The sequence below is a fragment of the Panulirus ornatus genome, chromosome 68, assembly GCF_036320965.1.
Source record: "Panulirus ornatus isolate Po-2019 chromosome 68, ASM3632096v1, whole genome shotgun sequence".
Taxonomy (NCBI): Eukaryota; Metazoa; Arthropoda; class Malacostraca; order Decapoda; family Palinuridae; genus Panulirus; species Panulirus ornatus.
In genome coordinates, this window is record NC_092291.1 from 17,604,507 (window position 1) to 17,748,685 (window position 144,179).

At 40.1% G+C, this 144,179-nt stretch overlaps 4 protein-coding genes across 5 annotated transcripts in view; 3 read left to right on the top strand and 1 right to left on the bottom strand.

The window, feature by feature from the left end:
- LOC139747383 (WD repeat domain phosphoinositide-interacting protein 4-like) overlaps positions 1-7,823 on the top strand; it is a 10,170-nt gene extending 2,347 nt beyond the window's left edge. Inside the window, exons 3-8 of the mRNA XM_071659657.1 lie at positions 255-447; positions 630-810; positions 1,912-2,120; positions 4,274-4,375; positions 5,500-5,618; positions 6,959-7,823. Of these exons, the coding sequence (XP_071515758.1) occupies positions 255-447; positions 630-810; positions 1,912-2,120; positions 4,274-4,375; positions 5,500-5,618; positions 6,959-7,068 (914 nt within the window). The 3' untranslated portion in view covers positions 7,069-7,823. The remainder of the gene's footprint in view (positions 1-254; positions 448-629; positions 811-1,911; positions 2,121-4,273; positions 4,376-5,499; positions 5,619-6,958) is intronic.
- Positions 7,824-39,224: 31,401 nt separating this feature from the next.
- Positions 39,225-67,117, bottom strand: LOC139747483 (alpha-1,6-mannosyl-glycoprotein 2-beta-N-acetylglucosaminyltransferase-like). Of its 2 annotated transcripts, XM_071659854.1 has the most exons (10): positions 66,973-67,117; positions 59,187-59,395; positions 55,741-55,902; positions 55,024-55,167; positions 52,228-52,325; positions 50,490-50,591; positions 48,869-49,067; positions 48,163-48,377; positions 42,405-42,534; positions 39,225-40,325 (listed from the first exon to the last, which is right to left on the bottom strand). In XM_071659854.1, exons 2-10 carry the CDS (start codon positions 59,379-59,381, stop codon positions 40,149-40,151), a joined length of 1,422 nt encoding a protein of 473 aa, XP_071515955.1. In that variant the 5' UTR covers positions 59,382-59,395; positions 66,973-67,117; the 3' UTR covers positions 39,225-40,148. The 2 variants fall into 2 exon arrangements, with proteins under 2 accessions (XP_071515955.1, XP_071515956.1); XM_071659855.1 differs by lacking the exon at positions 59,187-59,395 and having other exon boundaries at positions 66,973-67,090.
- Positions 67,118-67,302: 185 nt separating this feature from the next.
- Positions 67,303-93,303, top strand: D2hgdh (D-2-hydroxyglutaric acid dehydrogenase). Its single transcript, XM_071659754.1, is given in 10 exon segments — positions 67,303-67,324; positions 69,893-70,055; positions 72,681-72,919; positions 76,428-76,664; positions 79,096-79,122; positions 79,125-79,270; positions 81,855-82,083; positions 86,169-86,352; positions 90,959-91,109; positions 92,176-93,303. Coding segments are annotated over 9 exon segments (1,581 nt in total). The 5' UTR covers positions 67,303-67,324; positions 69,893-69,897; the 3' UTR covers positions 92,386-93,303.
- A 21,151-nt stretch (positions 93,304-114,454) lies between these two features.
- The window catches only part of LOC139747499 (uncharacterized), a 169,189-nt gene continuing 139,464 nt past the window's right edge, over positions 114,455-144,179 (top strand). Inside the window, exon 1 of the mRNA XM_071659898.1 lies at positions 114,455-114,674. Coding sequence (XP_071515999.1) covers positions 114,662-114,674 — 13 coding nt within the window. The 5' untranslated portion in view covers positions 114,455-114,661. The remainder of the gene's footprint in view (positions 114,675-144,179) is intronic.

Here is a 144,179-nt window from a genome sequence, read left to right on the forward strand (position 1 = left end):
ATACAACACTGTGGGGACAAGTGTGCTTACAGACATGCTCTTCTTTGCCTTAACAGACACTGACCTTTCCTTTTACACACTTCCTAATGCACCAGGCCCTTACCCCTTCTTCCACCCTATGACTCACTCCAGCCCCCTTGGTTCCATCCACTCTCATGCCCACTTCCAGGTACCTAAAGCATTTTCCTTCTTCGAAATCCTCCCCATTCATACTTTATATGAATTTCTAATGTTTTTCTTTTTCCACATGCCAGGAGAAAGTTTAGTTGGCAGTGTTGGTCATGGTGAGATGTTGCACAGAACTAATCTCTTGGCAATGGTAGGAGGAGGAGCAGTACCAAAGTATGCAGATAATACTGTACTTATTTATGATGATCGCACATCAAAGTTGGTCCTCGAGTTCACTTTTTCTGCTCCAGTACTAGCAGTCAGACTAAGAAAAGACAGGTGAATAAAGATTGAGTTTTATGGTTTTCAGTGAGTGCTTTGAATGTGCTGATTTTCAGCACTTGGAATGTTCTTGTTTCATATGAAATATTTGGTGTAAAGTGTTGCTGAATGCTATTTTATGAGCCTGGATGTCTCAAGATGTATGGAAAAATTCTATTTTAAAATCTTCATTTACTCAGATTAGTTGTGGTTTGTCGGCGGCAGATACACGTCTTCTCCTTCCCACATTCTCCTCAGCGACTTTTCACTTGTGAAACTAGAGACAATCCCCTAGGACTGTGTGAGGTGTCACCACTTCCATCTGCTGACAGACACATACTCTGTTTTCCTGCTCATAAACTTGGTGCTGTGCAATTAGTGGTGAGTATTTAAGTGAAGTTCATATAAATACTTGAATAATGAAGTTAGTTAGCTAGGTAGCTTTATATCTCCAAGGCTCCTTTTATGAGACCTGCTGCATTGAGGCTCTTTTCTATGTCAGAGTAGGATATGATGGGCTTCTTTTAGTTGGAAAGACCCTTGACGATGTAGTATTTTATCAGTGGATGATGATGCAGCCTCATCAAAGATGACTCAAGACTTGCAGTGGTAATGCTTGCAGATGAAATCTAGAAACAACAGCAGAGATATCAGAATAAATAATCTCGTAAATATTATATATACTGTATGGTAGGAATGTGTAGGTATTCATTAAATGCAGTGCATATTATAACTGTATGAAGACTGTACATTAAACAGTATGTAAAACCATATTCATAACATCCATCTTCTCAGAAGTGATAATAATAGTCTTTGTGTCCGTATACTTACAGCTGTCTGAATAATCTGTGATAAAGATAGATAGGTAATATATAGACATTGAACAGATTTTGAATGTAGATTATAGCATCTGGCTTTTCATTTACATTTAAGACAGAGTGCTTGCCAAAGCATAGTCATAGAACTGGGTGGTAAGTGATTTCTGTTTTAGTGCATATAGTATATAAGATGTTTGTAAAGAAACATTAGTATAAGATGCTAAGATTGCTGTTTTTTAATTATAGTACCATGATTTTATATAGTGCCTAACAAATTTTTGGTACCCATGATATAACTATTCTGTGGATGTCATTTACTGTATGTGCAAGTGTATATGCTGAGATTGTCATTACAGTCAAAAGATAATACAGATATAAATTAGCATAACACACACACTGAATGCAATGTAGCAGAGTGAAGTTACTCCATATGAGTTTACCACTTGGGGTTTTATGGTAATCAATTGGAAAGGTACTGTAATTAGCTGTGTGAAATGTTGGTTTAGAGGACTGACAAATCTTTCTTCATTCCTAAGAAGAGAGATGACCTAGCCCTCACCACTACTATATGTGTGAGAACTTTAGAGTCTTTTGTTCATTGGATTTTCTTATTATTATTGACCTGAAATGCTGGCATTTTCTTATTATGTCTATTACTATTCAGGATCTTCTAACAACAGAATCAACTGTGTCTCAAGCTCCACTTAACATACAAGCCCATAAGAGTGAGTTAGCATGCCTCAGTGTGAATCGTGAGGGCACATTGTTAGCTACAGCATCACACAAAGGCACACTGATACGAGTGTGGGACACCGCAAGAAGAGTACTGCTAGCTGAATTAAGGAGAGGCTCAGACCCTGCCACAGTATACTGGTGAGTTGAGGTTAAACATGTCTTCTTGGTGTATTCTTTTCTTCCATCTAGTGTGATTTGAGAACACGTAGTTCCACAGAGTAGAAATCAGTTATGTACAATTATATTTCAACAGGATATTTTGATCATCTTTTAATATTGACTTAAAGATGCTATTAAAATTTTCATTGTAAGTGGATTTAATACTCTATATTACATAAGATGCTGAATTTATAAGTGATTTTTTTTGAAGCAACATAAATATGAGAAGCTTATAGACTTCTGTATAATATTTGAATGTAACTAATGTTCCTAGAAATATTACAAGTCATGCATCTGCTATTGTCTGTTCATTATTTTTCCAATAGCATTTTGATGTATGGTATGTCTCCAATCAAGACAGAAAAAGTGAGATTTTTTACTTCTCACAGATAGAACCACATGAGTATCTGAGAAAGCATATGCTTAGTGGGGGATAAAACACCAAATTACCTAACAAATTGAGGTATATTAATTAGGATCACCACCTTTAACCATCATAAAACATACAAGGCCATCATATGCTCATTCACAGAACCTAGTAACGAACAGCAACCTACCAAGCTAATGACATCACTTTGCAAAGGTGAGGTGGCATCAAGCTGACAAACACTGCTGTTAATTTTCAGTTGCTTTATGACTATGAAGAGCTGCTAACTATTGCTTAACATCAGTTTGTAGTCTTTTTTCTTTCATTTCTGTGCTGAAGAATTGTTGGGTGGGTATTGTTTTATATTCATGGAATTCCCATTGCTCAAATAGTAAATTCTCAGCTGCATTTTGAAATTAGTGCCTAGAGACAGCACACATCATCTGCTGCAGTATGGCATTCACCTTGGACTTTGTTTGGTAGGTCAGCTTAGCAACTACTTTCTCTTTTTTTTGTGATCATGATTCTTGATCTTTAGCATTTTAACAAATAAATGAATTAATGAAAGCTTATAATGATCTCATTGGAAATTATCTGAGACATTCAGCAGAGAAAAGGATGGGTCAGAAGTCTATATTTGATGGACTTTCACTGGTGTATGCTGATTCAGTCTAAGATAGGGAGCTTCTTGGCACTCTAGACAAGCAAGCAGACTTGAATATCAATACTATGCCTGTCAGAGCAAGATCAGCAACATATTTTCACCATGTTAATTCAACCCTCTCTACCAGACCAACATCACTGAATCAGTAATGCTGGCATATGTCAAAGATTGTATAGTTATAACTGATTCAAGAGAAGAATGTGTCAGTCTTAAGTTGTTTAGCCAGATAGTTTTTCTGAAAATGTTTCATCCTAAATGTATGAACATCATGGATTGTTCTAGATCAGAAGCTTACTGGCCTAGATGTCCCCATCCATAGGGTAGTACAGGTTGTACCTCTAATCCGGCAACCTTGGAAGGTGGCCATTGCCAGACCATATAAAATGCCGGAAAACAGAAGCTGACCCCTTTCAAGGCCTTTGGCATATAACCTTTGTGCAGAGGGCATCCATCATCAGTAGGGATGCCCCTGGAGTTTTTGACAGGTAGATAGATAGATTGAAAAAATAGATGGCCAGATATTAACATATATGCTAGCTTTATCCATTAGTATAAGATTTGGCTGCAGAATGGGAAATGATGTATCTGTTGTGACTTTTGGCATTGCTTTGAATTTTCACAAGGTTTGTTGATGTTTTCAGTCATATTTGAGGTCAGTTGCAATATCTACTCAGATGTTTCTATTTTTAGGAGAATCATATTAGTGCACAGTGCTTTTCCTGTTTCATGATGAGTAGTGAATGATGGGTCTCATTTATAATATTCGGTATTAGTGGAACAGTATGTGTTACTGGAATATGCCTGCTTGAGGTTACACCATGAGAGAAAAGTTTCCTTTGATGAAGCTGTATCATTAGGAGTACAATTTTGTCAAAGTCTATATTTCCCGGCTGTTGGGTGAGTGCAGCCATGGGCTGCAGGAGCTTTTAGAAGGGGCATGTGTAAAACCAGGACTCTTCCTTTGAAATTGTTCCTGGGGTAATTATAAATTAGTAAAATAAAGTGTAACTGTAAACTCAATACTGTTAAGCCTTATAGTGAAAGAAAATGTATAGGATGATTGCAAATAGACTCTCATGACTTGATTTCAATGCCCCACAGCATTAACTTCAGTGGTGACAGTGAATTCCTTTGCTGCTCAAGTGACAAAGGTACCATCCACATATTTGCTCTTAAAAACACCCGGCTGAATCGTCGCTCAACGTAAGTGGTTTCTCAGAGTCAGTGTTTTGGTGGTCATGCAGCTTCATATACAGTTGTTTCCATCCACTGCAAAAGTTGGTGTTTCAGTTTGGAAGCTTGTGTGAAAGGAGGAATTTGAGAGCAAAGTTATTGGGTTTCACTGTGCAAAGATAGGTTGATGAGGGTGTGAATTTGAATAAAGAAAACTTGGAGTAAGTTGGGTGTTTTAGATACCTGGAAATGGACATGGTAGCAAATGTAACTTTGAAAGTGAAGATGAGCATAGGGTGGGTGACAGGATGAAGGCTCTGGGAGCTCTGAGGAATGTATGGAAAAGAGGTTGCTATCTGGGAGGGCAAAAATGGGTATGTTTGAAGGTACAGTAGTCCCAAAAATATTGTGTGGATATGAAGGATGGGCTATAGATGAGAATGTATGTGTATGTTTGAAGACAGTGTGGTGTGAGGAGGGTTTATCAAGTAAATAATGATAGGGTAAGAAAGAGGTATGGTAATAAGAAGAGTATGGTTGAGAGAGCTTGTGCTGAAATGGTTTGGACAAATGAAGAAAATGAAAGACAAGGGTTTGAAGGGGATATGTGTCAGAGTTGGAGGGAACATGGAGAAGGGGAAGACCATATGAAAGGATGTACTGAAAAAGATTTTGTGTTCTGGAGGGTGAAAAGCATGCATGGGATAATTTTAATTGGAGTGGTTTGCTATACAGGTGTCTCTGTAATGTCATTGGACTGAACCAGGGTATATGAAGCAGCTTGGGGAAACCATGCAAAGTCTGGGGTTTGGTTGTGAATGAGGCCTTTTCTTCTACTGATCCTGGCACTACCTTGCTAATACAGGAAACAGTAGATAGAGCTTATGTAATATCTTTTTTATGCATTTTTTCTTCTTATTTATGACATTATTTGGATTTATAGGTCATAAAACTTTTTTCCATCACACCATTGCCATCTTTATGGGATGAACTTTTAGGACACTGTTTCCTTTTTCTGGGTAAATTTAAAAGTTAGTCTAATGCCACCTTCAAAGGTTCCTGTTCACTATTAAAGTGAAACTTGATGATCAAATGCTAGGCAGTCATTCTCATGTAAATTGTATAATACATATACTAATTTGCTGATTTTATAGATTCTCAGGAATGGGATTCTTGGGAGGTTACATGGAATCCCAGTGGGCACTTGCAAATTTCACTGTTCCACCTGAGTGTGCCTGCGTTTGTGCCTTTGGAGCTAATTCTACTGTATATGGTAAGAGCCATTAAATTTGTGTCACCGTCTAGTCAATCAGGGTCCTCTAGATTATTCCCTACTGTATAGCTGGGTAGTTCATACAAAACTTACGCATACCTAATTCATTTCTAGGTTCATCTGTTAATAAATTCCTGTTACCCATGAAATTCCTCTTTTTCCTTTTGTTAAGAATTCGTCCATCTTGTATATTATTTTTCAAAGTACACAGTAAAATTTTGTCCCTCTGTATTGTGTGTCAAAGTACACAATAAATTTTACATCTAGTGTTGCATCTGTATGATGATAACTTTAATAGTATAGATATGATAATGAGTGACCATAAATCAGTAGAAGGTAAAGAGAAAATAAGAAGTACACTAGAAACCAAACATCTGTGAGAAAATACTGAATGTCTCCCTTTACATGATATATCACTCACCATCATGTTTACTGTAGGGGGAGACACCACTACATATGTCTTCATTCCACCCTTGATGAGTCTTAGATTCACTTCACCCTCAACAGATGCATATTCACTTCATCCTTTACAAACACATCACTTAACTTTGACAAGGAGCATTTCTTTCTCTAACCCTCAACAGGCTCTTCCTATATGACCTAATATCTCCAGCAAACCACAACACAAAGATCCTCTCATACACAGATGACCTCACTATCGCATCACAACACCCTGACACCAGGGTAGCAACAGCTAACATGTAGCACAACATTACAAAGTTGGAACAGTGGCTTACCTAGAGCAGAATGCCTACATCTGTACAGAAGTCTTCAATTACTCTTTTAACCCCAAACATATGATTACCTTTTGTAGACAGTCAATCCCATTGAACAGGACACCAGATCTAGGCATCACATAAGATACACCTATAACACTCATTTCCCACAACAAAAACATCAATCCCCCCAAAAAATGGAAAAAGGGGTCACTGGACATGACACCTAGAGACTGAGTGTGAATGAATGTGGCCTTTTTTGTCCCTTCTTGACACTACCTTGCTGGTGGTGGTTGGGGGCGGGGGGATGCTATTTCATGTGTGGCAGGGTGACAACAAGAGTGGATGAAGGCAGCAAGTATGAATATGTACATGTGTTTACATGTATATGTATGTATACGTTGAAATGTATATGTTTGTGGCATGTATGGGCATTTATGTACACATGTTTATGTGGTTGGGTGGAGCCATTCCTCGTCTGTTTCCTTGCGCTACCTCGCTGACGCGGGAAATGGCGATTAAGTATAATAAATAGATATATGAATATAATAATAGTAATAATAATAATAATAATAATAATAATAACAATAATAATAGCAGTAATATTATTTTCCTTTATTTCAGCAATTTGTGTAGATGGGACTTTTCATAAATATGTATTTAAGGCAGATGGCTGCTGTAATCGAGAGTCATTTGATGTTTACCTGGACCTAGTTGCTGATGAAGAATTCTGAGTTAAAGAGATGATAAGAGTCTTAAAAATGTGAGGACTTACGGAGCAGCGCAGGAGCAACTAACAATGGTTGTGCAAAACCAAATGTTTGGGCTATGAATTCATAACTTGAATGAATTTCTGTCCAACATATTGCCTTAAATAATTTTTTGTAATATGAAAACCATGACTGAGGGATTTTTTTTTTCCAATGTTCAGTGTGTTAGTGATGCCAACAGGCTGTTCAGTACTGAGGATACAGTACTTAACTTCATTAAGAGTACAACATATAAATTTGTGTATACTGCAAGTACATGATTTCCCACTTTCAAGTAATTTCTTGTAATTTATATATTCATTGTCACTCTGTGCATCTGTAATTTTTACATTGAAGTGATATAAGCATAATTTAACTATTCTAGTATTTTTCAAGACTCCGGTGTTATCTTAAAAGTGATGTTTATTTGCTATATTTTTATTGCATGAACAGTAATGTGTTACCCTATTTCTTAATGTTACATATATCTTGGATTGGGTTGCAGATTCACTGATTTGCTAAAGAAAAGTTAGTTATGAAAAGATATTTGAAGCAGAGATTTTTCATCAAAAAATGTTGTCATCTTGTGTCCATATTAGCATTTGAACATAACTTCTACTTTTTAGTTGCTGACTTGTGTTTTGCTGTCCCATTTGTTACTATTAGTGCTTCTAATATGGGAAGAAATGTCACTATGAGTGCATCATTATATTGTACAATAATCTATATCCCCTAAAATACTTGTGTAGTTTAATTTCTACTTACCTATCTTGTATGCCTTATTCAACATTCACCTTGAAGTGACACTTTCAGAATAATTCCCAAACATTTCAGCTACTTGCAACCACACCCTGAAAATTTGAAAAATCTGATAGACAATGTGTAAGATGCTGCATAAGAGTTCTGTATGTTCTAGATATCTGGGGGTGGATGTAACAGTGAATGGAACCATGGAAGTGGAAGTGAGTCACAGGGTGTGGGAGTGGGCGAAGGTTCTGAGAGCAGTGAAGAATGTGTGGGAAGAGAAAATGTTATCTCAGAGAGCAAAAATGGATATGTTAAAAGGAATAGTAGTTCTAACAATATTACATGGTTGCAAGGCATGGGCTATAGATAGGGTTGTACAGAGGAGGGTGGATGTGTTGGAAGTGAAATGTTTGAGGACAATATGTGGTGAAGGTGGTTCAATCGAGTAAGTAATGAAAGGGTAAGAGAGATTTGTGGTAATAAAAAGAGTGTGGTTGAGAGAGCAGAAGAGGGTGTATTCAAATGGTTTGGTCACATGGAGAGAATGAGTGAGGAAAAATTGACAAATAGGATATATGTGTCAGAGGTGGAGGGGATGAGAAGTGGGAGACCAAATTGGAGGTGGAAGGATAGAGTGAAAAAGATTTTGAGCAATTGGGACCTGAACATACAGGAGGGTGAATAGAGTGAATTGGAATGATGTGGAAAACCGGGGTCGATGTGCTGTCAATGGATTGAACCACGGCATGTGAAGCGTCTCGGGTAAAACATGGAAAGTTTTGTGGGGCCTGGATGTGGAAAGGGAGCTGTGGTTTCGGTGCATTACACGACAGCTAGAGACTGAGTGCAAACGAATGTAGCCTTTGTTGCCTTTTCCTAGTGCTACCTCGTGCACACATGGGGGAGGAGGTTGCCATCTCATGTATGGTGGGAGGCAGTGGGAATGGATGAAGGCAGCATGTATGAATATGTACATGTGTATATATGTATATGTCTGAGTATGTATATGTTGAAATGTATAGGTATGCACATGTGCATGTGTGGGCGTTTATGTATATACATGTGTATGTGGGTGGGTTGGGCCATTCTTTCATGTCTTTCCTTGCACTATGTATATATGACATCACAGCTAGAAACTGGGTGTGAGTGGATGTGGCTTTTTTCCGTTTGTTTCCTGGTGCTACCTCACTGATGCATGGGTGGCAATACTGTTTCCTATAGGGTGGGATGGTGCCAGGAATGGATGAAGGCAAGTGAGTATGAATATGTATATATGTATGTCTATCTATCTATTCCAATTAGAACTCCAGCAGGCCACCAGCAGAAGGCAACTCTAGCACAGTGTTTGCAAAGGTTCTTACCTAATGTTTGTAATGACTACTTCTATCTAATGCTCCAACCTACTACTTCTAACTAATGTTTCTACCTAATGCTCCTGCCTAAATGTTCCTACCTGCTACTTCTATTTATTGTTCCTACCATTTGCCAAAATGCAGGTCTAGTGCATAGTGCTCACTGCAGGAAAATCTAAGGTTATGAAGAATGAGCTGTGTGAGTTAAGTGTTGACAAGGAGATACTGCATGTTTGTAGACAGAATGGCAGTAATTCACAAGTTAGTAAGGAAGAAAAAGACAGCTACCTGGGCCAGAGGAGAGCAATTTGACAACCATTAAGGGCTGGTTCATCATTTCAAATAAAAAAGTACATATATAGAAAGGGTTCTAAGGAGGAGGGTGGATATCTGGAAATGAGACGTTTGAGGACAATATGTGGTGTGAGGTGGTTTGATTGAGTGAGTAATGAAAGGGTAAGAGAGATGTGTGGTAATAAAAAGACTGTGGTTGAGAGAGCAGAAGAGCATGCATTGAAATAGTTTGGACACATGGAATAAATGAGTGAGGAAAGAATGACACAAAGAGGATATATGTGTTAGACGTGGAGGAAACAAGGATAAGCAGGAGACCAAACTGGAGGTGGAAAGATGGAGTGAAAAAGATTTTGAGTTGAGACGTTATTTTTATTCCTCAAAATTAATTTTTAGAAGAGTTGCATACTTGTATTGAGGATGGCACCTCAAAATTTAGGAGGGTCCTAAAAATAAGTTTATCAAAAAATCAAGGAAAAATCTTCATTGTCTCGATTAACAGAAAATATGAAGACAAGCTAAAAGAAAAGAAGGTAAATTATCTATATTTGTTACTGAATGAGCAATTACACTTGACAGACCAGACTTGTATCCCTTTGTCTCTTCTCTGCCACCACCAATATCTTAATGATAGGTAAACTTTCTCAAGTGACAACAGTTCAACATCTGGAATCATCACAACAATTAGTGCCACAAAATCTATCACTAATTAGTCATTAATTGGTGAGGCACACTGAGCATGCATGCCAAAGCTGTACCTTACCAAGTTGTGTTATATGAGTATATAAGGAACAAGGAATTTTTTCCCCTGTGCTATTTAAAGTTGGTTGGGACATAAAGCACACCTTTATCCTGGTAAAGCAAACTTTTCAATTTAAATGGAAGTAGGAAGAAGCAACTTATACAAGTACAGAAATAGTCCTTTAAAAGTCTATGAACCTGATAGTTAATAAGCCTAAAGCCCAAACAATCAACCTACCACTACAATCACAACTAAGTTTGTGGAATAGTACTGTAAATCTGCTCCCTTTCTTCCATAATTTTGGATTCTCATTCTTCCAATTGACTCCTAGAAAAGTTGCACACCTGTATACTTTGACCCATGACATGCATTTAAGAACTGAATTAATAAATAGATACACAGATATAGTAACCACAGACAGCAAAGGAATAACTAATTTCGAGGTACTAAAACAAAGCATTCCACCATGGTACTGAATATGAAATGAACATTACATCTTTCTTTTTACTAGCTTTCATCAGTGTTTAGAAAACATGCTGTCAAAAATAAGTTTTGAACTCAAGAAAAGATGTTATTCCTACAGGTCAAGCCAGTGAGCAAAGAAAATGAGAAAGCCCCATTAACTTTGGAATATTTTGGTATAATACCATTATATACTATTGCCTGTGCACCACCTTTAATGTAAGGATTACATAAAATTAACTCACTCCTGCAAAATTCTAAATCAAACTACAAGAAGTGTTGCTCACTAGCTTTCCTTCTGGGAGGAATTTGTTTTCTTCTTAACAGAATTCTGGCTGTGAGCATGGGAAGTGAGTGTGTGCCCTGTTTGAGAAAAGAAGTGACAAATATTGGTGAAAGAAAAGGTGCCTGTCAGAATCCTATCATATAACTTAACAGAATAATATAATCCTGTAGAAACACTGGTAAAGAAACTGAGAAAGGAAAGGAAATGAATAAAGTCCTCTGAGGTAGAGAGCTTGTTCAGGGTGGAACTCTATTATCACTTAGGCAGTCTCTGGACAGATGTGGTTAAGTGAAACCTACCCATTTCACTTGAAATTTGTAATAAAGCTTAAAGTTACATTTGGAGCTATCAAAAATCAAATATATTCAAACAAATAGGGTAAGGTGGTTTGCTTCCTGAATCCTTCAACTAGACCTTTGGTGAATACATGGTAAATTCTTACTGTATTAGAAAGAACAACAGTAGTGCTTTCTAGAAAACAACACTTGTCTCACTCTGTAGTTCACTTAAAGGGAAGTGACATCTCAAACAAGTCAGAAGCTCATGCTAGGGCGTCACTGATGGTCTGACTTGAAAAACTGATTCTGTAAAAGGACTAAGAACAGACTGTCATAGGGATCAAGAAAGAAAAGTACATCTCCAACAAGTTGACGTTCTGCAACATCTTTGAGAGGGATCTTCCTATGGATCACTGAATCCAAACTACAAAAACTCCACATTCCCTGGATTGCACTTGGAAATAACAGACGGTAAACGTAGGGCATATCCCTTGTGGATCAAAAATTTACAAAGAATGGCACATTGGAAATAATAAGCTATAACTGCAAAATTAATTTCTACATTTTAATGTTTACCACACAAATCAAATATTTCAAAATGCTATACTTAAATCCAAATAAACAACTAATACTGAAAACAATACAGTGTATGCTATTTGTACATATGTACATTATTTGCAACCAGTGAAAACCACATTAGAGAATCTATGGGCTTGATTCATATTCTATGATGCTCTAACATGCACATTGAGTAGCTTAAACATACATCATCTTAAAGTGGAAATCTAGGGAGATTCAATATTACCAAACTTAGAAATATTCATTTAAACTATCAACATATATTCATCCCATTATTATAAAAGAAAAAATGTAAAGTCTATAAAAAAGTTCTGGCTGTGTGTAATTATTTCAACTCGATGTACACGATATTTTCAGAAAATTCAACACAAATATTCTAATTTATTATAAATTCAAATCATTCATAAAGAAAGTTGTTTTATCCCAATAATAAATGGGTTAAACTTGTGATCTCTTTGCAGTGCATGTGTAAGGGGTAGAAGCCTGCCTTCCTGCACCGCTAACATATTGAGAACCAGCCTATCTTCCCACACCATTATCAAATTGGAAAGAAGTTTGTATTCCTACAGTATTCATATGCAGGGAACCAGTCATTGTTTCTTCATCATCAGTAAGAGGATAACGAACCCCACTACTCTACAGCTATCCACCATATATTGAAAACCCACAGCATAAAAAATGTTTCACATTTCACAATTGAGAATTAAGGAATAAATTGGTATATCATTCCATAACCCCAAGAAGTGACACATTTGAGGAAATACTTCATCTTTTTCATATCTCTAATCCTTTGATAATATTTCAAAATATTGTAAGATAAAGTTTTCACTCTTCTTGCATTTCATGGTGAAATTATGACAAAATAATTTGTGATTTGCATTCCACATTGGTGGTCAGCCTGTAAACAAAGCCACACAGCCAATGTTTGCTCACCACATTTTCTCTGCATTTCCTTCCTCCAAAGTAAGTGTAGTCATTTCAGTACGTCCACATAGAGTAACTAAGGTACTTGGGAGATTACAGGATGTAAGGCTAGTAAAGCTATCACTCTGAATGTGAAATTATTGGTGCTTAGGAGGTCTGATGAAGGCCAGAAACTTGTGGTTATAGTCCATGAATCTTGTTCACTCAAATGTGGCATATCTTGGAAAAAAATTAATATAATAATCAGATCTTTCTCTGGCACTCCATTAACAGGTTAGTTAGTATACACCAAGTGTCTGGACAGAAGAATGGAGTGCGAGGAACAAGCTAACATCTATGATTATCCACAAGGCAAAACCATTGAATAATGACAATGTATGAACTAGATGAAATGATTCAGAAGGAAACTCTTGTTACAAGTAAAGGTGGTTTGAGAGATTCAAATAGCATCATAATTTGCATAAAATCTGTGCATGACTGGTGAGGCTACCAATGCTGCTACACATGCAGCAAAATGTCCAATTCAGTATTTGGAAAATTTTTTTGAGGAATGAGGTTGCACACCTTAACTAATTTAATGTAGATTAACTACTTATTTTGGAAGAGAATACCAGCCAGGACATTTATCACCAAGGAAGAATACTTCTGCAAGAAGTATGTAAAGTCTAAATTACTTGTGGTTTGGTATTCTAACTAGAAAGCTAGATCACCCATTGCATTTTTTATTAGTGGTTCATTGGCTCTTTCTTCCAGCTGTAAAGCAATACTGTGCCAGTAAAACTCTAGCTAAGGAAGCATTGTTTATTGACAATGCACAATAACACTTGACTGAGATGCATCCAAATGTTAGGATAAAAGTTCCTCCCAAGAAACACCACTTCCCTGCTTCAGCCCATGGATCAAGGATGATTAAGCATATTACCTGAAGAGGACATTTTTCCAGCTCTTGGTGTACATATGGGGAGGTTACACCTTTGATCAGGGAATGGTGGAAGAATTATAACATCATGAATACTGTGGCAATATCACTATTCCATGGGAGAAAGTTAAACCCTAGACAATGAATGGCATTTGGGGTAAGGTATGGCCTGAGTGAGAGCATGGTTTCCCAAGTTTTGGGCCAGGCAGACAATATCCCGCATCCAGCAAACTATTGTAACTTGATAACAAGATGAGTTGCTGGAGTTACATTCTGAGGACCTAACCACTGAGGAACTCGTGAAGTTGGAGGAAGAAATACTTCACGAAGAAAGTGCAGAAACATTTACCAGACATCACTTTATAACCAAGCAGTTACCATATGGATGGGCAGTGTCATGCTATTTGGGTGCCACTTTTACTCTCAAGGCTCAGCACAAGCCACCATCTTGTTTTACATGTAGCATACAATATCATAAAGTACATTCATTATGGTCGTTATAGCTTATACAATTATGTACACTCAGTGCATTAACAATAATAAGAATGGCAACTGTAAATAATACAAAGCTAGCATTCTTAGATTTTAATCATTACTGTTGCAATAAAAAAATCTGTGTGCCAAGTTTAGCATGCATACCTAAGGTTGCTGACTCATTAGTTAGCACAAGTGTTCAACATCTTAGACATGGCTGTGGGCATTATCTATGATATGAATCCCAAACATGAATCTACCCTCAGGTTCTTTAATTAGACTCAGGGAGCTTTATAGAGACAGACAAAGGTAAATCACAGCTTAATCTCCTTTGTTTTTAAAATGGCTAGAGAAACTTCATCCCCTCAACCTTCAGTTGCAAATTCCTGAATTAGATACTTTAGGGGGTTATATAAACCCTAGTAACCTTCCTTCTTCCTCACAATAACCCTTACTCCACCACCATTTCAAGCCCTCAACACCACATTTTCTGTTTTCATTAAATATTGTCTAAATCAATAGATGTAGTTTTGTGGTATGTAGTTTTTATGCCAAGTTGATGCCTGTATATTCAATATGTAGGAGTTAGATATGGAAAATTAGAGAAGAGAACATAATTCCTCTTATGTAATGGGGTTAAACTGTTTGTATAACATTTTATACAGTGACAGGTTTTTAGAAACATAACCCAATCACTACACTATCTATAGAGAACTTCACTCATAATTCAGGAACCAACTGCCTTCTAGAACAACTAGTTTACACGTAACTAGTTTATATTCATGAATCCCTATCAAATGGGTAAGCTGACATCTTCCTACATCAATAAATGAATAATCCAGTTGTCCCCTGCCACCATTTATAAACTGTGCATCAGTTTCCTCCATGCACTGCAAAAGCATTTATAAATAATGTCTCATTCTCCATTACCAAAATGGTAACTAGCATCTCTTTCTGCAACAACAGCAAATGGGAAACATGCATGTCTTCCAACAAATGTGTAACTGGAACACTACCTAATTTTCCTGCACTGCCAAAAGCAAATAGTTTTCTATATATACCATTTATAAACAGAAACTGTCTCCATGCATAACTTATAAATAGAAAGTTATGGATCTATGGCACCAGAATAAGGGTAGCTAGTGTTTCTTCATTTACATCCAGTACACAGGTAATTAGATTGTCATCTGCACTATTATGTGACTAATTAGTTCTCTCCAGCATCAATAATGGTGAGGTTATATGCCTGAGTCTTTCAGCACTAGTAGTGTATGAGAAAAATGGTCTGTATACCTCTCCTTCATCACTAGTAAATGGGCAATGAGCCTAACTTTCTCGACCTCTGTAGCATGAGTAACAAACCTGTCTTTATACACCTACAAAAAAAAAATTTCTAAAACACAAACAAATAAGCATTAGCCTTATCTTTAATCACTAACAGTATTTACCTACTCAGTTAAACGAGTTTACTGCCTGCATCCATTTGAATCAACAGTTCCTAGGAAATATTATGTATTTATGTCAGCAGTGGTTCAATGAGAATAAATATCCCATATTCTTGCAATGATGATTAATGGATTATTTCTATCTACTTCTACTGAGTTAAGATGAAATACACTTTATATTACATAACCCTGTTGCAACCAGTGTGCGACAAGCAGGTAATTCATGTCAAACTACTCTCTGCAACATCATGGTAAGAGTGACAATATACTTATGCTTCACATGGAAATAAACCCAGTTATATTCATTAACCTTTGGCTTGTTTATCATGAAACAGTGTCTATTTCTTGGAAGTTACAACTCTTATCAGTTCAGTGGAAGTTTGAGATACTTACTGCAAGCAAAAGTGGCTTCAGTGATATAGATATAAGTATATCCAATATAGAACAATTACATTTCTCCATGATATAATTCATGCAATGGGCAAATTGTTGTAGTATAAATTGTGTGATATTCTTAATTTAGTACATCTGAAATTAATATCCTCCAGGACTGAACTACCCATACCAAAGAAGAATATCTTATAAATTCCATGGATGCTCCATATTATGCTCATGAAAATAAATCCTTATAATGTCTCCAATGTTAATAAACACTAATAACATATGTAAAAATGAAATAATAATAATAGTGAAATAATTTAGAATAAATTCTATCAAATAATTCCTCATTACACGATTATGTCTAACCCTTACACAATTTCAGACACTAATTGAAATTCTTTAGTTAACAGCAGCCATCAAATGATGTTCTAACTTTTCCTGCCTCTGTTTAAACATCTAGTTGACTTATTGTACCATTAGTAGCCTACAGAGGTTCCTTCAACTTAAAATAAGGTTCAGGAAAAAATTTGCTTTCCCTAGTATTCTTGTACCCACCATAAAAAGCAAACAACTGTCCACATCTGTATTAAGAATACAAGGTGACCCTGTGGAAAATATGTAGTTTGCTGGATGATATAAGTTATTAGGAGGAACACTTATGATATGTATCAATTAATGAGGAACACGAAAAAGAATAATATAAGACATGTGAAGAAATAAGAGACTTTGAGAGTAATTTCTACAAGATTATATAAAAGGAGATGCAGGCATCTTTGGTGAGATTACACTTATGGAAGGAAGTATGTAACAACCATGCCCAACTTTCTCTGTATGTTATCTTGGGATAATGCAGGGGTTTAATAACATTATAATTAGAGCTATAATATTTCCAAAGAAAACAACAAATATCCTTCCCATACATATCAGCAACTTGGTCTACTCACACATATATGGAGTGAAAGGTGTAATATTTCTACAATTACTAATGTTATCACCATCAGAGCTGGGCTTGTGTATAAAATACCTGTAAGTATAATGCAAGTGTGCATGAAGCAAGAGTAGTTTTCAATATCATGAAAGAAACATCCTTCAACATCCTCCCCACACTTGCCAATAATCTTCCACACATTAAATTTTAGTGCAAAAGGCGTAATATTTTTAAATATACTCATATTATATATCACTAACACTGTGCTCGTGTGTTAAATTCACATTCAGTCCTGGCACTCACTTAAGCACTGAAACAAGCCTACAGACAATTTAATAACTTCGTTATTTCTGTAAATTCTGAATGCTTATCAATCATTTATAAATGAAATAATTTTCTCTTCATGGAATTTCTGGAACATGCCTGTCATATAACGGTTAATTTGTTTCAAGACAAAAATTCTAATTATAATACTTGTGCATGCACAGTATAGTCTTCATCCACTGCTCGATTAACACATAGGCCACCTAAGCTGAGGACCAGGGACCTGACCATACATGGATCCAGCCAGTCCCTATATTCCCATACTGTTTGCGAATTTGTATGATTCTGTAGAGTTTGAAAGGTTCCTGCAAGCCACTATACTATCACATTGTTTATGATTTTTTTTTCTATTCTGTGGTATGTGAGGGGGGCCCTAAGTATTAAGGGCTAATCATGCCCTATAGCCCCATGTAGTTGAATGGCATTTACTATCACCAGAGTCATCTGCCTCTTAATCTGTTCACTGAATAGTGTAAAAAATATATGAAGAATTACTGTAAAAAAATATATCAAACCACATACATCATTAGGAAACAAGAACTTCATGGAGACTAAATTCCTTGAGGAATACTACAAATACACAAAAGGGGAACTGGACTCATAAACTACATTATGGTACTCACCATGTAGCTCAAGGAATATGCACTGTGTGTCTTGTAAAATACTGCACTGTCTTCTAACTTATAACATAATCATGTATCTTAACCTTAATAGTATAAACCATTTCCCACATTTTACGCAGGGGTACAGAATTTGTAATATGTAATGCAAATTTTAATTCGTTAAAGTTAAGTGGGGAATGACATATCATTCATTCATAAAATAACACCAAACTGAAGACTGCAATTTTCTAATCATTACTGGTAAAATGAAAAATTTTACAGAGGTGCATAATGTGATACCGTAATAACAAAAAAATTAAAGAAATGGAGCATAATAAATACAATGGACAAAAAAGGAACTTATTGGTAAGGTCTAAAGTCCATCAAGAAAGAAACAGTTGAGAAAATACACCTGTACAGAGGTTTTACTGCTATGTGTCCTCTCATTGTGACACATGAAAAGAGTAACAGCGGTGTAAAATGTGATAAGCAAGCATGAAAAGAGTTACAGAGCTGCAAATTTTAATATAAAAAGATTAAAAAAGCTGCATGAACAACGATCAAAGGGATACAGAAGAGATAAAGATTTACGAGGGCTGTCTAATATGGTATAACATGGATGTAATGGTGGTCTGCCTATAATAAAACAATTTTACACAGAATTTAGTTAACTCTTCAACAACAAGCACAGTCCAAAACATCTACTACACACTGCAGAAAAAAAAAAAGTCCTCTATGAAGTAATGGAGTAGCACTGAAAAGTAACAGAAAATGCATAAAAAAGTTATAAGTACATACTTGGAGGGGTATGAATGACATGCTTAATAGTTAGTTATATCACTAGCTTTGTCTTGGCCTGGTCCAGTAATAATGAGCACCTGGAGGGGTGTGAATTACACTTTTCATATTCAGGACAAGGAAGATTGGCAGGTATGGGGAGGAAATGGAAGAATTTGTTTCTTTCTTAATCCTGAATACTCAATTCCTAACTTCATACACACATATTTCATGAACATGAAGTGTTGGTAGGGTAAAGCATGGACATAATCAGAAATACCACACCTTTCATGCACCAAGTAAGTCTTAATGCATCAAGCAGCTGGTACATGTGGGAAGTACATTGATCTATTTCTTTGTAAGTCTAGCTTTTGCCCATCATCTGTTATCAAAGACCTCCATTATCTCAGGATTACACAAAGAGAAAATTAGGCTCAACAGTTATTTCTTTCATAAGTGTTACTTCAGATGGGATTCCTCTCACACAAGCCTCTGTCCTTCCATAGTTCTAAATTCACCTTGCAAGTCACTTATTTCTTCGCTTTCCTCCTAATACCTTAAGATATCCAAAGATCATCATATTTCCTGCAGGGTCACTGTGTATGCACAACTTTTTGGTGGATGGATATACACTTATAATGGTGGTTGTTGGTTTAATGGGACAACGAAGAGCAGAATCTTTTCCTATACCTTCCTTTCGATGGAAAAAAACCTGTAAGCTAATAATGATATTCAAACTGAGTTAAAAATCAGCATATCAACTGATGTCACCTCTATTTCCTTGGAAAAAATGATCTCATGATGACTACTACTTAAAAGTAAATTCCCAGGTCATCTCATTCCTTACAGACTGCATACTTGCCCCTCTCCAAGATTCTTGTGTTTACCTCCCTCACTATCCCATCCATTAACAAATTAAACAACCATGGTAATATCACACACCCCTGCCACAGAGAAAACTTCACATGGAACCATTCAATCTCCTCTCTTTCTACTTGCACATATACCTTATATCTTCAATAAAAACTTCTCACTCCTTTTAGCAGCTTTCCTCCCACCACACATATACTTAAGACCTTTCACAAGGCATCTCTAATAATTATATGTGCTTTCTCTAGATCCATAACTGCTACATACAAATCCATCTGTTTCTGTAAGTATTTCTCACACACATTCTTCAAAGCAAACACCTGATCCACACATTTTCTGCCACTTCTGACATCACACTTCACCCAAATCTGATGCTCTGTACATACCTTCACCCTCTCAATCACACAACCCTCCCAAAGAACTTAACAAGTGCACTCAAACAGACTTGTACTTCTGTAGTCTGAACACTCACCTTCATCTCCCTTGCTTTTACAAAGTGGCACTATACATGCATTCTGCCAATCCTCAGGCACCCCATCATGACATACATACACTAGAAATCCTAATTAACCAATCAAAAACACAGTCACCATCTTTCCTGAATTCAACTGTAGTACATCCACTCCAAATGCCTTGCCACATTTCATTTTTCTTAAAGCTTTCACTACCTCTTCTCTCTTCAAACCACACTCTCTGACTCTCTCACTCTGCACACCTTCCTGACCCAAAAACCTACATCTTCCATCCTATTATCAAACATTTTCAAGTCTTTCAAAATACTCAATCAATCTCTTCATCATTACCAGTCACCCCTTGTTTTTCATACATTAATAGCCACTGTACAAAATATATTATTCTCCCTATGGTTCTTTAATACTCACACCCCAACTCTTACTTGCCCTCTTTTTCAACCTTGCACTTTCCTCTTGACCTCCTGCTGCTTTCTCCTATGTAGTACTCAATCATTTGCACTCCTTCCCTATAAGTATCACACAAACACCTCCCTTTTCTTTTTCCCTTGCAACTTTGCTTCTTCATCCCATAACTCAGTCCCATCTTTCACAAGCCACATGCATCTTTCACACATGCTAGTGCTGCTTCCCAAAATATGTACCATTCCTCACTCACTCCTCTTGCTTCATTTACTCTTACCTTTTAAGATTAAGCACTTAACCACTCATAGTACTTCTTAACACAAGTCTCTTTTCCAAGAAAATTTACTTTTACTGATCTCTCCTTGCAAACACTGTTTCTTCTTTTCTTAAATCTCCACAAATCTTCATCCTTGCTTCCAAAATGTAGTGATCAGACATACCACAAGCTGCCCCTCTCTGCATATTCACATACAAAAGTTTCTCTTTTACATGCGTCAATCAATATGCAATCCAAAAATGTCCTCTGACCATCTTTCCTACTCACATAAGTATACCTGTGTCAGTAAATCTTTATAAAACATACATGCTTTTCACCATTTCCATTCATAATACTGAATACCCCATGTCCCCAATCATACCCTTCACTACCACAATACCCACCTACGCATTCAAATCACCCGTCACTAATACCCAGTCTCTTGCATCAAAGTTGCAGACACTCACTCAGCTGCTCCCAAAACACTTGGCTCTTATGATTTCTTTTCATGACCAGAAGCATAAACACTAATAATCACCTGATTTTTGCCTTCCACTTTCATTCCTATCCAAATCAGACTAAAATTCACTTTCTTAGACTCTTTCATACTCCTACAACCACTTCAGGAGTAGTGCTACCTCTTCCTTAGCTCTTGCCCTCTCACCAACCTAACTTTACACCTAACACATTTCCAAACAATTCTTCCCCTTTACCCTTGAGCTTTGTTTCACTTAAAGCCAGAACATTCAGGTTTCCTTCCTCAAATATACTACCTATCTCTTCTCTCTTCTCATCTTGGTTATGTCCACACAAATTTAAGACACCCCAGCCTGAGCCTCTGAAGATGAAGAACACTGCCTGCTTGGCTCCTTTTGTTCCATCTTTTAAAAATTCAAATACAAGAAGGGGAGGGTTTCCAGCCCTCCACTCCAGTACTCCTTAGTTACTTTCTACGACATGCAGGGAATATGGAGAAGTAATTCTTTCTCCCCTGCCCCAGGTACATACACATATTTACTTTTTTTTCCATACATATTCACCATTTCCTACATTAGCAAGGAAGCATCAGGAACAGATGGCTGAACCTTAAAGGGAAAATCCTCACTTGGCTCTGCATGGTAGCTTCAAGAACGGATGCCTGAGCTTTACAGGGAAAATCCTCACTTGGCCCCCTTCTCTGCTCCTTCTTTAAGAAGGCAAAAGGGGGTAGAACTTCCAGACCCCACTCCCACCCTCTTTAGTCACCTTCTATGACATGCAGGGAATATGTGGGCAGTCTTCTTTCTCCCCTATTCCCAGGGATATTATTTCCTGGCACTACCTTGCTGAGTGAGCACGAGGCTGGAAATCCTCTCATCCTGTGTTAGTTTCTATAATAGGAACAGATGAAGGAGCTGTGTGAGGATTTCTGCCTCTAGGCCCTATCATGTTCCTTACGGTGCCAAACTCACATGGGATATTATGAACACATCAGAAGAAACAACACATATATGTAACATATATCATCATATAGTAAAACCCTATTCTAACGGAATGATTTGGGGGAAAACTGGTCAGTTAAAAGCCAAATACAGATACCGCCTAAATCTTTTAGAGACCATTAATAAATGAAATATCAATGAGTGTAATGGGAACCAACCTTAATCCTTTGAGGCTGGAGATGTTAATCGAGTCAAACAGGTTACTCTTAATCAAAAAGAAGTAGCTCCAGTGTCAACTGGAGTCACCTGAATTGCTAACATCATAAATGAGGTTTGCATAAGGCACAAACTAATCTCCCCATGCCCATGATGCTCAAGCATTTTCGGTTTTTCAGCAATACTGAGGTGTTACCTGAACCTCTTTGCATGTGCAACACTGAAAGCCCTCTTATCTGTCATAATTTACTAAAAAAACAGACAGGCCTGTGTACCATAAAACACTGCAAATTCATGGGAAGTTGGGCAGAGTTTGTTTTATGCTGAACAAATGGGTGCAAGTAATGACCAAGCTATGTCTTGATTTGCTTTGAAAATTCTACAGACATTATCTCTGTTGGTGTAAAGGCATAAAAGATATCATTGCACCATTACACTAATGTAAATCAGTGTAAAACTGTGTATGTTTGCAAGAAGAACATCACATATTAGTAAAATAATGAAAAAATACACTGATGTGATGCACAGCAGGCTATCAAATGTTCTCTTGGTGCCTAGTATTCCAGACTGGGATTGGAAACTAACATAATATTCTGTTATATCCTAAACTTAGTCCGATGGGTCCTTAACTTACCAGATTAATTTCTGATGCAACAGACTTTTACATTTTACCATAACACCCCAAACTTAATCCAATGGGGTCTGAAGGGCTGTTAGAAGCTGAATTACAATACGATGAAGTCTGTTAGAATGGGGAGTTTACTGCATATAACTAATATTGTTTGGCCAAAAACCATATCATAAATATGTAATGTAATTCTTACTTAGGATTACTTATGTGCAAACTACACAACAGTATATACAGCCACTTGTGCACTTATTTAATGAAGATGATGCCAGAAAGGTACATTACTCACAAAAGTCTAAATTAAGATCCATTACCACACAAATTAAGATGTAATAAACTATACACTACTAAAGAATACATTTCATTACACTGCAACTGAATCTAACAAATTATATCACAATAATCAGTTTAGTGTACTTAAGTTATAGGGGAAATGGCTCTTGAAATACAACTGCATACTTTATGGGCACAAGGTTCTGGATGAAAAATTTCAAAATATACCTTGACAAATTAACCATTATGGCACCATAACAGATATATTCCACTAATGGGAAAAACTGTTCATTACACAGTTTTGGAATGATTCACTCCTAAAGTATAAAATAAGATGCAATATCATTACTTAAATTACTATCTACATACCAGACTGGTCAGCCTTAGCCACATATGAAAAAACCCTTAAGAAGAGCACTTCCAGCAATAAGCATTTTCATTAGCTAGATAAAACTAATCATCTAGCACCTCTCAAACCCCTATACAACACTTCAATCATTTTCTTACGTATCTATACACTGGTGTCATGATTATTCATGATCTTAATATGACTTTCAACTTATCATAACCACCTGAATTAACCCAATTATTTTAAGAAGAGTAAAACTCCCCAATGAACATGCCCACCCAGGTCAACCTGGTGCAATCACGTCTGACAGGTGGGACTGTGGATTCCTCTCTCTCACCATCACAGGGACCAGGGAAAGGGTATACCAAGTAGTTTTTCCATTTACCATCCATTTTCTTCATAAATAATTATAAGTTTATACATTTAGTAAGAAAGCACTGAAGATAAATAGAAAGTAAAAAATATAATAATATAATTCACAATATAATTTACAGAGTATACGTTGAATGTTTTGTACCAAATGTGATTACTACTGTTCAAAGGTTAAGTAGCACTTCCATCTCTACTGACCATTATATCCAAATTTTTCTGAACAGACAGAGAATCATTACTTAAATCATTACATAACAACAAATATAAATATTTTCTTCCATTCCTGCATGATGCATCTTTACAACACATCACTGAACAGTCTAGGTTTTCCTTTTAATTATCTTGCACTCAAGCATGGATCTGCATCCACTGGATGCTTATAAATGTTCAGAGTGCATGGAGACATCTTTCTGGACTTCCCAGGGAATTTCATACGTTGATGTAGTGGTACTGCTACTATCATTAAATTTCTTCATCCATCATTATACTGATCTCAAACTCACAATGGTAACATCAAAAATTTTGTTAAATGGTTCATTTCCCTTGTTAGGGGCAATTATACAAGCTATTTCATTACTTATATGGTAAGTATTTCCAAGTGTAGGAGATGGTAGAGGTATGAAAAGGGAAAAGCAACGAAAATCCAGGGCATAAGTAGGGAGTGCAGCAAAGCATTCCTAACTCCTAAGACAGATAAACTGCTACTAAGGCAGGCTCATGTGGCATGCCAGAATGTCATGTAGTTGTCACTACTTGCTAAAGGGTGCCAACTTCATTGGCAGACACTAACACTATTTTAGGTGAGTAGCATGATTTGCACCAATATAACTGCCATGGGCCCCATTGTGTCTACTTCATTCATTTGTCCCCGGTGATACCCCACTAACATGGGAGACAGCAATCAAGGATGGAGTGAAAATGATTTTGAGCTACTGGGCCTGAACGTGTGAGGAAAGATTGACAAAGAGGATATATGTGTCAGAGGTGAATGGAACAAGGAGACCAAATTGGAGGGGGAAGGATGGAGTGAAAAAGATTTTGAGCGATTAGGGCCTGAACATACAGGAGGGTGAGAGGCATGCAAGGAATAGAGAGAATTGGAACGATGTGGTATACCAGGGTCGATGTGCTGTCAATGGACTGAACCAGGGCATGTGAAGTGTCTGGGGTAAACCATTAAAAGGTCTGTGGGGCCTGGATGTGGATAGGGAGCTGTGGTTTTGGTGCATTACACATGACAGCTAGAGACTGAGTGTGAATGAATGTTGCCTTTTTTGTCTGTTTTCCTGGCACTACCATGATGAAGCAGGGGGTAGTGATGCTATTTCCTCTGTGGTGAGGTAGTGACAGGAATGGGTGAACGCAAGCAAGTATGAATTTGTACATTTGTATGTATGTATGTCTGTGTATGTTGATATGTATTAGTATGTATATTGATATTCCCTCAAAGGTCCAGTCCTCTGTTCTAAACGCAACCTCGCTAATGTGGGAGATGGCGAATAGTATGAAAAAAAAATATATATATATATATATGAGTGGATGGGCCATTCTTCACCTGTTTCTTGGCACTACCTCGCTGACAAGGGAAACAGCAGTCAAGTATAATAATAAATATATTATACTTGGTCACTTTTCTGTGTCAGAGGTAGTGCCAAGGAACAGATGAAGAAAGACCCATCCACTCATATACACACACATGTGGATACACATACATATATGCACAGGAAAGACAAAAAAAGCCACATCTCCTCACACTCAGTCTCTAGCTGTCATGTGTAATGCACTGAAACCACAGCTCCCTATCTACATCCATGCCCCACAGACCTCTCCTATGTCCTGGTTCAGTCCATTGACAACACATCAACCCTGGTGTACCACATCGTTCAGTTCACTCTATTCTGCACAGACCTTTAATCCTTCTCCACTTTCATTTTTCAATTCATCCTTCCACCACCAATTTGGTCTCCCACTTCTCCTTGTTCCCTCCACCTCCGACACATACATAATCTTTGTCAACCTTTCCTCACTCATTCTCTCAATATGTCCAAATCATTTCAACACACCCTTTTCTGCTCTCTCAGCCACACTCTCTTTATTACCACCCTTTCATTACTTACTTGGTCAACCACCTCACACAACAAATTGTCCTCAAATGTTTCATTTCCATCACATCCACCCTCCTCTGTACTACCCTATCTATAGCCCATGCCTCACAACCATACCTATTTTTGCTCTCCGATATAAGGTTCTCTCCCTCCTGTTTTTTCTTTTATTTTTCCAAAAGAAGGAACAAAGACGGGGGTCAAGTGAGGATATTCCCTCTAAGGCTCAGTCCTCTGTTCTTAATGCTACCTTGCTCATGTGGGAAATGGCAAATATGAAAAAAAAATATATGAAAAGTGTAATTAGATGTATCATTTACTGAGTACAAATTAAATGCTTTTAAACCAAAGGCAATTGCTAGTATTCATGTGCTAATTGGCACTTTTATCACTACCACCCATTTTCCTCTGTATTTTTCTGATGTAGAAAATTATTAGTCAAGCATTAATAAAAAATCTATGAGAGAGAACCCAGTAGAAAAAGTATATCAATATACAATTTGCCAGATCATTCACCCATTATGCAAGTCTTTATGAAACATGTGGTAATTCTAACACTACCATCCATTTTCCATTCTTTTCCTGAATATGTAAATAATTATTAGTCTTTTCTGATTGTGTGTTCATATCATATTTGCATAACATTTTTCTTTGACTTTTCCTATACATTAGGGAAACTGAAAAGAGCAATATTTTGTGTGTTAAATGGGCTTTTGGTATCTTACCCTGAATTAATTCAGAAAATTAATGGCAAAATTTGCAGAACTCAAAATTGTGAGATTTCTCAGTCCCTATCCCACAAATAATCACAACACCAATGTATTTTATCATTTCCTTTCCTTCAATCTTTCTCAATCATTTTCTAATGACTTACTTCCATTTCCACTTATGAACACCTACAAATGTAACCCTCATTCCTTTGAAGAATTTCAATTTCTTAGTGCTGGTGTGTGGTAATGTATTTCACTTACAAGATATCAAAATGAACATGAAGAATCCTCTGACAATGCATTGAGCACTGGTGTCAGTTCTTTGGCAACTTAAGGGGTAAAAATAGTTGGATGACTGATTCAGTGTGGAAGATCCTATGTGCGTCATCCTGCATTATGAGGAAAGACCATAATATTGGCAAATAGCAAAATAGACAAATATCAAGAGACAGATAATTGCAATACAGCTTTCTTGATTTGTGACTGATGCTACATCATTAATATAAGTATGCTAATGAAAATCAAATAAGTATATAAATAAATATATAAATAAATATTGATTGAGAGGGTGAAGGCATGTACAGAGCATCAGATTGGGGAAGAGCAGTGTGGTTTCAGAAGTGGTAGAGGATGTGTGGATCAGGTGTTTGCTTTGAAGAATGTATGTGAGAAATACTTAGAAAAGCAAATGGATTTGTATGTAGCATTTATGGATCTGGAGAAGGCATATGATAGAGTTGATAGAGATGCTCTGTGGAAGGTATTAAGAATATATGGTGTGGGAAGCAAGTTGTTAGAAGCAGTGAAAAGTTTTTATCGAGGATGTAAGGCATGTGTACGTGTAGGAAGAGAGGAAAGTGATTGGTTCTCAGTGAATGTAGGTTTGCGGCAGGGGTGTGTGATGTCTCCATGGTTGTTTAATTTGTTTATGGATGGGGTTGTTAGGGAGGTGAATGTAAGAGTTTTGGAAAGAGGGGCAAGTATGAAGTCTGTTGGGGATGAGAGAGCTTGGGAAGTGAGTCAGTTGTTGTTCGCTGATGATACAGCGCTGGTGGCTGATTCATGTGAGAAACTGCAGAAGCTGGTGACTGAGTTTGGTAAAGTGTGTGAAAGAAGAAAGTTAAGAGTAAATGTGAATAAGAGCTAGGTTATTAGGTACAGTAGGGTTGAGGGTCAATTCAATTGGGAGGTGAGTTTGAATGGAGAAAAACTGGAGGAAGTGAAGTGTTTTAGATATCTGGGAGTGGATCTGGCAGCGGATGGAACCATGGAAGCGGAAGTGGATCATAGGGTGGGGGAGGGGGCGAAAATTCTGGGAGCCTTGAAGAATGTGTGGAAGTCGAGAACATTATCTCGGAAAGCAAAAATGGGTATGTTTGAAGGAATAGTGGTTCCAACAATTTTGTATGGTTGCGAGGCGTGGACTATGGATAGAGTTGTGCGCAGGAGGATGGATGTGCTGGAAATGAGATGTTTGAGGACAATGTGTGGTGTGAGGTGGTTTGATCGAGTAAGTAACGTAAGGGTAAGAGAGATGTGTGGAAATAAAAAGAGCGTGGTTGAGAGAGCAGAAGAGGGTGTTTTGAAATGGTTTGGTCACATGGAGAGAATGAGTGAGGAAAGATTGACCAAGAGGATATATGTGTCGGAGGTGGAGGGAACGAGGAGAAGAGGGAGACCAAATTGGAGGTGGAAAGATGGAGTGAAAAAGATTTTGTGTGATCGGGGCCTGAACATGCAGGAGGGTGAAAGGAGGGCAAGGAATAGAGTGAATTGGAGCGATGTGGTATACCGGGGTTGACGTGCTGTCAGTGGATTGAATCAAGGCATGTGAAGCGTCTGGGGTAAACCATGGAAAGCTGTGTAGGTATGTATATTTGCGTGTGTGGACGTATGTATATACATGTGTATGGGGGGGGTTGGGCCATTTCTTTCGTCTGTTTCCTTGCACTACCTCGCAAACGCGGGAGACAGCGACAAAGTATAATAAAATAAAATAAAAATATATATGGGATAGGGGAGAAAGAATACTTCCCACGTATTCCCTGCGTGTCGTAGAAGGCGACTAAAAGGGAAGGGAGCGGGGGGCTGGAAATCCTTCCCTCTCATTTTTTTTTTTTTCCAAAAGAAGGAACAGAGAACGGGGCCAGGTGAGGATATTCCCTCAAAGGCCCAGTCATCTGTTCTTAACGCTACCTCGCTAATGCGGGAAATGGCGAATAGTATGAAAGAAAAGAAAGATATATATATTTATTTTGCTTTGTCGCTGTCTCCCACGTTTGCGAGGTAGCATTAAGAGCAGAGGACTGGGCCTCTGAGGAAACATCCTCACCCAGCCCCCTTCTCTGTTCCTTCCTTTAGGGGAAAAAAAAACAAAAAAACACGATAAGTTCCCAAGTTCCCATGTACATACATAAATGCCCACACATGCATATATACATACCTATACATTTCAATGTATACATACACAGACATATACATATATACACATGAACATAATCATACATGCTGCCTTCATCCATTCCTGCCACCACCCCACCACACATGAAATGGTGTGTGTGGACGTTTATGTATACACATGTGTATGTGGGTATGTTGGGCCATTCTTTCATCTATTTCCTTGTGCTACCTCACTAACGCGGGATACAGTGTCAAAGTATAATAAATAAACATAAAATATTTTTATTATTATTTTGCTTTGTCGCTGTCTCCCGCATTTTCGAGGTAGCGCAAGGAAACAGACGAAAGAAATGGCCCAACCCACCCCCATACACATGTATATACATACACGTCCACACACGCAAATATACATACCTATACATCTCAATGTACACATATATATACACACACAGACACATACATATATACCCATGCACACAATTCACACTGTCTGCCTTTATTCATTCCCATCGCCACCTCGCCACACATGGAATACCATCTCCCTCCCCCCTCATGTGTGCAGGGTAGTGCTAGGAAAAGACAACAAAGGCCTCATTCGTTCACACTCAGTCTCTAGCTGTCATGCAATAATGCCCGAAACCACAGCTCCCTTTCCACATCCAGGCCCCACACAACTTTCCATGGTTTACCCCAGACGCTTCACATGCCCTGATTCAATCCACTGACAGCACGTCAACCCCGGTATACCACATCGATCCAATGCACTCTATTCCTTGCCCTCCTTTCACCCTCCTGCATGTTCAGGCCCCGATCACTCAAAATCTTTTTCACTCCATCTTTCCACCTCCAATTTGGTCTCCCACTTCTCCTCGTTCCCTCCACCTCCGACACATATATCCTCTTGGTCAATCTTTCCTCACTCATTCTCTCCATGTGCCCAAACCATTTCAAAACACCCTCTTCTGCTCTCTCAACCACGCTCTTTTTATTTCCACACATCTCTCTTACCCTTACATTACTTACTCGATCAAACCACCTCACACCACACATTGTCCTCAAACATCTCATTTCCAGCACATCCATCCTCCTGTGCACAACTCTATCCATAGCTCACGCCTCGCAACCATACAACATTGTTGGAACCACTATTCCTTCAAACATACCCATTTTTGCTTTCCGAGATAATGTTCTCGACTTCCACACATTCTTCAACGCTCCCAGGATTTTTGCCCCCTCCCCCACCCTATGATTCACTTCCGCTTCCATGGTTCCATCCGCTGCCAGATCCACTCCCAGATATCAAAAACACTTTACTTCCTCCAGTTTTGCTCCATTCAAACTTACCTCCCAATTGACTTGACCCTCAACCCTACTGTACCTAATAACCTTGCTCTTATTCACATTTACTCTTAACTTTCTTCTTTCACACACTTTACCAAACTCAGTCACCAGCTTCTGCAGTATAAAATATATATATATAATCATTATCCTGTGGAGGCAAAGGTGATGACAATTTGCAGAGGTTTTCAGAAAAGAAGAGAGAACGTTGGGGTGAAGAGAGTGGTGAGAGTCAGTGAGCTTTGGAAGGAGACGTGCGAGAAAGTACCAGGAGAGACGAGTGCAGAATGGAAAAGGTGGGAGCAAAGGACGTAAGGGAAGTGGGGGAGGAATGGGATGTATTTAGGGAAGCAGTGATGGCTTGCGCAAAAGATGCTTGTGGCATGAGAAGCTTGGGAGGTGGGTAGATTAGAAAGGGTAATGAGTGGTGGGATGAAGAAGTAAGATTATTAGTGAAAGAGAAGAGAGAGGCATTTGGACGAGTTTTGCAGGGAAATAGTGCAAATGACCGGGAGATGTATAAAAGAAAGAGGTAGGAGGTCAAGAGAAAGGTGCAAGATGTGAAAAAGAGGGCAAATGAGAGTTGGGGTGAGAAAGTCTCATTAATTTTAGGGAGAATAAAAAGATGTTTTGGAAGGAGGTAAATAAAGGGCGTAAGACAAGAGAACAAATGGGAACATTGATGAAGGGGGAGGTAATAACAAGTAGTGGTGATGTGAGGAGATGAAGTGAGTATAAGCTTGTTAGTGTGTCAGATGACAGAGTGGCAGATATAAGGTGTTTTGGTTGAGGTGGTGTGCGAAGTGAAAGGGTCAGGAAGAATGATTTGGTAAACAGAGAAGAGGTAGTGAAAGCTTTGCGGAAGATGAAAGCCAGCAAAGCGGCAAGTTTGGATGGTACTGCAGTGGAATTTATCAAAAAAGGGGGTGACTGTGTTGCTAACAGTTTGGTGAGGATATTCAATGTATGTATGCTTCATGGTGAAGTGTCTAAGGATTGGTGGAATGCATGCATAGTGCCATTGTACAAAGGCAAAGGGGATAAAGGTGAGTGTTCAAATTACAGAGGTATAAGTTTGTTGAGTATTCCTGGGAAATTATATGGAAGGGTATTGACTGAGAGGGTGAAGGCATGTACAAAGCATCAGACTAAGGAAGAGCAGTAAGGTTTAAGAAGTGGTAGAGGATTTGTGGATCAGGTGTTTCCTTTGAAGAATGTATGTAAGAAATACTTAGGAAAACGAATGCATCTGTATGTAGCATTTTCATTTATGGATCTGGAGAAGGCATATGATAGAGTTAATAGAAATGTTCTGTGGAAGGTATTAAGAGTATATGGTGTGGGAGGCAAGTTGTTAGAAGCAGTGAAAAGTTTTTATCGAGGATGTAAGGTATGTGTACAAGTAGGAAGATAGGAGTGATTGGTCCTCAGCGAATGTCGGTTTGCGGCAGGGGTGTGTGACGTCTCCATGGTTGTTTAATTTGCTTATGGATGGGGGTGTTAGGGAGGTGAATGCAAGAGTTTTGGAGAGAGGGGCAAGTATGCAGTCTGTTGTGGATGAGAGGGCTTGGGAAGTGAGTCAGTTGTTGTTCACTGATGATACAGCGCTGGTGGCTGATTCAGGTCAGAAACTACAGAAGCTGGTGACTGAGTTTAGTAAAGTGTGTGAAAGACGAAAGCTGAGAGTAAATGTGAGTAAGAGCAAGGTTATTAGGTACATTAGGGTCGAGGGACAAGTCAATTGGGAGGTAAGTTTGAATGGAGAAAAACTGGAGGAAGTGAAGTGTTTTAGATATCTGGGAGTGGATTTCACAGCGGATGGAACCATGGAAGTGGAAGTGAGTCACAGGGTGGGGGAGGGGGCGAAATTCTGAGAGCGTTGAAGAATGTGTGGAATGCGAGAACATTATCTCAGAAAGCAAAAATGGGTATGGTGGAAGGAATAGTAGTTCCAACAATATTACATGGTTGCAAGGCGTGGGCTATAGATAGAGTTGTGCGGAGGAGGGTGGATGTGCTGGAAATGAGATGTTTGAGGACAATATGTGGTGTGAGGAGGTTTGATCGAGTAAGTAATGAAAGGGTAAGATAGATGTGTGGTAATAAAAAGAGTTTGATTGAGAGAGCAGAAGAGGGTGTATTGAAATGATTTAGTCACATGGAGAGAATGAATGAGGAAAGATTGACAAAGAGGATATATGTGTCAGAGGTGGAGGAAACGAGAAGTGGGAGACCAAATTGGAGGTGGAAAGATGGAGTGAAAAAGATTTAGAGTGATCGGGGCCTGAACATGCAGGAGGGTGAAAGGCGGGCAAGGAATAGAGTGAATTGGATCAATGTGGTATACCAGGGTTGACGTGCTGTCAGTGGATTGAGTCAGGGCATGTGAAGCGTCTGGGGTAAACCATGGAAAGTTGTGTGGGGCCTGGATGTGGAAAGGGAGCTGTGGTTTCGGGCATTATTGCATGACAGCTAGAGACTGAGTGTGAACGAATGGGGCCTTTGTTGTCTTTGCCTAGCGCTACCTCGCACACATGAGGGGGGAGGGGGATGGTATTCCATGTGTGGCGAGGTGGCGATGGGAATGAATCAAGGCATACAGTGTGAATTGTGTGCATGGGTATATATGTATGTGTCTGTGTGTGTATATATATATGTGTACATTGAGATGTATAGGTATGTATATTTGCGTGTGTGGACGTGTATGTATATACATGTGTATGGGGGTGGGTTGGGCCATTTCTTTCGTCTGTTTCCTTGCGCTACCTTGCAAACGCAGGAGACAGCGACAAAGCAAAATATAAAAATAAATAAATAAATAAATATATATATATATATATATGAATCAATAAATACAAAAGTAAATAAATAAATATACACATACAAAATACTATAAAGCAACAACTGCAGCAATCACACTCTCAGTGATTCCTTAACAAGATCTCAGCAGGTTAACATTAATAATCTAAGACATGCAAATTTTCAGGTGGATCCCACACACTAACTTCTCCTTAACTGACTTACCCAGCTTCCAGAAAAGTGACAAAGACTATTTATTAAATCTTATTCAACTGTACTTCTTACATTTTTGTCTCACATATGGCATCAGCCTCAATAAATCTTGATATATTTTCAAGAACTTTGTAAATTTCTTATCAAAATAGAGCCGGGAACAATTATCTATTTAAATGATTCGTGATACCATATATTCCTAACATCAATGCACTGCTGATTTCTTAAAAGAATCATATATACTAAAACCATGGAGCAATTCATAACAACATAAATATTCACTACCATATATCTAAATCTTACACATATAATCAAACTGACATATAAATAATTGAAAACTAAACCTCTCTAGACTGTTTACATAAATATGTAAGATACATAAAACAAATGCAAAATTAAGACTTCACTTATGATCATATATAATCCCTTTCCTTTTGAGTTCTAGCGGATCAACAATAGCCAAAGATCTCAAAGAAGAAAAGGAGAAATGTTTAAAATATTGCCCTGACATGTATAATGCAAGACAGTAAAATGCATTACTTCTTCACCATGTTAAAGCATGAAAGATAAGCCTTCCCCTTATGCTGAGGAAAACAAATTGGCAACAGATGCTGGCTTACCAGCTAGAAAATACATAATGGCACACTATATTAAACTTTGTAATAAAAGTTGTATGGGCAAAAGTGCATCAATCAAAACAGATCCACTTCATGTTTAAGCATTTCAGCCTAAAATAATGTGACTAAAGCAATATAAATTCTTTTTCTAAAAGTTCTCACTAATCAACTTATTTACTAATACATGAGCACCCATCAATACATTGTATAGCATAAATAGTGACTTAATTAATGCTAACACAAAAATGAAAAGTAAAAATCAAATCTTTGCAGATCTTCATAACCATATATAGTACAGTATACTGTGTGAATGCAGAGTATGAAAATGTGCATGAACGCCTGTGTGTATAATCATCTATTTGTACAGTGAAGGAAAAGTTCTACACTCATTGGGGCCCCACATCTCTTTTGTAAATAAAGTATGTATGTGTGTGTGTGTGTGATTACCTATTTGTACCATACAAAGAGGAAGTCTACACTCATGGGTCCCTATCTCTTGAACTTTCTCTACTTTCAAACTCTATAAATTTCTTTCTTCTGTCCACACTTACAATTTCATCAACCGCTTTATTTATCCACTACTCATACTATAAAAGTATCTACAAATTTACATTCTTCTTACAAGTTTTTGACTTAATTTCAGGTTATAGCTTCTGATTGTTCTAACTTTATATCTTTTGATAAACTGTTCAATACTGATATCAAACAGGTTTAAAAACCATACTCTTCTTTCTTCTATTGTGGACAAATTTACGGCCATGGACCTTTCCCTGTAATGCACTTCTCTTAATTCTGGTACCATCTTTGCTTCCCTCCTCTGGACTTTCTCTATACATCTTTGTACTTCTTTAAGTGCAGTGACCAAACCTAAGAGACAAATTTAGTCTTGGCTTCATGGACAATGTGAATAGCTTGCTGATTATTTCCTTATCCATATTGCTATTCTAATATTTACCACTACACAGTTGGTCTCCTAAACTGTTCTTCTAAGGTGGGATTCTGAAGAGTTTAGGGACAATGATGACTCCTAAGTCTCTTTTACACACATTCCTGCTGCTTATTCCCTGCTATATAATATTCATAATGAGGCCTTCATTTGCTTTGACCCATACTCAATACATTTATTTGGTTGAATTTCATTAACTACATATAAGACTACCTCTTGAGTCTGTCTAGGTCCCCTTTTAAGTCGATGCAATCCTCACTATTTACTTCCCTCTTGATGTTTGCATCACCTGCCAACATATTTGGACAGGAGTCCATACCCTTAGGCAAGTCATTCACATAAACCAAGAAGAGTAACTGTAACAGAACAGAATTGTGGCACTCCACAAGTGACCTCAATCCATTTCAAAAAGGCTCTTCTGACATGTAGTCTTTGTTCCCTGCCACTGATATAATTTCTCCATCAAAGAGGTCTAAATCTTTTTCCATTCTGGTGATTCAGTTTCTTAATCACCTTCCTGTGGTACACTGTCAAGTGCTTTCTAGACTTCTCTTTTGGTGGTTTCTCCTCCATTTATCCCTCTTGCCTTTTCTTTGTGACTCATCTTAACTTACTGGTCTTGGTACATTCCCTAATCTGAGCCCATACCTGATTACAGACAGATCAAAGGGTTTCTAAATAATCCCTAAAGTAATGCTAGATAAGCAATAAAGCTTATAAGTACAAAAGAGCCTCAGTATGAGAATCTAAATAATGAGCTGACAATAAATGTTGCCTTTTGGTAACAACAAACCTTTATCCATTTTATTTAGTCACAGTTGCACTTTTACTGAATAATTCTTAGCTAAACTTGCTCACTTCACTCAAGTTAACCACTCATTCTCCTAATACTGGGATCTCCTGATAAAGAACAATAATTAAAAAACTCTGATTCACTGGAGTTGGCAACACTCCTGAATACTTGATTTGAACCTTGGATATTTCCACTCCCCAATCCTATCAAACCTATTAAATTTGGCAAAATCAAACTTATTATCAAAAGTGTACATCACTCACCCTTGAAAAAGGGGCTGCACTGCTTGATGCTCCTGCACAAGGAGGGAGTGTCACTCACTGGGACCCCACATATTAAACATACTCTTCTAGCATACAACTTCTCAAATTTATGTATAATGTTTGCATTAAACATGTTTTTTGTCATCTTATTCCATTGTGTGTGTGTGTGGGTAAATACCAACATGTAATTACCTATTTGTACTGTACGGGGCAGGAGTTTTACACTCATAGGGCCCCATCTTTTGAACACTCTTTACCATCATAAAATCCTAAAATTCATGTTTGATGTCTGCATCAAACATGTCCTGAGTCAATCTGTTCCAATCATCCAGCACTCTTATCCTATATAAAGGTATTTCTTTACATTCATACTTAATTTCAAGTTATGCCCTCTGGCTGGTCAATCCTACATCTCTCAAAGAATTGTCCACAGTCTATCTCGTCGACCTCTTTTAAAAACTCAAAGGTTAAGACCAAGACACTCATCAGTCTTTTCTCGTTCAAGGTGGGTAAATATAAAGCATCCAGCCTTTCCCTGTAGCTAAGCTTTCCTAATTCTGGTAACATCTTTGTTGTCCTCCTCTGGACCTTTTCTATGAGCTCTTTGTGCTTAAGTGTAGTGACCAAAGAAGAAAAACATCTAGTTTTGGCCTTATGTACATACAACATAAATAGCTTACTAGATATTCCATTATCCATATACTTGAAAGATATTCTGATGTTTGCCTTAAGACATTTTGTTTCTTTAAGTATTCTTTTAATACAGGCTTCTAGCAACAGGTTTGGGATGATGTCAACTCTCACACAGAGAAACATGACGTTTATTTCCTACCATATAAGAATCATACTCAGGTCACCTTTCACTTTGTCCCATCCTCATTACATTTGCTTAGGTTGAATTTCATCATCCAAGAGTATGAACAAATCTGGAGTCTGCTGAGGTCCCTTGTAAGCTGATGCAATCCTTCTCACTTTTCACTTCCCTCAGGACCTTTGCACCCCCCGCAAACATATTCAGGCAAGTCATTACTATAGATTAGGAAAAGAAATGCCCCAGAACCGAACCCTGTAGCACTCTGCTGGTTGCCTCAACTCATTTGGAAAAGGTTCCTGTAACAGGTGTCCTTTGCTCCCTTGCAGAGAGAATCTTCTATCCACTACAAGTTCCCCCTCATTTCTGCTTGGTGATCCATCTTGATCAGCCACCTATGTAGTAGTGTCAAATGCTTTCTTGCACTTCACCCAGCCTTCCTTTTTAGTACTCTCTCTCAAAACCTTAAGAGGTTAGTACACATGACCTCTTTTCCATAGAGCCATGCTGTCTCTCACTTGGGAAACATTTCCTCAGCAGAAAGTCAGCAACTTGCTTTCTAGCAATCTTTCCCAGAACCTTACACATCACAATTCTTAGTGACACCGGTCTGTAGTTCAATGCCTGTTACCAGTCTTTTCTTAAATACAGTATGACATTTGCACTTTTTCATTCCCTTGGCACTCTGCTTCTCTCCAGTGACACTTCAAACAGCAGTTCAAGTGGTTTATCTAGTGTATCCACACACATAAGCCTTGCATGAGTAAAGTACTTATAGTACTCAGTTAATAGCTTTTCTAGGTATCTCAATGATGTCCAAAACCTTCTCCAAATTACACCTCACTAGTGTGGAGGCTTTAGCGTCTTCCACTGCAAAAGCAATCTTGAACTTGTTATTCAGTTCTTCACACATCCTTACAGCATCCTCTACAAATTCTCTTTCTAAATCCCTTAGCCTGATTAGCTGCTCCTTAACTGACAACTCCAGATGAATTTATGGAAAAGTTTTGGATTTTCACCTGCCTTCTCCACAATATTCTTTTCAAAGATTCTTTGTTCCTCATTTCTTATCCTGCTGTACTTGTTCCATGTTCTCTTTTACCTAGCAAATGTCGGCTGGCAAAAGGGCTTTCTTTATCTTTGCCACAGTACATCTTCTATCTCCATTGCATTATGACATCTTTTCTCTTTAACCATTCATTTATCTTTCTTACTGTTCCCTCTGTATTAGAGGCCTGAGGTACCCAAGGTCTCTATTTCTTCACTATAAATTTCAAAGAACCTCTCACCACTAAGCCCTAGTTCCTGGCTACTGAACTCCAGCTACAATACCTTGCAAATTAATGGTTTGTGTATTTCCACAATTCTACCAACTCCTTAATTCCTGTCTCACCTCTGCTCTTTTGATGTATGTGTGTGTGTGTGAGATTACTATATGTTTGTTATGAGGAGAGAGTTTTACACTTGTGCTGCCATTTTCATTAACCTTTTATATATGTATCATGTCTATACTCCTATGCATGTAAGCACACACACAAACCCCAGCCAAAGATAGATGTCCATTTATCAATCTGCCCTGAAGGAAGGATGAACACCTGGTTTGGGTATAGGATACCTGCCATGCCGAGGATTTGGCCCTGGGCTGGCCCATGTAGGTTCATGATAAAAATCAATTTCTTGTATGTGTGTGTGTGTGTGTGTGTGTAATTATCAATTTGTACAGTATGGGGTGCGAGTTGTACACTCATGAGGCCCTAACTCTTAAATTTTCCGTACTAACAAGTAGCTCTTTAATAATTAATATACTGCTGGCATTCACATTTCAATTAGTCTTCTCAACCATTCACTACCCATACACTAAAAACAGTATCCTTTCTAATATGCTTCTTGCCAAAATTTTATGATCTCTGGTTACTGCCACTGTATCTCAGAAACTGTTCAATGTTGACATAGTTCAACTGATTTAAAAACTTAAAAGCTGTAATCAGGTCACCACTCTCTCTTCTTTCCATGGTGGGCAAATCTGTAGCCCTCAGCATTATATGGTATCTCAGTCTTTCTAATTCAGGTACTAACTTGGCTGCCCTCCTCTGGACTCTCCCAATTAAACATTTATGCTTCTGTAAGTACAGTGACCAGACCTGAGAAGTACATTCCAGTTTAGGTCTATGGTGAGAATAATTAACCTAACATTTCCTTATCCAGGTAAATTCTCAGCAATTCTGATCCCTGCAAGAACAGAATTTGCTTTCATGGCAATTCTCCTGATACAGAGCTCTGGCAACTGTTTGGCAAAATTTTGACTCCAAGCTCTCTCTCACATGCATATTTCTGTCGCTTATTTCCTGCCAGATAATAATTGTACCAAGGTCTTCTTTCACTATGTTCCATCCTCTTTACTTTGTTAATATATTCACTGTATATAAATATATAAATATTACATAAAAAAAGATTTTGCAAACTTTATAATCCAAAATAGCTATGCACACATGTATAGATTAAAGCAGCAGACATTTTTTGAAGTTTGACATAATACACACAACATATCAATATATCTACACACTAATTTGAAGCACACATTACTACAGATAAAAGAAATATGTACAAAAAATCCAAAATATGCATACTATACATAATAAAAGTACCCTGAACATCAGTGGTACAGAACCAATGAGAATAATATAAATAGGTGTTTTCAAACTACCAAGGTAAACATCATTAGTTATGTCAATATTTGATATAACAAAATCATGTATGAAGTAAATGGTTTCTACAAAAATCATTACGTAAGTTTTCTATTATTCTACTGGTACAATATCACCCGATTTTAAGAGGAAAACCTTTGTGAAAAGTGAGGTATTTTGGTGTCCATTGGTATTCATACTGACCATATGTATTATCTTCAACTAACTTTATGGTATGGTTTTATGGTATGGCACACAGCATAATCATTTTTATGACAATATCTTTAAAGTAATGCACACCAAAAGTAATGAAATACTGAACAACAGCTAGTTGTTAGTTAATGTGTCTGCAGACTAGTCGATTGTCAAGAATATCAATATCACTTTCTGTTTATGGCTTCTCTAATCAAAACTACATTCAGTACAGTGAAGTCACCTTGAACCTTCAACCAAATATACAATAATGAATTTAAATGTATAGATGAATAGAGATAATGGGAAAGTGATAACAGTAATCAGAACTGCATTTACTTGGACCTGGGCTCAAGGTTATCTTCACTGATAACTATAATTTGCCTCAACTTAGTCAATATAAAAAACTGTGAAGTACCATAATCAAGAGCCACTCCGGATTACTGTGCTGCTGTTTACTGAGCTATTACTAACGAGTGAGCCTGTAAGTACTGATATTTTCAAAATGTCACGATCTGGAGAGGTTGATACGCTGAAAGATCTGCAGAGGCCATGATCACGCTTGTCACCCCAGCCACCATTGCCTTTATGTTTCTTGACCTGAAGCAAGCAAAAAGTGAGGGCATAGTGAAATCATATTCAAATGTCGGTTCAAAAGTTTGGACAAAAACAAGCATACTAAAAAACAAATCTAGGAAGATCTTTGTCACTTAAAGGACTGAATGTGGAGGATGGCATATGAAAGTGGGATATGGTTTACAGTCACAAACATTTCCTTTCATACAGCACTACAATTTTTATTCATTTTTCTTTTATACTGCAATGCCTTCTATATTCTTTGTTCCTTTAAGATATGTAGAATAAAAAAGGAGTCATTATGTATAAAAAAGAAGTATGCTCTGAAGAATAACAAATAATTTCTTAACCATAGGCAGAGACCTAAGACTAATCAAAAACGCACTTACTTGGTAGGGAATTAAAACATAATTTCATCTTCTACAGCGAGGCTGGCAAATGCTTCATCATAGAAACTAACAACAACCACACTGTCAAGGTCTATTATGCTTTAAAACAGAAGTGAGGTAACACCAGATGATCAGGAACAGCTATTAATCACTAAAGGCTTGAGTCTTTGCCTGTTACTGTAACAGTAAAAACCTAAACTTTACAAAAGCATGTGGAGAAGGAAGGGGTGGGAAAAAAGTGGATGCAAATTTGGCTATGACCACAGTAGAGATATGATTTTTCTTTCTTCAAACCTTGCACTGTTTATTCACATCCAAGCTCTTTGAACTTCTGAGAGCATAGCTTAATAAAAAGGGAGGGAAAAAGAAAAACCTATGAAAAGGTTGAGAAAATACATTCCCCCTATGGGAAATGTGGCCCCTATTCTGGACTGTCCTCTTCTGAGGAAGGGCATACCTAACTTCAAAAGAGGATAGTCAGTTACAATAGATCTCAAAAGAGATATCAATGAATATTACTGCTAGTCGTACTTCAAAAACCAATCTCACTACTATCCTCTCAGAAGTTCCTTTAGAAAATCAAGTTACAAGTCACTTTCCTTACATCATTATTAGTTTTAGCAGACAGCCTTGCTTGTACAAAGAAAATCTGCTTCTTGATCCAATTGGGAAAAGTTCCTTGCAAATAAAATCTTCAAGGTGCTTACACAAACAAACAAATGTTCTCTACATAATTTTCTGACCAAAAAGGATGTGGGTCCAAAAGAGTGTATTTTCATGACTGAAATAGGTTTATTTCTCATTTTCACAATCTCATTTTTTGGCAAGAAATGTAGAGTATCGATTAACGATTACCCACAAAAAATAGTATAATATGCAAACTTTAGTGGATTTAACACTGAGACATTGCAAAAGTCCCAGTTTTTCCAGATACCAAGACTACAAGGAACAGTTCTCATTAGCAGACAAATTGCAAAGGCCCCAGAACCTTTGTCAGCTCTCATTTAAACTAAGAAAAGGATGCTACAAGTTTCCTTAGAAAAAAAATTATCTCAGTAATTACTACTGCTGTGTTGTGCATTAATCAATGAAACAAATGGAAATAAACATAAAGATTCCAGAAGCATTTCACAAGCAAAATCAAGGGAATGGAACTCATGAACTAACATTAAAGGATGAAAAATCTGGAACTCTAAAGCCTAGAAAGAAGACAAAGGTATTTGATTATCTATGCATGGCAACGATCTGAGGTTACGTGTAAAAGAAAACATACTGCACCTCAAAACCTCTCAACAAGGAAGGTGCAGAGTTATAAAGTTTTCAAGAATAGCATGGAACACACTAAAAATATTAAAAAAAAATATATATATCACCCAAATATATATATATATATATTTTTCATACATATTTGCCATTTCCTGCATTAGTGAGGTAGTGTAAAGAATAGGGGACAGAGCCTTGGAGGAAATCCTTACTTGGCCCCCTACTGAATGTTTCAAAGATGGCTTTAGAGGCTATACTTTTAACACACAAGGATAGGTGAAATTCATTAATTTCATTTTCCAAATAAATCAAAACACATAAAACTTACTGGTCTAAATAATATCTAAATTCCAGCACAAAATAGTGAATCTTTCCAGCGGAAATTACCACTAATTATACGAATAAGCCATTAGTTTATTTTAAAGCTTATATGAAAGAAAAACAATAATACCTTTTTAGGTGGTGTATGCACAACTACTAGCTGTCGGGGGAACAAGGTACGCTGTCCAGCTTGCAATGCTCGATGCACCTTAGTAAGAACTGCACGGGAACTGCAATCCTTTTTTTTGTGGTGGACACCACTGTGGATATCAAAAGGACAAAGTACTGATTCATCTTGAAGAAAAAAGATGAATCATAAAATTACTGTAGCTCTAAGATTGAATGGAGAAAAACTGGAGGAAGTGAAGTGTTTTAGATATCTGGGAGTGGATCTGGCAGCGGATGGAAACATGGAAGCGGAAGTGGATCATAGGGTGGGGGAGGGGGCGAAAATTCTGGGAGCCTTGAAGAATGTGTGGAAGTCGAGAACATTATCTCGGAAAGCAAAAATGGGTATGTTTAAAGGAATAGTGGTTCCAACAATGTTGTATGGTTGCGAGGTGTGGACTATGGATAGAGTTGTGCGCAGGAGGATGGATGTGCTGGAAATGAGATGTTTGAGGACAATGTGTGGTGTGAGGTGGTTTGATCGAGTAAGTAACGTAAGGGTAAGAGAGATGTGTGGAAATATAAAGAGCGTGGTTGAGAGAGCAGAAGAGGGTGTTTTGAAATGGTTTGGTCACATGGAGAGAATGAGTGAGGAAAGATTGACCAAGAGGATAAATGTGTCGGAGGTGGAGGGAACGAGGAGAAGAGGGAGACCAAATTGGAGGTGGAAAGATGGAGTGAAAAAGATTTTGTGTGATTGGGGCCTGAACATGCAGGAGGGTGAAAGGAGGGCAAGGAATAGAGTGAATTGGAGCGATGTGGTATACCGGGGTTGACGTGCTGTCAGTGGATTGAATCAAGGCATGTGAAGCGTCTGGGGTAAACCATGGAAAGCTGTGTAGGTATGTATATTTGCGTGTGTGGACGTATGTATATACATGTGTATGGGGGTGGGTTGGGCCATTTCTTTCGTCTGTTTCCTTGGGCTACCTCGCAAACGCGGGAGACAGCAAAAAAAAAAAGAAAAAAAAAAAAATTACTTTGCAAAAAATAGTTTAACAACCAAAAAAATACAACAATAATGACAATAGCTGAAAAGTAAGGAGGGGATAACTTTAGTCACCATCCATCTCTCATTCACAATGCTCTCTTACTTTCTTTCTACGTTTCCCTCTTTTTGGTACGATCTATTTCTCCTACTGTACTACATCCTTCCAATTCACCCTATTCCTTGCATGCCTCTCACCCTCTGGTATGTTCAAGCCCCGATCGCTCAAAATCTTTTTCACTCCAGCCTTCCACCTCCAATTTGGTCTCACACTTCTCCTTGTTCCCTCCACCTCTGACACATATATCCTCTTTGTCAACCTTTCCTCACTCATTCTCTCCATATGTCCAAACCATTTCAACACACCCTCTTCTGCTCTCTCAACCACACTCTCTTTATTTCCACATTTCCCTCTTATCTTTTCATTACTTACTTGATCACATATACATATATTTAATCTATCTATCATACTTAACTGCCGTCTTCCGAAAGGAAACAGAAGTATGGCCCATCCCACCTTAATATACATGTATATACATGAATGCCCACACATGCACATATACATACATATACATTTCAACAAATAACATACATATACATATATACAAATGTACATATACATAATTGCTGCCTTCATCCATTCCCGTTGCCATCCCACCAAACATGAAATAGCATCCCCCCCCTTCCAGCATGGCAGTGCCAAGGGCAGACAAAAAAGGCCACATTTGTACACACTCAGTCTCTAGCTGTCATGTGTAATGCAACGAAACCAAACCTCCCTTTCCACATCCAGGCCCCACAGACCTCTCCGTGGATTACAAAGTATAATAAATAAATAAATAATCTTTCTTACTCTTTCATTACTTACTTGATCAAACCACCTCACACCACATACTGTCTTCAAACATTTCATTTCCAACACATCCATCCTACTCTGCACAACCCTATCTATAGCCCATGCTATGCAATAACATAACATTGTTGGAACCACTATTCCTTCAAAAATACCCATTTTTGCTCTCTGAGATATGTTCTCACCTTCCACACATTCTTCAATGCTCCTAGAATCTTCGCTCCCTCCCCCACCCTGTGACTCACTTCCGCTACCATGGTTCCATCCAAAATATCTAAAACACTTCACTTCCACCAGTTTTTCTCCATTCAAATTTACCTCCCAATTTACTTGTCCCTCAACTCTACTGAACATAATTACCCTGCTTTTATTCACATTTAATCTCAACTTTCTTCTTTCACACACTTTACCAAACTCAGTCACCAGCTTCTGCAGTTTCTCACCTGAATCAGCCACCAGCGCTATATCATCAGCAAACAAAAACTGACTCATTTCCCAAGCCGTCTCATCCAGAACAGACTGCATACTTGCCCCTCTCTCCGAAACTCTTGCATTCACCTCTCTATATATTTTTTCTTAATATACTTAGTCGCTGTCTCCCGCGTTAGCAAGATAGTGCAAGGAAACAGACGTAAGAATGGCTCAACCCATCCACATACACAAGTATATACATAAACGCCCACACACGCATATGTACATAGCTATACATTTCAACGTTATTTATTTTCTATTTTGCTTTGTCGCTGTCTCCCGCGTTAGCACAGGAAAACAGACGAAAGAAAGGCCCAACCCACCCACATACACATGTATATACATACAAGTCCACACACGCAAATATACATACCTATACATCTCAACGTATACATATATACATACACACACAGACATATACATATATACACATGTACATAATTCATACTCTTTGCCTTTATTCATTCCCATCGCCACCTCTCCACACATGAAATAACAACCCCCTCCCCCATCATGTGCGCAAGATAGCACTAAGAAAAGACAACAAAGGCCACATTCATTCACACTCAGTCTCTAGCTATCATGTAATAATGCACCGAAACCACAGCTCCCTTTCCACATCCAGGCCCCAGAACTTTTCATGGTTTACCCCAGACGCTTCACATGCCCTGGTTCAATCCATTGACAGCACGTCAACCCTGATATACCACATCGTTCCAATTCACTCTATTCCTTGCACGCCTTTCACCCTCCTGCATGTTCAGACCCCGATCACTCAAAATCTTTTTCACTCCATCCCTCCACCTCCAATTTGGTCTCCCACTTCTCCTCGTTCCCTGTGTGTGTATATATACGTATACACACACAGACATATACATAAATACACATGTACAAATTCATACCTGCTTGTCTTCATCCATTCCTAGCACTACCCTGCCCCAAAGGACACAGCATCGCAATCCCCTGCTTCCGCAAGGTAGTGCCAGAAAAAGAGACAAAAAAACCACATTCCTTCTCATTTGGTCTCTTGCTGTAATGTGGAATGCACTGAAACCACAGCTCCCTATCCACTTCCAGGCCTCACAGACCTTTATATGGTTTACCCCAAACATTTCACATGCCCTGGTTCAGTCCACTGACAGCACGTTAACCCCAGTATACCAAATCATTCCAATTCACTCTATTCCTTGCATGCCTCTCGTCCTCCTGTATGTTCAAACCCTAAGCATTCAAAATCTTTTTCACTCTGGACTTCCACCTCCAATTTGGTCTCTCACTTCTCCTTGTTCTCTCCACCTGACACATATATCCTCTTTGTCAACCTTTCCTCACTCAATCTCTCTATATGTCCAAACCATTTCAACACAATCTCTTCTGCTCTCTCAACCACACCCTTTTTATTTCCATGCATCTCTCTTACCCTTTCATTATTTACTCAATCACACCATCTCACACCACATATTGTCCTCAAACATTTCATTTCCAACACATCCATCGTCCTCTGCATAACCCTATCTATAGCTCATGCCTCACAACCATATAATATCTCTGGACCTAGTAATTCTTCAAACATACTCAATTATGCCCTACAAGATAACAGTCTTCACTGCTCCCAGATCTATGCTTCCTCCCTTACCCTATAACTCACTTCTGCATCCATGTTTCCATTTGCTGTCAAGTCCACTCCCAGGTATCTAAAACACTTCACTCCTTTTAATTTTTCTCCTTTCAAACTAACATCCCTACTAACCTGTCCCTCAACTCTGCTGAACCTAATAACCTTGCCATCTATCTATATCTCTGATGCCTGTTCCCAACTGGAACTCCCTGAAGAAGGTTGCCACAGCAATAAAATCTCCATAACTAAAAAACTCCAGTGCCGCTTCTAAGCCTTTAGTGCCCAACCTTAACAGACCACTGGTAAAGGGCAACTCTAGCACAGTGTTAGCATATGCTCCTACCTAATGTTCCTACGGACTACTTCTTCCTAATGCTCCAGTCTAATGTTCCTACCAACTACTTCTACCTAATGTTTCTATCTAATGCTCCTGCCTAAATGTTCCTACCAACTACTTCTATCTATTACTCCTACCATTTTGCCAAAAGGCAGGGCTAGGAAATAAGGCTTACAGCAGGGAAATCTAGAGTTATGGAGAATGAGCTGTGTGAATGAAGTGTTGTCATGTGTTATGCATACGGAGAGATTGTATATCTGAGGACAGGATATCAGTAGTCCACATATGGGTGTGGCAGAAAGAAAAAACAGCTATCCAGGTCAGAGGAGTGCAACTTGACAACCACAGAAGTGTTGGCTAACTATGCAGCCATAATCAATCCTCCCATAGCCAGGCATACCAACTGCTACCTACCTTGCTTTTATTTACATTTATTCTCAACTTTCTCCTTGCAAACATTCCCAAACTCAGTCAACAACTTCTGCAGTTTCTCACTCGAATCAGCCACCAGTGTAGTATCATCGGCAAACAACAACTGACTCACTTCCCAGGCCCTCTCATCCCCAACAGACTGCATTATTCACCCCTCTATCCAAGACTCTTGCATTTACCTCCCTCACCACCCCATCCACAAACAAATTAAACAACAATGGTGATATCATACACCCTTGCCTGGGAACCATTCACTCTCCTCTCTTCCTTCTCATATACTCACCATCCCATCCATAAACAAATTAAACAACAATGGTGACACCATACACCCCTGCCTGGGAACCATTCACTCTCCTCTCTTCCTTCTCATACACATGCCTAACAACTTTGATAATCACTTTCACTGCTTCTAGCACCTTACCTCCCACACCATATATTCTCAAGACCTTCCACAAAGCATCTCTATCAACCCTATCATATGCCTTCTCCAGATCCATAAATACCATAAATATGTATGTATTATCAATCGCACTAGAACAAATGCTATTTAAAAACTGTTTATGTACTGTACAGTATCTATAATTCAGTTACAAGCACTATGCTTTTCTCAGCTTTCTTCATGGGGCTCTTGTAAGGAAGAAAGACTTGCAGGATGTTTGCTGGATGCCATGATTTGAAGTGTCATTCCTTAAGAGAGGAGTAGGGTGAGCAAGTGAGTGAGAGACTGACCATATTGGTAAATACCACATGTGAACTGGTGCATGGTGTGCTGGCACATATGCCATAAGCTTCTTGTGACTAACCATGAGACCCACCATCCCACACAGCTCAAGTACACATAATATGAATGACCTGGTATGTATGCTATTTTTCCACAAAATCATTTATCTATGAACCCCACTGCATATATTGAACTTATTTTGGCAAAAAGTAAATTGCTTAAATACAAAATCCTTTATATGAAACTCAGTTAAAGATATGGATGGTTGCATATGAAACAAAAAACAAATTTTTTGCTGACCATTCTCCAATGTGGAAGACTCGAGGTGCACGAAGAACGAGTGTATGCAGTTTCTGTGTTAAACATGTGTTGCTCACATGTAACAGAGACCAGTCCCAGTTGTAGTCATCATGATCACAAAACTTATCACTGCAAGCTTTTATCTGTTGCCACACACTATGGTTGAAGGCAAAGCCCATGTTGTGTTTTGAAGACACCCACTGAGTCACTTCAACCTGTAGCAGAAAATAAAAAATATTTCAAAACTCAAGTGAGACAATCAATGGTGCTGTGCCACTAAGCATCTTTCATCTATGTGTAAAGCCAAATCAACAGTAAGATGTGAAAGTGCTTTACAAATAGTAGAATTTGAAAGGTTCTTCTATTGCAGATGGACAGATAAACAGACAGAAATTTCCCTGGGTACAGACAGGAGGAGAGGGTTCTACAGTATTTGTATCTCATGTAAACATTACACTGGGTCAGGAATTACAGCACAGATAATATCAATTAGTGACCATAAAAACTTACAATCAGTGTCCTTAACTTCAAACTCCAATTTCATTTTGCCTCTAAAGATGATACTTTTAAATTTGTGTAAACACTCAATTTTGCACAAAGTTCTTTGTCACCCTCTTGTATCTCTTATTATATGATTTACTTTCTTCATGCATAACTTAATGATGAGGACAATGTTCTATTAACTCAGTGTCATTATTTACAATACCTTTCTTGCATCAGTGTGGAAATTGTAATTTTTCAGATAGTTTCCTAAGGTAATGAGTGAACACTTGGAACAGGCTCGGGGTATGGCAGCGTTCAGAAGCCGAAGCATGTGTAGGAAATCCTCAGCAACATAATGGTCCTCCTCTAAAAAAAGCACCAGACCTGTGTGGTTCTTTAAAATCCACACATCGTCAAAGATCCTGAAAATATCAATAACTTGAAAAAACATTGAAGGGTTATACCTGTATGAGACAGACAGAAAACTCTCAAGGATTAGCACTCATGCACATGACTACCAGCATTTTCCATACAAAAGAACATATTCTAGCACCATATTTCCAATATAATGGTGTTTTACTGCTGTGTTTGAGAATTAATCTAAAATTCAATTTCCCTACTGATATGTTTGTAATTTCCCATGTAGTGAGGCATTGCCAGGAACAGAGGAATGGCATCATTTGCTCACCTGCTCTCTCTGTCATGTATAATGGATCGAAACCCGAGTCCATCTATTTCCAGCCAAAGCCCACAGACCTTTCCATGGTTTTCCCTGGCCATTTTGTATCCCCTGGTTCAGCACACTTGACAGCATGTTGTCCCCTGTATACCACATCACCCTTATTTACTCTATCTCATGCATGCCTCACACCCTCCTGCATGTTCAGGTTGTGATCATTTAAGGCATCTTCCACTCTATCCTTCCACTTCCTCCTTGGTTTACCCCTTCTCCTTGTTGTTTCCATTTCTAAAATGTGCCATCTTGGTCATCCTCTCTATACATCTAAATCATCCAAGCACATCCTTTTCAGCTCTCTCATACATACTCTTCTCACTAAGACATCTCTCTATCATCCTACTCTTCTCACTAAGACATCTATCATCCTACTCTTCTCACTAAGACATCTCTCTATCATCCTGTCATTTCAAGTTCTATTAACCCTCCTCACAAAAATATTGTCCTCATTAATTTCATTCCAACAAATCCACTCTCCATGGTATGTTTTTATCTGGGGCCCACACCTCACATCCATACAACACCATCAAGACTACTATAACATCATACATACCTACCTTTGCCCTCATAGAAATAAAAATCTCTTTCCATACACTTCTACATCTTAATGTGCCGAAGACTTGAGATCATCAAGAAGGATCTCAGTGTTCCTACAGATAAAACTAAACACAATTCAAGAGAAATTTATCACAACTCCCAGGAAATTCTCAGAATTATCTCTATAACCATAATGCATCAATTTCAATGCATTTCATGAGGTTGTTTACGTAATTAATAGATAAACATTTCATTATCAACAGTTAAACAACTGACATTGAGATTTGGCAAAGTATTCCGAAACGTAGCAGTCAGTCAGTCACTTTACTGCATGGCAGCACTACAGAACTCAATGAATGCCGAGAATGATTAGTGCAATATACTGTAAGATTATGATAGCTTAAAATCTTTTTATTTTGGAATACACCTAATTTGGTTTCATTACATTATATATCAATACTACTTACACATGTTGTTCAACATGCATTTCATTACACTCCATTATTATCATTCAACCAAATTTTCAATAAACATTAATCCTCCGAATATATTTAAGAACTGCAGTACTTACTTGTTAGCTTTCCACCACCAATGGTGCTTAGTCTGTGTAAAACGGGCCTCTCGGTAATGCTTGTACAGGTCTGGTGTGCCCATGCATTTAGTTTCAGCAGCTCTATATAAAAAAAAAAAGTGAATTTTTATGAATACCATTCCAACTCTAGAAATCTGCTTATCAACTTACCCACATCCACAGAACCCAACAGCATCCACTAACACACTCTTGGAGCCTAATAATTAGTTCAGACTCAATTCATCATTTGCACAATCATTTCTATTCAATAAGACCTTTAAGTATGCTATTTGCAGTCTTTACTGAACTTTTTTGTCTTATGTTACACTAGCAGTCCATATAACATAATCAAACTATTACATCTAAGTAACCATTTCATGACCCTACCGACATATCACACTGATCTATATTTCAACTATCGATAGCATGTTAATACCTTATCTAATTTGCTCTTACCTTTGCCTTATCTACAATTCATAAGCCCGTGGCAGAAATGGTGGGGTAAATACTTCTTGTGCAAGCATCTTACACAGTCTGTATTCAAAACGTTTCAATGAATAAAAAGTCAAGGAATGTCCAGCTCTTCTTCATCTGCACAATGTACATGTACACATGTACACATTTTCCAAGTACAATGCGCATCATATATCTCAAGCCATTCTAAAATTAACAATCCAGTAAAAACACTTAATTGAAAAATTCTGTTGAATGGTTTAGTTACAACATTACTGAAGTACAACATCAACTCTTAACACTTTCTGGAATATACATTTGAAATCATGGATGACTGTCTGAGTATGTAAAATAATCAATCAACGGAAAAACAACAGTAAGAGACAACAAAAGACATATTTGAATGATGTGAAGTTTGATTAACTCATTCTGTGTGGCAAAAGGTACCCCCACCCTCTCCCCTAATGTGCCTATGGAAAGAAATAAGTAAAAGCACATTCATTCTAAAGAAAAAAAACCTCATAAAGAACAGAATACAATTTAAGAGCTATGAATAAATAAAACAACAAAACCAAAAAAACTGGGTATAATACCACTCATACACTGTCAAGCAGTTGCAAGTCACCCTATGCAACAGTGTGGAGGTGGAATATTGCAAATTTGCTTATATTCCACCCACTGTCAGAAAAAAGTATACTATGAGCCCAAAATGGCCTATGTTACACATGTACACTACTAAGAATATAAAACATACCCAAACAACTATTACATACACAAAAACAAACACAATGGAAAGCCAAGTACTGTGTTTTACCAAGGATAACCCTAGAAACAACATGTTACATAGGAAGCAAACTGTAGCAGGATATTTATCTATAGTACTATGGAAAAAGCCAGAGAAAAGGTAGGCTGGAACTAAACATCTGTACCATCCCTAGAACTGAGAATTATGTAGCTTCTTGCACAAAAAGTATCACCAATATCACAGACAGTAGGACCATGACATAGCCAAAGTGGAGGTTACTCACTGTTAGAAAGGCAAACCCAAACTAAACTATAGTCAGCATATACTAATCACATGGTTAGTGAGGGGTTAGAGGCATCTACCTCACTAAAAGGCATGGGGTCAGAGGTTTCTGACTCTAAAGGATTTTCGAGATTATCTTAAAGCTCAAGAGAAAAACTGACTGCAAGACAAAAAAAAATTTAGTTACACAAAATAGATTTCTTCTGGATGAATATGTACGAATGGATCAATAATTTCATAAAATAACACATTACTTACTCCTTTGGTTTAGTGTCTCTTGGACAGTCCCCTGGAGACTCCCCAGGAAAGCTATCTGGGTGAGTTTGCAATGAGTGGGGGTAGAAAATCTGCATAACCTGAAAAAAGAAAATAATAATAATCTAATATCTTTTCAACATTACATTTTACAGTTGACAGTGATTAAGTCTGGTCCTGCCAAATCAACTTAACTATATGGACATATGCTGCTTCCCACATTCATATGAGGATGGCCCATACACAAACTTTTCCAGATATCTCTGGTACTCATCACCTGTACACCTGTTAAAAAAAAAAGGCCACCAAAACTTATAAATTTCCTATTTACTAGAGCCCAATGCTTATAAGTCTATAACTCCCTGAAACAGAACAAAACTAGAGAATGTGAAAAGAATAAAGAAAGCAAAAGAATGAGCAGTAATATTCCTGAGTAAAGGGAAGGGGAAAATAACAAAAGCTCCTTTAACTATATCAATTTAGAAGCATAAGACTGTTTTCAGCACATCAAAAAATCAAATGAACCACAAATATATAAACTTACTACCTGTCAGAGATTGTGGCAGTATAGAACATTTTTTTAATACAAAGTGAAAAGACCAAATACTAGTGATGAATCCAATCAAAAATACCAAGAACAAGTAGTAGTACCTCTGAACCCTAAAAGGTTGCCTTTGCTGGCCTTTGTAGTCCTGTCTGATTCTGAGGTACCTTCATTATCATCAAATGCCGCCAGGTCACCTTTTATATGTGTTCAGTGAACAAACTGTAATCACATAAGTCTTTTGAAAAGTGGCAAGCTTCTGCAGTTTCTCACTCTTATCTGCCACAAGCAAAATGTCATCAGCAAATAACAAGTGACTCACCTACCACGGCCCTTACCCCCAGCAGACCACACACCTGCTCTTCTCTCCAAGACCCTTGCATTCATCTCCCTTTATACCCTATCCATAACAAAATTAAACAGCCACTGTGAAATCACACCACTGCCAAAGATCCACCTTCACCTGGAACCCTCACCCTTATCTCTTCCTAGTTGCCCTTACACAATGATCTCTTAAAAAAAAAATCTTCACTGCTTATAGCAGCTTTCCTCCCAACCCATATATTCATAACACTTTTCATAAAGCATATCTATCGACCCTATCATACACTTTCTCCAGGTCCACAAACTTAACATGAAAGTCCTACTGTTTCTCTAATAATTTCTCAAATACATTCTTCAAAGCAAATACCTAATCCCCAACCTCTATAAACCATGAAGCAGCATTGTTCCTCCCCAGTCTAGAGTTCTATGCAAGCCACCACCTTCTAAATCACAACTCTTCCATATAACTTACAAGGTGCCACTCACAAACATAACTCTGTAAATACATATCACTCTACAAATATATATACAAAGGTGTTACCAAACTCCACCAGCATGATTTTACACTGCAATGTAAAGTCACCTTTGGCAAGACTCTGTATTATAGGGAGTTCAGTCTCCTCAAAGAACTTTACTCTACACGAGTCTAGCAATAGATTAAAGTCCAAGTCACCCTTAATGAGTTGAGGTCAGGACATGGGAAAAGCGCTGGGAAACCAGTGCCTGTGTCTTTTGACCTCTGCGTGGCTGAGGTGGCTGGCCTTCCTTCCCTGGGTTTTAATCTAAGCCAGTGTATATGTATTTGTATTCACACCATAGGGGCTACGATAGATTAAAATCCATGTCACCCCCATCAAGTTGAGGTTGGGACACAGGGAAAATATTGGAAAGCCAGTGCCTTGTGTCTTTTAACCTCCATGAGGCAAAGGTGACCAGACACTCCTCCTAAGGTTTAAATCTAACCCATGATGTATATTCATTTGTCTTGACATTGATTAATTGGTCACACCATCATGGCTGCGATAGACTGAAGTCCATAACACTCCCACAGAGCTGAGGTATGGATATTCAAAAAACCCTGGGAAACCGATAGCTTTGCTCTTAATCTCTGTGGCTAAGGTGGCCATGCACCTAAATCTGAGTCCAACCCATAGGTTATACATATACATTGTCTTTCCATCAATACATTACACAGAGTAAAGTCCATCTCATCCCCACTGAGTTGAGGTTGTGACATGGGATAAAACACTGGGAAACCAATTTTTGTGACTATCAACCTCCGTGTGGCAAAAGTGGCAAGACACCCCTCTCAGGGTTGGAATATGACCCAAAGTATATATATATATATATATATATATATATATATATATATATATATATATATATATATATATATATTGGTCTTCAGACTGATACTTTGTCACAGCATTGAAGCCATGACAGATTAAAGTCTACGTCATCCCCAATGAGTTGAAACTGGCAGACATGAAAAAACAATGGGAAAACCAATACCTGTCTTTTTATCTTCATGCTTTAAAAACAGTTCTTATTCAAATGCATTACAGCCAGATTATCAAGGGAAATGTCTCCACAGCTTGTGTTCATACAGAAAAAGTTAAAACTATAAATAAGTCTTATGTATAACAAATTCACAGTCACTTTACTTGCCTTTTCTACTATACCTCAAAAATAGAATATGCCTACATGAGTCACTATTTTCTTCCCTAAAATTCGGTACAACTTCTAGAAGCACCTCAGCTCAAACACATGGATGCTTTTTGAAAAGATATCTTTTCAAGTTCTAGCTCAGCAATAACCTCTTATCTTTTCTTTGCAACCAAATGAGATATAAACAGGATATACAACACTGTGCTAGATGAAGTCATTTTAAGACGACAGGTTCAGTTCAGAGCAAAAGAATATTTCCTCACCTTACAAAAGTCAATGGTGGTGATGAGCTGGTTAATATCTTCATCAAAATAATCATGCGAGAATACCAAAAGAACAGAATCAATGTCCCGGGCTTGAGCAAGGGATACAATCAGATGGCGCAGGTACTCAAGACGATTGTGTACCTGCAAATGTTTAATTCAAATTCTAAGTAAAAACTATCTCAACATCAATCAAATTCTGTAAACTATCTCAACATCAATCAAATTATGTACTGAGATTTTAAAAAATTTTCTAAATTTCATCACCGTATCAGATTCCATATCATTTATAATTTCACCTACTACTAAAATTACAGAAGAAATTATGTACATTTTGGCAAAATCTAACCTTAAGCATGCAATCTTTCGGCTGCATAATCATTTATTTCATTCATCTTTCTATCTATTTACAAGATAATTTTTTTATTTGAAAAATTACTACCATGCCCTGGATAATAACCCCTTGGCCCTCATATCACTTCTAAACATACTATAACCAGTTAAGCCACATAAAGAAAAGCTGTTTGTGGTTACATTACCCAATACTTTTATTTTCATCATCTGAAGTAATTTCCCCCCAAAAGCTTGCCTCCATTCATTCTGTATATGAATTCCACTGTGTAACACTGCCATATTATAATTCATTTTCCCTGTTGAAGATTTTCAATATAAAAATAAACCAGTTCCAACATGATTTTCTAAATACAAAACACTTACCTGCACAGCTATGACAATGGTGTCAGGTTGCACTGGACCAAATAATTCTTCATTTAAAACAGTTTCATTACCACTGCGAAGTTGGATTTGTTCTCGTATCTCTAATATCTGTTCTGGAGTTAGTTTTGGGATGGTAGAGGAACTTGAAGGTTGTGTCTTGGACTGAGGAAAATCAGATAAATACATGACACCAATTTTCTGGCGTTCCACTTGATATTTCAGCTTACAACTAATTAAATGATTACTTTTTCACAGTAACTGATCTTGTATAAAACATATTTTTGAGCTAAAATTCTCGCTAACCCTAAACCCATATACTTCCATACTAGTTAAGCCTTATGGTTGACACTGACATGATAGGTAAACAACCACAAATGCTTCGGCCACATGCAGAAAATGTAACTACAATATGTAAGGGGCAATGTAATAAAATAATTTAAAAATCACAATGTGTATGGGGCTGTGTAATTTTACCGAAACGATTTTTCTTGCTGTAATTTCTCTTTATATAGAGCTAAACACAAAATAAACTTTCAGGTTTTCTCGACATTCTTGATTTTACGTTATCACGCATGTATCATTTACATATCTATAAACGCATCTTATATATACATGATTTAAATATCATTTATATAGAGAACGTCAATAACATGAATGTACGAGCAAAATATTCGTTTTCCCTTGAAATTACACAAAATAGTTCTTTTGTTCATTATAAAACTAACAACAATAGTTGCCATATACATCTGGCCTCATTACCTCATAACAAAACTACACTGTGATGATTTATTGGTAACTGATAAACGGAACATTTTCCCCTGTTGAGTACTTAGGTTGCCAATTATGTCTATGGACAATATATGGAATAATTAACCAGCAGGGAACCTAAAACGCTGCCGCTGAAATCTTTGTTCGGTTGACCAACACGATGGCACACTACAAGCCATGGGTTAAATGGCTGCTCCCATCATCCCACGATGATTAAACTTTTCCCACCTCTGGTTAACCCTTAAAAGACCTCGAGGTCTGCATTTCGACAGCAGCCTGCAATTACTGTGGTCTGCGGATTTGTCCGTATGCCAAAACTTTCTTGAATTGGAAAGCGCACCTTACTGGCATGTATATCACAAACTAAAATCCACACCAAGAAAAGCCCTTGAAACCCATGTAACAAGATGGGTGAGGATATGTCCTGACGAGCCATGCCCTTGTGTCCCACTGACTTTGTGTCGCTTCTTAGCCATTTGTGCCTCACCCTTCTTAACAGGCCACTGACAGAAGGCAGGGCTAGCAGAATGTATCTATCTCACAGAATGTTCCTATCTACTGCTTCTACCTAATGTTTCTACCTGATAATCCTGTCTAAATCTTTCTACCTACTACTTCTATTTAATGCTCCTATCATTTTGCCAAGAGGCAGGGATAGCGCGTTGTGTTTAATGAAGGAAAATCTAGTTACGAAGAATGAGCTGCGTGAGTTATAGTCAAATGTTACATATAACCAGGAGAGATTGTATGTCTGTGGACTGAATACCAATAGTCGGGGAACTATCTCTATTGGAATGTCTTTAATATGCCATTCTGTAGTTCGGGTAAAAAAAAAAAAAAAAAATGACCGGCAAAAATTTCTGCTTCGAAAATATGCCATTTTTGCTGTTAAGAACCGTGACTCATCTTCATACATGTTTATATATTCCTATGAGTCCACAGGGAAATGAAACACTATAAGTTCCCGAGTGCACTTTCGTGTAATAATCACATCATCAGGGGAGATACAAAGAAATATGTCAATCGATATAGAACGAAGAGACGTAGCTAGGACATCATTTGGTAAACAAGTCGTAACTTGTCACATGTTTATATTTCTTTCTTGTATCTCCCCTGATGATGTGATTATTACACGAAAGTGCACTTGGGAACTTATCGTGTTCCATTTCCCCGTGGATTCTGAGGAATATAACCTATGACGCGCTCAATTGTGATCCTTTCCACCTTGTTTATTATACATATGCTTTCGGACAATTTCTATGCAATTTACGGCAAAATGTAACAATTTTTAAGACTAAGAATCTATGCAAAGATACAGAATGCTATTGCACGATCAAATGAGCAAAAACATAACTTCCTTCGGATTCAGGAATTCAGCTGCAGCTGGCAGACCGCGTGGTCATGCACTTAACTTGGCTTTTCCACAAACACATTCTTGTTCACGTTACATTTACGTTTCAAGTAATACCCTGCAAAATGTAACAGCAGTTCATAAAACAATGATCAAAACTAAGAAACTAAACTACAGCATATTTCATACCACAAATCAAAATAAAAAAAAAAGCTGGATGTGGTGCTGGTACAGCCGGGAGAAAATATCAGAATTCTTCAATTGAAAGTGACAACTTGAAGCATGCATTCGTTCAGCTTAATATTAATCTACAGCAACGAATTAGTCTCTCTATCATTATTGTGCTGTACTATTACGATTGGGAATTTACACCCAACACTTGCCATGTGCCGGTAACGCCAAAGTAAACCACCTTAGATCACAGGCTATGATGTCGACAAGTTCTGCATCTGCCACCTTCCTTTCTTACATTCCACCCAGCTACAAAATTAGTGCATTTATTTGTACTAAGAATCTAACTAAAGGTTCGACTCGTGTTTTATTTCAGTACTGTATTTCCTTATGCTCATTTTTAGTCGTGAAATGCGGCAAAAGAAGGATCTTTATTTCCATTATCTTATATATAAATAAGCAGGCACTATATTTTGATACGTGTAATAATCTTTGAAAATACGGTACTGTATGTGTGGGAAAAATCCTTATCAACCCTACAGACACCAGGCCATGACCCGCAGATCGTGAATACAGTAAACCTTGCATGGCAGTGATTTTTGTACTACTTGTACGTGAATTCATGTTATCTTTAACATTAATGCTATTCACGTCATACACAGGAATCCCGTGTATGATTGAAAGGTACAGTGGAAAACATGTTCAAAACAAAGAGAAAACCACCCTTTCCTGTTACTTTTGCATGTAAATCATTTTTTTTTTTCTTAGCTTATATGGGGAAGAAGTCTTTCGAAAACATTCCATACGAGCCGTGGCACTAAACAACGTTTAACCTCTAGAATATATCATCAGGTTTCAAATTATATTTCTTTTTTTCTGCCCGCTACAATCTTATAACAAAGAATCAGTCATGGGCACATGTACCCATCACATTACAACATTTACATTTGATATACTTACTTCTAAGATCAATCACCCACAAATAATATTAAAAAATAAAAAGATTGTGTGAGAGACGTCTAACTATGAAGGAAAAAGCAGAGATATTCAGTGACGGAGTACGAGGGTGTTACACACAAGGGACTGCTATTCCCTAGGATAAAATAAATGACAAGTAATTTCAACGGACAAAAAAAATTCTGGCGATGAAACATACCTGTAGGAACTTTGATGTTGGGTTTCGTTGGAAACGGAGGGCCGTGTCAAATTCTGGAGTCTCTCGAGCACTACCACCAAGAGCAGACTGAGGGTCATGTGGAAGTGGAGGGAGTGCAAGTTGTAACCATGCCACACAGAGCAATACTACTACACCCGCCACCCGTACTGCCCGAGCCCACCCTCCACCACGCATCACAGTCAACACACCTGTGAAAAATACGTTCATTTGTTACAGTTACACTGAACATAGTTTATGGCCAAAACATTTCCGATAACAAAGGCGCTTCTTAACTAATCCATCACACGTCCACATTTAAACTCTATTTATCCACCTGTTTTCCTAATTGCCATCCCTGTAGCATGGTGCGTTTCACATGCATCTAGCTCCTAACTTCACTAATAAGGCACATATCCTCAATTTATGTTTACTGGGTTGAGGTGAACAAATCTTCCACAATACTAAAGTGTAATCCAATAACTCGCTATACGTCCAATGCTGTACCTCATAGTTAGATTAGTGCCTCCATTATATTTTCTACCTAGCATATCCTCTCCCTTTTCTACATGAAACACGTGCCGAGTCTGATAATTCAAGAGGTGACCCAGAGAGGCATAGTTTCTCCTGAAATAGGAGATAACTCAAGTGATGAAGATAAGCCTATTACCCCTCCCTCTCGGTGACACTCGCTCCATTTCATCCCACTCTACAACTACGTCAGTCCCTCATCACCACACTTTCTGGTTTGAATATTGTCTAAATTACTAGCTGGGATGGTGCGGTATAATGTATGTATGTATGTATGTATGTATATTCCATACGCAAGTTACATTCAGGACAGTCTTACTCGGGAACGTAATCCTTCTCCTCTTACAATGCGTCTCAGTGCTCGTACCAGGACTGTTTACGTGGGAACAATTCTCAAGGAAGATTACCCTGTCGCTAAGTGCGGGTTCCTTATATAATCAGAGTTCGGCATAATTTCATTCAATAATGTCGTTCGCATTTCACAGGATTTAACATTTAACAACGAAGATAAACCTATTCCAGGTAAGTTTTGTGCAATGGTTATAACATGACCTCCAAAAAGCATATAGCATTATAAATCATGTTATACTGCTATCTAAGCCATTCTGTAAAGCACCTGGCATCCCTATACCTTCCCCAGTCCAATGACGAGGAAACAGTAACAAGTGGAATCCCCCAAAGATGTGCGTTTGGACCCATACTGTTTGTACTCTTCATTATTGATCTACCAGAGCCCCCGAATAACCACAGTGATTTTTTCCTATACGCAGATGACACAAAGATTTTGAGAAACATCAAGGTATACTTTTATATGGGCATTTAAATATATGAACAACTGCTCTGAAAATTAGCTCTTTAAATTTCATCCACAGAAGTCCAAGACGATAAAAATTGGCAAATTTCAAATAACTGGTCTTAAACCAACAGAAAGATAAGACTCGAAAATAATTATCAACATTAAATTTTGACCATGATATTACAGAAAGAGTTAACAAAGAAAATTCCATATGAGGAGTAACAAAGAATCTATAAACATACTGGGAGTTACAGTTTTAGAATGTTAAATAAAAGCCGTTTTGATAACTTTTTCCCCGCACCTCAAAGTTATGGAACTCTATCTTCCCATGTTTTTCCCAATAACTAGGACCGGAACTCTATCTTCCCATGTTTTTCCCAATAACTAGGACTGGCACATTTTAAGTGACAGGTTTTACACTTTCTCGAAAATTCGTATGTACTTTCCCTTTGTTTCATCTTTTACCCTTTCATAAACCTCTTTTGTCCATGACTGGGGCCTCTGTGTAAAAAGCAAAACAAAAAAAAAATTATTAGGCCCGAGGTTGAATATGCTAACCAGATGTGGTCTCCATATAATAAAAAGCAGACATGATTAAAAACGTAATTAAGATTGTGTCCAGATTGGTGCCAAGCTTAGTAAATCGAACATATGAAAAAACTGAAAACTTTAAGATTACCCTACGCTGTTGCACTGAAAGCTGATAGATTTGATTGAAATACAAAAGATTTTGATCGCAAAGTACAAGTATGAATGAGAGCTGCTTTATAAACTATGAGAGACAATGTTACAAGAGTTCATGAAAAAAAATTGCAAAAAGAGACAAAGATTATATATCAGAGATGTACTTAGCCAGAGACCAGTTATTCTATAAAAGTTTTTACCCCTTAAAGTAATCGAAGCCAGAACATTGAAGACTTTTGTAAAGAGATTGATAAGTTTTGGTGTGAACAAGACATTCTTAATACTAGCAAAGCTTATGTTGTGGCCAAACTGGACCTGAACATAAAACAAAGACTCAGAAGAATAGCTGGTGCTACCAGAACTCAACTATGTAGCCCATTATGAACAACGATGGCAGTATCTGAACAGTGACAAACAAACCAACATACCTCAAGGACAGTGTTGGCCCACGTTACGCATGTACACAAGAAAAAAAATGTAAAACACCTATACATACACGAAACAATATAAAAACAAACAAATCAACTTACTATTTGACCACTTCCATGCGGCGGAGGAATAGAGGTGGGGGGGGGGGGATACTTTGACAATCCCAAGGACACCCCATGCACCGTCTCTAGCCTACAGTCATTACTGTATGTTCTTAGAAAGTCTTCTTTTACTTTCCTAATTCTTTACATAAATTTTCCATATACACAATAACTCTTTAATACACTTTCATCACAGTCACAAGCTTAAAGTGAATTGTAAACTGTGAGTAACTGAGTTTGAGATGCGGTCACTATGGCGAGGAAAGTATGACTGGTTCGTATCTTCCTTCTACCGCAATAAATGCATCATGACCCTTTGCAACTTACTGATGCCATGGAAACCCCAACTGGCAAGCTTTAACAAGTGCCAAGGTTAAAACCATAAAAAAAAGTGTCATGTGCAGACAGACTTATGAAAGCTATGTCCTGTACCGAAAAGTTCAATCTGATCTATGGGTCTCTACTGAATTGGTATAGAGCGCCTGTATGCCTAGTGACGTGAAGGCTGCTTTGGTTGTACGGTATAATAATAATGTATACCTCTTTTAATGGAGCATCTTCAAAAGGAGCTTTTCTTGAGGACAAAAAAAAAAAAAGTAATAAAAGCATCTAAATATGTTCCAAAAGTCACATACACATATATGTACAGATCAGATCTACAATGACTATATCGCTGGCATTAGCATGACCTTTAAACGCCATCATATGACATACAAAGATCTCACAACCTCTGTAGTTATTAAAACAGTACCTTGTAAATAATAATCTTGAGTAATTTCATATATCCGTGGTTATCAATGGATTGCAAATGGAACAAACCAGGCAATGCTCTGAATGGTAAAGATCTAGCAAATCGCTTCCCCTTCCATTACCCGTGGAACAAGGTTCCTTGCCTCCCCTAGTATTACCCAAGGAACGAGGCTCCTCGCCTCCCCCACCATTACCCGAGGAACGAGGCTCCTCGCTTCCCCTACCACTATCGAAGGAACATGGCTCCTCTTCTCCCTCCTAGGGCCAGAGGAGCATTCCCCGCCATTACCCGTTCAGAAAGGCTCCTCACTTCCCTTGCAAGTACCCGAGGAAAAAGGCCTTCTCGCTTCCCCCGCCTGCAACCAAAGAACTGGATATTACGCCGTGAACAAGACACAAGAAGCCTTCACATCGCCGAAACAATAATTACCTAGAAATAACAACTCAAACTTCAACAAAAAGAACACGGGTCAAGACAAATTACTACAATTAAACGCACCAGCATCGCGTTACAGCCAATGAGTTTCCAGCGGTACATGCACGTCCGCCTAATGTAGCTGGATAATACTATATATATATATATATATATATATATATATATATATATATATATATATATATAAATATATTATATTCATTTATTATACTTTGTCGCTGTCTCCCGCGTTAGCGAGGTAGCGCAAGGAAACAGACGAAAGAATGGCCCAACCCACCCACATACACATGTACATACATACACGTCCACACGCGCACATATACATACCTATACATCTCAACGTATACAAATATATATATATATATATATATATATATATATATATATATATATATATATATATAGTTCATAGTCTGCCCTTATTCATTCCCGCGCTACCCCGCCACACATAAAATAACAACCCCCTCCCCCCACATGTGCGCGAAGTAGCGCAAGGAAAAGAAAGGCCACATTCGTTCACACTCAGTCTCTGGCTGTCATGTATAATGAACCGAAACCACAGTTCCCTTTCCAATATATATATATATATATATATATATATATATATATATATATATATATATATATATATATATATATATATATATATATATATATTATATATATACATATATATATATATATATATATATATATATATATATATATATATATATATATATATATATATATGTCTCTGCATGTGTGTATATATATATATATATATATATATATATATATATATATATATATATATATATATATATATATACATATATATGTCTCTGCATGTGTATGTACATATATGCATATGTGTCTATGTTGGTATGTTTATATAAGTGTATGGGCATTTATGTATACATGTATCTGTATATGATTGAATGGGCCATTTCTTCTGTTTCCTGGCACTACCTCGCTGACGTGGGAAACAGCGATTAGGTATAATAACAATAATAATAATAATAACAATAATAATAACAATAATAATAATAATAATAATAATAATAACAATAATAATAATAATGATAATAATAATAATAATAATAATAATATTTATTTGCCTTTTCGCTGTCTCCCGCATTAGTGAGGTAGCGCAAGGAAACAGACAAAAGAATGGCCCAACCCACCCAGACACACATGTATATACATACACGTCCACACACGCAAATATACATACCTATACATCTCAATGTATACATATCTATACACACACAGACATATACATATATACACATGTACATAATTCATACTGTCTGCCCTTATTCATTCCCATCGCCACCTCGCCACACATGGAATAATAACCCCCTCCCCCCTCATGTGTGCGAGGTAGCACTCGGAAAAGACAACAAAGGCCCCATTCGCTCACACTCAGTCTCTTGATGTCATGTAATAATGCACCGAAACCACAGCTCCCTTTCCACATCCAGGCCCCACACAACTTTCCATGGTTTACCCCAGACGCTTCACATGCCCTGGTTCAATCCACTGACAGCATATCGACCCCGGTAAACCACATCGTTCCAATTCACTCTATTCCTTGCCCGCCTTTCACCCTCCTGCATGTTCAGGCCCCTATCACTCAAAATCTTTTTCACTCCATCTTTCCACCTCCAATTTGGTCTACCACTTCTCCTCTCCTTGTTCCCTCCATCTCTGCCACATATATCCTCTTGGTCAATCTTTCCTCACTCATTCTCTCCATGTGACCAAACCATTTCAAAACAACCTCTTCTGCTCTCTCAACCACACTCTTTTTATTACCACACATCTCTCTTACCCTTACATTACTTACTCGATCAAACCACCTCACACCACATATTGTCCTCAAACATCTCATTTCCAGCACATCCACCCTCCTGCGCACAACTCTATCCATAGCCCACGCCTCGCAACCATACAACATTGTTGGAACCACTATTCCTTCAAACATACCCATTTTCGCTTTCCGAGATAATGTTCTCGACTTCCACACATTCTTCAAGGCTTCCAGAATTTTTGCCCCCTCCGCCACCCTATGATTCACTTCCGCTTCCATGGTTCCATCCGCTGCCAAATCCACTCCCAGATATCTAAAACACTTCACTTCCTCCAGTTTTTCTCCATTCAAACTTACCTCCCAACTGACTTGACCCTCAACCCTACTGTACCTAATAACCTTGCTCTTATTCACATTTACTCTCAACTTTCTTCTTTCACACACTTTACCAAACTAACTCACCAGTTCTGCAGTTTCTCACATGAATCAGCCACCAGCGCTGATTAATAATAATAATAATAATAATAATAATAATAATAATAATAATAATAATGATGATGATAATTTTTCATCATATTTGCATTTCCTGCATTAGCGAGGTAGCATTAAGAACAGAGGTCTGAGCCTTAGAAGGAATATCCTCACTTGGCCCCCTTCTCTGTTCCTTCTTTTGGAAAATTAAAAAGGAGAGGGGAGGATTTACAGTTCCTGCATCCTCCCCTTTTAGTCATCTTATAGGACACACAGGGAACATGTGGGAAGTATTCTTTATCCCCTATGTTTGAAAGAGTAGTAATTTCAACAACATCATATGGTTGTCAGGCATGGGCTATAGATAGGATTGTATGGAGGAGGGTGGATGTGTTGGAAATGACATGTTTGAGGACAATATGTGGTGTGAAGGGGTTTGATCATGTAAGTAATGAATGGGTAAGAGATGAGTGAAAATAAAAAGTCTGGTTGAAAAAGCAGAAGAGGGTGTGTAGAAATGGTTTGGACAAATGGAGAGAATGAGTAAGAAAGATGGACAAAAAGGATATATGTGTTAGAGGTGGAGGGAAGAAGGATAAGCAGGAAACCAAATTGGAGGTGGAAGGATGGAGTGAAAAATATTTTGAGTGATTGGGGCCTGAACATACAGGAGGGTGAGAGGTGAGCAAGGAATTGAGTGAATTGGAATGATGTGGTATACCAGGGTTGATGTGATGTCAATGGACTGAACCAGGATATGTGAAATTGAACTTAAGCAACAGTCACGAAGGAGAAATCACACTTCAGTGGGAGTTAATCTTATTTCATTTAACGTGATTTTTCTATGCATTTGGCACATATTTCATGGAGACAATCCACCTCATCAGGAGCCAATAATTAATAAAGGTATTCATACCCCAACATCACAACATCTGTGACAGTACCTCTGTTGTCATGTTGAGACTTAAATGGCGCCGGATGAGGTCGATTGTCTCCATGAAATGTGCCAAATGCATAGAAAAATTACGTGTTAAACAAAATTAGAGTAACTCCTAATGAAGTGTGATTTCACCTCATGACTATCATCATGAACTAGTGCGATCTATATATATATATATATATATATATATATATATATATATATATATATGTGTGTATATATATATATATATATATATATATATATATATATATATATATATATATATGTGTATATATATATGCACAATCACCTGTGGCGATTGAGCATATACCTCTTCACGGTGAAGTGAAGGTTCAGCATATATATATATATATATATATATATATATATATATATATATATATATATATGCCATCTGCTCTCTGTTTACTGACAATGACACCATACGTACAGTACTCAAGCATAGGGTAACTGGAACATATACACTATAATATTAACCATTAAGAAAAATCGACTGCAAAGGAGGTTAGGAGAGGTTTCCAAAAGTTAATTTACTTCCAGGTCTATTTCCTATTGTTATTCCTTACATAACCGACAACCTACTGTTGTCTTATCAAACTTGGTCCAATAAAGTATGCGCTCCAAGTAATAATGTCCACGACCTGTTACTCTGTTCTGTAGAAATTACACAAGTATTGAAGAATATAGTCAATGTTCAGGGCAGATAGCGCTGGAAAACAATGTTAGGCAGCTACCCTGGCACTTTATCATTTCTTTCACTTTGTATGATTAAACCACTTTCTGCATGCATATACGATTCGGTTGGAGCCAAACCTATCAACATTATACTGAAGCAGACATCGGGAAAACTCACCTTATTATGCATATGAAGGTAATTAAAAGACATATTTAGGTTCATAACTGATGGGTCTAGGTGACAAGGGTGTGTATGATGAGTAGTAAAGCTGGCAGTAGGCAGCAACTTAGGCCGCCTTCAGCCATCCTCACAGTAAACAAGCAGAAGACATGAACACAAAACATTGACATATTATATTCTCAAACTCTTCTTTAGCTGATATAAATGATTGATAATAATTTTTCTAAATTATTTTCTGTAGTTTCTGTGATACATACACTGAGAATGCTCAAATACATAGGTTTTAGATACGGATATGATGTAATTTCTAGTATATCTCACCTGCTCGCCGCCAAAGGTACACGTTCGGGTGATCTTCATAAAAGTTCCTCCTGTATCCAATATATGATGGAGAATGTTGTATAGAAGATTGTATGGGATTGTTTAACACTTTTTGATAAGAATTTATCATCCGAATTCCCTTATTGTGGCACTGGCTTCATATTGCACGTACATTGACCAGAAGTCCTCAAGAATTACAGCCGTGAGTATATATGAAAGAAGACCATCCGCATAAGATCATAGCTGAGTAGTTTATGCTAAAATATTTAACATTGCACAGGGAACCATCTTCAGAATTTGGGAACGGTATACGGACACGGTGACCTTGATTGCAGACGGTGTGACGAAGATAAAGTTTGTTAATGTTGCCATCTTATTGGCAGACCTTCGGCGCTGAATTTAGTTTTCTCAACTACGTTGTAAAGGCTGAGAGAGAGGAAAGGTGCAAAGTCCTGGCGACAGCAGTCACTAATATCAACCTATATAGGTAGATGGAATATTATCTTGTTTGTCAGTGAGCGTTCTGCGACAGAATGTGTTGTAGAGGTTAGAAATGTGATATATTTCTTGGAAAGGCGATGACTCAAGGCAGTAACATGAATGAATAACATTATTTTTCATTGTTGTCTTGTCTTTGTTTCTTGGGTGAGATCGCATTTTCAAGGTAATTCCGTATGGTATCATACGGATATACAGAGACGAGGTAGTCGCATGATAGAAAAGACCAAAGAAATTGAAAGTATTAGTGCTTGCATACAGAACATGTGGTATTAGTACTTTCTCGGACAGCCAGCGATTTTATGTTCGTGTTGGTATGGTAGAAATTGTTTTTTTTCCGATAGTTTAAGATGTCTAACCTTCACATATCCCCTCAAATATCTATAGCAAACAGGTGGATCTCAGAGACAGTATTTTTACCGACTATGTAATGTGAGTGAAGCCGTCATGACATGAAGAGATTACATATGATAAGGATATTCGCAGTACTTAGAACTACAGTCACTTTGTATGGAGAGGGAGAGGGGAAAATCGAGGTCATGATATGAAATGATTTTATTATCAACGGAATAGGCATCTCTTGAGGAAACATCTTTATTGGTAGTGTAGCGAAAATGTGGAATTAATGTACCAAGATCATTACCGAGGCTCAGTTCTTGGACTGACTTAAGACCCACCTGAACAAGTAATAGAGCATAGAGTTAATGCTTTATGATTTTTTGAGCATCAATACCAGGATATCTTGGAACTCTGCAATATTGAGACTTGATTGTAGAAACGTAGAGCCTGTGCTCAATATCTTCGTAAGGTATGAGACATGATAGTAAGGTATGAGACATGATAAATGGCGCCATTCCCCCCCCCCCCCCCCCCTTGTTCCCCCTGGACAATCCATCCCCTATGACTGATGACTGTATTCGCTATTTATGTATTTTTTTAATGTGTAAAGACAGAATTCACAAAAAATTGCATTTATATTGAAACATTATAACCACCTGATAAAATAATGAAAGTAAAGCAAATAGTAAAATATTGAAACTATAACCAACCACCTGATAAAATCATGAAAGTAAAGCAAGTAGTAAAAAACCAAAAAATCTGGAATGAATTTTGTTTTAGAAAAAGGAGTTACCATTAAGTCCAGACATATTTCCAATTGGGCCTTGAGATCTGTATAATATTTTGGTAAAAGGCAATCTAGCAGCAGGATAAGATTTCATGTATGAATATATCTGAAAACATAACAAAAGTTACCATAGAAATATATTATGGATTGCAAAGAAAGGTAAAACAGTGAATTCCATATGCCTCGTTGAAATGAATTAGACAAGGGCACATGATTTAGAGCATTATGCTTTGGCTTTGATAATTGACTGATAATGGGAAGCTATGATGATTTGAAAAGTGTGAGGTAAAAGTAAGGGAAAGATTTCTAGATATCAGCAAAACCTATGAAAACCTCACCTAACTTGCACCAGCAACCAAAATATGTACATAATGATGATTTATGCATTATTACTATTATTGTTACCCTTTGAGACCTTTGCATGTGTATCTGATTAATTGTTTTAGTGAATTTCATTCATGACCAATGAAACAACCATGACTCTTTCACCATCAAAAAACTTTTATGTTTAAAGTAATAAAAGTTTTTATTTCTGCAAAAGCTTAATTATTTGATTCATCAAATGAAACTCCCTTGATCATAATTAATCAGGCAGGTTTTCCACTTCTTCCAGAAGTTGTCGATTATTTTACCAATGTACTTTGTACTCTTTAGCCAATTTTATATTCTGTTTATGGCTTATCTTTGATGAGGACTTTTATCTGTGACTAGAGTCTTCAACAGAAGAAACTGAGGATAACAAGGCAGCAGGTTTAACTAGGAATAAAATCCCTGTCATTTGCTGACTAGCAACACCAATTCCACAAAAGGTGTGTTTGTACGTATTGATCCACCTTGTTTGACTGTAGATAAAAGTTAAGATAGATACCATACTTGGTGCAAGGCAGCATGAAGATTTATTTCATGAAGCTTATCTCTTGAACATGATTTGTGATTGAACTTGCAGCACAAGATAATCATACATTTTTACAGAGAGGATGTTCGCAGCAAGAGGCAAAAAGATGATAACACCATGGTTCTCAAATTTAAAACGAGTGTCTTCCTCATTAGTTTTGAGGTTTGCAAACTGCAGTCAGCATCATTTGCACACCTCTCCTTTCCACTACTTTCCTAGGTGTGAGCTTACATCATTAAGGTGAGGAGAATGTATAGTTTCTTTTTCATTAATTGGCATTACTGATAGAACAGTATTCTTATGATTTGTAATTCATGTGGCCTTAGATGAGTAGTTGCCATGTGATGTAAAGTATAGTGAATAGATTAATTATAGAAATTTCATTACCTTTTGTATTCACTTTTATATATCAGAAGAGAGAGCTGTTGTATCAAATAAGCTTTAAGGAGTCACTCTTGATGCTATGAATCATTATTTGTCATGAATCATTAATTTGTCTCAAGGAATCCTCTGTCTCTTGCATGTTCCATGGTTAATGACACATACTGCTAACTGCATGGAATGTGGTCTTTGTAATGAGGAGAATTCTTACTGCAAAACATAAGTACATTTCAGCTTACAGTAAGGGCCGTAATGATGTTAGGCAAAATCAAAAGAGAATGGAGAATGATGTTGAATGAATGGAGCTAATAGACTTTTTCCACAATTTACTTTTCTCATGTATGGACTGAACCCTAAAAGCACCCTAAGAGAGCATTTGCTCATTGGAGAATTAAAACAGTTTTACATCCTAAATTAAGGTGTATCTATGGGGATTCACTCTCCTTCAACCATTAGAAAACATATGGTTCCTACTGACACCCTTTCAAGGTCAAGGACATTGTTGAATGAAATATTAGTAGGATCAGCTGCTTTCAAGTGGATCCTGTGAATTGGAGTGAAACCTCAGCTGGATCACTTTAACCTTGGTGGTCAATACCTGTATCAACTTTTGTTTTTTGATGTTCAGAATTGGTAAGAGTCACTGCCATGACCTTAAGATACTTTTTTCTTTTGATAAGATCCTCAGGAAGGTAATTCTCAAATTGACTTGTTTTCAATTTTTAGTAACTAGAAACCAGAATTGGTAAAGCAACCTTCCTAAAGAAGTTTGTTGTAAATTTACCAGGTCCCTTGAAAGTTATCATCATCAAAGAGGGATCTAGCTTCAAATTTTAGCACATTTCAGATTTTTCAGTCATGTTTAAAGGAAAGTGTGAAGTTTACCCAGCAGATTATCTTTTACTAGATCCTTGCTCTTCCACTCCGACACAGTACCAGACTGTATGGTAGCCTTTCCAAGCCTTTTATGGGAGATAAGAATCTGGTAAAACTGAATGTGTGTTACTAGGATATTTATATTTTTTTCTATTCTCACGAGAAGAAATATGAAGTCAGTGACACTTTGCCTCGTACAGTGTTTTACAGGTGCATTTGGCTGTGGTTCTTTACATTCACTTTCTAGCTCTTTGTGGAATAGATTGTTAAAATTCTTTTTTCTAAAGAAACATGTAGGTTCCTCTTGTTAGTCTAAATGGATGCTGTCAAGATTCTTATCTAAGCTTTTAAACTGTGTTCCTTTTAGCTTTTTTATCATAAAGAAAGAGTTTATAAAGTTGAGGCTGTGTTTAGGGATGAGAATCCACAAGTGTGAAAATAATCATATGATAAAAGTTATTTAAACCCAAAGATTTGTACTGAAAATGAAGCTGTTAGAGTTGGGAATATATCTTTTTTGATGGTCCTGGATGAATTCTTTTAAGGAAGATCATCCTTTATGTCCAGTCAGGACACTTGAGGATTGCCATGTTTTTAAAAGAAATTATGCGAGTTCGTGTGTGCTTTTCCAGGCTCCTTGGTAAAACACATTTTTGGTTTGATCAGGAACTTTGCTTGTCTTTGTCAGTCTGGATTTTATGTTAATGTTAATTACAGTGACTTTTACATTGACCTTCTTTATCATTCTCTCATTGGTTTAGCTTTCTTAGGGTACCTTTTGGTGGATGAGGTCATCAAAATGGGTCTTTCAATTTAACAGATAACCTTGTTTCTCAGTACTTCTTTGATACTACTGTATTGATCTGGTTGACTGTCCTTGTGTAGCTTTGAATATGCTACCCTCCAAAGGTGATGGTCTGGAGTTAGGGTCAGTTTTCATTAAGGTAGATCCGTTCTTTGATATTTTATTGGCTTTTCTTCAGGTTCCACCTTTTTTATATATGTACATATGCTCTTGTATGCTCAGAGAGTTCTGTGTGTAGATGAGAAATGTATCCTTAGAAGGATGAAACATGGTTTCTTTACTGTAGACAGAGCCTTGTAGATACCCTTTTTTCTTTACCTTGCCTTCTTCTCTTTCATTATCAAAAATCCATTTCTTGATTCTGGACAATAACAGGTGTGAGACCATACACTGGTAGCCTATCAATGATTAAGGGTGAAGGGTTGCTTACCACCACCTCACCTCCATGCCATGATGTCATAGGCCTGGATAGGTTTCTGTGTGACCATTGAGCCTGAAAGCATGCAGCTAAGGGCCTCATATGTTTTATAACTGAAAGAAGTGAATCCTCATGGGTGCATCTCATTTGGGGATGAAATGTTGTAACCCCCAGATGCTCATAAGGCTGTGCATTCAGTGGATAAATGGTTTTCAGTCTTGAAAACATACAGTCTTTAATACTGATGGTACACACTTTTGAATCTGACTCAAAGAAGTGACAGCTGTTCAGGCACACAGCTTTTTGCTGACTTTATATTTTCAGTTTTTTCGTGTGTTTATAAAAGAGGTACATGAAATTTTGACTTGTGTTATGTTTTTTCAAGATATAATGTTGAGAGAGGTCACTTCAGCCAGATAAGTGCAACTGATGTTAATTTCTTCACTGATCTCCTTGATCCACATCGAATCATTGTTGGGGAAGCAGAACTTGAAGGCCATAATACTGACTGGTTAGGTATGGTCCGAGGAGCATCCTCAGTCCTTCTTAAGCCCAAGACAACTGAGGAAGTTTCCAAGATCTTAGCATATTGTAATCAACATAATTTGGCAGTATGCCCGCAAGGTAAGTCATCATGAAAAGTGTTTTGATATTAATTTATTGTAAAATTTATTGGAATTTTTATTCCGTACATCTTTAACAATTTGTTAGAGTAATGATAACATATTGTATCATGTCTTTTTTTATGGATGATTACTCCAAGAGTTATACCAAGGTCCTTAAGTGAGGCTGTCAGGACTGAATAACCCTCTCAAGATTTTTGAAGAATTTTGAAATGACAGCATTTTGCTGGCAAACCATATCCCCAATCCCTAATATGTTCCCAGACATCCACTCACTCTTTTGGTAAACAGATGGAAGTTAACTAGTCTTGTTTGATATATATTCTGATATATACGTTTTTTAAGCTGGTTATTTTTTTTCCTAAGCTGCTTATATCTTCCAGTTCCAGCACTCTCTCTCTCTCTCTCTCTCTCTCTCTCTCTCTCTCTCTCTCTCTCTCTCTAAATATATTTTTATTTGTTAGACTTAATCACCATCTCCCGCGTTAGCCAGGTAGCGCAAGGAAACAGACAAAAGAATGGCCCAACCCACCCACAGACTCATGTATGTACATGAAAGCCCACATGCGCACATATACATACCTATACATTTCAGTGTATACATACATATACATGCACAGACATATACATATATACACATGTACATATTCATACTTGCTGCCCTCATCCATTCCCATCGTCAAACATAAAATAGCATTCCCCCCGCGAGGTAGTGCTAGGAAATGACAAAAAAGGCCACATTCATTCACACTCTGTCTCTATCTGTCATGTGTAATACACTGAAACCACAACTCCCTTTCCACATCCAGACCCCACAAAACTTTCCATGGTTTACCCCCAGACACTTCACATGCCCTGGTTCAGTATATCTGATAGCGATGCTGTTTTCCTATGGGGGGGTAGCGACAGGAATGGATGAAGGCAAGCAAGTACGAATACATACATGCGTATGTGTGTAATGTCTGCGTATGTGTATGTATATGTTGATGTGTATACGTATGTATAAGTGCGTATGTGGCATTTATGTGTGTGTGTATATATATATATATTGTCATGTCATGTTGTCATACTATTCGCCATTTCCCGCGATAGCGAGGTAGCGTTAAGAACAGAGGACAGGGCCTTTGAGGGAATATCCTCACCTGGCCCTCTTCTCTGTTCCTTCTTTTGGAAAATTAAAATATATATATATATATATATATATATATATATATATATATATATATATATATATATATATATATATAATATATATGTATATATATTATATATATATTTCTTTTCAAACTATTCGCCATTTCCTGTGTTAGCGAGGTAGCGCTAAGAACAGAGGACTGGTCCTTTGAGGGAATATCCTCACCTGGCCCCCTTCTCCGTTCCCTCTTTTGGAAAATTAAAAAAAACGAGAGGGGAGGATTTCCAGCCCCCCGTTCCCTCCCCTTTTAGTTGCCTTCTACAACACGCAGGGAATACGTGGGAAGTATTCTTTCTCCCCTATATATATATATGGGTATGTTTGAAGGAATAGTGGTTCCAACAATGTTGTATGGTTGCGAGGCGTGGGCTATGGATAGAGTGGTGCGCAGGAGGGTGGATGTGCTGGAAATGAGATGTTTGAGGACAATATGTGGTGTGAGGTGGTTTGATCGAGTAAGTAATGTAAGGGTAAGAGAGATGTGTGGAAATAAAAAGAGTGTGGTTGAGAGAGCAGAAGAGGGTGTTTTGAAATGGTTTGGGCACATGGAGAGAATGAGTGAGGAAAGACTGACCAAGAGGATATATGTGTCGGAGGTGGAGGGAACGAGAAGTGGGAGACCAAATTGGAGGTGGAAAGATGGAGTGAAAAAGATTTTGAGTGATTGAGGCCTGAACATGCAGGAGGGTGAAAGGCGGGCAAGGAATAGAGTGAATTGGATCGACGTGGTATACCGGGGTCAACGTGCTGTCAATGGATTGAATCAGGGCATGTGAAGCGTCTGGGGTAAACCATGGAAAGCTGTGTAGGTATGTATATTTGCGTGTGTGGACGTATGTATATACATGTGTATGGGGGTGGGTTGGGCCATTTCTTTCGTCTGTTTCCTAGCGCTACCTCGCAAACGCGGGAGACAGCGACAAAGCAAAAAAAAAAATATATATGCTATCCCTGGGGATAGGGGAGAAAGAATACTTCCCACGTATTCCCTGCGTGTCGTAGAAGGCGACTAAAAGAGAAGGGAGTGGGGGGCTGGAAATCTTCCTCTCTTTTTTTTTTTTTTTTTTTCCACAAAGGAAGTTACAGAGAAGAGGGCCGGGTGAGGATATTCCCTCAGAGGCCCAGTCCTCTGTTCTTAACGCTACCTCGCTGAGGCAGGAAATGGCAAATAGTATGAAAAAAAAATATATGTGTGTGTGTGTGTGTGTGTGTGTGTGTGTGTATGTATGTATGAGTGGATGGGCCATTCTTTGTCTGTTTCCTGGCACTACCTCGCTGACACAGGAAACGGCAATTATGTATGTATAATCTGATGCCTGCTCCTTTAAGGAACACCCTCAGGGTAATGGTTGTGGCAAAAATGTCTCCATAACTGGTGAACTTGTCCCACCTTTTAGCATTTAGAGCCTCCCCTTAACAGACCGCTAGCACAGGGCAACTCTATAGCATTGTTTTTAGAGGCACTTTTTGTCATATAGAATTGGACTGAGTTAAATTGTCCTGTGTAATGTAATGTGTAATTCACCTGAAGTTGTGCTCTCCAAGGTAGAAGAAAAAATACTTCTCAGAATATCTCTGATAAACTTGTGAATGTTGATTAAATTTAGTTTCATATTGTATTTATATTAACAGAATCTTTGTTTTATGTATAAAACACCAAAATGACACCAGAAGAGCCATGATGGTTACCAAAGGAAGCTATTGTACAGGATCAGGAACACGTCTCCATAGGTACCTTGTTGTAATGGCCCTTTTTGATAGGATTTTTGCTTCACTAACATTCCTCAAGAAAATGTGCTCCATTAAAAAGAGGTCCCTATGAACCCAAGAAATTAGTCTACTTTGCTCTTAGTTGGTTTGGCAGGGTGCTGATATGATGCGGGTGGTCCCCTTGCTAGCAGCATGGATGCCCCAAGTTTTTGTAAGTACATGATGATTTTGGAATTTTTCCATTTGTAGTTTCATTCTCCATAGATGTAAACTCATTACATGCTTTAAGGTTCTCTTACATAACACTTCCCATATGTATAATTTACATGCATATTTATGTATTTTTTGTGTAATGTAAGCATTATTATGTATTTACATATCATTTACACACAAACAACATTACCAACATTTTTAAACAAGTTTATTTTTCCAAGCTGCATACATTTTTTGGTGTAAGGACTTTTTCTTGCACAATTGAATAAAAAGTATTATCAATTAGTAAGGTAATTATGAGTATTCTATAGTTATTCAGACACACAGATTAGTTTAGAGTAAAACAGCATGAATCAGTATCTGATTAGTGTTCTTTTTGTTTTACCATCAGGTGGGAATACAGGTTTGGTTGGAGGAAGTGTGCCAGTATTTGATGAGATCATTATCTCAACTGCCCTCATGAAGGAAGTTGAAAATGTAGACACTTGGTCTGGGGTAGTCACCTGTCAAGCTGGCTGTATCTTAGAAGCTTTAGATCAACATGTAGCAGAATTTGGGTTGATGATACCATTGGATCTTGGAGCAAAAGGCAGTTGCCATATTGGTGGCAATATCTCTACTAATGCTGGTAGTGTAGCCATTTTTTTGGGTACTGTAAATAATTTACATAAATTTACCCACAATAAATGTCATTAAATGTTTCTGGTACTAGTAGCATTTGCAAAGTATATTTTGATAGGGTTATTGCATCTTTCTTTCAATGAATGAAAACATAATTAGTTCATCTTACTGATATTTCCTTGCTGAAGCAGGAAAACGAATTAGGTATAAAAAATATTTTGGTTTCATTAACTCACTTGTTTTGTATAGCCCTATATGATCACATATTCCATTTGATATGCTCATTCCTCAGTATTTTTCATCATTGGCACAGCTTGTTTGTGGAGCTCATACTTATTACCATTGTATACTTATTGCACTTTTAGTATTATTTTGTGATTGATGTTATCATTGTGGTTATTCATTTTCCATTGTAAAGTTATTACTTGTTAATCATGTATTTTGATCATATGAATACATGTATATAGTACCTTTAGGTATATGCTGTGTCGACAAATCTTTCATGTATCAGGAATAATGCAGTTGTCAAATATATATTTATTTATTTATTTATTTTGCTTTGTTGCTGTCTCCCGCATTAGCGAGGTAGCACAAGGAAACAGACAAAAGAATATATATATATATATATATATATATATATATTTATTTTTACTTTTTTTTTTGCAATACTTGCCTGTGTATTGTTGAGTTGTAATTCTTATTTGTTTGCATTGGGATAGCTTTGTTGCTTAGCATTCATATAACTAGAAGACTCTTATGCTCAGAATTTCCATTAACTCCCAGTAAATATGCATGTTGAAATAACTAGTATCCAATTAGTTTTACCTGGCATGTTTTTACCTAGTGCCAACATTTTGTGACATTGTTTACTGTTTCCTCTTACAAGTTTAGTTGCTTCCCACCAGACAGGAATCACATGTATCACATGGGTTGACTTTATTTTTAGATATATCCTACATCCTGTAGTTATGGCATTTTATTCCAGCAAGATGTAGGAAAAACATTCATCAAGCAAAGGAGTGAAAGATGAACTAACAACCCATCAGAAGGCAGATAATTGTAAACAATGTAAAATAATGTAAGAGGTTTACTAGTTTGATGAGAGAATGCATCGTGGCTCATGAAGTGTTTTTATGTTAAGGCTCAAAAAGAACACCTTTCCAAGTTTTATTTTGAATTAGTCAGTGGAAGCTCTTGCTAAGCAAAAGACTTTAACCAAACTTATATTAGAGTCGGTCAACCCCATGTGAATGAATCGAACTGACTTGATCTTAAAATGAATCATATTTTGGTTTGGTGATCAGTTTATGCAGTTTTTTGTTTTTTGTTTGCACCTTTACCGTAGGATAGAACTTACTGTTGCTGATATTTACGGAAATACAGTGGGTTTGAACATTAATGTGGTGTCAGTAATTTTTCTATATCTAGGAGAAATGCTCTTTTGACAGACAGATATTTCTGTGTCGCTGCCTTTGTCCAGCAGATGTTAGATGATAAAGTTTTTCATGCATACAAGATTAAGTTTTCATGTGTATGAGATAAAGTTTTTCTGTATATGAGATTTTTACATCTGCACTAGATGAGGACACTGTGTAAATGTGTGAATCAGTTTGTGCAGCTTCTTTTGTGGTGTCTCATGGCTTCAAAGTTAATCTCTTCATGGTTTGTGTTTCAAATGCAAACATAGGCCCTCTCAGACTCACCCAGGCAGTGCCAGACAAGTCAGTCCGTCATGCCATGGTGCCTTACCCATACAACCACACACATACACACACACACACACACACACACACACACAGTCATATCAGGGTGTAATTTTCATCATAACTATTCGTTTAGATTTAAGTAGAATCACAATAAGCTAACCTTAGAGAATAGAAGACACACTAGTTTTTGTATTTTTTATGATTCCCTCCTTAAGAATAGGTATGATATATGCTCTCTTGCAGTCACTTGGAAATCATCCCTCAGCCATTGATTTCGATAGCTTGCTTAGGTTAGGCTTGATATTCTTTATGATGAGGTAATAGTATTTGAAGCTTGACATAGGGAATCTGAGCACTGTGTCTTGGATATATACTATCCAGTCTCTGAAAATAACCTCTTTAATATCAGGAGACTCCCTTCCCCATAGGCCCTTGTCATACATGTCATCATTGAGGCCAGCCCTTGAACAAGAAAAGTGTAATATAAGAATGTTTAGTTAAAAAAGTGTGAGCCAGAGGGCTAAAAACAGATAGATAAATGATATGTGTAAGGAAAAGATATAAGTGAGATAAAGCAAGATCACCAATCCTAAAAAAGTTCACCACTTTAACACATGTAAGTCAGGACATTGGTGCTTCCTAAGGTCTTGCACTATTTGGAAATTCAATATAAGTGGATGATAATAATAAGAGAAGAAATTATCCAAGTTAGAATTCCCATGGCATTTCCAGGTGGACTACGTCTTGTTCGTTATGGCAGTCTCATGGATCTGTCCTTGGAGTTGAGGCAGTTTTGGCATCAGGAGAAATAATTGACTGTATGTCAGCAATGAAGAAAGACAATACAGGCTATGACCTCAAGCATCTCTTCATTGGCTCAGAAGGGACATTAGGAATTATAACAAAGGTACTAACGTCATATCTTGGTAAATCTGTAGATGTTTCATTAAGATTTTAGGGATACTTAATTTCAGTATTTTTGTATAATAAGTGACATTGTTAGCAAAGTTAGGAAAGAGGGACAAACTTTAGATTTATTTATAGTGAAAAGTTTCATTCACACATCTGCGCATGGTTAAAAGCAAGATCTTTTTCTAAATGCCATGATTTTGGCACTTCCACAGATTCCTTCTTGTGTCTGTTCCCCTCTTTCATTTCTCCGTTTTTAAGTCCCCCTTTTTAACTGCTGATATTCACATCTCTTTGATATATTCATTATTTATTTACATGTCCATTTTTTATTTCTTTTTTCCATACTCTTGTTGTACAGTCTCTGCATTCCACTTGCTTTCCTTAGTTTCTGTACAGTCTCTGCTTTCCACTTCAGTTCTTAAAATTCACAACAGCTGCATGCACTCTTTCAGCTGTTTTGAAATAGTGACATGCCTTACAAATGTGAAACATACTTTGTCGTCATCCTCAGAGTGTCTACAGTTTCCCAGCCTTTCACAGTCATTGTTGAAGCAACAGTAGTGTTGTAGGTTTCAGGTAATTAGTTCCAAAATTGTTTTAAATTGGAAAAACCCGTGAATATATTTTCCACTCCTTTCAGTTACACATTTTCATACATATACATTTCAATGTATACATACATATACATACACAGACATATACATATATACACATGTACATGTTCATACTTGCTGCCTTCATCCATTCCTGTCGCCTACCCCGCCACACATGAAATGGCATGTACAGAGCATCAGATTGGGGAAGAGCAGTATGGTTTCAGAAGTGATAGAGGATGTATGGATCAGGTGTTTGCTTTGAAGAATGTATGTGAGAAATACTTAGAAACACAGATGAATTTGTATGTAGCATTTATGGATCTGGAGATGGCATATGATAGGGTTGATAGAGATGCTTTGTGGAAGGTATTAAGAGTGTATGGTGGGGGATTTAAGTTGCTAGAAGCAGTAAAATGTTTTTATCGAGAATGTAAGGCATATGTATGAGTAGGAAGAGAAGAAAGTAATTGGTTCCCAGCAAATGTCGGTTTGCGGCTGGGGTGCGCGATGTCTCCATGGTTGTTTAATTTGTTTATGAATGGGGATGTTACGGAGGTGAATGCAAGAGTTTTGGAGAAAGGGGCAAGTATGCAGTCTGTTGTGGATGAGAGGGCTTGGGAAGTGAGTCAGTTGTTGTTCGTTGATGATACAGCGCTGGTGGCTGTTTCGGGTGAGAAACTGCAGAAGCTGGTTACTGAGTTTGGTAAAGTGTGTGAAAGAAGAAAGCTGATAGCGAATGTGATAAGAGCAAGGTTAATAGGTTCAGTAGGGTTGAGGGACAAGATAATTAGGAAGTAAGTTTGAATGGAGAAAAGCTGGAAGTGAAGTGTTTTAGATATCTGGGAGTGGATTTAGCAGCGGATGGAACCATGGAAGAGGAAGTGAGTCACATGATGAGGGAGGGGGCGAAGGTTGTGGGAGTGTTGAAGAATGTGTGGAAGGCGAGAACATTATCTCGGAGAGCAAAAATGGGTATGTTTGAAGGAACAGTGGTTCAAACAATTTTATATGGTTGCGAGGCATGGGTAATAGATAAGGTTGTGCAGAAGAAGGTGAATGTGTTGGAAATGAGATGTTTGAGACAATATGTGGTGTGAGGTGGTTTGATCGAGTAAGTAATGAAAGGGTAAGAGGGATGTGTAGTAAAAAAAAGTTTGATTGAGAGAGCAGAAGAGGGTGTATTGAAATGGTTTGGTCACATGGAAAGAATGAGTGAAGAAAGGTTGACAGAGAGGATGTATGTGTCAGATGTGGAGGGAATGAGGAGTATTGGGAGACCAAATTGGAGGTGGAAGGATGGAGTGAAAACAATTTTGAGCGATCGGGGCCTGAACATGCAGGAGAGTGAAAGGTGTGCAAGGAATAGAGTGAATTGGAATGATGTGGTGTACTGGGGTTGATGTGATATCAGTGGATTGAACTAGGGCATGTGGAGCATCTGGGGTAAACCATAGAAAGTTTTGTGGGGCCTGAATGTGGAAAGGGGAGCCTTGGTTTCAGTGCATTACACATGTTAGCTAGAGACTGGATGTGAATGAATGTGGCCTTTGTTGTCTTTCCTAGTGCTACCTCGCATGCACGCGGAGGGGGGGGTGCTGTTTCATGTGTGGTGGGTTGGCAACGGGAATGGATGAAAGCAGCAAGTATGAATATGAACATGTGTGTATTTGTATATGTCTGTGTGTGTGCGTGTGTGTATGTATATATACATTGAAACGTATAGGTATGTATATACAGGTATATACCTTCTCAGGGTGCTATGAGAGTGTAAGTCTTACTATCTTGTTTATACAGAGTGATATTCAAAATTTTGTCTAAGACCAAGGGATGAAAGTGTCCAAGAACAATATAATGAGGATTTAGATGAGCAACATTTTGAAATGAGGTCAGTTTAATGTGATATAGCATATTACGTACAGATTGTATCCAATTTTTTACCAGGAGAGAATTTCTGTTAGTTTATGTTTACTTACCTCTTTTCAGGTTGCCATTAATTGCCCTCCAAGACCACAAGCAGTAAATCTAGTATTTTTAGGACTTCAGACCTTTGATGATGTTCTTGACACCTACAAAGATGCGAAGAATAAACTAGGTGAAATCCTAAGCTCATGTGAATTCATCGATCAAGTTTCCATGGAATGTGTAGAAGAAAACTTGAAACTGAAAGCCCCTATAGATGCACATCCATTTTATATGTTAATTGAGACATCAGGTTTGTTCTGCTTTAGAAGTTTTTGGGAGGGAATGTGAAGATTTTCTATAGAAACAAATTGTCTAGCAATGGTACTACTTGCATCATAATACAGGTGATGCTTACAACGTCACAACTAACAGAGTGACGTTTCACAACTAACATTTTGTGATCACAATGTTTTGCAGTGGTGACATCAGAGAATTTGGGTAGAAATTTGTAGAATGATTAAGTTTTCACAGTAATGACATTTTTGAAGAAAATACATTTTTTTTCTTATATACTTTTCAATTGATAATGGAACATTTAAATTAAGGTTTTTCAATTATAATGTCTTTCATAGTCCTATCAAAGCATAATAACATTAAACTCTTCATATTCCAGCCACTGATGGTCACCTTTTAAGGAGGACCATGTTCTCATGTTCTTAATGTCCCATAAAAGTGAGATTGGCTTGACTTGAACATTTTGAAATAGGTAATGTAATGACTAGACACATCAGTGAACATAAATATCAACTGAAATGAATAAACTTACTTAGGAGGGCTTTACTAACTAGTCACTTCACCCTCATCCCATTCCACCTCCACCTACCTTAATCCCTCATCACCGGTATTCTCTGTAAGAATGATTACTTAATTGAATTATTAATGGCGAACTATACTTCAGGACTCAACATGCCTGTAGCTATGAAGGAAGAATTCCTTTTTTGGGAAGCAGTGTTCCTTATTGGGAAAGGAAAGTTGCATGCATTTCTTCTCAGCCAGTGAGTGCATGTGATGACTGATGTGTAATTTAAAATGTACCGTAGAAATGTCAGTTCGTTGTGGTAATGTGTGGTAGGCAGAATCTTTATATCTCACAAGGGAAAAAAATTTCCAAAGTTTTTGTCTGTTTTGAAAGGAATATTACATGAAGGTATATGAAGAAATCTCAAAGTAACAGGGTTCATAGCCTGACTCAGCTGTTCTTAAGGAACAAGGCAGAGAGGATTTCCAGCCCCCGCTCCTACCCCTTTTAGTCAGCTCCTACGACTTTTATTTATCAACAATATCTTAGCTCTGCCTCTTCTTTGTATATAAACTGATTGTCCTAAGTTTTCTATCTCATTCTTGTACCTCCCATGATGATGTGATCTTTACACAAAAGTGTATTTAGGGAATTATTGTTTCATTTTCCTCATGGTTATTATCAAGTGATACAGCGCTGGTGGCTGATTCATGTGAGAAACTGCAGAAGCTGGTGACTGAGTTTGGTAAAGTGTGTGAAAGAAGAAAGTTAAGAGTAAATGTGAATAAGAGCAAGGTTATTAGGTACAGTAGGGTTGAGGGTCAAGTCAATTGGGAGGTAAGTTTGAATGGAGAAAAACTGGAGGAAGTAAAGTGTTTTAGATATCTGGGAGTGGATCTGGCAGTGGATGGAACCATGGAAGCGGAAGTGAATCATAGGGGGGGGAGGGGCCAAAAATCCTGGGAGCCTTGAAGAATGTGTGGAAGTCGAGAACATTATCTCGGAAAGCGAAAATGGGTATGTTTGAAGGAATAGTGGTTCCAACAATGTTGTATGGTTGCGAGGCGTGGGCTATGAATAGAGTTGTGCGCAGGAGGGTGGATGTGCTGGAAATGAGATGTTTGATGACAGTATGTGGTGTGAGGTGGTTTGATTGAGTAAGTAATGTAAGGGTAAGAGAGATGTGTGGAAATAAAAAGAGCATGGTTGAGAGAGCAGAAGAGGGTGTTTTGAAATGGTTTGGGCACATGGAGAGAATGAGTGAGGAAAGATTGACCAAGAGGATATATGTGTCGGAGGTGGAGGGAACGAGAAGTGGGAGACCAAATTGGTGGTGGAAAGATGGAGTGAAAAAGATTTTGAGTGATCGGGGCCTGAACATGCAGGAGGGTGAAAGGCGGGCAAGGAATAGAGTGAACTGGATCGATGTGGTATACCGGGGTCGACGTGCTGTCAGTGGATTGAATCAGGGCATGTGATGCATCTGGGGTAAACCATGGAAAGTTGTGTGGGGCCTGGATGTGGAAAGGGAGCTGTGGTTTCGGGCATTATTGCATGACAGCTAGAGACTGAGTGTGAACGAATGGGGCCTTTGTTGTCTTTTCCTAGCGCTACCTCGCACAAATGAGGGGGGAGGGGGATATTATTCCATGTGTGGCGAGGTGGCGATGGGAATGAATAAAGGCAGACAGTGTGAATTGTGTGCATGTGTGCATATGTTTGTATCTGTGTGTGTATATATATGTGTACATTGAGATGTATGGGTGTGTATATTTGCGTGTGTGGACGTGTATGTATATACATGTGTATGGGGGTGGGATGGGCCATTTCTTTCGTCTGTTTCCTTGCGCTACCTCGCAAACGCGGGAGACAGCGACAAAGCAAAATAAATAAATAAAATATTATTATATTTCATTTTTATTATACCTAATCTCTGTTTCCCATATCAGCGAGGTAGTGCAAGGAAACAGATGAAGAATGGCCCAGCCATTCATATACACACACATATATATATATATATACATTAATGCACATATACATACATACACATTTTAGCGTATACATACATATACATATACAGACATATACATATTGATACTTGCTGCTTTCATCCATTCCCGTTGCCAGATGAAACAGATGAAGAATGACCCATCCACTCATATACACACATATATACATACACGTATTTATGTATATACGTGTGTATGTGGGTGGGTTGGGCCATTCTTTCATCTGTTTCCTTGTGCTACCTCACTAACACAGGAGACAGCAACAAAGTATTATGATAAATAAATAGATATATAATAATGAAATACATAGCAACATATACACATATACATACTTAAACATACTCAGACATATTCATACTTGCTGGCCATCATCCATTCCCGGCACCTCCCTTCCCCACAGGAAACAGCATCTTCATCCCCTGCATCTGCAAGGTAGCACCAGGAAAACAGACAAAAAAGGGCCACATTTGTTCATGCTCAGTCTCTAACTGCATGTCATAGAAGGCGACTAAAAGGTGTGGGAGTAGGGGGCTGGAAATCCTCCCTTCAGCTTTACTTTTCCTAAAGAAGGAACAGATATGGGGCCAAGTGAGGAGTTTTTCCTCTTAAGGTTCAGTCATCTGTTATTGAATGCTACCTTGCTAATGTGGGAAATGGCAAGTATGTATGAAAGATAAGATTTATTATTTGTATATTTTGTTATACTTGATCGCCATTTTTCCAAGGAAGAAGCTTGGGATTATGCAGATGCTGTGACTGCCTCACTGTCTCAGCAATTGCTGTCGTGATGTCATCTAGAGCATGTTCTGGGAAAGTTCAGTTTTGCTGCCCTGTGCAGTGAAATTGTAAGGCTGTGGGAGTAAAGGTTTCCACCTGTATAAATGCTTTATTTCCTGCAGGAGCCATGTTTGTAGCCACCATGGATTGGTTCCACAATTTTTGGATTAACTTAGGTATGTCTGGCTGCATGGCTAGATATTGCCATTGAATGGTGGTGAGTGGTGATTAGCTGAGTATTGACTGAGCCATTAAAGCAATTGGTCATGGCAGTTTGTGAGTCACTTCTTGTACTGTGAGTGAAACTGAGATTCCTCACTGATGTGTAGGGGTAGTTGAAAACCATCTCCCAGTATTCTCCAAGGAATATTTCATACTTGTTGACATTACCCTGGAGAGTAAAAAGTTTTTAATCTTCAAAATCTGTGTTATTTTCAGAATGCAGCAACTAGGCTGCAACTAGGAATTATCCTTTCCCTTTACCAGCTAGGGTGGGTTAAAGTTAGGGATCCCAGTTTTGCAAAAATAATTCTCTTAAATGTTAACACATGTGTATGTGCTCTATCCCATGTATTGGGATTGGATTTTGTTGATGGTAGATTAATCTTGAAATTTACAAAAACTGTTACCTGGTTCCAATTTTGAAGTATACGAAAACTTTTACCTTTTCCAGTTATGAGATAAATTTGTCAATCATAGTTACATTCATCATCAATAGATGCATTATATGAAGGAAGAAGCTAAGGGGTATAAGACAAATATTTTTGGGAGTACTGATGATTTTGAAACTTATTTGCAAATGTCTTTCAGGATCTAATGGAGCTCATGATGAGGAAAAGTTAAGCACCTTTCTTGAAGATACAGTAGAATCTGGAAGGGTCTCAGATGGCACAGTAGTTACTGAACCTTCCCGAATGTTGCATATATGGAGCATTAGAGAAAGAATTGCTGAGGCGCTAATTTGTGATGGTTATACATACAAGTCAGTTGCAGTGTATGTGTTTGCTTGTAAATTGCCTGAGGTATTAGTAAAGTTGTCTTACTGTAAATTTACTTTTAAGGAAAACTTTTCTGAGCCAAAACGAGGCAAATGTTGGATGCACTTTCCCTCCCTCCCCTTCCTACCAGCTCTTTAAGTTCATTTCTCGACAAGCACTTCTCTTGTTAACTGGAACAGTACCCAAGCTTATGTGATGCCATAAGTTAATGAGCTTTAGCAGCATTATGCATATTTATGTAGTTTCCAGAATACTAATTAAAGATTTTGGATATTTTCTGTAATGTTAGTACCATTACACCTTGGCTTTGTAACTTTGAATATAATTGAAGTCCGAAGGACATGATTTTCGAGCATAAGATCATGTTTTACCGTCTTTTCTCAGAATAGAATTTTTTAGAAAAAGAACCTATTTTCTTTCAATGCAGAGGCAAGCAGAAAGTTTACATTTCCATCTAACCTAACTTGCATGTTTTCCTTAATGTGGGCTAGTTAATCAGATGCACTGATGTAGAGGATCCTGTGTTGTTGTTGCATGCTGTTTGTGAGTTTTAGAAATGGAATCTGGTACATTATTATTTTCTTCATACTTTATTGCTGTTTCCTGTGCAAGTGAGGTAGTACCAGGAACTGACATAGAAAGGCTGCATCTGTTTGCATCCATTCTCTAGCTGTCATGTGTAGTGCACGAAAACAACAGCTCCTTATCAACAACCAGATCCCCACATACCTTTCTGTGGTTTACCTTGGTTGCTTCACATGCCCTGGTTCAGTTCATTAACAGCATGTCAACTCTGTATAATTATTGTTCCAATACACTCTATCCCATGCATGCCTTTCACCCTTCTGCATGTTCAGGCCCTGATCTCTCAAAATCTCCAATTTGTTCTTGTTCCCGTTGTTCCCTCGCTTCTGACATATGTATTCTTCTTTGTCAGTTGTTCCTCACTCATTCTCTCCATTTGTCCTAACCATTTTAGCACGCCTTCTTCAGATTTTTTAGCCACACTCCATTTATTAACACACATTTCTATTACCCTTTCATTACTTACTTGATCAAACCACCTCACACCAGACATTGTCCTCAAACATTTCATTTCCAACACATCCACCCTCCTTACAATTCTATCCATAGCCGATGCCTTGCAACCATATGATATTGTTGGAACTACTATTCCTTCAAACATACCCATTTGCTCTTTGAGATAACGTTCTCTCTTTTCACACATTCTTTATTGCTCTCAGAACCTTCGCCCCCCTCCCCCAATCTATTACTTCCACTTCCATGGTTCCATTCACTGATGAGGCCACTCCCAGGTATCTAAAACACTTCACCTCCTCCAATTTTTCTCCATTTAAACTCACATCCCAACTAACTTGCCCCTCATCCCTAATGACCCTAATAACCTTGCTCTTATTCACATTTACTCTTGACTTTCTCCTTTAACACACTTTTCCAAACTCAGTCACCAACTTCTGCAGTTTCTCACTCGAATCAGCCACCAGAGCTGTATCATCAGCAAACAACAACTGCCTCACTTCCCTAGGCCCTGTCATCCCCAACAGACTGCATACTTGCCCCAATCTCCAAACTCTTGCAATTACCTCCCTCACCGCCCCATCCATAAACAAATTAAACAAGCATGGGGACATCACACACGCTTGCCGCAGACCAACCTTCACTGGGAACCAATCACTCTCCTCTCTTCTTACGTGGACACATGCCTTACATCCTTAGTAAAACTTTCCATTGCTTTAAATAGCTTACCACCCATACCATATACCCTTGAGACCTTCCACAGAGCATCTCTGTCAACCCTATCATATGCCTTCTTCAGATCCATAAATGCTACATGCAAATCCATCTCTTTTTCTAAGTATTTCTCACACACATTCTTCAAAGCATACACCTGATCCACACATCCTCTACCACTTCTGAAACCACACTGCTCTTCCCCAATTTGATGCTCTGTTCATGCCTTCACCTTCTCAATCAATACCCTCCCATACAATTTCCCAGAAATACTCAACAAACTTATGCCCCTTTGCTTTGTACAGTGGCACTATGCATGCATTCCTCCAGTCTTCAGGCACATCACCATGATCCATACATACATTGAATATCCTTACCAACCAATCAACTACACAGTAACCCGCATTCTTAATAAATTCTACTGCAATACCATCCAAACCTGCCACCTTGCCAGATTTCATCTTCTGCAATGCTTTCACTACCTCTTCTGTCTTAACCAAACCATTCTCCCTGACCCTTTCACTTTGCACACTGCCCCGACCAAAACACCGTACATCTGCCACTCTATCATCAAAACATTTAACAAATCTTCAAAATACTCACTCCATCACCTTCTCACTTCATCACTACCTGTTTATTTAGTTGAAAGAGCAGAAAAGGGTGTGTTGAAATGGTCTGGACATATGGAGAGAATGAGTGATGAAAGGGTGACAAAAAGGATATATGTGTCAGAGGTGGAGGGAACAAGAAGAGGTAGACCAAATTGGAGGTGGAAGGATGGGGTGAAAAAGATTTTGAGTAATCAGGGCCTGAATATACAGGGCATGCGAATAAACCATGGGAAGGTCTGGCTATGAATAGGGAGCTATGGCTTTGATGCATTACATATGATAGCTAGAGGCTGAGTGTGAACGAATGTGGCCTTTTTTGTCTGTTTTCCTGGAGCTACCTCACTGAAGCAGGGAGTAGCGATGCTGTTTCCTGTGGGAGGGGTTAGCGCCAGGTAAGGAAGAAGGCAAGCAAGTATGAATATGTACATGTATACATGTATATGTGTGTGTATGAGTATGTATTATCCCTGGGGATAGGGGATTAAGAATACTTCCCACGTATTCCCTGCGTGTCGTAGAAGGCGACTAAAAGGGGAGGGAGCGGGGGGCTGGAAATCCTCCCCTCTCGTTTTTTTTTAATTTTCCAAAAGAAGGAACAGAGGGGGCCAGGTGAGGATATTCCAAAAAAGGCCCAGTCCTCTGTTCTTAACGCTACCTCGCTAACGCGGGAAATGGCGAATAGTTTGAAAAAAAAAAAAAAATGAGTATGTATATGTGTATGTGTTGATATGTTTTTTGTGCATGTACGGGCATTTATGCATATATATGTATATGAGTGGATGGACCATTCTTCATCTGTTTCCTGGTGCTACCTCGCTGACATGGGACAAATGGTGATCAAGTATGATAATAATAGAAGGTTCTGGAAACATTGAAGAACGTGTGGAAGGCAAGAATGTTATCTCAGAGAGCAAAAATGGATATGTTTGAAGGAATAGTGGTTCCAACAATGTTATATGGTTGCAAGGCATGGGCTATAGATAGGGTTGTGCGGAGGAGGGTGGATGTTTTGGAAATTAAATATTTGAGGACAATATGTGGTGTGAGGTGGTTTGATCGAGTAAGTAATGAAAGGGTAAGAGAAATGTGTGGTAAAATAAAGAGCATAAGAGGTGTATTGAAATGGTTTGGTCACATGGAGAGAATGAGTGAGGAAAGATTGACAGAGAGGATATATGTGTCAGAGGTAGAGGAAATGAGGAGAAGTAGGAGGCCAAATTGGAGGTGGAAGGATGGAGTGAAAAAGGTTTTGAGCGATCAGGGCCTGGACATACAGGAGGGTGAAAGACATGCAAGGAATGGAGTGAATTGGAACGATGTATTATACCGGGGTCGATGTGCCGTCAATGGATTGAACCAGGGCATGTGTTTACTTATTCATTTATATTCATTATACTTGTTTGCCGTTTCCCGCATTCCTCCTTTTAAAATGGTAGTTTGACCGTATTTACTACATCTGATAATCAGTTTTCAGTGGTATGTCATGTATTTTTAGATAATTTTGGTAAAGATTAAAACTTCGGTGATTAATTGTATGTAATTTGTATACTTTAGGTTTTTATTTGAGTATTACTGTTAAAGTTGAAAGTTTTAACTTTAATAATAATATAATTCAGTGATATAATAATAGTATAATTCAATAATATAATTCAATATAATTAATTTTGTGAATCTTTACAGTGTTAAGTTCCATATGATTGAATTGCCAGGTTATTTTTCAGGATAATGAATCTTTCAGAAAAGATGTCTTTAGGATATACTGTACTTTCAACTTTAATGTTTATAAATGGATAAAATAAATATTACTGTTAAAGTTGAAAGTACAGCATATCCTTAAGATATCAGTGTTTGAGAGAAAGAAAAGAGACATCTTTTCTGAAAGATTCATTATCCTGAAAAATAACCTGGAAATTCAATCATATGGAACTTAACATTGTAAAGATTCACAAAATGAATTATATTATTGAACCTAAGACAAACTGTGAATTATAAATTTTTATTGTTAGTGGAAAAAAGGTATGAATAAAACTATTTTCATTTGAGTATAGCTTTCTTTTTCATGTAGCTGCTCACAGGCAGAACAATTTGATATGTTGAAGGTTAACTACATAGTTAACTTTATGTCAATGATTTTCCCTATTTTCATCTTATATGCACTTGATCCACCCCATATTGGTGGAAAAATTTTGTTTTCTGAAGTCCATTGAATTTCAATTTTTGATGCATGACTTTTTGACAGGTATGATATTTCACTACCATTACCTCATTTCTATAAGATGGTAGAAGATATGAGGGAACACCTGGGATCCAGTATTATTCGCTGCTGTGGTTATGGCCACATTGGAGATGGAAACCTTCATCTGAATATCACTAGCAAGGAATTTGAGAAGGTATGTCTCATTATTGTGTCCAGGTGTACAAGGAATACGGTTATATGAAAAATCTTATTTGCCACATCTCTAACTTTAGAACTTGATATATGAGAATATTATGGATTTAATTTTACATATACTGTGGTGTAATGTGTGAGTTTGGTAGGCAGAGGATACAGGTTCTCTTAAGTGACTAGCTAGGCTGGATTAGACATAAGACATGTTAATGAAAGATCCTGACGACACTCCAGTGTATTGACCTCCACCACTGCCAGTGATTTTTTTCCTATAGTGAGTCATCATCATATAAAGTAAGCAAAGGCTTACTTTATGTGGTTAGAAAAATTATGCTAACTCACATCCTACCTTCCATGCTGGGTCACTGCAAAGAAGGCTTAATTCAGTCATTTCACCTCATTTTCAAGTATGCCAGCTATCACTGATTAAACCACTGCATAACTTGGCCTTGATACATATATAAGGGTTTCTTGAAGTCATTGTTCTATAATATGTTGAAGCTAAGCCATAACTTAGTACAGTGATATATATCATACCTGCTCACAACCAGTGCAGGGTCCCACAGTCCAGATATTTTGAAGACCTGTTGGGTGCCGTTGTTAATTTGCCACCACACCCAGTGTGCTATTTTACAATTGGCTACTTCATAGAACACAGGTCTTGTTTCACAGTTTATTCTATTTCTCCTGTTGCCACAAAATTGTGTTCAGTATTTTGATGCAAGCAAAAACAGTAAAATACTGATTTTTTCAGGAATCTGAATAAAGAATTAATAGGTTACTGTAATGAGATGTTCTGAAGATTATCCTTACTGTCTTAGATTTCAGCCTGTGAGCACATACATGTATATCTAGCTCACACTGTTTCTGCTTAGCAAAATCTGTGGGGACCTCGAATCATTTTTATTTTAGTATAATGTGTTGTTTTTTAAATCATGAACAACAGCTTATATTTTATTTTACAGGACCTTTGAAATCACATTGAGCCAAGAATGTTTTTGTTTATTTGTTGTTCATAGGATCTCTTAAATTGCATTGAGCCAAGAATATGTATTTTTTGTTTGCAGGATCTCTTAAATTGCATTGAACCTACTATATATGAATGGACAGCAAAAGTAAATGGCAGCATAAGTGCAGAACATGGGCTTGGTTTTAAGAAGCGGAATTGTATACATTATTCAAAGTCATTAGGTGCCATAGGTCTTATGAAGCAAATCAAGGCACTTATGGATCCTAAGGGTATTCTTAACCCCTATAAAGTTCTTCCTGATAATTAAAGAGCTTGATCAGAGGAAAGATGTACTTATAGTAACTATAAGCACTGAAATAAATGAAGGCGAAATGCATATTAACATGTACCATTTGACCGAGAAAGAAAATGCTGCACAAGAAAAAATATGGCAGTATCAAGAATGCTTTGTCATACCATCAGAGATGTATTTAAAAGATATTCTAAATTTGATTAAGAATTAAAGCTATCAGTAATAAAGATACATTTTTTGTGCTTATTGTTGTATAATAGTGAAATATGTATGAATTTTGGTTTTTGTTGTACTGTTCTGAATAGTTCAGGGTATATTTTGTATTTAACTCAGAAAATGAGGGGCTATAACAGTCATCTTTTCTTTCTGTTTGTGCATGTCTTGAGAATAAATTATTCATGTATAGTGTAACTACTGGTCAGAGAGGTCTGAATATTCCCTTCCTGACACACACAGCTGCTGCGAAATCCCTCAAGAAGGTTTTTTTTTGTATAGATTATTAGTTATTATTAATATTATTATTATTAGTAGTAATATTGTTGTTATTATTATGAAGGAAAGCAAGTATGAATGTTTACATGTGTATATATGTATATGTCTATTTTTTTTAATCTTCCAAAGGAAGGAATAGAGAAGGGGGCCGGGTGAGGATGTTTCCTCAGAGGCCCAGTCCTCTGTTCTTAACACTACCTCGCTGAGGCGGGAAATGGCGAATAGTTTGAAAGAAAAGAAAGAAAGATATATATATATATATATATATATATATATATATATATATATATATATATATATATATTGATATGTATGTGCATATATGGGCGTTTATGTATATATATATATATATATTCTTTGTCTGTTTCTTGGTATTACCTCACTGATGCAGGAAAGTGTTTATGTATAATAAAAATGAATAAAAAGATTATTTTATTATTATTATTATTATTATTATTATTATTATTATTATTGTTGTTGTTGTTGTTGTTGTTGTTATATTACTTTTCATCCATAACTGTATTGTAGATTAAAAATAAAACCGAAGATAATGCAAAGGAATGTAACCAGTAGCAGACCAGTGGATCCTTTCAATGCTCTCACATGTGGGTTGATTCTAGGCTCTGCATCCCCTGTAGAGAGAGTTTAGTTGAAAGTAGTTAAACTTATCAACACTGCTTGACTGACCGTAAAACTTCACTCACTTGCTTTGTTCTGCAATGTTGGCTCACTTTGGTTTTGCTCCTGAGGGAAGCTACTGCATCACATGATTACTGTGTGACTTTGCAAATTGAGGGTGAGCTATTTTATAAGTTTCTTTCCCAACAACTCAGAGTTTAGGAACCTCTACCCTTATATGTCTTTCCCAGTAACAATGACCTGGCACTTTTTAACTGACAGTTATTTCACTTCTGGAATTCATAAATTCCTCTCCTTATCTTTCTCCCTTTCATTATCAAACCATTATATTTCCATTAAGGTTCAGCCTTAGTGTTGTATTTTGCTGTGACTGTAGCCTTGAAAAAAGAATTTAGCTGGGGCATGAGAAGATTTGTCAGGAGTGAGGTGTTTTAGATACCTGGAAGAGGACATGGCAGGACACGGAACCATGGAAGATGTGAGTCTTAAGACTAAGGGGCAAAGGTTATGGAAGCACTGAGGAATGTGGTAAGAGAGATCCCCTTATAGGGTGCTGAAAATGGTTATTTTTGAAGTTATACTAGTTGAAGAGCACTGGCGGGAGGGCAGTGGGGTAAGAATGTGTGGAATGGTGTATGTGAAGAAGGGATGTAAGGACAGATAAGTGGAAACTTTTGCCATAGCCACCCCCTATGATGGAGGCTCCAGGAGGGAACAGGTATCTGAGATATAGATAGACAGACTTTTGCATTTATGCAAGGCCAGGGGTATAGATGAGAATGTATGGAAGAGAGTGAATGTGTTGGAAATGAAATGTTTGAGAACAGTGTGTGGTGTGAAGAGCACTGATCAGTATGTAATGATAGGGGAAGAGAGAGCTTTGGAGATAAGAAGAGTATTGTTCAAGAGCTGAAATGGTTGGGCATAGGGAGAGAATGAGTAAGGAGAGGTTGTGTCAAAAGTTGGTTAGACAAGAAGAGGGAGACCTATTGGATATACTAAAATGATGTGAATAAGCTTTTGAGTATGTAAGGCTTGAACATGCAGGAGGGCAAAAGTTGTACATGGGATAGAGTGAACTGGAGTGATGTGATATACAGAAGGTGACACTGTCAATAGTCTGAAGCAGCCAGGAGAAACCACAAAAGCATCTGGAGGGCCTGGTTGTGGATAGAGAGTCTGTTTTAGTGCATTACAACAAGTGGATGTGGTGTGATTGAGGCCTTTTCTTCATCTATTCCTGATGCTACCTCACAAACAGAGGAAACGGCGAACAAATATAAACAAATATGTATATGTCTTTGTATGTATCTGTTGAAATGTATAGGTATGTATATGTGCATGTATGTATATACGTGTATGTGGGTGGGTTGGGATATATATATATATATATATATATATATATATATATATATATATATATATATATATATATATTCCTCTAACCAAACTTAGCATAGATTTTTTTATTTTTTTTTTGGGGGGGGGAATCAAATGATCTTCATTCATTTACACTGTCATATTTAACGAAAATATGAGACAAATTCTGTAAAAAAATAAATTTATTAAAGTTCCTAAATAGGAACAATGACACAGTGTAGCTAGGACAAGTGATTAAAACCTGAGTTAATCGTTTATTTTATATATTACGAGCACTAATTAAAGCATAGTTAGGGATATGCAACTTTTCCTATAATGCAGCCAAAAAATAATTTTTCATAATTGATTTAATTGACATTTTTCGAATGAATGCATGTGTGTTTCTAGAAAAATATCCAAATGTCTGACGCTTTTAGATTGTTGACTAAAGGTTTGCAAATATTGTGAGGTCTAAAACCAAAATACCAACTGTTTATAAAGGAAATGTGAAGTCAATTGACTTTGCGTGAGGGAATGGATAAGACTTCAAAAGCGAAATACAAGTATACTGGTACATAAAAATTGGCTGACAAAATTTTGAGCGACTATAGAAACCAGACATTTGATTTTCTGTCCCAGCCGAAAAAAAACCAGGTTAGTACCTTCGTTATGATACCTGACCATGTCTGTATTAATATTAGATTTCATATCTCGGTATCTCCAGTCTATCAACCCGATTCAAACTCACATCAAGAGAATAAATAATTGATGTGTCATGATGGCAATGGCAGAGTGAGAATTTTCAAATGAGAAAGCTTACAAAAAAAAAGGGCACAGGTACCTCATAACTAAATAGATACTTAGAAGTAAGCAATCCACACGTTTACTTAGAATAAATTTTAGATTATACTTATCATATCAGTGGATCGTAATTCATGTTATATGACAAGTATAACATTCGGACGACGTTTCACTTCCCACAATAATTGTATATCAGCTGACGCATGTTGGAGTGAAACAGTATTGCTCGGCAGTACTTCCTCGTGGCTGTTGTTAACCACCACTTAGTGTTACAATCTGACAAGCAGAAGGATCGTTGTGAAAAATATTACGTTGACAAAACAAGTGACGTACTGATAGAAGAGGAAGTGCCATATGGCGTAAGAGAATCGAGTGAGGAGTGAAGGTAAGGAGTCAAAATATGAAGTTCCATATCACCAGCCGTAACTCAACATCTGATTTTTTTTTATTGTTCGGGACGATGATATTTACAGATATTAGTATACTTTCTTGTATAAGTACAGTGAGAGTAGGTTACCGTTGCTGTTTCTAGTGGTAGTTACGATATGAAAACTAATGTCTGGTTGATTTAGAGTAATTTTGGTTAGGGAAGCGAAAGGAAGTTTGTTCATTTTTTACTAGGTAGCCTTACCCTGTTTAGTTTAGTTTAGGGAAATTCCTTTTGGAATTGCGTTGGGTTGGTACATTTTAGTTTAGTTACAAAATAAAGTACCATGTGGTAATGTTATTTTCTACCTTTCATATATGTCCTGTTGTTTTATAAATCAGCAATCTAATTACGCTACATAATACGGCTACTCCAAACTGTATAATTACTCGGTACAAATAGTTAATTCCACACACACACACAATATATATATATATATATATATATATATATATATATATATATATATATATATATATATATATATATATATATATAATATGAGTGTGTCCGTCACAGATGCAGCCATCTAGCTTTTCATCACTTCAGGGACGATGGCTGGGTTTGTCATTTTCTGTGGTCATATGATTTCCAGGTATGTAATGAATGATATTTCCATTGGTAATTCGCGATCTTTGTCTGTTAACAGATAGTCACAGTTCACTCAAGCATCTCAAGTAACTTCATTAACGTTAGCCCCTGAATATGATCATGATTTGGGCTACATCATTTCGTTGCGCATACTTTAATGAAAAATGAAATTAAATAGGAAGTGAATAGTTTAGTAAAACGTGAAAAATGTGAAGATTAACCTATTTTTTTGTTTGTTTAACAGGCATGATATACTTAAGAGATTTTCCATATATCTTGGTTTAGTGTCATTGATGTTAAGTTCTGCACAACCATAAAACATGACTAGGCTTTCATAGATTTTGCAATGGGGAAGCTGTGTTCTGCACAGCCATAAAACATGACCAGGCTTTCATAGATTTTGTAACAGAAAAGCTGTGAAACACCAGACAGGGATGCATATCTTCGTTGAAGATATGTATATATAATATGATGAGGTTTGAATTCTCAGTCACATAATATTTTTAGATGTAAACTGTACTTGACGTAGCCAGCATTTACTTGGCATAAAATGATTAGAGGCAGTAATGTCGTATGTGACACGGTATAGTATGAAACCTCTCATATTATTAATCTTTATGTAACGAAGTTATTGCGTGATATTCCTGTTAATTCTTTGCGCTTTATCAAAGTTTTTCGACTTGCTTTTAGATAGAGAGGTGTCATGAAGGGATAGATTCCCGTTTACAGCTGTTCATTGATATGATTGCAAATGGTCATGTTCTTCGATGTCTTTTGTGACTAATTTCAAGTCGTAGGTAAGGTTTTCAATCGATTTTCCTTCAGGAAACAGAAATTCAGCTGAAGACATAAGTCACACCAATTTGAAAACCTCAGACTGTAGAGAAGCATGTACGCAAGAAAAAAAAAAATGTTATCCCTCAGTATAAAAGGAAAAAAGTTTCACCGTGAAGCAATCATGCTAACTAGCTTCATTAACCTGGAAAATGATTAGACTCGGTGTTTAGTTAGCCTTGAAATTTAAGAACGGAATCCTCTTATACAGGATAGATAACATGTTATATTGGAACGTTGTCTTTTTGATAGCGTTATAGCTTTGTAGATGCTATGTATTTGCACAGGCTGATGGTAGATCTTTTTTTTTTTTTTATCCAACTACTTATATTTTGTAAAATGGATGTTTACTTTTTGGAATGATAATTATAACTAGTGATCGAACGATAGCTGATACCTTAACCAATTAGGTGAATGGTTTATACCTTTTGATAGATATCTAAAGTAATTAGATCTGTTTCATAAATTCTTTATGCTATAATCATTTATGTGTCTTCATATTTCCAAAAGCAATCAGAACTAATGAGCTAGTATTTTCTTATTAGAAAATAACTAACTTTGATAATTAAGTGGTCTGCCATTATGACAAAAGAAGCTTTCTTAACTCGGTGATACATTTGAATATTCGAATAGATTGTTTTACTAACAGAAAAAGGTTTCACGTCATGGAAGTGATTACATATTAATTTGATAACTATAACTAAACAGCAGTGTCCCAGGAAAGTTAGAGGCGCAATCACATATTCTGACGAGGAATTGCTTCCAAAATGACGTAAAATCAGGCGGTGTGCCACAATGGTATTACCTTACATTGACCGCAGCCCAAACCGCAACGTGGTCAACCCTGATCAAGATGCAGGGGATGCTGTTCCAGTGTTCGATATACAATCCTGGTGTTAAAAGGCGTCAATCATGGAACCATTGATTTGTAGGGCAAGTTGATAGTAGGTGTAGAACCATGAACTGCCGCAGATTATTATGAATGGTAGACATCATTCCTTATATGTCTAATGTGTAAAGGGAATAGATCAGTCTGCAGTGGGAACTTCATAATTGTAAATGCAATATGATTAAAGAAACATTATCAGATAATTTAAGTAATTTTAGTCAGGTAGTTACTCTCCCATATTTATTCCGAAGATCTGTCTGTAGTTGGGTTGAATTGATTTGCATATTTTGGCATTTGTAGTTCTTTTTCTGCATAGGTTTTTTGTAACCACTGGCTGAGATTACAGCTTCCTATTATCTGTATCCTAGGGATAGGTGAGAAAATACTGCCCTTGCATTCCCAGCGTGTCGTAGAAAGCGAATGAGGGGAACGGGAGCGGGTGACTGGAAATCTTCCCTTCCTGTATTACTTTCCAAAAGAAGAAACAAAGCAAGGGGCCAAGTGAGGAATTTTCCCGCTGAGGCTCAGTCTTTTGGTCGTGTTGCTGCCTCGCTCGCTAAAAATGTACGTATAACACACTGTTACAGAAAGTGGGATGATACAAAAAAGTGGTAAGGTGGAGGAGGGTAACATGTGTTCACACATCGCAGTTGTCACTATCTTGACCTTGCTGACAGTAATAACTTGGTAAAGTAGACTTGTGTTGTCATTTTCATTTTATGTTTAGTCGTTTCAAAGCCTGATGGTTTTATTGTTAGAGATAGGCTTTATGTCACCATCACCACCACCATGGTCCTGCACGCATCGGTGTGGTGACCCCTCCTGGCTGACCATATACAGTGGGCAAACATCCTCCCTCCTCTGGAGTCCTTGTCCTCCCACTTTCTCCTGTACGGCAGATAATGTCAAGGGAATTACCCTCTAGCTGGAAACTGTTGTCCAATATAATCAATCCCACGCTCGTGTCGACACAATAGCACACACAGTCTGATCACGAGGGACCCTTAGTTTTAAATGTAATATGGAATGGTACGTATGTTGCAGTCGGGTTGATTTTCTACTTGTTGCCAGTAACATACGAAAATTAAATGTAATACAGCTTTATCTTTGTAGTTTTCTACAGTGTATACTAATTTTTGTATGTTTTCTCTTGTATGCTTTTGTTGATTTCTTTTTATCACTGAACTTTCTACTATTTATTGTTACCTGACATGGTTGAAGTAATTGCAAAACATTATAGGTTCGCAGCTATATGGAGGGTACTTTAATCCCACAGGCACGACGGTACGACTCTTGAGAATGGCCATGAGCTTTTGGGTGTGATGAAGTAACCTACGATATAACCAAAGGTCCCGACCTCGAGTTCAAATGTCGTACCGTCGTGCTCAAAGTTTTTATTGGCGTACTTAAGGTTCATACAGGTGTGCATAAGGATCTCACCGTCGTCCTTGACCTTGACCTCCGAATATTGCCAGGAGCGAGGCTGCCAGTGTGTATGGCTGGCTACCATTCCCGCCCTTTGTACATATCGCACGACCCATAATCATAAGCAAAAGCCTTGGAAGAACCTTTTACTATTGAGCGTGCAATCCTACCCCGTTGATTTATCGCACTCTTTAATACATGCGTTTGATGGCGTACGATGTAGTACTTAGAGGAATTAGTTATCGTATCTCAGATGAATTTTCATTCTTAGAGATAAAGTTCATGGACTCACAATGCTGTGTTGACCTCCTAAAGATTATCCTTACATGTTTGAGGCCAAGGTATCGTACGCTGAGAGACTATTTATCGTGTTCTAGGGTGTAAAATTCTACCCTGCCCTGAGGGACGAGTTATCGTGCTCTGAGGGACAAATTGTCGTACTCCGAGGGACGGATTATCAACTCCAGGGTCCAGGATTTCGCATTCTGAAGTATAATTTTTTTTATGTTCAGAGGCCAAGTTATCATACATCTGGGGACAGTATAACCTACCTTACGTAAGTTGATGTATCATCTTCCAAGGGATGTGATATGGTACTTGGAGGAGCGAGGTATCATGTTCTCAGGGATAAGTTGTTGTACTTTGAGAGGTGGTTGTCATGTTCCAAGGGCCAAATTATCATACTTCGAGGAATGGGTTATTGTAAACAGGTGTCACGTTATTATTCTGCAAGGGACGGTTTATCATGTCAGGGTCTGAATTGATTAACGTGTAAGACGAGTTATTGTCCCCTGAGAAGTTATCGTACCTTTGAAGACGACTTATACCCCCCCCTTACGTAAGGAGAGATAACTTATCATTCTCTGTGGGACAAGTTACCATACGTTTAGGGAGTAAGTAATCGTACTGTAGAGAATACATTATCTTAAAGTTTTAAATACTCAGAGACATAAAATCTATCATACATAAGGGGACAGGTTGTTATCGTGCTTTGAGGGACTTATTAGCATTTCCAGGAAACTCGCTATGCATTAAAAAAAAACAAGTTATTTTACTCCAGAATAAAGGTCATCGTACTCAAATGGCTGATTTAAAAGATACGGCTACTTTAATACATTAGAGAGTTAAAAGACCATTTTCTAGGGTTCAAGTTATCATAATGAGAGCTTCAAATTATTGTACATAATGGTATTGCATTAAAGGGATAGCCATAGTATTCTGGGGTATAAGTAACCTTTCTCAACGGGTTAGCATAAGAGTTTGGTTTTCATTTACAGGAGGACTAGTTTTTTCGCACTCATGGGTACGCCATATACTCTAGTGGTCAAGATAGTATGCATCAGAGGAGAAATTATCGTGCTTAACGGAGTAAGCTACTGTTCCAGGAAACAAGAGATTTTACTCAAGGAGACAAGTTATTGTGCTCAAGAGAACAGATTACCGACTCACTGGAAAAAAAAAAAAAATACTGAGCGAAGGAAGACAAAGTATCGTACTAAAAAGGACAAGTTATTGTAGTCAATAACGCTCGTGAATACACATTACAGAAACTAGGGTGCTGCTCTCTTGTATTCAAGGGGGATATCCTTTGATATATAAGGGTCTAGGTACTTATGTCCCACTGAAGGAAATAGATTACCGTTATCATAACGAAAGCCTTATGAACAAGATGTTGAATTCCTAGAGCGCCTAGACATGGTACTCAAGGGGTTTTAACGGTGCGACATAAGCAAACCTTTGCCTGTCAAAGCGTTGCCTCTCACTGATTGACATCACGTGTCTTCTGATGATAACTTGTAAAACGCATGTGACGCTGCTGGCAGCCTAGTCCTCCTCACCTGGTCTGCCCATGGTGAGTCCATCGCGTCTCAAGTGGAGTACAGCGTGTGAAGGGGAGGACCGGGGGCAGTGACTAGACGCTCCAGCAAGGTCGTTCCACGCCCTTCCACCGCTCCCAGCTATGTGCCAGTGGACACACGAGCCACGATGTTGTCAGTGAAAACTGGTTGCAACAACACAATCCGTCAACACATTCTCGGGATTCCCTCGTATCAAATTCCCTTGATGGTGACGCAAATGGTTGCCGACTGCAGTAAGATGTTGTGTTGTGTCTTCTGTAGAATTACGATGAGACGAAAGGGCGGCAAATCTACGTAGGCAGTGGTGGATCAGCTGACTCTCTTGTTTTGTGATGAAGGTGTCACATTACCGCACCTGTGCCCTCCTGCTGCGGAAACTTACCTGGTCAGACCACGGCTCCTCAGTCGTATGCCAGACACGTACGTACACTTGCGTTTTTATGCACTACAATTTTGATGGCGAAAATCTTTGGTCTTGAGCAGGATTCGAAACCACAGTGAAGCAAGGTCCTAGAACCACTTGGCCATTAACGGCTCTCCCCTCTTCCTTCCACTCTTACACACACACGCACACACTCACTCAACAAAATAAGTGACTTTAAGCACTCTTTTAATGTCGTTCACTTACTACTTTTTCACTTCAAGTGTTATTCGTTTCAGAAAGATTCCCCAGTGATGCGAATTTAAAAAATCTTGGCCTCATCTCTCGGTTCGGTTAAGACAGTAACATCAGGCAGTCGCAAGTACCCGTAACGAATTAGTTCGCAGTGAAAGGATAATGAAACAAGCCAGTCTTGAAGGTTTATATTCCGTGGACGTGACCGGAGTGAACGCGCCTGATTTGTATACCCAACAGGAGGCTTTCGGACCCTACACTTATGACCAAACATTGTTTCAGTCCATCCCAGTCGATAAAGACGTCTTTACGCCTCACTACACTGTGGTGGGTTCATCACCAGTAAACTGTACCGGAAACCAGTAGAGCCGTCCTTCACAGGAGGCGAAGTATTCCAGTACGTCGTTGGTAACATCCTATTGATTTGATGATTATACCCGTAAGCTTTGGTCAGAATTGAGCCCTCTGGTCTGTGAGGGAAGTGTGTGACTGACACACACACACACACACACACACACATACATGGACGAACGATTGGCTTCATAATATCGCCTGCATTCTGACGGGAAAGGTAGATATGGCATTAGGATCACGTTCACCGTATAAAAAGGAAATGTGCTAAACCGCTTCTTATAAGAGAGGTGTGATATAAGGAGGCACAAGACCGCTGCTGCCTGGTCTGAGACACACGTTATGATGGTGAGGTGTTCACCATGATAACGGTCGGGTATGTTACCCGAGGGTAATGGTCTATCGTCCTCGGTGTTGACTCGCTGTTGAGCCTCAGAGAACTAACTCTGGTCTACCATCCGTTTATGGTTTACTGAGGGTATGACTCACCTCGGGTCTCTGTATGACCAAAGTCGTCCCCTCCATCCAACCATCCATCCTTCCTTCCTTCCTTCCTTCTATTCATCCGTCCATCCATCCATCCTTCCTTCCTTCTATTCATCCGTCCTTCCTTCCTTCTATTCATCTATCCATCCATCCATCCTTCCTTCCTTCTATTCATCTGTCCTTTGTTCGTTCTATTCATCTATCCATCCATCCATCCTTCCTTCCTTCTATTCATCCGTCCTTTCTTCCTTCTATTCATCTATCCATCCATCCATCGTTCCTTCCTTCTCCTCATCCGTCCATCCATCCGTCCTTCCTTCCTTCTAGTCATCCGTCCATCTGTCCGTTCCTTTGTTATCGTTCTGGAAACCATCAGTCTGAGCCAAAAGGCAGATATTTTTACGAGCTGAAACTCCGCATCAAAGCCTTCGCAGAAAGTTGTATGTTTCACCATATGTAGTCCCTTGTAAGTCGATCTTCCCTCCCATGCTGACCTGCGTGTAGAACCAGTAAGGTGGACCAACGTTGTCCTCAGTTAACACGGTGCTGCTGAAATACTCAGTTTGGCGAGGATTAATACTTGACAAGTCACTGTGCTGTTATCTGGATGTTACATGATTTTGTAATGATAACTATGAATATGCAAGCACTTTTATTAAGATGCATAATCATGATATCTATCGTTGCTGATAATAGTGATTATGGTGATCATGATAATGATGATAATAATGATAGTGATAATAATAATAATGATAATAGTAATGATAGTAATAACATTGATAATGATAAAACAATAATGATTATAATAATAGTAATAATAATAATAATAACAATAATAATAATAATAATAATAATGATAATGATAATAATAATGATAATAATAATAGTGATAATAATGATAATGATAATAATGATAACATACAGGATGGAAGAATCTCTCTCTCTCTCTCTCTCTCTCTCTCTCTCTCTCTCTCTCTCTCTCTCTCTCTCTCTCTCTCTCTCTCTCTCTCTCTCTCTCTCTCTCTCTCTCTCTCTCTCTCTCTCTCTCTCTCACACACACACACACACACACCTCACCTCACCTCACCTCTCTCTCTTCCCTCACCTCCCTCCCACCTTCCTAACCGATCTTCACTATCAATTCCTTCTTCCTCCCTCTCTTTACTCTCTCCTGTCATTTTCCTCCTATCCCGTATCTTCCATTGCCTCGTTTTTTCTAGCCTCCTTTCTCTCCCATTCTTTCCTATTCTGCCCTGACCTTGCCCTCATCCTCCACACCCTTCTCCCCACACAAGGACGAGGCCGCCCTCCCCCAGAACACATTCACAGGCCGGAAGACGTGTGTTGGGCCGCCCAGGTAGAGAGGTCTTGCCTAAACACATTACACACCCCGAGTGGATCTGCACCATACCCCTCCATCAGGATGCTGCGCGCGTTAGCTACCTCCCTAGGTCGCTGACCAGGTCTTATGAGTCCTTCCAGCGATGTAGTGCATCCTGTGTAGAGGATCTGTTTGTGCCATTCATGGGGGCGTGTATATTATATTGAGAGGGTCCTTCACTCATTGTTAAAGGGATTCTAATGTCTTGCCAGTGAAGGGATCCCGTGTGAGCCACTAACAGGGTTTCTTGTGTCCTTTCGGAGGGGCTACATGTGTGCCTTTGAGGGGATACCGTGTCTACTGTTTCAGGAACATGGTGTATCCAGTTAGATGCGTCCAGTGTGTGTGTGTGTGTGTGTGTGTGTGTGTGTGTGTGTGCTGCTGACTGAGTTCTGTGTGTGTAATTATAGTCTTCTGTGTGTTAGTTAAGAGGTGTAGGATGTTGGGTAGAAATGTGCATAGCATTAAAAAGGTCTAGTGTGAGTTGGTGCAAGGATGCTGTGTATCATTGAGATGGGTCTTCCAGGTGCTCGTGAAAGGGAGCGAGTGTGTGTCTCAGAATAGACCCTGAGAGTGCCATTTGAAGGGCTGATTGACATGTGCCGTTGAAGGTATGTGTATATCATTGAAAGGCTTCTTTGTTAATCACTGAAGAGACCCTATGCTCAAGCCACTGGAGACGCTCTTTTGTTCGGGTCAATACAGCAGGAGTTTTGTGTCCTCTGTCTGTTCCACTTATTTGTTTCTTTATGCCCCTTTTTGCCATAGAAGGGATTACTAAGAAGTCCTAAGCGTCATTTCAAGAGACTCAGCATCATTGAAAGAGTCTAGTCTGTGTCGTTAAAATGACTTTGAGTGTGTGTCATTGAAAAGAGGTGTTGCGTCTCACTGGATGAATCTCGTGTTTACCACTGACCACGTCTTGTGTATGACATAAGGGTCCCTTTATGTGGCACTGTATCGCCCTTGTGTTTACCGTTGGCGGTGGTATCTTGTGAGTACCGCTCAAGAGTCTTCGTGTTTATCATTGACTGGACCTGGGATGTTTCTATGTGCCACTCATGGTATCCTCAACCAGGTAGATTGTACCAGTGGCTTCAGGAGGATTTAGATCATGGATAAGTATGGCTGTGCTCGAGGACGCGCATGAGGAGTAGAGAAGATGGAAAAATGAGAGAAAGTTCCTCTCACCCAGTTAAAGCAGAATCTGAAGCGACGTTGTAAAAAGCGAAAAATACGTCAAGGACACGTAACGACGTGCAAGGCCTTACAGAACCCGGAGTGAAAGAAATAACAAGATCGATGGGCGAGGGAGGGAGCGCGGCCATGATGGGCGTTCATCCTCCTGAGGCTGTGGTTAGGTTCATCTTACTGACTTCTTACCTTTCCCTCCCTCCTCGAATCCTCTTCCATCATCAGCCATTACCTCTACCACCTCCACTCTTTTGCCCCCCCCCCTGTCTTTGTGAATGCCTCTTTCCTCATCTACAAGCAACTCAGTGATGCGTGATGGTTAGGACAACGGGAGAGGAAGCTGAAGGTGGGATGTTGATAGGGGTTGGAGTGGCTAGGAAGACCGGGGTTAAGGTCGCCGACTGGATAGAGTGAAGCATTACATTATGGAATATGTCCAGGACAGTGGCGGGTGGTGGTGTGTAGGTCACGAAACAAACCTGTTTCGTACATCTTCATCCCGTTTGATTTTTTAAGCTGTTCCTCATATCCTGTTGGTTCTAACACGATGGTCTTCACCCATTACCCACCACTCCTAACTCTTTCCCCGTTAGCCCAAACCCTTACCGTTAGTTTTCACCTGTTAGCCTTCACCAGCAATCCTTAACCTGTTCGTCCACACACGTTCGCCTCCACATGTTAACTTTCACATGTTAGCTTCCACAATTGTCTCTCAACTATTAGCCTCCATTCCCCAGCCTTCACCTGTCAGTCATCTTATGTCAGCCCTCACTCTCAGCACCCACCTGTTAACCTTCACCCCGTTAGCCTTCACATGTAGGTACACCTGTTAGCCTTCATCTGCTACTTCAACCTGTATAGTGTCCAGCTTTGAGGTTCCACGTGTTCCTTGAGAATAAAAAGCTTTCATATACTTGTTTAACCCATAAACCTTGACCTGTTTCTTTTGCTATGTTAGCCTTCCCCTGTTCGTATAACCCCCATGAACACGACGGTACGACCCTTGGGTATGATGGTCAAGCCTTTGGCCTAATACTTGAGGATCAGGTGAAAGACCACATCATCGTACTCAAGGGTCGTTCTCAAAGGCTACCACCCCGTGCTCATGGGTCGCACCATCGTCCTTGAGGGGTCGCTTTGTCCATAGGAAGTCGTAATGCGATGCAGTATGAGTACATGAGACCACGGTGTCACCAGTGTCCATGCACGGCAGCCCGCCACATCAACAGACCTTACTTACCCTGGAGCCATACGTGCGTCGAGCACACCTCGATAACTCACCGTGGTTACCTCCCAAGGACGTTGCGATGGGCTCTCACTCGGGCTAATGAGGCACCGTACCTCACCCTACTCTAACTAACCCATCATCAGGAATGTTATTCTCCACTCCAGCCGGGGGCTAAGGCAGTAATGTTTAGGGGTTATGACCATGATGACTGGCCTTCTCCAACTATGGCTTATGCTGTACAGCTGGTCATCACGCCCTCATTTGCCTGTGTGGGGGGTGACTGAAGGCTTCTGTCACTCTCTCCTTTTCTTTTACAAGCCATCTTCACGTAGGTGTTTAGCCTATTACTTCGTTTTTGTACGAGCAAATGTGAGCTGAGCCGCCCGATTAGATTCTGCATGCGTCTATTCATAGCACCCCCTCACCAGCACCACCACCACACACACACACACACACCAGCGTGGCAAGCATCAGTAGTCCACACAACACATGCAGCGTCTCCGTCCCGCATCGTGAGGCTGACGGGCGCCACCACCACCATCTGGCTGCCGCCAACCAGCGAATGCACGAGATCGTCCCACAGCGACTCATGAAGAGGAGGGTTTAAGTGGCTTTGCTTCTCAGTGTACTGTCTTGGGGGTTAAAGGAGAGAGAGAGAGAGAGAGAGAGAGAGAGAGAGAGAGAGAGAGAGAGAGAGAGAGAGAGAGAGAGAGAGAGAGAGAGAGAGAGAGAGTTGAACACCCTGAAGTTAGACGCTGGTTAGAGCGCCACCGCTGTCACCACCAGTTACAGCTTGTTTTGTTTTGTCTCTTCTTGAATCACGTCGTACATTTGTGATCAAGCATGCGAGGTTGAATTACAGTTATTGTTTTCATATGTACTTTGCAGCGCCTTCAGTTGTTTCTGTTGATAGTATAAACTGTTATATCTGGGCTGATATTGACATCCAAGACGTTCTACTTCGATTTACATAAAATCTGTAATCATGATTGCTAGTTTACTCGTATTCTCGTAGTTGTCAGAACAGAACTGAGTTATCTTGACTCTGCAACGATTGCTGCATTTTCAGGGAAGCTGGTGGGATATACTGGGCTTTTTTTCCCCCATGGCTCTCCCGGACGCTTCTCCTCACATATTATCCATTATCCTTCCTCTGTTCGTCTCCATCTTCATCCATCCGGTGCCAGGAAGGGGTTCATTTGCGTGCCTGATAGCAATCGTGTGAACTGGTCGAGTATACGCTTCTCATCGCCTGTATCATAAAACATTTTCGAGACGTACTTGAGGTCAGGAAAAAGAAAACGGTTCTAGAGACGCCTCACCCTGGAACGTGAACGGCTTACATCTGAGACGCACACGACCACCTCTCTCCTCGAGTGTGGCCGTAGAGGTGGACGGCGGCGTGGACTCATAGACGGATATAGTGTATGATATTGGCACTCGATCAACAGCGAGGGTTCCATCTGGTCTGCTAGAGCTGGGGAGTAAGTATGGAGAAAAGAGAGAGGTGAAGGGTAGCGTTAATGATGCATAGGAGATAAGGGATGAGGTGAAATGGGAGAAGGTGGAACGCTGGTGGGTGTGGGAGTAAACATGCGGGGAAACAAGGAAGAAAAAGATAGGAATGTGAAAGGGAACCTACGTGATATCCGGATGGACAAAGGAATGAAACGGGAGGTGAATATGGAAGGAAACATGATGGACGACGCAGGACATTATGGTCATCAGTAAGTGGACCAGGAACGAGGGAACCTCGCGGAACCAAGGCTGGTAGCAACCGAGAGGTTACATCCGCGTGCCGCCCCGGCCCTGAGCCCGACCCTCCTCCGTCGTGTACCCTGGCGGTAGCTTGGCGTTACCAGAGCGTGTTCAAGGTGACACCGCACCCGACACTTCACGAGCCATAAATGCCTGACCAGTACAAGTGCCCAGCGTTTCTCATGCGTTATCTTTAATGGGGAATCCTCAAACAAACTTCTCCAATGGGAATCCTCCGTCATTATCTCTCAGGATTCCTCAACGCTTGCCTCGAATGAGGATTCCTCAGCCATTATGTCCACCTGGGGATTCCTCAGCCATTACCTCCACTGAGGATTTCTCAGCCATTACCTCCACTGAGGATTCTTCAACCATTATATCCAATGGGGGGATTTCCTCCCTCATTACCTTCCATGAGAACTCTTAGAGCATTATTCCCACTGCGGACTTCTTGACCGTTACCTCCGGCTTGGATTCCTCAGCCATTCCCATCACATCTCTACGAGTGTGTTTCAGTGGGAGCCCTGTGAGGGATGTTGACCTTGCAGAATTTTAAATCAAGAAGAGATACGGCGTACTGGATATACGTGCTAAAACTGACTCTAACATAGAAACGTGGACGTGTCCATAACATAAAAATGTGGACGTGTCCAGCATTAAGTCTTTTTTTTCCCCCTTTAGTTTTGTCAGGAGTGAGTGTCTGTTGCGTGAAGCAGGGGAAGGAAAGCGAGGAATTGAGACGGTGAGAGTGACGAGGCAAAGAGAGAGTGACATAAGTGACGAGTGAGGGGAAAAGGAGACAGTGAGTAAGGTTGCCAGGAAAAGGTATACGAGGAGAGTACTCAGGCCACCTCCTGACGAGCATGTCCTTACGACAAGATCAGGTTATGAGGCTGTCCTATCGTGTGGGATACGACAGATAACGGATCTGATGCTCTGTGACGAGGGTATCTGCTGGAGGATGGTAATAGGATCCTAAATTCCTACACTGTATAGACAGAGACAGGATGGAACAGCAGGAGGCTCCTACCCACCCACCACTCCATCCGGCACATCAGCCCGAGCATCATGGAGTATAGAGAAAGTGTAACGATTTTCTGATAAGGAAAAGATTAATGGAAAACAGTTTTTGGCCGCCGAATACTCTGAGAAGGAGGTATGTTAGTCTCCATTCTGTAAAGAAAAGAGAAAGTGGAAATACGTGGATATTATATCGTCATTCTTGAACCGGCCCTGTTCATCGATAACCTAAATCATTAAATGACTTGTTTAATCATGATTTAAGTGAATGGATAAGAGAGGGAGAGAGGTGCAAGTTGAAAGAGTGAGAGGAACAAGTGAGAGTGGTTTACAGTCCCTCCAATAGATTTAGATGGCCAGTAACACCGCCCTGTGAGGTGAAATTAATTAAAAAAACAAACTTACTTTGCCGTACTTAATCTTTAGAAGCATCTCGTTGAGCCTCACTCAGGTCTCTTCTATTTGATATAAACATATACCAATGTCTCCCCTCCTGAAAGAAGTTAACATCACTTTCTGGACCCAACGTAACCAAAATGGGATTGAATTCGTTTACTTCGGTTTGAATAATTCAACTGAGTTGATTGGCAAGAATTTTCCTTTGTCCGGTCCTTTACCTTGGGTAGATAATGACAGTGAGCCAGGGGTCCGTCCAGTGTTTTACCGCAGTTCACTACTGATGCCACTAGGTGGCCTCGTCACCCAGAATATTCCCGGAACATGTCGTACCTTGACACAATTAATTTCTTTTAGATATCCAGATTCTATCTACGCTGCAGAATATGTTCCCTGTAAGCTCAGAAACCCTTACTGGTAAACGATTCAACCCTGTAAGTTCAGAAACCCTTACTGGTAAACGGTTCAACCCTGTAACTTCGGAAACCCTTACGATTCAACCCTGCAAGTTTAGAAACCCTTCCTTGGATACGATTCAAAGATTCTATAAAGATTATAATATCATAGATCAAAGACAGTAAAGTAAACAGTCAGGAAAAGAAGTTTATTTCTCAGACTCTCATTCTCTTGATCGCTTAGTCCCGTGAGTTGTTTTTATTGTTGTTCTTTTCATTGTTTCGCTAGAAGCCTTTCCTTCGAGCATTTATAATAAGAGGTAAATAACATTATGATATGTATATATACGCCGCCAGACAGTTCTCTTGAAGGAGAAAGTATGATGAACCAAAGTCACAAACAGTGGCAGAATATCGGGATGCAGAAGTCCCCATTGGCCTTCATGGATCCCATATTTTGATTCAAGTAGTACCACCAACCTCTTCTTTTTACTACCTCGTTTACCTCCCTCTGGTAAAAGTCTAGCGCACGCAGAAGGATACCCCTGGCCCAGAATAATGCACGTTCATGACAATATCTAATAAAACAAATAACGTGAAATATCTGACGATTAACATAATGTTTTCGTATTTTTTTTTTTTTCACTTTACGAATAGGATTTTAGTGTCAGTAGCGTGTGCCGCACGGACGTACGGCTCTCGCGTACCACCAATTGTCATACGCGTAGCACCGGTTGGGAGCCGCGGGTTCACCATACATGGGAGTAAATAAGTTTTATGGCGACGCATGCATGGGTATTTCCTGCTTAACGTTCCCGCTGTTCGCTCTCGCTGACCCTGTCACCAGGGAACTGGCATTGTGCTCGGGTCACGGCCGTGGCGGTGTGCCAGCCACGGAAGTTATGGTAAAGGGGACAGGTAGCTCCACATTCTACTCCTAAACATCTGCCAGCGAATGCTGCAGCTGGCTACTGATATTGCAGTGCTTTATGAAGACAATTTTCCTTCGTTAGTACTTCGAACGCCAGCTTGTGGATGGGTGAGAGTTGTGATTCTGTCCACCGTTAGATCATGTATGTTCTTCGCCCATTTTTACGTACCACAACACATTCATACCTTGTGGTCAACCTCTTGGACGTGACGGGACGACCCCTGAACACGAAAGTACGACCTTTTGGCTTGATGGCATGAGCCTGACCCATCAGAGTCGTACTCAAGTGCTGTCTCGCCATGCTCAGTAGGTAAAGTATATGAAGTGAGTGTGTGAATGATGAAGGGTCTAAGGTGTGAAGGTTTCATTTCGGTTTGCTGCAAGAAAAAAGCGTCGTGCTTACTGTACGCTGTGAACGATGGCTCAGATGAGGACACAGGATGCATATGAGGAACCAGACCATAGTGACTGAATTGTATAAAATCACATGATACGTAAGCCATCAAGAGGAAGCAGAGCAAGGATACCTCTCAGGTTTCAGAGACAAAACATTGTTATGGATGAAGTATTTACCGTACACATGTACGATCGAGAATTATCTCTCTGGATCTTATGATTACACAGTCGTCAGGTGCATAATGGTGGTCGCAGGCTGTAAGCGTAATGATACATCTTGTTCCTTCACTATTAACAAGAGGAGCAAAGAGCCAGGGATTTCCGTAGCCCAGCATGAGTCGAGCTACCAACGACGCGAGAGGGTCTTCTGATCATGTTGGTGGAGCCTTGCAGGAGATGGGTTGTATAATGCCAGGTTCCAGGGGTGAGACATAACATGAGAGGAGTGTTAAGGTGTCCTGAGATAAGGAAGGATCCAGGATCACGGACGTCTAAGTGGTGAGGAACACGCTCACTTGCTGCTGATGTGTCTTGAAAAGCAGAAACTACAGAACAAGAGGAAAAAAGATATGAAAATGTCACTGAATTTCCTTGAGCAAACTTCAAGTTTTACTGAGACGCGATAGGAGTGCAAATTATAGTTTGGAAGACACTCCCTTCTTTTGTTTCATCCTTCAATGGAGATTTTGATGTTTCTGTAATAAAGGAAGATACAGTAAATGCAACCCGTAAGACATTCATCATATTCAGTGAAAACCTGAAAAGTTCAGACCTGGTATTTTGTGAGTAATGCATCGGAATGGAGCATATCCCGAACGGGGCAAATATATGATCATCATTTGTATTATAATTATCATCAACATCATCGTCATGTATAGGTATAGTTGATCTCCCCAGTGATTATATGCGTCTGTGTTCAGGACTGTATGTGTAGGTTTACAGAGGAGAGTGTGGCGTTATCTCCAATTGTCTGGTGTGTGTATGTGTGTGTGTGTGTGTGTGTGTATTCAGGAAGGAAGTCCCTATCAACACCCCGCCTTATGTCTTGTGCTCCACGTCACGTCCCCGCTCTCCCCTCCCGTCTGGTCTTACTGTTGCTACATTCTTCCCCCCTTCCTTCATCCTTCCCTACTTACTCCTCATTTGTTCCTCCCTCATTCCTTGCTCCTCTCTCTCTCTCTCTATCTCTTCCTCCTTTCCTCTTGTCTCCCTTTTCCTCCCTATCCCCTTCATTATCATTTCTCCGTCGTCCATCTTCGTCTGTCGTCATTTCTGCCGTCTCACTCGATCTCAATTTCCCGCTTCCATTCCCTCCACTACTCTTACGTCTCACTCAGCCGTTCCACAAGACTAGGAAACCCTTCACTGCTCAGGAAATTACACCACAAAAACGCCTCATCCAAAAAGAGTAAGTGAAGATTTATGGTGCACAAATTACATCATTTTTTCTAACGTTTTCAGCGAAGATCTCGACTGATCCAAGCTATTCGGAAAGTCAGAAGTTGAGGATAGAAGATTTCGAAGTCATTGTTGTGGTCTGAAGTTAAACTTGACGATTCGGAAGTCAGCGGAACTTCCAAATCGTTCACGAAATTCATCACACAAGCCAATATAATAATCTTGGTGTTAATCAAAACAGTTTTCAAACAACTGATGAAATACGGAAGTGTCTGAAGATGCTTGCGAAACCCACCCCTGCTCATCCAGGTCACCGTAGTGCAGGTTTTGACCAAGTGAGGAACACTGACAACACGACGCATTATGACGGATGTCCGTTTCGTGTATACCACACATCTGTCCACTTCTTACCTATTTTCCTACTGTACCTTCCCCTAGCCAGTCGCCCTCCTTTTCCCTTCCTATCCACACAAGTTGGAGAAAAAAAAAGGGTCCTGATGTTTAGGTCTCCACCTTCGTCCCACTTTCCCCTTTTCCACTTTCCTCCGACAGTGTGTATTTTTAAGGTGACTGCCGCCGAGCCGCTGTGGTGTGTGTGTGTGTGTGTGTGTCTTGGTCGAAGCTCCTCCTGGTGCTCTTCCTCTACTAGTTCGCTGACTCACCTCGAGTCAACAACCCGAAACCATCGCTGGTGATTATCACCGGAAGGACGATCTATCTCAGGGTCGTTAAACCCCACACCCTTGAAGCAAGACGGTACGACCCCTTGGGTATGATGGCGTGACCTCTGACCTGACTCTTAATGGCTATTGAAACTATGACGCGAGTTTACTGAGGGAGTGATAGTCAATGATCGAGCTGCCTTGTTTGGCAAGGGTTTCCACTCCCGAACCTGGATAGTTTTTGAGGTTCCTTTGGTGGGGTCAGGGGTCATCTCCAGGGTCAGAAGTTCACGGTTGGGTCTGGCTGGACGTGCAGAGTGCGATCCTACCATCTGAATTTGGAGACCATGAGGCTAATGTAGTTGTTACATAATTCGTACCCTATAGTGTATATGTGTATGTGTTTTTGTGTGTCTGTGTTTTAGTGTATTTTGTCTGTCTGCTTACGTTTGTCTGTCTGTCCTAATGTATACCTTTTATAACATATACGTTTAATCTTTTTTCGATTTATCATCACTTTTCCTTGTTCTGTTCAGGCAGACGTCGGCCTCAGGTCTGGCGAGTGTTGCCGCCCGCCGGGGTAGGTTCGTGCTGGTCAGGGAGTGACGTTGTGGCAGAGGGGCGTGTGGTTCCTCATGTGGACGGCAGGTGAGTGCTGGTCAGGGAGTGACGTTGTGGCAGAGGGGCGTGTGGTTCCTCATGTGGACGGCAGGTGAGTGCTGGTCAGGGAGTGACGTTGTGGCAGAGGGGCGTGTGGTTCCTCATGTGGACGGCAGGTGAGTGAGGTGACGTTCCTTATTCCCGTGGGAGGCTGAGGAGTGACACCGAGGCCAAAGCCTGGCTCCTCTATCCCCTCTCAACTAACAGGAATAATCTTATACATTCTCTGTCCTATTCATGTCCTATTCATTTCGCTTTTAGGATGTTTGTTCAGTGTAGGAACAAAGTTTTAGTGGTGCGGGTTCAAAAAAAGAAGGTCTTTAGTTTTGCATCGAGTCTTTACTTTAGAGTTTAGGATTGGAAATTTGAATCATTGCTGCTAGGGATTAGAACCCTTATAAATTGATGGTTTAGGATTGGGACCATTTCATGATTCCTTAGGGTTGGAACCTGTATATCATAATAGTTTATCCCATAATCCTTTAGGGCTGGAGCTTTAAAATCATGATGATTTAAGATTGGAACCTTTACGTCATGATGGCTTTCGACTGAAGCCTTTATAAGATGGGTCCCCACAGTGTAAAACTCCCACCCCATACAGTACACACACACACACACACACACACACACACACAGCGTGAACGTTACTGTAGCCCACACATGTCACTATAATCCATCAGTGCAGGGTACGACATATACATTAAAACGCTGTGAAAAGTGAATCTTTCGCTGTTGTGGATATTTCCTCTTGCAACCTTACCAATACTTTTCACTGATGACTACATAACTCATTATAAAACATGAATGCACACATAATGTATAGAGCTATATGTTTAATATTTCTACATATGTCTTCAGTTGACGTAACAGCCATTAAGATTTTGGCCTACAAGTGTTAGTAAACATGGGATCGCCCCGCAATGCTCTTATATCACCAACTGTAAGATAATCTTGCTGCAGCATTTATTTTTTCTTTTTTTCAGCTAAGCTTTTGGACGTTGTCTTTTGCATACATGGAATGTTTTCGTAGTCGAATTTCCAGTTACTTAGTTGCAAAGAGGAGAGAGGGTCAGGAGGGAGGGAAGGAGAGCGGAGGGATCACGTTAATGACGGGTAAGGAGGGAGGGAATGAGAGCGGGAGGGACTGCGTTAATGACGGGTAAGGAGGGAGGGAAGGAGAGAGCGGGGATGGACTGCGTTCATGACGGGTAAGGAGAGAGGGAAGGAAAGCGGGAGGGACTGCGTTAATGACGGGTAAGGAGGGAGGGAAGGAGAGAGCGGGAGGGACTGCGTTAATGACGGTTAAGGAGGGAGGGAAGGAGAGCGGGAGGGCCTGCGTTAATGACGGGTAAGGAGGGAGGGAAGGAGAGAGCGGGGAAGGACTGCGTTCATGACGGGTAAGGAGAGGGGGAAGGAGAGCGGGAAGGACTGCGTTAATGACGAATATAAAAAAAGTAAAACGTGATGATAATGGGTGAGGAGGTATGGGAAGCGGAGGAACAGATTATGGCGACGGGACATATGTACCGGGAGTGAGAGACGGACGTCGGGGGAAGTGACGAACGTGCAGGAAAGACGAAATATGAAAGTGAAAGTATAGTGGAGACTTGAGAAGAAAATGAGGAGAATGAAGGAAGGTGAGGGGGGGGGGGCACAGCCCTTCTTCACTGTGAGTGTGTCTTAAGGCTGGTGAAGACAAGTTTGAATAGGGGAGAACATTTTCGCGTGAAAGGTGGGTGGGGAGAGAGAGAGAGAGAGAGAGAGAGAGAGAGAGAGAGAGAGAGAGAGAGAGAGAGAGAGAGAGAGAGAGAGAGAGAGAGAGAGAGAGAGAGAGAGAGGATAACGCAATACAATTGAGAGTCTAGCAGGCCGCAGACGCAGTGCAGGGTGTATGAAAAGAAAAAAAGTTTGGCGTTAAGAAGAAAAGACAGGGAAGACAGGAGACACACACACGGCCAGCGGCCTCTGAAGCCCTCAGTATAACCTGAGGATGGGTATATTAGTACTACCCTGGATCTAGATGAACGAGTGGGGGTGTATAACCACCAGGGAAAGCCGCCCTCCCTCCTCGGCTACGCTGCTGTTGTTCCTTGGAGTTGTGTAGTGTCTGAGGGAGGAGCAAGCCCCCCTAGTGGTCCACAGCATTCCAGCAGATGTGACACGCTGGGGTCATCTGCCACGAAGTGCACTCGTCTCATACCACCTTCCGTCCTTCTTCAGGTGTACAGCATCGTGACTGTAAACTATTTCGATGCTCCGGTCGTTCAACTTCCTCAGATATTAATCAGACACTCCGAAAAAAATATATATTGCAAACAAACAAAGATACGCTCTATTTAACCCTTTCACCTTCAGGTAGAGGAGGGGGAGCGAGCTATACCTCCCCTTGAGGGATCCACTGTACCACTACTCCCACACCATCAAAAGTTGACCCTCGATGCTCTATCACGTATAGATGCCATAGCCATCGTTCTTGTACATCGCTGTAGGGAGGAATAGTGTTGAGGCCACTCATGGTGACGCCGTCCATGTACAGAACAGATAGCTGAATGCCAGGGTCGTCCACAATGGCGAAGTTCCCCCTACACCATAAGAATGCCGACAGACGTGATCAGAAGGGGTTGTGTAACCTTCTCCTATCATTGGTTAGGTAAAGTTTAGCTAAAGGCTCGGCAGGAGCTTAGCCTGGCTTGGGGGTACCATAAGATGTGTCAGTAATGATGATCCTTCCATCCTTTGGGAAAATTTCACTGCATATGTAGAGGCACAGGTAACCTTGACTTCCTGCTGGGCTGTGGGTTTTTGCATTATACCGGCGGTCATGCCCGTGGTGGTGTGTTTAATTGTTGGTGATGTCGGGCATTTCCCAGGGTTATAGAAAGTAAACCTGTTTCGAGAGATGTGTGTGTGTCTCCTTGAAGTTTCACAAGTTCCGGGGCAAGTTCTGGGGGGGCCCAGTTTTGTGTGGTGAGACCGAACCCATCCAACAGATCAAAAGACCTGAACATATCTCGTTGGAAACTCAAACCCATCTTTCAAGGCAAGGACGCCATTCCTTCTTTTTCTCATGAGAGTGAACCAGCCTCCTGTGGCAATGACCCGGATCCATGCGTCCAAGACGAGACCAGAGCACGACCTCCCCGTCGCCCCATGTCACATGGATGACGTGGATCATGTGTCGTGAGAACGTCGCCAGTCTTAACCCTCACTGCTGCCCCCACGGTCAACATGACCCTGATCATCCTGTTCCCTCCCTTACACCCTTCCCCCCACCATACTCATCGTCCACGGGAAAACATATAGACAGATCTGATACCATATGCATATGAATTACGTCAACACGAACCAGAAGAAAAAGGAAAAAAGGAAGAATTATATTAAACGTTTGGTGAAAAATTGTGCAGTACATAATAAAAATTAATTAGTCTCCTACAAGCGTGTCCCATCATATCCATGCCTACAATACAGTACTACATATCCTATGAGATAATAAGAACTACGTATGAACTAGTGTTTCTTATGAAAGACACGTTCATACGCCTCATACATATTTGTTGATATGTGGTACTACACTGCGCATACGATGGTAAATGCTTGTTAGAGGATTGTCGGGTTGTGATGTGGCATGTTGGACAGCTGTGCAGAGAACAGCTGTGGGGAAAAGGTGTACTCCATAGGCCGCTCTGAGAGGTGGGTAAGGTATGGGGCGAAATTTCAGGGACTTTAAGAGAAGTCCTTGAGCGTCGTGGGTGAGCGAACATGTAGGTTTAGCAGCGACCTTGGCCGCCACTCTAAGAGGCCCGCGGAAGGCTATTGTGTACCTGTGTGGTGACTGGGAAAGAAGGAGGGAGACAGATGCCGCAGACGGAAGCACTCTCCGATGAGGACAGACGGACGAGCAGTGAGGCAAAGAAAGGAAAACAAGACAGACAGACAGACAGACAGACAGAGAGGCAAGGAGATCAGTGAAACAGAAGCAAAAGATAAACATACGTACATAACTATTACCTCCTGAAGCACAGTCCTCAGCAACACAACGCACATAAACAGCATTATATAAAGACAGGACAGACAGCGTCGTCACAGACAACCACGCAATACACCCGTGTACATGCCTCACGAGGTGAGTAGCGTTGACTTCACCGTACGACATGATCGTTAATCGAACCTTAACTTGTGTTCGCCTTTCGTTGTAAAGTATCCGTGTGCAGATTTTTTGTTAAAGGATTAGTGGATTTCCACTTAACAAAAGATTGGTTTATTTTAGTTCTGTGCACAGGTAGTAATATAAATAATTCTTGGAAGGTTAATTCGCCACGTATTTACGTTATTCAAAGACCTAAACGGATTCTGGTCAGGAGTTGTGGCGATGGCACACAGATGCATGCGTGTAGGTCAACAATCGCAGCAGGGGAGCCACACGGACGCGTCATGGAGCGCATGTTCCCTCGTACATTGTGGTCAGACTTCCTGCGAGTCGAGGGGCGAAGCTCCGATGATTACTGGACACTTTATGTCCCATTGTGTATATAATAAGAGTTGGAGCCTCCTCGCAGGACGGCCCTACCTACACCATCGACGCTGACTTGCATGTGGCCTCGGGGGTCTGGAAGAGAATGCTTGCAGACATGAAATATACGAGAAATACTCCCATCATTGGCTGTCGCAGACCCTAAGGCTTCGCCACATGAAGCCACACTTTTAACTCCATCAAGACGGGTTTGAAAATGGCTTCAGGGGTCGAAGGTCTTTAAGAATAACACTATCCATGTCTTCACAACATTTTTCTTCAGTGCTGTCTCTGAGTTACGTCATGACATAACTCATACAGTGTATGCCAGACTGGGAAGAGACAGACCGAGAACTGGTGTAGAGTCAAAGGTTAGGTTGTACCTAACCTAACCTCATGGCCTTTCGAGTTCCACCTTTTTTTTTTTGCCAAGTCCTTATATTTATTACCTGCAGTCAGGAATTACCCTCGTAGGAAGAGGAATGAATAGCAGAAGGAGGTTATGGGAACAGGAAGTAGGGTAAAGGGAGGAAAGAGGAACATAAGGAGGAGATTATGGTTAACGGGAAGAAAGATGAAGGAAGGAAGGAAGGAGGAAGTAAGGAAGAACATAAGGTGGTGAGTGAAGACTTGGGGGGAGGATGAGGCTCCACCCGACCTTGCTGGCTGGGCTTCAGTTACTCGAGACCTGCCGAGGGCCGGCCTAGTCTCGTTCTCTTGATCTCTTCCTCTCTCGTTACACTCACTCTGTTCTCGCTCACTCAAGGTCGATCACAAGGATCTTGATTGGTTTATTCCCTTTCTGTTCTCGTGCACTGTGGTCTCTGTCATTCTGATCCCACGCTGACCAAGATCCCTTGTGGTATTTGTCACTCTGGTTCCCCTCACCTAAGTCTCGTCCACTGTGGCCTCTGTCACTCTGGTCTCCTCTCCCTCAGCTGGGTCTCGCGTGGTCTCCTGTAACTCTGGCCCCCTCCTCACCCAGGCTTCGTTCACGTTATCTGATTCTTTCACGACGCGGTCTCGTCTCTGGCCTCGTATACCCTAATCTCATTTACACAGATACGTTGACGTGTCCACTCTGGTCTCACTCTTGCTCTGGCGTCACTGACATGCCCCATACTCTCTGGTATGATTTTGTACCCTCGAGTTGCTATTTGCTCTCTCTCTCTCTCTCTCTCTCTCTCTCTCTCTCTCTCTCTCTCTCTCTCTCTCTCTCTCTCTCTCTCTCTCTCTCTCTCTCTCTCTCTCTCTCTCTCTCTCTCTCTCTCTCTCTCTTTTTCATTCTAGTCTCACCCTTGACCCCCACCCTCCCTCTGGCTGCATCAGGCACCCTGGACACGTCTGCAGTCGCAGCCACAGGTCATAGCCGGAGGGTGGGCGAGAGGGTCGGGAGGGACGTGAGCGAGCAAGTCTTCCCGTGGTTAGGGATGTGCATGAGCGTGAATGATCCCGTAAATGCTGAGAGAACTGGGAGGAAATGAAGAGCCCGGTGTTTAACCCGCTAAGACTAACCTCCCGATGGCGGGGAGAATGTGTTCCACATGAAGTTTTAATGAGCCACACACACCTTTGGACACACCCCCGGTAGTAGGCAAGTGGAGGCTGTCTTTGCAGATTTCTCACCCAGCGTACAATAGACACACACACACACACACACACACACACACACATACGTATCTTGAGGTCACATGAAGTACTACGGCAGCTGTAGCCATCATCAACCCTCACTCCCACGACATTCCGACTTGCTCCGTTTTCTGTGTGAAGGGGAATGTAAACAGGGGTCCACACATGCCTCCTCGATCGTCATGATGTAAAGAAGAAGCAACGAATTCGCACGATTCTCGCCACTCAGACGTCTCTCACCACCCAAACGTCTCTCACCACTCAAACGTCTCTCACCACTCAGACGTCTCTCACCACTCAGACGTCTCTCACCACCCAAACGTCTCTCACCACTCAAACGTCTCTCACCACTCAAACGTCTCTCACCACCTAAATGTCTCTCACCACTCAAACGTCTCTCACCACTCAGACATCTCTCACCACTCAGACGTCTCTCGCTACCCAAACGTCTCTCATCACTCAAACGTCTCTCACCACTCAAAGGTTTATACAAAAAAAATGTTGATTAACTTTCCTGACTCTCATTACCCAGAGGATAAATGTCGGTTCCAATGAGGCATATATCATAAAGTTTTCTCGTAACATTGGACCATCCCTTCACTCTCCTATTCTTACTCAGTCATGTATCCCGTTAATGGGAAAAGCTAATGTTTGCACGTGCTGTTCCTGAGAAGCTATTCGCATATTAATGTTGCTTATGAAACTACATCAGCATTCTCACAGGCTGCGTCTCGTGCAAAAAATAAGGAGGATTTCAAGGATTTGCACAGTGGTTATCAGGTAGCTGTCCCACGATGCTCTGACGTTGCCTAAAGTATTCGCGGGATTCATTTGTTATTCACAGAGTACAGCGGCAGTACACTGGAGGTTCATGATGGGACAGAATCCCTCTCATATACTGGCCGACACGCTTACACGAAGGATCATGTTATATAAGGTGATCAACATTTGTGATTGAGAGGATTTCGTGACTAGATGTTTTTTTTTTTTTTTTTTTTCATAGACTATCGAACAAATCATTCTTATCTTTCATATAGCTACAGTAGATATTACCGTAAGTACTTCATGATATGATTAGAGTTAGGTGAAAAGGATAAAAGAAAGATGAAGAGTATACACAGATGTAAAGATGAAATGCAGTACAATATCTGAAAACCGAAGGGGGTTACGGATACCATACACCTCGTCTCCTACCTTATACATAGTTTATGATCGCAGTTTCAGTATATTAGAATTAGCGTAAGGTCATGAGAGTACATCTCCACTGATTGATTATCGTAAAGGGATGCACATGTGCACACCTAAGATTACATTAAAAGTTGAACGTGACCGTCACATGTACACACCTAAGATTACATTAAAAGTTGAAGGTGACCATCAGACTCATGAACGTGTTCAACCACATGTCATCATTAGAACGTAAAGGATTACTACATTTAGTGGTCCTATGTTGCATGGCGGTCATTGTTAGATAGTGAGCGACGACCAACAGGGATTCAACATGTGAATTCCGTGAATCGAAAACGAGAATAATTTAGGACAGGACTTTTAATGTAGGTCTTCGACCATCACAACTGCGCTCCTTCCTTAACTCGATTGTATATCTTTTTCCTCCTCTTCTATTAGCATTTTCAACATTCATGTCTTCTTTTTTCTTTTTTCCTTTTTTTCGTTGTCTGTTACCCAATTCAGATGTATATAACTTTCCCCATGCTCCATACTGCATAAGGGAATGGCGTTTTGTGGTCTTTCACTGTATAGATCAATGCGTAAGAGGAAGATCAGTGGTGAGTATTGGCATCGGTGGGCTAGAGAGAGAGAGAGAGAGAGAGAGAGAGAGAGAGAGAGAGAGAGAGAGAGAGAGAGAGAGAGAGAGAGAGAGGTCATCACGATATCCCACAGAGGTCGTTAAGTGATAACCGTAGAACCATCATTCACATGGCAGCCGTACTTTCACCTCCTCACATTTATGAGTTAATATTAGTCAAGCTTGGGGTGGGGGATGTATATACCAAAATTATATTAAAGAAGATGGAATGTAAGAATCTCTCTCTCTCTCTCTCTCTCTCTCTCTCTCTCTCTCTCTCTCTCTCTCTCTCTCTCTCTCTCTCTCTCTCTCTCTAGGCTTGTCGTAGGGCGAAGTCTTGTCAGTCTTCACACTCTCTCTCTCTCTCTCTCTCTCTCTCTCTCTCTCTCTCTCTCTCTCTCTCTCTCTCTCTCTCTCTCTCTCGACTAAAGGACGGCTGACAGTCTAGGGTCACACCATTATCTCCAAAACCACCCACCCAAAATGTATCGCGACCGAAGTGGTGATGAATGATGGCGTGGTCCATTACGTGTATATTATTATCATCTCCCCGTCCATTGGCCTCAGGGGGTCTATTACCATTGACCATGTTAGCATCCCGGCAGTTTATAACAGCAGCAACTTAAGTTGTGGCCAAAGCAGCACTAGCAGCAGCAGCAGGAGAACTGCATAGACTAGGGTATCAGAGGCAACAGATCTGCTTACACATCAGCAGAGAAACAGATTCAGCAGCAGTGCTTACGTGGCACGAACAGCAGAACCAGTTGCAGGGAGTGGATAATTTAGGATCACAAACAGAGGAGAGACAGCAGTAACAGCAGGAGCGCTCCAAGCAGATACTGCGGCCGCAGCGAGGGCAATAACAGCAGGAAGAACAGCAGCAGAAGAAACACAGAAGGTTGACCTCAATCATACTATACGTAACGGCTTGTACGCCAACAGAAACAGCCTCAGAAACCAGAAACAGCAGTAGCCACAACAGAGGCTGGAGTCAGAGGAACAGTATGCTGAAGTAGGACCTCCAAGTGATGGCTGTGGTGAGAGCACAGCATTTTACAGCCAAGAGGCTCAAGTTACCCTCATGGTTGTGCTGGTGTCCGTGGCAACCGACATGACAGCAGAATTACTGAGGAGAAAATACCTGGTGATCGATCGTCCTGCTCTTCCTCATTAGTGTTATCACTGTCACCAAGTCTAGTCCTCTGTAGTGTCGTTGAAATCACCACCACCACCACCCACATTGGCTTCATCACCATCACCACCACCAACATTGGCTTCATCACCATCACCACCACCAACATTGGCTTCACCACGACCACCAACATTGGCTTCACCATCACCACCCACATTGGCCTCATCGCCATCACCTCCACCAATATTGGCTTCACCACGACCACCAATATTGGCTTCACCACCACCACCCACATTGGCTTCATCGCCATCACCACCACCAACATTGGCTTCACCACAACCACCAACATTGCCTTCACCACCACCAACATTGGCTTCATCACCACCACCACCACCAACATTGTCTTCACCACGACCACCAACATTGCCTTCACCACCACCAACATTGGCTTCACCACGACCACCAACATTGGCTTCACCACCGCCAGGATCCAGAGCGTGGGTCAGCTGGCTCAGAGCAGGTGTGCGAGGGGCACGTCGTCACCCGGGGGTGTGGGGTGAGGTAGGGGTGTCGTATCTCAGGTGATCCAACGTGTAATCATCATCGGTGGGTTTTTCTTTGGCCCGTCAGCCACACTCCACTCCACGGCTCCGTCCCCGGCCAAGGTCGTCCGGTAACGCGGTGCCACCGTCTGGTCTGCTACCGCTACGCCTGACCTCATAATACATAATAACACACACACACACACACACACACACACACACACACACACACACACACGCGCGCGCGCGTGCGCGCGCGCTTGAGGGCGTGGAGGAAAAGGCGGCACTGTGGCCACTGGAGGTGTGAGGTTCGCGGCCATGTGGGGGCCACAGGTGATGTGGGCGTGTGGGGGTCCACCTCCATAAGACGTGTGGGAAGGGCGTTGGAGGCCGGAGGAAACCTCCGTTGCTTCCTCTCGAAGTCTCGTACAACGGGAAGGTGAGCGGCAGGGAGCTCGTGTGTGTGTGTGTGTGTGTGTGTGTGTGTGTGTGTGTGTGTGTGTGTGTGTGTGAGTTTGAACGGGTGAAAGTGACCAGATGATAGTGAAAAAGGTTAGAGTGCGCAGATGAGAGTAACTGAGAGTGATGACCAGGTTGGGGGCGGGGTGGGGTAGTGATACCGAAGAGATAGTGATGACAGGAAGATGACCCAGATGACAGTGATGACCACCAGGTGATGACAGTGATAACCACCAGGTGAGGGCATTGATGACCAGGTGAGGGTATTGATGACCAGGTGAGGGCATTGATGACCAGGTGAGGGTATTGATGACCAGGTGAGGGCATTGATGACCAGGTGAGGGTATTGATGAGTTCGTGGGAGTGACCACACTCCGGCAGGGCTGATGGCTGGGTGAGAGTGATGACCAGGTGAGAGTAGTGACCAGAGAGAGAGAGAGAGAGAGAGAGAGAGAGAGAGAGAGAGAGAGAGAGAGAGAGAGAGAGAGAGAGAGAGAGAGAGCAGCCACCCAACACATTGTAGTCAAGGTTAGAACTTCACTGTATGGACACGTATGGTCGAGAGTAACACCTGTGTTAGTGTAGTGTCTGGCACGTTATAATTGGGTATGATTGTTTTATTATTATTATTATTATTATTATTATTATTATTATTATTATTATTATTATTATTATTATTATTATTATTATTAATATTATTATCGTCATTATTATCATTATTACCCATTATCGATTTAAAGTCAGTATGATTCCTTAAGACGTGTACGTTAACAGTCCACGTGTATGTGTCAAGAAAATGATAACTACCAAAGTTGATAATTGATAATTAGACTAATTAGTGAACAAGATTAGTAGAGGGTGTTACAACCCCTGATGACGATGAATGTCAAGACAGATACAAATCAATGATGACAGTGATATTTTTTTTTCAGTGATGAAAACCGACAAATGACATTATAGGCAGCAGAACTGAGCTGTCTGTAGTGAACTTATTTACTGCAGTGATGCCAGAGATGAAGCGACTCACTGTGGTGTCTGTATACCCCAGTACCGAAGGGCAAATGGTCTATGAAATATGGCCTTGGTATAAGACCTTTTCATTACCGTACCTTGCCACACCGTGGTCTTAGTGATGAAAGGCTCATGCCCATATACCTGCTCGTTACTTTGGAACAAAACAATATATGATCAAGGCTCCTCCCAACCTCCCCTACATCAGTGATCTACCAACCCATTCTTCCCTGCTGGCCAAGTCTTACACGTTACGTCGAGGTGGGAGCAGCTTGAACACGGTGCTTACGGTGGTGAGACGGCGGGGGCAGTAAGGTCAGAGGTGAAAGATGGGCTGAATTCCTCCAGTAACCCTCTTGTTACCCGGCTGACGTGAACACTGACCACCTTCGTCCTCGAGAGGTGAAACTGTAAGAATCTGCCGATCCGACTTTGGTCTGTGAGTCACGTACTGATTCCCTTCAGCAAGATTACTTGTGAATCGAATTATCATTTCGATTACATATTCAGATCCTGTATTCAACTTGAGAACGTTCAGAACTTCTACAGATACAGCGTCCAGAACTATATTTGCCCGAGTGTTTTTTACACATCTTTTAAAACGAGATTCTTTTTTTTTTTCAAAGTGTCGGACTGTCGTCAGACATTTCAAAGTCGTATATTAGTCTTAACGTCCACAAATCATCCCTCTTCAGAGTGGTCGTCACCTTGGAATTATTTGCTGTATATCTGCGAGAGAGATTTGCGAAAACTTGGGAGTCATCACCTGGACGTGCGGGGGAGAGACGCCTTGACCTCCTCTTTTGGTGGCCGAGCTGGTGAGAATGGCCAGTTAGCTTGCGTGTGCCCCCCTTCACCACCACAGTATCTACTCGTGCTACGCACCCACTACCTCTGGGGGGGGAAGACTTACTCTCCCCCTGTGGGGAACACAAGATGCTGCGGACTGACGGCGTTCCTTAGCCTAATATATCCCTAAGAAGACACACACACTATCGCGTGATGGAGCACCCTAGAACTCGAGATTAATCTGAATGGTCGCTTGACACATGACGTGGCTGGATCGGAGCCTCGGCTGAGTCACTGCAAACATTTACAGCACCTTGGTGGGAGGAGGAGAAGAGGCGAAGGTTTGCGTTACGTGCACACATACATATGAACGACACACATTACCCTGATCAAGGTGGCGGACTGCGCCAATCACCCGTGGTAGTTTCCGACTTTTCTGCTAGACGGACGACCGACCGACACCCCCTAACACCCAACCCATTGTTTTTTTTTCCTCCCTCTCAAATCTAGCGAACAAATCAACACTGGCGCTACAGCCTCCAAAGGGGCAAGTGAATGCTGAGAGGCCAGACCCAGTTGGATTGGTAGAGCTGGTGTGTGTGTGTGTGAGAGAGAGAGAGAGAGAGAGAGAGAGAGAGAGAGAGAGAGAGAGAGAGAGAGAGAGAGAGAGGGGATCTTTTCGTGATCTCAGAAATCTTTCAGTTTGTAAAAGCTTAGACTCCTACTCCAAATAGGAGTAGACATGGAGATTTTACATTGGGTTGTGTGTGGGTTGACATTAGCTATGCCTTACATATGTGGTCTGTCCGTTGAGCATGATCAAGTAGTCCCTTTTGCTGTTTTCCTGTGTTCGTTCAGTTGTCTGGCTATTTCTATCTACTTTAAAAAAAAAAAAAGTAGTTATCAGTGTTACTCTAAAACTAAAAGGAATCAGTCTTTTACCTTTGATTCGTTTTCTCTTTTGTTCATTTTCAGAAAAAAAAGAATTAAGTATAAGTCCACTGACATGGAATCAAGCCCCACCCACCTCATAATAAACCCAGTGTCCACAGGGCTACATGGGCCGGGAGCCCGCCCTAGGGCAGCTCGTAGGAGTTCTGCGGTGAGCAGCCGTCCCCCGGGCGCCTGGTCAACCTTCACTCCCTCCCTCCTCCTTCCCAGCCTCCTCTTGATGATGATGATGATGACGCACACAGCTTCACCCACACTCACCTTCAACCCTTACAGCCTTATTTACACTCGCGTACCACCACCATCGTAAAGACTCCACACGCGTCGCCAAACAATCGCAATTTGTTTCATACTTATACGCGTGGTGAGAAAAAGAGACACTCCTCTAGTTGTGTGTGTTGAATTTGTCTTTGGATTTAAGCTTTAAAGAGCTATCTCGCGGTAGAGGATTGTTAAGGACGAGGGTGATAGCAGGAACCTTGTGAGTTCCCTGGTAGGCATGGCAAGGGTTTGAGTAAACCTCCTGTTGGACGATACCGCTGGTCACTCCTTCTGCCTGAGACGTCGTGTGGGGTGATGGAGACGGCTAACCTAACCTGGCCGGTATAATGCTTGCCGAGCACTGCCTTTTATTTACTCCTTCAAGATCCTTTATTACTTCTACTTCTTCAGTACGACGCTGCACGCTTTTGACCTGACCCTTGAGCTTGGATCAGAGGTCAAGCCATCACCCATAAGGGTCGTACCGCCGTGCTCAAGGGTCGTACTATCGTGCCTCAGAGGTGTAAAGTCAATAACGCTGGTTCTCTGTGAATGACCGTAACATAAGTTGCCCCACCATTTTCCAGGGACGTCTGTGGAGACGTCTGTTTAACCTTACCGAAACGTATTTTGTTCTTCGAGACTCGGGGGTAATGGCAAACCTCCAATTTACGAAGACCCGTACTACTAATGACGAAACTGGACATAATTTCTAAGGATTCACTCAGCCCGTCTCTAAGCCAACGTACGCTGATTTGAGGTAGTTTCAACGTGTTATGTGTCTTCCCCCCTTTGTTTGCATACACATGAAGTGCCTGCAGGTGTTTATAGGTGATGAAGGCCAGCGGAAAGACCGCTTGGTCATCAGGTGTGCTGGCCAGCCCTGCCAATATCAGGCAAGTCGTTGTAGACACCATGAGAGACGTGTTTCATAACCGGTATATTTAGGGATGATGTACGTACGTGCTGGTATGGTTACATCTCTATATTTTGCGAGTGGTTGTAAATTTGGAATCAGAGTCAGCTGAGATTTATTTTCTTTTCTTCATTATATAAATAGCTTGAGTGACTTTAAAACGCTGCAGCTGCCTATCTTCATATTCCATGCGACCTAAGTTGTCAAGGAAGGAAGGTCCTGGAACCGTGATTGGTTAACTCTGGTGTTATCTGTGATAGTGTGGTTGTTGTTACGTCTGCAGCAAGAGTGTAGGCTGATGTCTGTGTGCTGGGTGCGGTATATTCGCTGATGTTTTTCATAATTCATCTTACTTGTGTGTTCCTGTTTATGAGTTATGTCGTTTGTTGACTTGTGTTCATCGGTGTTCTCGTGTGTTCACTCCTGTTCATCACTATCCTCGTCTGTGTACTCGTGTTCTTCATCCACCTCACCTGCTTACTCCTCTTCATCCACCTCACCTGCTTACTCCTCTTCATCCACCTCACCTGCTTACTCCTCTTCATCCACCTCACCTGCTTACTCCTCTTCATCCACCTCACCTGCTTACTCCTCTTCATCCACCTCACCTGCTTACTCCTCTTCATCGGTCATCCCACCTGTTCAATCCTGTTCGTTGCTCACCTCACCTGTTTTCCTGTTCATTATTCACCTTACCTCCGCCACACTGTCACCCCTCCAGAGTGTTCCTGAGAATGGTACTGAATCATATTTGCAATGTTATCTAAAGATCTGTCAAGGCTAAGCTGCAGAATCAGTTGGTGTCGAAGCCTGTGAGAAAGAGTGTCGAGCTGCAGGATCAGTTAGTGTCGAAACCTGTGAGAAAGAACTTGATACTATGGACACCGTGTGAAGCGGATGCGATCCAACTCCCTCATATGATAGGCAGATTGATATCTTATGTGTGTATCATATCCTCTGCTACCCTTGTTATTATTTCCTTTTTTCACAATGCATATCACCTCAGCGTCATGCCATTTTTCTCCTTGAGTTCTCTTGTTTTTCTTACACAAGTTTTTATTGTTACCTCCGGCGATATTGTTACTTCTTGTTCTCCACAGACATTAGATGCTTATCCATGTTATCCACCCTCCCTGAAGAACATCATGAAATGGATGTGTCCATCTTATCTGAAATAACCTTCTCTTCCGTGGATGTCATTCACGTTTGGTTCCACAGAGGAGAAGCTTTGTTCTATGAACCCTCTTCCCAAACTCGGTCGGTCTGTCTGTGTCTTCTTTCAGTCATACATATATACACACAACACTATATTTAACCCGAGGCAACATCCTTACCGTATAGTCTGTTTCCTTCCGCTGCAACTCCCTTAACGACCCCCCTCGTTAATTCTCTTGTTCCGTCTCTCTGGCACTGTCTTCCTCCTTTCCCCGTACCCCACCTGTGGCTTGCTTTTGTGTGATCTGTTCACTAGTACCGCTCAGGGTTCGTCCTTGGCCATTTTCCTGTTTCTGTTCGTTGCATCTGTTGGTCGTATGCAACGGTTTTCCTGTCTTTGTTGTTTTACCTTCATTATCATAATATAAGTGTTTTCAGCTGGAGATCCAAAATCATTTATGTATTTACCGATATGTGACTTGAATTATCTGTGACTTTATGTCTACTCGTGTATGTGTGTGTGTGTGTGTGTGTGTGTGTGTGTGTGTGTGTGTGTGTGTGTGTGTGTGTACTATTTGCTCTTCTTCTCTCTCTTCTTTGTGTATCCATCTGCGTGTTGATCAGTATTTGTCTCTTTGTCAGCCATCTCGTCTGTCTTATGTGATATATGATTAGCTGTCGGTATGTTAATGTCATTTCATTGTCCGGCTGACGCGTCACTTTCCCCTCGGCCTGGCTGACACAAGTGTCAGGGCCGGTGACACGGGGCGTGACACTGCAAGACTGCCTTACCTCCCTCCTCCACACCTGACACGCCCTCTCCCACCTTCTCAACTACTCTCCCATCCTACCTCGCGTTGCTCCTCGCTTTTTTCCAGCATACCTTCCTCCTTTCACTCTTCCTTTAGTCTCTCACAGACTCTCTTGTTTCCTCAGAGTCTCTTCCTACTCGTATCACGCAGACATACACCCTGATCTTTCGTACGTATATGGGAAGGTGAGGAGGGTGATGTGAGGAGGGTGGTGCGAGGAGGATGGTGTAGTGCTGGTGGTTGCGTTATGGTTTGGAAGTTGTTTTGTGATGGTCTGGTGGTGTGGCGAGGAGTGCTGCAGGTGAGGGTGTGGTACAGAGGAAATAAGACGGTGTGGAACTGGTAGTGTGAAGTGTGATGTAGCGGTTGTGGTGTAGTGGTGGTGTAGTGTGCGAAAGGAACGGTATGGTGTTGGATGTAGTGGCTGTGGTGCTAAATAGCGTGGAGGTGGTGTTGGTCTGGTGATGTTGCTGAAGCGGTGTGGTGTGTGTGGTTCGGTATAGTTTAGAGATGGCGTGTGGCAGGCTGTGTTCTTGTGGTTGTTTGATGCGATGCGGTAGTAATATGTGGTACGTTGGAACATCAGTGTCACTTGAAACGCGCGTGCGGCTGTGGTGTGGTGGGGTTGGAGCCGAAAGACGTGGCAAGGTGGTGGACGATGGAGGAGTGGTAAAGCGAGGTGGATAAAGATGTAGTAGTGATGGAGGGTGGTTGATTGAGCGAGTGTAGGGGTGTGGTGGCGTTGAAGGCGAATATGTAGTTGGGCGGAGGGGGTTAAGGTATTCGGTCAAGCAGAAAGCAGTGAAGGTAGCAATATGGCTCAAGTCACCAGCATTAAGCACAAGGGCACCGTCCCAAATGTACTGACCACCTCGAAGGTTGTCATACTCTTCCACCAGATCAAGAACAAACTGTGAGTCGAAATTATTGTGTTATCGATACAGTTTACCAAGAGGTCCTCCCTGGATGTCATACTGTCTAATATTTCAGTTCTCATATCCTCAATATAAATTGTATATGCATTCAGATTCTCATTTATCTACCCTGTATTTCTTTTTACTTACTTTTATTCTGTAGGTACGTTTGAGCTTATGGAGGGAAAGTGGCAGGAGGAGGCAAGCATTTCATCACTGAGGCAGGATGGCACGAAATTGTTAGTAGGGGTACCCTTCCCCCTCCTTCGACAGCTCTCTCTCTCTCTCTCTCTCTCTCTCTCTCTCTCTCTCTCTCTCTCTCTCTCTCTCTCTCTCTCTCTCTCTCTCTCTCTCTCTCTGTGCTTGCTTTATTCGTCTTCTTTCTTTATGTCTGACCCTTCTCTTCCTTCCCCTTCTCTCCTGGGCCACTCTTCATATAAGACTAAGGAGCATAAAGCTGATGCTCTGGTTACGTATCATTAACCAGTAAGACAGTCAGTAACATTTACGACGGGCCTGGACAGCGTCGGACGCCCAACAGCGGACCACCATGCATTCATCTTCAGCCAACCCTTCTCGTACTGTCCATTAATCCTCGAGTGCTTTATAGTTAAGAGTCGAACGCCCTGTCTGATCATCAATGTCTGCCTGGCAGTGGTAAGGAAAAGACGGCCAAGTATTAGTGACCAGAGTATAAAGATTGTAAGAAATACGTTTGCTAAGATAATGATGACTTCGAATAAGACATCATGTGTCAAAGATCAACCTGACTGGCAGCATACTCTTTAGAACAGTTATCTTAGAACACTTGCTATACTGTACAGCATTTAGGTCTGCCTCAGAACGTATTCGCCACACAATAGCTTACAACGCTCTCTTGAACAGTCAGCCTAATTCATGTTCATTTTCCTCACAACACCATTCCACATCACACCCACAACACCATTCCACATCACACCCACAACACTGTAGGGTCATCGTGTTCTCTGCTGATTGATGGGGCGTGGAGGGCAGGCTCTAGATCTAGTTGGTAACGGTCGAGACTTAAAAAGAGTCTCAGGAGATGAGGCATTGTTGCCCCGTTAATGAGGCGTAACGGACGGCGCGAGTGACAGCCGCCGGCGGCCGACCCCCGCACCTGACAATGGCCCAGAGCGGGAGAGCTATTCATGTCGCCGAGGTGAGCTGATGGTTCCTTTGTCGGAGGTTCTGAGTGAGGATAATGGTTTAGTTGAGTCCTGTGGGGCTGGTTGAAGGAATTCAGATCGAGTCAACTTTATTCTCTTAATTCTCAATAAAGATATTGGTTGGTTAGTTGTATAGACTGGCTAAGAATGTGAAAATGTATGTAGAATGAGTTCCCTGGACTCAATAGACTAAGAACAGACACCAATCAAGAAAATGGACATGAAGAATTGAGATGTAACAGCAGACAACACCATCAAACACAACTGAAAAAAATAATATGGACGCACTGAGACCCGATCTAAATCGGAGTTTGATTGTGGTTTTCGGCGGACGTGGCAACTTGGCGCTGCCGTACGCCAGATTCAAACCCAAGCTTGGCGGGTGTCGATGATGACGGGTTATGTTGACATTCCAATAGTACACTGAGTCTACCTACCACCAGGCCGTCCAGAGGCCCGTACCAGGATGGACCTGGGACCGCTCTACAAGCAAATGAATGAGGGAAGTCAAATACTTTCTATCATTATCATCACTATACCAAGGGCAGGAAACGTTTGGAACGAAGTGAAAGCAAGATGGGGAATAACGGTACGCACGAAAGTGCTTGAGCGAGGCAAGCGGTGCAATTGTTCATGAGAATGACTAGAATAATTGTTGATTTCAAATATGTGAATATAGTTAATATAGTTAAATATAGTTAATATAGTTAAATGCATGGTTCAGTATATGGAATGGCTCTTGTGCATGAGAGGGTAAGTGCAAATTCCAATTGACAACAAGTTGTTTGGCTGTTTGGACTTCAAGGCCGATCGATCAACTGCCTTGGTCATTAAGGCCATCAGCGTCAAGTTATGCAACGAACAAGCGAAGAACGTTGGATACCTCACCTCCTCCAGGTGTTACAGATGATCCTAAGACCATATGTTTGTGGCCCCATGATGAGGAGGACTTTGGAGGACTGAGAGATTCATTGTTTCGGAGGTGATTCGATGATTCACTTGGTCGGGATAACTAGAGGAGGTAGGTGTTGTGTTCCCTGTGTGTTAGATGGCTGAGAATCCCTCACCATACACCGGTTTCTTCTTCTTTTTTTCAGTGATATCTGGTTCAAAATAGTCATATAAATGTAAGCGGTGAAATACTTTACTAATCTTCGTCAGAGGACGACGCGTTTGTGTAAAGTAGAAGAAAAATGATTATTATGGTTGAGTGCGTCACCAGCGGGAGATCCCTTATGTCGCACAGTGTAGCCTATGCTTAACTCCTGACAATGCCCGGTAATGGCGTAATAGGTATATGGGCTGGAATGTTGCCGACGGCGGAGGGCTTATACAGTGTTGTAGCGGAGCCTGTCAGGGGTGAGTGTAGGGGGAGGTCGTGCACTGAGGTGAATAGGGAGAAATATCAACTTGGAGTTGATGCCACTCAAGAGCCGGTGGATACAAAGCATCACAGTTTCACTGTGGGATTAGACAAGGAGTATGTTGCGTAGCTGTGGTATTAGCATAGGTTTAATGGAGCCTATAGAGGCATGGGTGGGTTGGGGACAATAGAATATATCATGTCTTTAAATCTTCTTCTTCATAATAGCCCATTACCTTCCTTTGACATCAGAGAGTAATGAGTGTTCGTATATGGAAGTTAGCCAGATTTGCCATAGTCAACTTGTCAGTGGTGATTGATTAAGCAGTCGGTATTAATGGAGACTTTTCTCATCATTTTTGGTCTTTCGTGATGAGTGATCCAACACTGAAAACTAATGATAATCGTATGCACTATCTATAGAAGATATGAAACTTTATGAAACCAGATAAACTCTCCGGTTGAATGTGAATATGGCTGCCTGAATTTCTAAAAGAGTTCGTCATCCCTTCATGAATAATGCTCGTGAATGACAGCAGGAACCTTACATCTTTCCCATCATCCATTGAGGGTTATTGATTATCAAGATGGATAACTCCTGATGCACGTTACATGTTGCTATCTCGCATTTTACTCCATTTTAGTACCGTTATTTTCAGTATTGAATATCCACGCGTCATTGATTTGATTTCCAGCTGTTGGGAGAGCATACAGAGAGGGTTACAGTACAATAAGTACATACAGTCCTTGTCTTTAAAACGACGCCAGAACCACAGCTCTTGAACACACAGATGATTTCCAGACTGCCACTGAGAGGGGTAGGTAGTGTTGCTATTGTATCTCCCTCCAGTGATGCTAGAGGAGAGAGTTACATTGATACAAAGACCATACAGACCCAAGGTCCAAGCGAGGTGGTTGAAGAATGTCAGGATAAATAATTGGTCATCTGTCTAACGCTGTGTCATGTTTGCCATTGTTTTCGCGCCTGGGCTTGGAAAAAATTACCACCACAGACAGTAGTAATGTCTCTGGATCTGTCCTCACTACTTGCCCTGAATACCTTGAGACCAGAATATAAGGAGTTGGTCTCTGAAGCCTGATACAGATATACGCACACTACTGGATTCCCTGTGAGAGAGATCTGCGAGAACATAAAGAAATCTGATGCCTTGGCTAAACCTGTGTTTGATAAAGAGGCTGGTGAATATCATACTGCGGTGTCGAAGACAAGTTTAGAAATTGAAGTTGAAAAAGAAGTTGCAGCAGATGTATATGAAGCAAGGAAAGGTGTGTGTGTGTGTGTGTGTGTGTGTGTGTGTGTGTGTGTGTGTGTATGTGTGTGTGTGTGTGTGTGTGTGCACATAGACGATAGTAGATTCGTTCTCCCTCCCAGTGACATGTATCAAGTAAAACATGTGAGTAGAGAAACTTATAAGATAGTAGACTACATGATATTGTCACCGTTACAGTGAAGCCAGGCCATAGTAACTATTGTGGTAAAGATTCTCCCTGCGGGCCGGAGAGTCGTGGCAGGGAGTGGTGGAGCGCCTGCCTGGTCACTAGGTAGCACCAAGTCGTAGCTTGAGGTCGGCAAGTATGCCATCAGATAACTCCCAGGTGGCGTGTGGAACAAGGCCTACTGATGGCACTCTGGTAGGTGGTGGCTGGAGGGTCCTGTTCCACTTATGGTGGGGGATGGCGCGTGAGCCTCATGCGAGAAGGGTGTCAGGCTTTGATGATGGTAGACATAAGATGGACATGGTAGCCTTGCCAGTAATTAGCTCTCTTGATAGACATATTACATTGTGATTATATCCCCCCTCGCCCCCACCCAACTAGCCGAGGAGCAGGGGTTACTTTCACTCTGTGTGGTATATATATATATATATATATATATATATATATATATATATATATATATATATATATATATATATATATATATATATATAAACCGGACTCCGCCTGCTTGAGGTTAGACTGTAAGTGGAGAGTCATCGTTGACGAGGCCCTGTGGTTGTCAGCTGATGAAACAAGGTGTTGTCTCTTTAAAGGAACTCGCATCAAAGGAGTCCACCCTTTCCCTGCTGCTGAGTGTAGCGTACCCCTGGATCTCTCTCTCTCTCTCTCTCTCTCTCTCTCTCTCTCTCTCTCTCTCTCTCTCTCTCTCTCTCTCTCTATATATATATATATATATATATATATATATATATATATATATATATATATATATATATATATTTTTTTTTTTTTTTTTTTTTTTATACTTTGTCGCTGTCTCCCGCGTTTGCGAGGTAGCGCAAGGAAACAGACGAAAGAAATGGCCCAACCCCCCCCCCCCATACACATGTACATATACACGTCCACACACGCAAATATACATACCTACACAGCTTTCCATGGTTTACCCCAGACGCTTCACATGCCTTGCTTCAATCCACTGACAGCACGTCAACCCCTGTATACCACATGACTCCAATTCACTCTATTTCTTGCCCTCCTTTCACCCTCCTGCATGTTCAGGCCCCGATCACACAAAATCTTTTTCACTCCATCTTTCCACCTCCAATTTGGTCTCCCTCTTCTCCTCGTTCCCTCCACCTCCGACACATATATCCTCTTGGTCAATCTCTCCTCACTCATTCTCTCCATGTGCCCAAACCATTTCAAAACACCCTCTTCTGCTCTCTCAACCACGCTCTTTTTATTTCCACACATCTCTCTTACCCTTACGTTACTTACTCGATCAAACCACCTCACACCACACATTGTCCTCAAACATCTCATTTCCAGCACATCCATCCTCCTGCGCACAACTCTATCCATAGCCCACGCCTCGCAACCATACAACATTGTTGGAACCACTATTCCCTCAAACATACCCATTTTTGCTTTCCGAGACAATGTTCTCGACTTCCACACATTTTTCAGTGTTAAAAATCATAGAAGATTATTCTTACAGGTATGACTTTCATTGAATGTTTGCTTATTATTTATGATTATTATTGCAGCCGAATGTAAGTTTTGCGAGATATTATTATTACTTTAGTGTTGGGCCGTCCACAGTGCTCACACATCTGTGACAACAACACACATTTTCTGCAGTCAACACAGAAGCGCTTACGACCACGTTGAGCAACACACACACACACACACACACACACACACACACACACACACACACACACAGACACACACACACACACACACACACACACACACACACACACACACACACACAGGATTCCGTGGTTAGCATTGTTGACTGTGAGTTATGCACGGGCCCGACCAGGTTCAAATCCTTGGCGTGGCAGTCTGCCCACAGTCATTCCCAGGTGTTCATTATCCTTCTGGGGCTAGTCGATGAATAGGTACCTGTTTTAGGCTAGGGTTCACAAGAGTGGAGACATGCTACATATATACAGGGTTAAGAGAAGGCCAACATGGGTGTAAAATTCACCCCCCTTAACACACACACACACACACACACACACATACAAAGACACACACACACACACACACACACACACACACACACACACACACACACACACACACACACAAAGACATACGTTCACACAAAGTGAAAGCAATGTCAAGACATTCCGGGTCAGAGTGGGTCACGACGCCCCAGCTTCATATTTTTTTTTTTCCTCCCCCATTCCTTGACCTCTGTTGACCTCACCTGCTTAACACCTGTTGGACATTCCCCTGAATCCGTGTGTGGAGGTGAGGGAATGACCCCCCTCTCCAAGGAGGTGGTGTCAAGACCCACCTGGCGTGATAGGTCATTCGTGTGACGAGCCAGTGGTCATAACAGGTCTTTATAGCATGGCAGGTCACTTGTATGACAGGGCTGTGGGTATGACAGACGACTCGTGTGGTAGGTTCACAGGGCATGACACGTACGCCTGTAGGCGCATTAGGACTTTTGCATGACATGCCACAGGGCATGACACGTACGTCTGTAGGCGTATTAGGACTTTTGCATGACATGCCACTGGGCATGACACGTAGGTGTGTAGGCATGACGGATCCATCGTATCCCAGGCCATCGGGATATGCGAAGCGTCATGTAACACTGGAGCGAGAGGTCAGGGAGAGCGTGGCAGGCCAGGCAGGCGTAACAAGCCAGGTGATGCGACTAAGTGACTCAAGTGATCCATGTTAAGGATGTGTGGAGGGAGGCGGGAACACAGAAGAACCCATAGGATGTTCCCCCGACAAGGCATTTGTCAGCTGTACCGCCCACCATCAAGGGGACCAGGAAGGTGTGAAGTTTTGCTCTCTCTCTCTCTCTCTCTCTCTCTCTCTCTCTCTCTCTCTCTCTCTCTCTCTCTCTCTCTCTCTCTCTCTCTCAGCTCAAGACTCGGGTATGTCAAGAGATACAAGTTGACGGTTGACTAAGGCCTCTCATATATATATATATATATATATATATATATATATATATATATATATATATATATATATATATTTTTTTTTTTTTTTTTTTTTTTTTTTTCCAAAAGAAGGAACAGAGAAGAGGTCCAGGTGAGGATATTCCCTCAAAGGCCTAGTCCTCTGTTCTTAACGCTACCTCGCTATCGCGGGAAATAGCGAATAGTATGAAAAAAATTATATATATATATATATATATATATATATATATATATATATATATATATATATATATATATATATGATCTGTGTAGTAATTCCTGTTTCTTTCAAGTATACCTACGCTCACTTATCCATCGTCAGAATACAGTAACAGCAAGAAGGCGGGAGCCTTTTGATAGCTTACCTCCAGCCACTTGGAATAACTGGCATATGTTCGTGGTTTTCCACTGACTCCCCCCGCCACAACCAAACCCTCCAGCTTATGTTTTAACACTTTCAAAAAACTGTATTGGCAGTAAAAGAAGCCACATCGCTTCCTGAAGACTGTAATACTGTTGCTTCTTTGCATATCAAGTGTCATATTTGGAAGACATTATTGGCACTGACGGAACGTTTTGTTTTCATTTTGCCATGGCCCATCTGTTCATTTTCTTGCTGTTTTTTTTTATTGTATTTCGTTCGTTTTTTTTTTTTGTGTGTGTGTAAATGTGTGTGAATGTATATGTGATTCTGAGTTCAAGTTTTCCTCTCGTGTGTTGGGGGTCTGTGATCAGACCATCTGGTTGGGTGTTGGGGAGGCCGAGTGTATTTTTCAAAAGATTGATTAATGGGAATGAATTTTGAAAATAGAGACATAAGTTATTTTTTGCAGTATTACATCATGTACACACACTCTCTCTCTCTCTCTCTCTCTCTCTCTCTCTCTCTCTCTCTCTCTCTCTCTCTCTCTCTCTCTCTCTCTACATATATATATATATATATATATATATATATATATATATATATATATATATATATATATATATATATATATATATATATATATATATATATATATATATCGGACACTGAGATGTTCATTAAAGCAGTGACTTTTTAACTTTATGTTGGATTATTTGCATAATTTTCCTATGCAAATGCTATTGTACGTACCTAATTCTTGGTGATCTGCACATATTCAGTGTGTGTGATTCATCTTCACATATTCGTGAGGTAGTTGTCAAAAGAAAAGTTATTGAGGACTGCCTCACTCGTCGAAAGTGTTAGAGGTTGAGAACACAGGTGTATAGGTGTATAGGAAATAGATTTATATGAGCATGATAATAAGGGCGTGGAAGTGTACAACGATGAAGATAGATACAGCGAGAGTATATATGAACGATTATCTATAATATAGGATAAATAGGTTTAGGCATTCGTGATCGCAAGGCTTGATGACCATATACCTACTCTACCATCTCGAGATGTTCTACCAAGATGCAGAACAACCCACCTACTACAGTGACCTCCTTCAGGCTGATCTAGGACCTTACTCTCACTCCCTAGGGCCAGGTCAGGTGGAGGTCAAGTGTCACAGAGGTGTCATGCCCTCCGGGGTTCCTGCAGGCTCAGAAAGAGTGGAACCTGACAGGAAACATATGTTTCATCCTTTCACGATATCCTGAACAACTGTACGATTGTATTCTTTTCTTTTTTTTTTCAATTCTACCCCCCAGGGCTTAGAAGGTCCTTGGTTCAGCGTGAAGATATGAGCGTAAATCCTGAAATCATTGCTGAACAAATCCTTAGTCATTGTGGGGGGGAAAAAATCTTGCATACGTCAGAGTCCAGACAGTAACGATTGCGAAATATTAGGTTTTGTTAAGGAGAGAAACACACTGAAACTTTGAAATTTGTATTCAGAAAAGGTAGAAAGGACCAGATTTTTACCTTTTCATTTTCTTTTTTTCTTCAAGAGAACCTTGATGGAAATTTGATCTGATCTTTGAAATGACCGGGACGATTACAACCATAAAAGAAAAATAATGCCATTATTCGAGACCAGTTTTCAAGTGTCTGTGCTTGAGTCGTCCAGTAAGGAGACACATCCCGTATGTTGAATTCCGTCGGGCACGGCTCTTGCATGATGGCCGGGAGCTGATTGGCTCCTCCCCAGTTGCCACCTTAGTTCTGTGGTAGTTTGTCTTACACCCCTGATGTTATGTTGGGATCGTAAAGTGATATTATTGAGGGCTGAGAGGTCAATTTTTCACGTTTAAATGTCATTACCATCGTTTAGGCCAGGGTACCGTATGTGAGGTGTGGTTATGTTATATAAATCCGGGAGTCTAGAAAGACATCGTTCGACCAGTAGCTTCTCGTAGGGGAGGAAAAAGAAGTCAACCTTAATCCTTCGAACTCGACGCCACAACCCTTCAGTGTTATGGCGCGACCTCTGACATAACCCTCCATAAATTCAGGTCAAACATCAAGCCATTATACCGTAGGGTTTTACCGCTACGCACAAAGACTTAAATTACTCTCATCTAAATATAAGACTCCCCGAGCAAATACAGTGGAGCGTTCACGACCTCGCCGTCAAACCAGTGTTCTGGTGCTTAAAGTACAACATGGATGGCATGGGGAAGACCAGTCAGTGATATGGCAATGAGATATGTTGTGAGCGAGCTGCATCCGTGGCTTGGCCTGCATGTGCCGGCCGGCCACTGGCGAGCGTTGTGTAACAGGAAGATATTTCCATGTGAAGAACCAGCGCCTGGCTGACTCTGCAGGTTTTGTAAGAGAAAGGCTAGTGGGGCTGACAGTTACTGGCCTGCAGTGGCACCACACTTACACACACACACAGACACACACACACACACACTTCGGGCCTCAATAGTGTATACGGGCCTCCGTGGTGTCGTGGTTAACATCACTGACCATAAGTCCGAATGTGTTCGGACCCTGTGCGCGGCAGTCGGTTCACACACACAGCCAAGGTGTTTATCCTATCGCAGGGGCTGGTCGGTAAATGGGTACCTGGTTTAGGCTGGAATGTATATATATATACAGATAAAGTACGCAGGCTAAAGGAGTCTTCTAAATGGACTTGGGTCACCGGTGGTGTACCGAAAGGCTCGGTCTTGGGCCCAGTGCTATTCTTGGCGTATGTAAATGACTTATCTGTGGGATTAGACTCTCACAGAAACATGCTTATGAATGATGCCAAGGTCCTGAGAGGAACGAGATAATGACGATGATTGCAAGAACTTACAAGATGACTTGGACAGGCTCAAAAGCTCGTCTGACGATTGGCTGATGAAACTTGACTCTGTGTAAGTGCAAAGTAATGAAGATGGGACACAGTGAAAGGTCTCTGTGCGAAAGTGACAATGTTTTACGTGTGGAAGTAACTTATAGGTTCTGCACTGGGCCATTATCTGCCACCAGCGCCTCAGAACGAAAGAATTGTGGAAGAACACAGATTGTCCGATGGCAAATATTGGAATCGTATGTAAGTAGGTGAATAAGGAAATGCTTGGTAAGTTGTCCACATCATACGTTGGACTCAAACAGGATTATATCTTTCAAATCATCTAGTCACCACAGTTAGAGAAGCACAAAGACCTAACTGAGGATCTCAAGAGGACCAACTAATATGGCTCCTAAATTAAGAGCTGAGAGCCTGTAAGAAGCTGAGGACAATGAATTTGATCCAGTGTCAGACTGACCAGAGGCCTAGACGAGAAGCTGGGCAAGAAGCTTGTTAGAGAGGACATACATTATGGTCTGCTTTAGTGTACGAATGGTGAACGTGTAGATCATAGACTGAACTAGGTATGCCAGCATTATTTCAAAGTGTGATCGATGGTAGAGAAAGTTAAAGAAAAGGGGTCCCGCGCATGTAGAATACTCTCCACGTTGTGTACAAATAAGTAAGTAACAGCACAAATACAAATTATTCATGGCGTATATTAGGCCTGAATAAGGTTATGCGAAATAGAAATGATAAGAGAAGTTCCAAAAGGAAGGGCAGCCCAAGATGGTACATCCGCTGTGACCGCTGGTTATGGATGGTCGATCCATCATACTGTACAGTCAGTTTATTCCGTCGGGCGTAACTCTTCCCTGGAGATGTGTTCATATCGTCACGAACGCTTACGAAAAGGAAAACGATGATGATGATGATGTTATTGTTATTGGTGGTAATGATGATGAGTGGTGGTAATGGTGATGCTCATGACATCATAAAAAAGCAGTAACTGGCTGTTGAGGAAGGGAGTTTTGGCTATAAATTATTCGCGAGAGAGAGAGAGAGAGAGAGGTTCACCTCTGCGCTTCTTCGTGAATTACGTACGCTGGAAAAGATATCTTATATCCTTTTTATTTTTTTTCGGCTTGTACATTTCTGATCTTAATGTTTCGTGCTTTAGATCGTGATGTATATTGCTTGGTCTTGCCAGTCAGGAATTAATTTTTTTTTCTTACCGCCGACAGCTGTGCCTTCGGAGGTAATTCATCATAGTGAGCGAACAAACCTGCTCTTACAGCCAATTATCGTCATTCCTTGTGCCATGTCTTGCAGAACGATGAATGTTAATTGTTCTTCTTTGTTTTCACTCGTATTCAATTCCAGGTCTAACTAACTACTGAGCGCGTCAAGTGGCTCTTCCTTGTGACGTGAGCCAGACAAGCGTTGTCGCGTGTAAACTATGTTATGATGCCTCATGTGATACAGTTGTGCGATGATCACGTGTTCCCTCATGGTGTGCTGACTTGTTGTGGGACAACCTGAGAAACCGTGGCATCCGCCAAGTCATAAACCTTCCTCACTGGCGTAGAAATGATCGAGATTTTCATCCTTTATCATTGTTTTTTCTTCCTTTTGTCTCCTTTTTTTCTTATATACTTCTTCCCGCCCTCGCATTATCTGTTTTCTGCCCTTTTACTACTGTGGTGCTTTTCTCTCCCAGTATTTACCAAAATGACTCTCGCCATTTGATCGTTCAACCAGCAAACCCCCAAAGAAGGCCGGATCTGGCTGAAGGTGAAAGTGCACATCCCCGAGAGTTGAGGGCACGTAGGCGGGGCGAGCGGCAGTCGAGCTGGGAGGACTGCTCGCCGATCCACCACGACCGTAGGAATGTTCTCTCTCTCTCTCTCTCTCTCTCTCTCTCTCTCTCTCTCTCTCTCTCTCTCTCTCTCTCTCTCTCTCTCTCTCTCTCTCGTCATGATCATCTCACGGGGTACAGTACATCATTGTGGCTGCCCGAGGAAGTGTGTCGTTCTTGCGTCTCGTGGTCCTTCGCAAGCAACGTAAGGTTAATAAGAACGCCTTGAGCACGACGTTGCGTCCCTCGGGTGTGATGTCAAAACAGTCGTTCTGACCCTTTTAGGGTAGGTCCAAGGTCAGGCCATCATACACAAAGGCTCAAACCGTCGTGGTCTATGGGTCTTCCCCGTTTGTAATCAAGGGTCGTGACGTTGTGATCAAGGGTCATACCATCGTGCTCAAGGGTTGTACCGTTCTCATTAACGGTTGTACCATCGTGCTTAAGTGGTCTTCCCGTTTGTGATCAAGGGTCGTGCCGTTGTCCTCGAAGAGTTATACTCACCGTTGTTCCCTGTATTGGGCTGTGGCACGTGTTGGTGTAGATCTTCTGTGATGTACATTAATGTATTCATATTTCTTGCTTACGCTAGACTACTGCTGCCAGTCCAGATCCTTACCACAGCGTCTGAAAGCTTTTTCATCCCTTACGTCATTCATAAACTCACTTATCGTTCATTCGTATTATTTTTTTCTTTTAACGTATGGCTG

Bases quoted from the DNA above. Each gene is read 5' to 3' on its own strand.
- LOC139747483 (XM_071659854.1), bottom strand. From the start codon at position 59,381: ATGCGTGGTGGAGGGTGGGCTCGGGCAGTACGGGTGGCGGGTGTAGTA. The intron at 52,326-55,023 runs GTGAGGAAATAT...TTCTTTTTTCAG, and splicing joins CCACCATTGACTTTTGTAAG to GTTATGCAGATTTTCTACCC. The intron at 50,592-52,227 runs GTAAGTAATGTG...TTTTTTATATAG, and splicing joins AGAGACACTAAACCAAAGGA to AGCTGCTGAAACTAAATGCA.